The sequence below is a fragment of the Bubalus kerabau genome, chromosome 14 (assembly GCF_029407905.1).
Source record: "Bubalus kerabau isolate K-KA32 ecotype Philippines breed swamp buffalo chromosome 14, PCC_UOA_SB_1v2, whole genome shotgun sequence".
In the NCBI taxonomy this organism is placed as follows: domain Eukaryota; kingdom Metazoa; phylum Chordata; class Mammalia; order Artiodactyla; family Bovidae; genus Bubalus; species Bubalus kerabau.
Window position 1 is genome coordinate 61848775 of NC_073637.1, and position 144179 is coordinate 61992953.

Below are 144179 nucleotides of genomic sequence, written 5' to 3' on the forward strand. Positions count from 1 at the left end.
AGAACAATATTTTAAATTGTCTTTCATCTTGCTGATTCAAAACTTATCACTTGAAACAAGAAAAGCATGAGGAGGTTATGTACCTGAACCAAGAAATGCCTCAGTTCATCTCAATTTGTCCCTAAAGGCCAATTAATTCCAAGTTTCCTGCAACTGGCATTTTAACTTCAAAAATGTACCTCAACAGCACCTGCTTAATAAAACCCTGTGAGATGATACTCAGGTTTATTCTGCTCCTTGGTGTCAGTTCTTCTCTGAAGTCCATAGCACTTCCTATCTTCAAAGTTGGCTATGCACACAGTCACATTACCCTTCTTTTCCAAAATGTGTCACGGCACATGCTGCATCTCAAATGGTTAAATTAAACTCTGTTTCCTGTGTCAGACTGGAGAAGATAAGACAATGCTCAGTGGGGGAAAAAGAAAAACTACCCGCCTGAACCACACGTCAGCTTCTATTGGTGTTTGTGGGGGCTGCACAAACACAGGAGATGAATCCAAGCTGTGCCATTTCCTGAGAAATTAGCTTCATTATCATTCAGACATTCTACCAAGGGTCAAATACAACAATCAATTTTTCAGTGTATTTTTTCATAAAAGAATTTCTCCAAAATAACATTTTATTATATCTGATTATTATTTCCAAAGATCTTATATAAATTAAAATCTAGGGTTGTAAGTGAGATATCAATTAACATAAGAATCAGTTTAATGGTAATTTAAATAGCTAACTGTTACAATTTTTGCATAATGAAGTGGCCTCTGGGCTTAAAGTCCTAATCATGTCTAATTAATTTAAAGGATGTTACTTTTTATTATCATTGAAATTTCTGACAGGTGATAAAACATTTAGGGTTGCCATCACAAACTTTTCACATCAGCTCTACCATAGGTTGGCAAGTTATAGATCATCATTTGAAAATGACTATTTAGAGAAAAAAAAACCTTGGTTACATTTGTAAAGTTATAACACGGAACTGCTATTTTACCCATGTAAAAGAAAACGATTCTATTCACTAAATAATAAAAGAGTGGACTTTTAATTTTCATAATCTTAATAGTTATAATCAACCTTCATGAGGAAGAGTCCATTTCAATTTTAGAAAATAATCTTCCTAACCTTTTGAGTTTATATAGTACCTATATTGACAAAAACATTGATATATGTTCCATTGTTGATATTTTTTAAAAGTCTTGAACTTTTGAGGCTCAGACAGCAAATAAATCTAAGTGCAAGGAGATTAGCTAAAGGATTTCCTTACAACAGAATGCTAAAATTATCTACCATTAAAATATATTCACTGTGAAGTAAGCCAGGCAGAGAAGGAGAAATATCATAGGTCATATCTTATATGCAGAATCTAAAAAGAAATGATTTGAATGGACTTAACTACAAAACAGAAACAGATTAATAGACTTAGAGAATGAACTTACAGTTGCCAGGGAGGAGGAAAGGAATAGTTAGGGTGTTTGGGATGGCCATGTGCACACTGTTATATTTAAAATGGATAACCAACAAGGACCTACTGAATCTCACAGGGAACTCTGTTCAATGTTGTGTAGCATCCCAGATGGGAGGGGAATTGTGGAGAATGGATACATGTGTATGTATGGCTGAGTCCTTTTGCTGTCCCCTTGAAATTATCACAGCATTGTTAATTTTCTATACTCCAGTATAAAATAAAAAGTGTAAACAAAAAGAAAGGAAAAAATATATATACTCAGCAAGGTAAAATAATGTGAAGGAAATTATTTTTCAGAGACTATAGCTTCCGTGGTCATAGAAAAACCAAACCCAAGACACAGAGCTCATAGATAAGTCTAAAGCAGACATAGGTAACATATAATTCAAGTAAAGAGAGAAAGTGGAAGACTCCAGCCAGCATAACCCCAAGATCTGTTCTACTGGGCTGTTCTTTTAAGGCAAAATAAAAGAATTATTTTAGAAATCCTCAAGAAAGATTCATGTAAGATAAGTACAATCAAAACAGAGTCAACAGTGAGTAGCTATAATCCGAAGGCTAGTTTGCTGGGCAGGACTTGTCAGGATGAGGATAAAGGTGGAGGAAAGGAGCTGAAGAAAGCTCTGCAGAGAGGCACCGTGACAAAGAGACTCGAACATGAGCCTGGGCTCTGGCTATCGAACTTTGTCGGGTGATTCTACCTGTCTGTGCCCCATTTTTCCTCTTGGAAGAGATAACTGATGATCACACCTACTCAGGTAGAATTAAACACGTTAAATGTTTAAAGCACTTTAGAATAGTGTCAGGTACATAGTAAGTGCTTCATACATACTTACTCTAATTGTATATCTTAGGTTAATCCTTGCACTCTAGCCCAAGAACTTCTGGAGCTCCCAACTTGAAACCTGTAGTAAAAATACGCTCTAAAACAAGAGACAAAATTTTTTTGACATCGGGGTCAAATGTGATCTGTCTAGGTTCAGGCAAAGTCTATTTTGATATCAGAAAGATAATAGAAATTTATGGTGATCACAAAGCAAAAACCCTTCACTGAAAGTGACAAGGCTGCTGAGGCCTCACTTATTATTATGGTAAACTTTAAGAGATACTAAAAAAACACAGGTCTTTGGAGTCAAAGTAGTTTGACTCCTATGTTCACCACTTCTGGTTGTTTGACCCTAGATAAGGCTGTTATCTTTCCTTTTTTTTTTTTTTTTTTTTTTTGTTCCAAGGCTGTTACCTTTCTGATGTTCCATTTCATCATCTGTAAAACAGGGACAACAATTCCTAATTCATATAGCTCTTGTGAGTAATTCTCGACACAACATCCCAGGTGGCCATGACAATTCAACTGTGTTTGTCAAGCTAAGCAACTTCCTTACCAGCCCATGACCAGAACAGAGGAGACTGAAGTGAGGACTCAAAGTAGTCAGTGGGGGTAAGACCAAAACCACGTGGCTGTGAACCATTCTATGGCCCCTTCTCTCTGGTTTTATCTGCATTCCTGTGACCTCCAGAACACTTACAGGCTTGCGGGATTGGTCAGTGGACCACATGACTGCTCAGCAAAGGTGAAAGTAGGTACAAGAATCAGGCCCAGGCTCATGATACAGGCTGACCAAGGCTCCAGAGAAGGAAGTACTCCTTCTTTCGAACTCATCCAGAAATGCTAATTGACTCTCAGTGGTGGTGCCAACCCTGCATTAGTTCAGGAAATCAATGTTTCCCATGTAGACTATGGCAATAATATCCTAAACCTAAATCTTGGGATGGAACCCAAGCATGAATGTTTTTCTTTAAAGCTTTCCAGATGACTGTTGTGTGCAGACAAGTTTGAGAACCAGTGTTCTAAATATTTCTTTGACTCTAAATTTAGTATCCCTGTGGCCCATTCTTATAATTATCCAAAAATAATGAAACTCATCTGCAAAATATTCTTTCAAAATCTTCCCATTGCCTACTGCAGCATTCTCAAAGTATAGACTGCAGAACAAAAGAATAACTTAGGTTGCTTGTTAAAATCCAGACTGCAGTCCCTCTCCTACTGCAGAGTAGAGGATGAGGGAATAATATACATTTTCAATAGTCATAACAAATGATGTTCATGAATCTTGAATTTGAGAACCACTGATCTCCAGGACAAAGACCAAGTCCTATAGAATGGTGGATAGGCATTTTATATTATGGTCCTTGCCCAGCCTTCCAGATCCTACATTGTTGAATCTTTACTTTGCTCTCTTCCCAACACCCTATGCTCCAACAATTCCAAATTTGCCTCTCTATATGTTGTCCCCTCTACCAAGAATAGTGTTAGGTAAATCATTTAACCACTCTGAGCCTGTTTCCTCATCTGTAAAATGGGGATTATACTATGTATCCTTGGGTCTGTTTGAAGATTAACTGAAATAATATATTTGAAAATGTCTAGCTCTGGGCCTGGTCCAAAGTTAATGCTCAATACTCATTCATTCACTAATTCCAGGACCTATAAATTCAGAGTGTCTGGGCAAAGCTGTGACTAAATAATGCTGAAGAAGTATTGACAGTGGAGATACTGCCTGAACTCAGAAATGACAATCCCACTACACTAGAGTAAGCATATTTACAATATGAAAAAATGGGGGAGAGAAACTGCCATACTCTTAGGATTTCACAGGCCACCCATCAAATGTACTAAAAAATAAAATAATCCCTCAAAAAAATGGGATGCCTGATCTCCTTAGCTCCAAGGCAGCTTATTCAAGAGTGAAGTTTTAAGAACTGAATAAATAACTGCCCATATTAAACACTAGGTTAAATTCAGTCCCTGGCCTAAAGGTCCTTGCAATCTAAAGGAAGCAGCATACAAAGACAGACATTTGCGCAAGGAGGAATTTATAAAGTTATTTTTAAAGTTCTGCTATTTTCTCACACAATCCACTATTTTTTGCTTGATAAATGGAAGGAGAAAAAAAAAAAATGGCAAAGGGAAAATTCCTCCTGGTCCCTATTGATGCCAAATACTTATTTAGTTTTCATCTGACACTTATTAATTTGTAATTATATCTATTGTTTTATATGCACCAAATAAACACCAAGTTTCTCACCACCAATAATGTTGCTGATGCTGCTGTTGATGTGATGGCTGACAGTTTTGAGCATTGACTAGATGATGGGCATTTAACTGATGTTTTAAATATGATATATAATTTATAGAACATCAGTCAGAGATAGAGTTCTCCATTTTTTTCAGATGAGAAAAGGGAAATGAAGATAAGCTATCAGACTTTTCCTAGTTTGCTCTATTACCCCTGCAGATCAAAGATCTAAAGTCATAAGTCCCAAGATTTTAACCACAACAAAATCTGTCACCTCTGGCAATATTGTTTTAATTATCTCCTTAACAGCAAAACAAGTTTAAGAAGAGACAACCACTTATCAACATGAGTAAATTTCTTTCTTAACAAGTGGTGACCCAACATAGATCTGCCCACTAATTTCGTTGGATATAGTAACTACAATTCTAATGTTGGAAAAAAATCCTAAAAGTCTTCCAAAAGCTCATCATATAGTCTGGAAAAAATTCTGTTCCCATTACTCCTTTGGGTGTATTCTAATTTTTTGTTGAGATGTTGGTTAAGAGCTGCTTGAGAACCAGAGTTTGTTGCAACTGATAGCAACTTAGTTTTGCCCCTTAAAAGCTGATTAATAATTATATGTAAAATTTAAAAATTCTGCAGTCCCTTTTATAGCAAGAATATAGAATCTTGTCTTGTTTATCTTTGTTTAAGATACTGTACTGTGAAGTTCAAGGTGACTGTGATATGGTATTTTAAGTAGCTTAAAATTTTCATTAATAGCAGATAAATAAATCTTTATGCAACTAATCATGCCTAATGTGAGAACTTTTATACTGATGCTTAAGACAATTTCTCATGTTACCAAAAAGAAAGAAATTATTTTTTCCCAGAGAAGGAATGTCTAAAATTATATATAATAACAAAGGAACACCTGTGGAACACACATAGAAGAAATAAAATTGGATTTTATTTCTAAAATATTGGTATGATTGTGTCTTGCAAAGATGATGAAAAGCACAAAAAGCATTCTAGGAATAAAGGACAGAATACCTTAGGCTCGTTTTGATGATGCAAGGCATAAAACTAGAAACAGTGGTAGGCATATGGGAACAGGAAGTGAATGAACAGCACTGCTGTATTCAGAGGTTGATGGCTTCCGCTTGGTAGGAATGTTGCTGGGAAAATTCAACCATTAGATCTGTATTTCGACCAGATAATTCATTATATTTGCAAACCAGGCATTTACTCATGTGTCCTACATAAAGGAACAGGCAAAAGCATAAACCTAAAGGAAACACCCAATTTCATAACTCAGACTCATAATGCAGAGAAGGCAATGGCACCCCACTCCAGTACTCTTGCCTGGAAAATCCCATGGATGGAGGAGCTTGGTAGGCTGCAGTCCATGGGGTCGCTAAGAGTCGGACACAACTGAGCAACTTCACTTTCACTTTTCACTTTCATGCATTGGAGAAGGAAATGGCAACCCACTCCAGTGTTCTTGCCTGGAGAATCCCAGGGACGGATGAGCCTGGTGGGCTGCCCTCTATGGGGGTCTCATAGAGTTGGACACGACTAAGCGACTTAGCATCAGCAGACTCATAATGTGGAGAAGGAAATGGCAAGCCACTCTAGTACTCTTGCCTGGAGAATTCCATGGACAGAAGAACCTGGCAGTCTGTAGTCCGTGGGATTGCAAAGAGTCGGACACGACTGACTAACACACACAGACTCAAAATGAAACACAACAAATTAAACTTGCAAATTTCCCAAATTATCATGCTAAAAATTAGCACATAATTTACCCTCAAGGACATGACTTCCATGGTCTCCTTATTATCTATTTCTTTAGACAAAAGAACAGAAATACCAGCAACAGAAAAAATAAAGAATTCCTCAGTTAAGACAAAGTGTAAATGTTAGTCGCTCCATTGCGTTCGACACTTTGGAACCCCATGAACTGTAGCCCATCAGGCTCCTCTGTCCATGGAATTCTCCAGGCAAGAATACTGGAGTGGCTTGCCATTTCCTTCTCCAGGGGATCTTCCCAGCCTAGGGATCAAACTTTAGTCTCCTGCATTGCAGGTGGATTCTTTACCCTCTGAGCCACCAGGGAAGCCCTCAATTAAGACAAGCTTACATTAAAACAAATAAAACACAAAAGAAAAGGGAAAGCTATAATCTCATACTCAGTTCCCCCTATCTGATTATTATAATTTCTTACCTGATTAAAGTCCATATTACATGAATTTAGGCATTTTTTATGTGGTCATACAATACACACCACAAACATGGAAAAAGTCTTTGATTTTTTTTTTGGGTGTGCTGCTTTGTAAAATGTCTACTTCTTTTATCACTTGGAAGATTATAATTACTTAAAGAAGCTACATTCTTATTATGAGGTTAATTACTGAGCATAATAAAGTTTATATCATTTTAGAAAAGTATGGACCTTCAGTCAATGAGCTTTTAACCTAGGCTGATGTTGGAGGAACACACAGGACAGAGTCTAGATGCCACCACCTTCCACCCATGTCAGAATATTCAATTCTGTGTATAGTTTCCACCATGATTTATAATCTGAATTCTATATTTTTGTAGAAGCCCTTTTAAATTACACATTTGTAGTCCATCATTTTTAGTCATTTCCCCACTTGTTCTAGAACTTCCAGGTGTACTCAAAAGTCCCATATATTTTTAACTTTTTAATCGTTCAAATATGAACAGTTATAAATGTTCATAGTTTAGAAACAACATATCCACACATAAACACTATTTTAATTGTTAAAATCAATAAAAATTAAACATATCTGATTATACTTATTCTTATAATATTATCTAACTTTTTATACTCTATATTCTCTTTTGCATAAGAATCATTAAGGATCCATGACCTTTCACAGATTCAACTTGTTCCAATTAACCATAATAATGACATTAACAAGAGATGGCAAGAGTGAATGTCGACATTCTAGGAATCAGCGAACTGAATGGACTGGAATGGGTGAATTTAACTCAGATACCATTACATCTATTACTGCGGGCAGGAATCCCTCAGAAGAAATGGAGTAGCCATCACGGTTAACAAAAGAGTCTGAAATGCAGTACTTGGATGCAATCTCAAAAACAACAGAATGATCTCTGTTCATTTCCAAGGCAAACCATTCAATATCACAGTAATCCAAGTCTATGCCCCAACCAGTAACACTGAAGAAGCTGAAGTTGAACGGTTCTATGAAGACCTACAAGACCTTTTAGAACTAACACCCAAAAAAGATGTCCTTTTCATTATAGGGGACTGGAATGCAAAAGTAGGAAGTCAAGAAACACCTGGAGTAACAGGCAAATTTGGCCTTGGAATACGGAATGAAGCAGGGCAAAGACTAATAGAGTTTTGCCAAGAAAATGCACTGGTCATAGCAAACACCCTCTTCCAACAACACAAGAGAAGACTCTACACATGGACATCACCAGATGGTCAACACCATAATCAGATTGATTACAGTCTTTGCAGCCAAAGATGGAGAAGCTCTATACAGTCAGCAAAAACAAGACCAAGAGCTGACTGTGGCTCAGACCGTGAAATTCTTATTGCCAAATTCAGACTTAAATTGAAGAAAGTAGGGAAAACCACTAGACCATTCAGGTATGACCTAAATCAAATCCCTTATGATTATACAGTGGAAGTGAGAAATAGATTTAAGGGCCTAGATCTGATAGATAGAGTGCCTGATGAGCTATGGAATGAGGTTCGTGACATTGTACAGGAGACAGGGATCAAGATCATTCCCATAGAAATGAAATGCAAAAAAACAAAATGGCTGTCTGGGGAGGCCTTACAAATAGCTGTGAAAAGAAGAGAAGTGAAAAGCAAAGGAGAAAAGGAAAGATATAAGCATCTGAATGCAGACTTCCAAAGAATAGCAAGAAGAGATAAGAAAGCCTTCTTCGGCGATCAATGCAAAGAAATAGAGGAAAACAACAGAATGGGGAAGACTAGAGATCTCCTCAAGAAAATCAGAGATACCAAAGGAACATTTCATGCAAATATGGGCTCGATAAAGGACAGAAATGGTATGAACCTAACAGAAGCAGAAGATATTAAGAGGAGATGGCAAGAATACACAGAAGAACTGTGCAAAAAAGATCTTCATGACCCAGATAATCACGATGGTGTGATCACTGACCTAGAGCCAGACATCCTGGAATGGGAAGTCAAGTGGGCCTTAGAGAGCACCACTACGAACAAAGCTAGTGGAGGTGATGGAATTCCAGTTGAGCTATTCCAAATCCTGAAAGATGATGCTGTGAAAGTGCTGCACTCAATATGCCAGCAAATTTGGAAAACTCAGCAGTGGCCACAAGACTGGAAAAGGTCAGTTTTCATTCCAATCCCAAAGAAAGGCAATGCCAAAGAATGCTCAAACTACCGCACAATTGCACTCATCTAACACGCTAGTAAAGTAATGCTTAAAATTCTCCAAGCCAGGCTTCAGCAATATGTGAACTGTGAACTTCCTGATGTTCAAGCTGGTTTTAGAAAAGGCAGAGGAACAAGAGATCAAATCGCCAACATCCACTGGATCATGGAAAAAGCAAGAGAGTTCCAGAAAAACATCTATTTCTGCTTTATTGACTATGCCAAATCCTTTGACTGTGTGGATCACAATAAACTGTGGAAAATTCTGAAAGAGATGGGAATACCAGACCACCTGATCTGCCTCTTGAGAAATTTGTATGCAGGTCAGGAAGCAACAGTTAGAACTGGACATGGAACAACAGACTGGTTCCAAATAGGAAAAGGAGTTCGTCAAGGCTGTATATTGTCACCCTGCTTATTTAACTTCTATGCAGAGTACATCATGAGAAACGCTGGACTGGAAGAAACACAAACTGGAATCAAGGCTGCCGAGAGAAATATCAATCACCTCAGATATGCAGATGACACCACCCTTATGGCAGAAAGTGAAGAGGAACTCAAAGGCCTCTTGATGAAGGTGAAAGTCGAGAGTGAAAAAGTTGGCTTAAAGCTCAACATTCAGAAAACGAAGATCATGGCATCCGGTCCCATCACTTCATGGGAAATAGATAGGGAAACAGTGGAAACAGTGTCAGACTTTATTTTTCTGGGCTCCAACATCATTGCAGATGGTCACTGCAGCCATGAAATTAAAAGACGCTTACTCCTTGGAAGGAAAGTATGACCAACCTAGATAGCATATTCAAAAACAGAGAGATTACTTTGCCAACAAAGGTTTGTCTAGTCAAGGTTATGGTTTTTCCAGTGGTCATGTATGGATGTGAGAGTTGGACTGTGAAGAAGGCTGAGCACCAAAGAATTGATGCTTTTGAACTGTGGTGTTGGAGAAGACTCTTGAGAGTCCCTTGGACTGCAAGGAGATCCAACCAGTCCATTCTGAAGGAGATCAGCCCTGGGATTTCTTTAGAAGGAATGATACTAAAGCTGAAACTCCAGTACTTTGGCCACCTGATGCGAAGAGTTGACTCATTGGAAAAGACTCTGATGCTGGGAGGGATTGGGGGCAAGAGGAGAAAGGGACGACAGAGGATGAGATGGCTGGATGGCATCACTGACTCGATGGATGTGAGTCTGAGTGAACTCCGGGAGTTGGTGATGGACAGGGAGGCCTGGTGTGCTACGGTTCATGGATTCACAAAGAGTCGGACATGACTGAGCGACTGATCTGATCTGATCTGAATGACATTAATAGTACATTTACTATTTTATATTCAATATTTCCACAATCTGACTAGTAGGAATCCATTTAAGTTAGCAACTTTGTCTTTTCGTTTCTGCCCTGATGCTTAAAGACTATCTTTGTTCTCATCCACCTAGTTCCTTTGTGAGTTCAGTTCAGGTCAGTTCAGTAGCTCAGTCATGTCCAACTCTTTGCAACCCCGTGAATCACAGAATGCCAGGCCTCCCTGTCCATCACCAACTCCCGGAGTTCACTCAGACTCACATCCATGGAGTCAGTGATGCCATCCAGCCATCTCATCCTCTGTTGTCCCCTTCTTCTCCTGCCCCCAATCCCTCCCAGCATCAGAGTCTTTTCCAATGAGTCAACTCTTCTCATCAGGTGGCCAAAGTACTGGAGTTTCAGCTTTAGTATCATTCCTTCCAAAGAAATCCCAGGGCTGATCTCCTTCAGAATGGACTGGTTGGATCTCCTTGCAGTCCAAGGGACTCTCAAGAGTCTTCTCCAACACCACAGTTCAAAAGCATCAATTCTTTGTGAAACCCCACTTAAATGATGATAAAGATATCAAAAGGGCAAAAAGTCCACAACAGAAAAGAATTTGAGAAATGATGAGACACGTTGACAAAATGTTGAACTGGGAAGCAGATACACTCAATCTCTCTTAGAAACTAAGTCTGCATTTGCAGAGGGGTGATGCTTTTGAACTATGGCATTGGAGAAGACTCTTGAGAGTTCCTTGGACTGCAAGGAGATCCAACCAGTCCATTCTGAAGGAGATCAGCCCTGGGATTTCTTTGGAAGGAATGATGCTAAAGCTGAAACTCCAGTACTTTGGCTACCTCATGTAAAGAGTTGACTCACTGGAAAGACTGTGATGCTGGGAGGGATTGGGGGCAGGAGGAAAAGGGGATGACAGAGGATGAGATGGCTGGATGGCATCACTGACTCGACGGACGTGAGTCTGAGTGAACTCCGGGAGTTGGTGATGGACAGGGAGGCCTGGCGTGCTGCAATTCATGGGGTTGCAAAGAGTTGGACACGACTGAGGGACCGAACTGAACTAAACTGAACTGAGAGTACTGTGGAGCCAAAAAATAAGCCAGCTCATTGCTCAGAGCCCTGAGAAATGGAACTTAGAGACACATTGTTTCAAGAAGATGTCTGTTGGACTAACAGGCAGCTTGATTGAAATTTTGCATCTTAAGCATTTAGAGTCCTAGATACCCTCTTCACTGCACTGAGCAGCATTGCTGTCCACTTAGTTGTAGACAACGGACTGAATATTTACTCTCTTAAACAAGAGGGAGCATGGGCACAAATATTAGAACTAAGGGAGCCATCAGGAAAACAGAGGCCAAGTCAATGTTTATATCCTAACGTGTAAGAACACTAGTCTCTTCTTTCTTTGTCCAGGGAGAGATACTTCTAATCCTCAGGCAAGGGATAAAGGGGTTCTTTCCTGAGGAAAAGATCTGCCTAAAAGGAAAAATAACAACTTATAATAACTGCTCCATAACTTTATAATAATCTCACTGCCTAACATCCTCGTATCAGGTTAGTGCCTTTGTGCTTCATACTTTAACATGAACAGACACTGATGGATCACCAGGCTTCTGAGAAAGAGACAAAAACAAACAAATAAGGCAAAAAAGGAAAAGAAAAGTGGAGGGTTCAGAGACAAAATAAGCAGAAGAAAAATTTAAAGGAAATAATTTAATACTGGGTTGGCCAAAATGTTCATTTGGGCTTTTCCATATGGTGCAACTCTAATGAACATTGCAGACAACACAGTAGTTTCAAAGATAAGATATCACATTCCTGAAAAAAAATAGGAAGTCATTAAAAATAAGAAACCCTCAGAAATTCTGAAAGAGGTCTTTGAAATTAAAAGAAAAAGTGATATCAGAAATAAAATGTTAATAGAAGAGTTGAAAGATAAAGTTAGAAAAATCTCTTACAAAGTAGAACAAAAATCCAAAAGAATTAAAAAATAAGAAAGAAAAGATTTCTAAAAGAATATCTGAGTAATGAAAGTTCAGAAAAACAAGTGGGAGAAAGTTATCAAAGAACAGAGGAAAGGATTTCCTAAAACTAAAGACTTTGAGCCATATTTTCATGAAATGTCAAGACACTTGAAATTTTATCAATGAAATTTCAAGGATAAAAGAGACACAGATGTATAGAATAGTCTTATGGACTCTGTGGGAGAGGGAGAGGGTGGGAAGATTTGGGAGAATGGCATTGAAACATGTAAAATATCATGTATGAAACGAGTTGCCAGGTCAGGTTCGATGCACAATACTGGATGCTTGGGGCGGGTGCACTGGGACGACCCAGAGGGATGGAATGGGGAGGGAGGAGGGAGGAGGGTTCAGGATGGGGAACACATGTATACCTGTGGCGGATTCATTTTGATATTTGGCAAAACTAATACAATTATGTAAAGTTTAAAAATAAAATAAAATTAAAATATATATATATATATTAAAAAAAAGAAAAGAAAAATAAAAAAAAGAGAACTTATAAGCTTTTAGTAAGAAAAAAACTTTAAAAAGTTTCTAATGGGAAAAAAAATCATAGAAAAAGTATTAATTAAAATGATATCAGACATTCAATAGCAGTACCTGCGATCAGAAGACAACACAAAAACACTTTAACATTTCTGAGGGAGTGTTTTTATATCCTGGAATTCTCATTCCATCAGATTTCTAATTCGTAAAAATTTTTAGAAAATTGCAGATAATAAAAATCTAAAATATGAACTACTTGCCATAGACATAATTTTGGGGGAAACTATTGGAGGATGTCCTCCACAAAAACAAGAGGGAAAAGGAACGGAGTTATACAAGAAAAAAAATGCACCCATAGCATACTATATGACTTGGCTGTCATATATAAATTATATCATATACATTATTTTGATATGTGTTCTATGTATGATAACACTGAATATTGTGTTAACTGAAAATTTTATGTGACTATCATAAGAAAGGGATGGGGAAAGGGTGAATGGAGCAGAAAAAAGAGAATTAAATCTAAGGTTCTCTAGCAGGAAGTCTAAACTAACACTAAAAAAAAAAAAAAAATCAAGAAATAGTCATGTTAGCATATTATTCAGAAATATGGAGTAAATTCTGAAAGGAAGGATGAAGAAAACCAAAATTGGTGACATCTTGGCTGAAGAATCAGAGTTAAGAGTGTTACTACTTTTTTTTATTAAAGTGAAAGTCACTCAGCCGTGCCTGACTCTTTGAGATCCTATGGACTATACAGTCCATGGCATTCTCCAGGCCAGCATACTGAAGTGGGTCACCTTTTCCTTCTCCAGGGCATCTTCCAGGGATCGATCCCAGGTCTCCCATATTGCAGGCAGATTCTTTACCAGCTGAGACTCCAGAATACTGGAGTGAGTAGCCTATCCCTTCTCTAGCAGATCTTCCTGACCCATTAATTGACCCAGGGTCTCCTGCATTGCAGGCAAATTCTTTACTAACTGAGCTATCAGGAAAGGTTCTGCAGAAAAATTTGCAAATCATTGCCCATTTAAAAAATTATTTTAACAGTGAAAGGATAGAAAAAAGAACATCCTTAACTACAGGAAAGATTTTTACTAAAAGTATGTTCAACATTTTGCTCTATTCTCATTAAAGTTATAGAAACTATGTTAGCTCTTTCCCTTTCCTTAACATTATACTGGAGTTTATATTCAATCATGAAATAAGAAAAAGAAATAACTGACATAGAGTTTGATAAAGAAGTGGTAATCTTCCATCATTTATAAATTATGCCATATCCATGTACACAAATGCAATAGAAACTCAGTAAATATTTAAAATAAATACTGGAGTACATCATTATTCCAAGACAAAACATCAGTATGCTGAGGATTTTTCTGTCTCAGGGCCTTCATATTTGCCATTCCCTTAGCCAGGAAACAGAGAAGGCAATGGCCCCCCACTCCAGTACTCTTGCCTGGAAAATCCCTCAGACAGAGGGGCCTGGTGGGCTGCAGTCCATGGGGTCCCTAAGAGTCGGACACGACTGAGCGACTAAGTCTTCCTCTAAGATATTTGAACAGCTTCCTTCCTCACTATATTCATGTTCTTTCCCCTTGTTGTTATATTATTTTTATTCATAGCATTTATGGATACCCACTAATATAAGACATCTTTCCCCACTGGGTTGAAAGCTTATATATGTGAGAAACTATAAATTTTTTTTAAATGTATAAGGATATTATTATGCATTATTTTAAATAGTATAAACTTGGAAATAGCTTAGTTGTCCATTCAAGGGTTAATAAATAATTAAATCTGATATTAATGCATTAGATTATTATTCAACAATTAGATACTCAATAGAGACATAAAACCCATAAATTGAATTTGCAAACAGAACATCATGGTATCATACAAATGATGAAATTTAAAAATATATATGCAGTCAACCCAATAGAATGTATTCATGGTAAAGGCTAACATTATGGGGTGTATATATATATATACTGTCCTCTTGTAAGGAGGAGGCAGGGGGTCTAAAGAGAAGAGTATGAAGGATTTCAACACTGTCTCTGTTTTGTTTTAGTTTCTAAAGATGTTCTGAATCAAATATGACTAAATGCCAATGGCTATTCATTTTGGGTGGCACTCACACAGGTCTTATATAGTGCCCATTTGTTTGACTTGGGTTTGGTTTGATTTAGAGGATTTCTTTTGGTTTGTTTGATTTTGCTTTCAAAATTAAGTAAAGGAAAAAGCAGAATAACAATGACAGAACCTTATTCTCAAGAACAAGAGTAGAAAAAAAAGGTACACAAGGCAAAGAAGATGGACATTACAGAGGAGAACTGTTATGGCAGATAAAAACCAACAGAGACCTGGAGTAAGATACAAATGTTCAAGAACCATTTTGAGACAATTTCTGCTACAACTCCCTTGTAATTAGCAGAATCTTATCACATTATCTCCATCCAACAACACATGGCAGAATGGGGAGCTCTGGACCTTAGTTTTTAGGAATTGACCTTGAGATTCTAAACAGAGGGCACACTATAAAAAGTAAACTTCAATTGTAAACTGTTTTGTGGTTAAAAGCATGGGCTTCATAGGCCCAAAGCCCACAGCAGGAATCTAAGCTACGCTCCTTCATGGTTGAGTGACTTTGAGATGGCTCTTGCCCTCTCTAGGCCTTTGTTTCATCATGTAATAATAATGTTAGTGTTGGAACTTGTCATCATTCCTTTATTATATGAGTATAATACTATTTTCCACACTATTGCATTGCTGTGAAAGTTAAATTTGATCATGATTATGTAGCACAAGGTCTTGCTCAAAGGTAATAATAGCTCAATATTAGCAGTTATTGTTATTATTTCACTGCATTTAGTGAAACCTTTGTCCCTTCTTTTTTCACTATAGCATATTTGATTTTCATGTAATCTGAGGACATGACATTAAGCAGGCAATGTTATTGGAAATACCTTTTGGCCATTTAAATATAGCATTAATTTGCATATGCTCATCTGTACATGTATGTAAGTAGTGGCTGGGAATGCCTGCCCAGAATTCCTATTCCTAGGAATATCTCTTCATAATCACAAATGTGCAATCAATCCATAAGATTATAGAAGGAGCTGCTCTGTTGGAACAAGGTGGCGCCACCCCTCCATGGCAACAGCTGACTGGACAATCAAAGCAGAACGAGGCAGAGTGTGGAAAAGAGAGGTGACTGAAGGAGAAACTCAGAGAACAGAGAAAGAATCCAAATTAGATTAACTTTAGGTTCCTGGCCTCAACGTATATGTTAGTTTTTGTTGCCATATTATGTTTGAATTCTATGTGAAACCCCAAATTCCTTAATCTAATTCACATTTTCCAAAACTTGCTCAAAACCTCCAGTTGTGTTTCTGTTAGTTATCACTCCAAAAGTTCTCATGGATACAATGTGACTACAATACAGACAAATATAGCTTCTTTCCCACTTACCTAAGACTGGCAAGTAGTAAAGAGATTTTATCCAGTTGTTCTATTTGTTCAGTTCAGTTCATTTCAGTTCAGTCGCTCAGTGGTGTCTGACTCTTTGCGACCCCATGAACCGCAGCACGCCAGCCCTCCCTGTTCATCACCAACTCCTGGAGTCCACCCAAACCCATGTCCATTGAGTCAGTGATGCCATCCAACCATCTTATCTTCTGTCATCCCCTTCTCCTCCTGCCCTCAATCTTTCCCAGCATCAGGGTCTTTTCCAACGAGTCAGCTCTTTGCATGAGGTGGCCAAAGTATTGGAGTTTCAGCTTCAAAATCAGTCCTTCCAATGAACATCCAGGACTGATCTCCTTTAAGATGGACTGTTTGGATCTCCTTGAAGTCAGATTTGTAAAACGATATAATTTATTTGCAAAGCTATATCATGCACACATCTCATCAGTTTAAAAATAATCACCACAAATCTGAAGATGGGGAGCTTTAGAAGATTCAGAAAATACCCAACTGAGTGAGGCATATGGCTGCAGATATTCACCTTACCCATCTCTCTTTATGTAGACATCATAAAAGCACTTACATAAAATAAGACAGATTTCTTCTAGATTGGAAAAAAGGTAACAGAGAAATGACATGACTTGGCCTTAATACAGTTAAATAATACAAGGAGACAGAATGCAAATGAATATATTTTGTGTTTGGAATAGATATGCTTATAATTGCGTTCACTTATTATCATAGAAATGACATGTTTTCAGCTTTAGTTATATGCCACCACAGTTAATAATTGAAACACAAACACACGAAACAGTAATTTAGTGGCAGACTTTGTAATTACAAAAGTATAGTAAGGGTTTGTTTTGTAAACATATGTGAAACTCCTTTGTACATGGTGTAATTAACATGAACATAAAAATATAAGAAAATCTTAAAGAATAAGTTCAGCTGTAGTCTAAAGCAATGGTCAAAATAAAATCATGTAAAGCTTCATGGGGCCAAGGACTTTATAAAAGCTCTTTCTTGGAACATAAATTTGTTAAAGCTCTTAAAAATAGTAGTATGCTTTGAAATATACAAGTAACATTTATTTTAGAAATAAAAGCTGTGATTCTATATTTTAAGCAGTGGTCTCTAGTGAAACTGAAACTCACTCAGTCATGTTAGACTCTTTGTGATCCCATGGACTGTATTCTCTGGGCCAGAATACTGGAGTGGGTAGCCTTTCCCTTTTCCAGGGGATCTTCCCAACTCAAGGATCAAACCCAGGTCTCCCACATTGCAGGTGGATTCTTTACCAGCTGAGCCACAAGGTAAGCCCAAGAACACTGGAGTGGGTAGCCAACCCCTCTCTAGTGGATCTTCCTGACCCAGGAATTGAACCAGGGTCTCCTGCATTGCAGGTGGATTCTTTATCAACTGAGCTCTCAGGGAAGCCCCCTGGCTTCTCTAATAAGTTGGCAATGCAAGATAGTGGCTAAGTCAGACCCTGGTTTTAAATTCTTGATCTGCCTTTAACTATATGATGATGCTTAAGGCCTTCACTGTCTATGAGCCTCAGTTTCCTCATCTATAAAATAAATATAAACATCTTTTAAAAACCAGTTACATTGGTTCCCACAAATATATTAAACACTGAATAAATAATATTTACAGGTCATATATGCCCTTTCTGAATATCTATATTAGTAGGCTAGAGGAAATAGATTGTTTTATATAATTAACTTAGAATTGTAACATATTCTGGTGCCAAATATGGATTAGTTTTTATCCTTGTGAATTCAAGTAGTCAGAGGGCCTAGGTTGTAAAATGTAACTCTACTGGGCTCCATGCTAAGCATCTTACAGATCATCTCACGGAATTTTCAAAACAACTGCACCAAATAACTATTCTTTTCCCCATTTTACAGACTAAAAGTAAGATTCAGACACACTCAGTATCTTCAGTTCAGTTCAGTCGCTCAGTCGTGTCTGACTCTTTGCGACCCCATGAACCACAGCACACCAGGCCTCCCTGTCCATCACCAACTCCTGGAGTCCACCCAAATCCATGTCCATTGAGTCGATAATGCCATCCAGCCATCTCAACCTCTGTTGTCCCCTTGTCCTCCTGCCTTCAATCTTTCCCAGCATCAGGGTCTTTTCCAATGAGTCAGCTCTTCGCATCAGGTGGCCAAAGTATTGGAGTTTCAGCTTCAGCATCAGTATTTCCAATGAATATTCAGGATTGATTTCCTTTAGGATAGACTGGTTGGATCTCCTTGCAGTCCAAGGGACTCTCAAGAGTCTTCTCCAACACCACAGTTCAAAAGCATCAATTCTTCGGCACTCAGCCTTCTTCACAGTCCAACTCTCACATCCATACATGACCGCAGGAAAAACCATAGCGTTGACTAGACGGACCTTTGTTGGCAAAGTAATGTCGCTGCTTTTTAATATGCTGTCTAGGTTGGTCGTAGCTTTTCTTCCAAGGAGTAAGCATATTTTAATTTCATGGCTGCAATCATCATCTGCAGTGATTTTGGAGCCCAGAAAAATAAAGTCAGCCACTGCTTCCACTGTTTCCCCATCTTATCTGCCATGAAGTGATGGGACCGGATGCCATGATCTTCGTTTTCTGAATGTTGAGCTTTAAGCCAACTTTTTCACTCTCCACTTCCACGTTCATCAAGAGGCTCTTTAGCTCGTCTTCACTTTCTGCCATAAGGGTGGTGTCATCTGCATATCTGAGGTTATTGATATTTCCTCCGGCAATCTTGATTCCAGCTTGTGCTTCCTCCAGCCCAGTGTTTCTCATGATGTACTCTGCATATAAGTTAAATTCGCAGGGTGAAAATATACAGCCTTGACGTACTCATTTTCCTATTTGGAACCAGTCTGTTGTTCCATGTCCAGTTCTAACTGTTGCTTCCTGACCTGCATACACGATATCTTACCCATAATCAAACATAGAAACTCATGAAGGGGAACATGAAACTAGGTAAGTCAAAACCCCAATTATAAACATTGATTCTGTCCTTTAAATGCTAGCTTTAATCACTTCAATAGGTTGTTCATGTCCCAGATCATTCAAAAACATATTTATTCTCATGTAAAATAATATGACCTATAATAATATTTGCCCTAAAATAATAATAGAGAGAGATTCAAGGAAATCATAGGAATTTGAATACAAAAAAAAAAAAAAAAGGCCCAGAATTTAGTATTTGGAGTTGCCCTCTCTGTGGCCCAAAGAATATGACATCCAGTTTCTAAACAACAAACCTAAGTAAGCTCTACAGCATCCCAGGTTTATAGTTCAGAAGGTAGAGGATGGGATGTAATTCAGGTAGGCCAGCAACTCACTGGTGTGCCCTCGCAGATTTAGACTCTTTGCTATTCCTGGTCCAGCCCATTGATCCTCAAAGGCCAGCCTCAGAAACAGCATGTGAATCAAGATAACCTCAGCCTGGGAACCATAAGTGGGTTATCTCATCATAAGAACACAGAGAAAAGGAAAATCATCAAGAAAGGAAGATGATTTTTCAGCTAATCCAAACAGAGCACATCATTATTTTTTGACAGAGATGAATATTAGCAAAGGAATATTTGGGGACCTTGAAAAACCCTTCATTTTCTTCAGTGGGCACATGCACACATCTTAATGCAAAAAGCACAGAAATCCCTATCTCCCAGCTCTCCATTTCTGAACATACTCAACAAAGGGTGCACTCGGATGAAACATCAGTTAGCTTTTTTCTTTCACTGGGAATGTGCTTATTAACTGTTGTTCAAATAGTTTGTAGACATAACAGCCCTGGGAGTGAATGTGGCTTTGTATTTACAAGGTAGTCATTTGTTGTTATTTATAGTTCTTTTAATTTTCACCTTTTTACATTTAAATTTCCTTCCAAAGGTTATGATTAAAATAGGCACTACTTAAGAGAGGAAAAACTCCCTTTAATGTGCATTTTTTACACAAAGATTTTTCAAGCTTCAGAAAGAATCCAGGGGTGCCCAATTTTTTCCTTTGTCAATTTTATGGACATTCATAATTTGTTTTCCAAGAAAAACAATCATGGTGTCATTATGCAAAACTATGACAGAGCCTCTTTTAGCAGAGGTCATCATTTTAAACAGATGTTCTTCCTTTCATCTGCTGGCTAAATTGCTCCAAATAAGAGAAGTAAAGGGAATTAACATTTATTTAAAGTGTTAACAGTACAGGACTCTCTGCTGGCTAATAGATGTTCATTTTCATATGTAATTCTCAGACTTCTAACGTCAGTACTATGGGTTGTTGCACAGCAGAATGGTTAAGGGGATAACTTTAATGTTGCACACATTTGGCTTTGCATCCCAGCGTTATGACCTATCAGCTGTATAAACTTGATTAAACTTTTTATATCAAATTTACTACCTTATTTTTAAACACATAGAGAAAATGCCAGTACACATGGTGAAAGCGTACTATAAAAATTAAATGATAAAAAGTAAGCAGAGCTCTTAACACAGTGTCTAACATTTTTTTTTTTTCTACTTTTCACTTCTCAGAGGGACAAAGTGAGGCATAAGATTCCACCCAGCAAGTCAAGTAAGGAACTGTGTGGCTTGAAATTGGGCCTTTTTTTACTCCAAAAGTTAATGCTTTTTTTCACTATACCACAATAGCATAAGTGGTGACCGAATGAGATTTTGGGGAAATATGATAGAGAAGAACAATATTTTTCAGACTAGGGAGATGAAATTGGATCTTTTTTTTTTTTTTTTAGGAATTACCATGCCAAGTGCATGATATTTTCAACAGGAGATCATTAACAATTCTAGGAATTTATTCATACAGTCATGTCTCTAAAGATGCTTGAGTATTCCCAAAAAAGACCCATACCACTGGTGGATAGCCTCTCTGAAAGAGTCAAGGACAGAAATAACAGCCCCCTTGAGGGCCCCCACAAAGCATTCATCCCATTCTAATGGAGGAGAAAATATCTCATCCTTTACCAACTCAGTATCAGTCATAGAAATGGTTGATAATAGTCAGTATTCCTGCAGTATTCCAACTAGCTAACGGGGATAAAGAAACCAAATCCAGTAAAGATAGTATTGTCACTCATGATCCATGTACAATCCATGTCAAGTAACCATCATGTGTCTCCTGTTTCTGTTCCTCTCAACCATTAATAGGGCCAAAAAGCATGCAGCAAGGAAAACTACAAAAAGATCACTGGGAATTAACAGACACATTATGAAATATCTAACGTTGCCTATTGATTGGCTAAAGGAAAAGAAAATTTATTTTTAGAATTGAAATACAGACATTTAGAAAACAATCATGTTAGAAATCATCATTTTTCAAGATGAGAATTGGACCGTCCACATCAAAGCTCCACCATCAGTGTTCAACATAGGTCCACACACACCAACAGCACCCTCTACTGTCCAGCAACATGGCAAAAAGAGCATTGGTCACATTTTCTGAAGTCACATGTCATTTACAGTTTTCAAAAGAAAACCTTTTGTCAAGCAATGAAATTCAATGATACTGTGGCTTCCCAGGTGGCACTAGTGGTAAAGAACCCACCTGCCAATGCAGGAGATGCAAGAGATGCAGATTCCATCCCTGGGTTGGGAGGACTCCCTGGAGGAGGAAATGGCACCCCACTCCAGTATTCTTGCCTGGAAAATTCCATGGGCATAGAGCCCTGGGCTACAGTCCATCCGGTTGCAAAAGAGAGGGACATGACTGAGCACAGTTGACAAAGTGCAATAAAGCAAAATTGTTACCAGTTGGTAACTAACAAACCATTCCAAAGAGAGATGTTTCAAACTGAAGAGAAGGAAAGTGAAGCAGGAGGGGAGCTGATTACCCTCGATGATCCCTGTCTCCTGGTATGCACATTCTTGTGCCATTTCCTCACACACTGCACCAGGCGGGTCTGTGTGATCCACAGAACACAGGAGAAGTGATGATTTTTCATATCCTTTATAGGATTATAAATGACCCCAGCTTCCATTTTCTTTGTGACCTCCCTCAATCATTCCCTCTCTCTCTCTGACACACTGACACACATGCACTCATCCTCCCCACGCTCTCGATACTTGCTCAGAGAAAAACCATATGTGGGGAGTTCTATGGAGGGTCCTACGTGATGAAGAACTGAAGTCTTGTGCAAACAGCCACATGAATGAGCTTGGAAGGAGATCCTTTAACCCCAGACAAGGCTTCAGATGACTGCAGTCCCCAAGGACCACTTAACTGCAACCTCCTGAGACAGTCTGAGCCAGATGTAGGAGGTTAAGACTCTCAGAAATTATGTGAATTGATAAGCTCTTAAGGAGACCCTCCAAAGTGTTAAGATTGGGGGTAACTAGTTATATAACAACAATGAATTTCCTTTGTTTTTTGGGCTTCCCAGGTGGCTCTAGGGATTAAAAACCTGCCTGCAATGCAGGAGACTGAAGAGATGTGGTTTCAGTTCCTGTGTGGGGAAGATTCCTTGGAGGAGAGCATGGCAATCCACTCCAGTATTCTTGCCTGGAAAATCCCATGGACAGAGGAGCCTGATGGGCTACAGTCCATAGCGTCACAAGGAATTGGACATGGCTGAAGCGACTAAGCATGCAGGCAACAATTAACTAATACAAGAGAGGAAAGCAAGATGAACAATAAGAGGAGATATGGTATTAGGATAATTAAGACTGGAGAACATGAGGATTATTTGTTTCCCACTCCATTTATATGCTTTTTTACTTTGGATTTACCACCCTCCCTGCTCCCACATTATATATTCTGATCTAAATGACAATATTTGTACCAAATGCTTTCTATCACAGCCTTTCATTACACTGGGACAAGCGACTATAAAGAAGATAAGATATAAGAGAAGATATAACAATAAGAATGTTATTTATTGAAGAGAAGTGTTTATGCACGTTTGCATGTATGTATATGTACACATTTATACTCAGACATCAGAGAAGGCAATGGCACCCCACTCCAGTACTCTTGCCTGGAAAATCCCATGGACGGAGGAGCCTGGTGGGCTGCAGTCCACGGGGTCGCTACGAGTCGGACACTACTGAGTGACTTCACTTTCACTTTTCACTATCATGCATTGGAGAAGGAAATGGCAACCCACTCCAGTGTTCTTGCCTGGAGAATCCCAGGGACAGGGTAGCCTGGTGGGCAGCCGTCTATGGGGTCGCACAGAGTTGGACACGACTGAAGCAACTTAGCAGCAGCAGCATACTCAGACACATGTATATATGTGGGCATACGCGTATGTGTTCTACTCAAGTTTAGAAATGTAAAATAAAATTAATTTCACAACATGAAACTTTATTGTAAATTGCTCCACAGAACTTAGCAAACTTTGAGTCCAATTAGAAATCCCTGTTTAAACATATATTTCATCTCTGTGAAAGGTAAATTTCTTAAATGAATTGAATGGGGGAAAAAAAGAGATGATAATAAGGCAGTGTATATAGATGGTCAGCTAGAGAGTCATCTTTCATTAAGGATGAAAAGCCGTGAGAACCCTGGTCTAGAAGTCCTAAGTCTTGGGCATCAATCCTCAATTATTATCATTACAGCCTTTGGGCTAGCAGCGTACTCATGGTTCAAATATGAACATTAAATAAAATAATTGTTGAGAGTCCATCCAAGTCAAGGGTCTACGAATTTTTATGAAGGAGAGGAAAGTGAGACTACAATGTAGAAAATTAGCAAGGAAAAAATATATATCCCTTACTCCTCTGAAAGAAATTTATTCTCTTTTGAAGAAAGAAATTGTCCCGTCCCTTTAATGGACGTTTTGTGTTATAAGAAATTTAAGAAGAAAAACACCAATACAGTATACTAACACATATATATGGAATTTAGAAAGATGGTAACGATAACCCTGTATGCGAGACAGCAAAAAAAGACACAGATGTAAAGAACAGTCTTTTGGACTGTGTGGGAGAAGGCGAGGGTGGGATGATTTGAGAGAATAGCATTGAAACATGTATATTATCATATGTGGAAGAGATCGCCAGTCCAGGTTCAATGCATGAGACAGGGTGCTCAGGGCTGCTACACTGGGATGACCCTTAGGGATGGGATGGGGAGGGAGTGGGAGAGGGACTCAGGATGGGGGACACATATACACCCATAGCCGATTCATGTCAATGTATGGCAAAAACCACTACAATATTGTAAAGTAATTAGCCTCCAATTAAAATAAATTAATTAATTAAAAAAAAAGAAATTTAAGGCTAGTACTCTTTTTATCTCCTCATTGCACTGTTGGGTGTAGGGTTTCTCTGTATGCTTAGCCACCCAATGTCCTACGGTGAATATATAATAAGTATAAGGCAAGTTTCCTTTACTCAATGAAACCTTGATCTCATTTGGAAGCCACACCTCCAGGAAGCAGTCAAAGAACACATCAGATGGTATGTAATTTATTGCCTTAATTCAAAAGAAAAGGAGGTCATCGTTAGATCAGTGGTAACAACATCCTAGAAAAAGACAACTCAGGTAGCCTCTGAAAAATGAGTTGAACTTAGAGGGGAAAAGGAGAAAGAGGTTATTTCAGGTTAACATAGCTTCATATCACCTCACATTCCTGTCTATAAGAAGTAAAGTCTCTGTGGAATCAAGAGAGTCAAGTTCCTCTATCACTTTATACAGAAATATTAGAGCATTTTCTGATTGTCAAGCATTGTAGTTGATGGTCCTTTACCCCATTGTTCTCCATCATTCCTAGTTCATTTTTATTTTTTTCTACTATTTTATTGTTATTAATATTAATCCTACTACTGATAATAGCATCCATCGCCATGTATTAATCACCTACAATATGCTCTATATGTTTGTTTCATTTAATTCCCCCCAAATAACCTTGTAAATTTTACTATCCTCATTTCACAAATGAGAAACCTGAGATGCAAAATCATTAAATATCTTGCCCCAAATTACAAAATCAGTAATTTCACATTATTGTCTGATATCATAACTCATGCCCCTTCCACTATGTTAAAACACCTCCTGGTCTTAAGGTTCACTTGACTATGTTCCCTTTTTCTCTTCCTATCTTCTGTTTCCATCACCCCATCCTGCAGAGCACCAACAGGCAAAAATACAGTCTGGAGAGGAGAGAGAGTTTGAGCAGGGAAGCAAAACTCTTGCTCAAAACCGTCACCATTGCTGGCATTAAAATGGGGGCCAGAATAGAAGCTGGTAAGAATGAATAAAAGAGGGAACTTATTTCCAGGTTTTAAGGTGGAGTTACAAACGGACATCAGCCTCGGATTTCCTCACAATGGTTAATTACAAGAGGGAAATGCTGGCAGAACTGCCAGGGCTAGACGACCTTTACCTCCGCCCATGGGGCCCTGACTCTTCACAGGAGTGAAGGTGAAACAAGGCATTCTGTGTCAGACTCCCTGCACTGTCGGGGCTGTGAATGGGGCAGCCTTCCATAATTGGGATTTCCTTAAAAATATTGAACATTTTTTTCACCATTAAACACTATCTTCAAAATCCTAGGGCAATGTTCCAAGAGCTTTGATTCACCCTGAAATGATTTGGTTCTCAGAATGTTTCAATTTCTGGATTTAGCAACTCTGAGCTGTGGTGCAGAAAAACATATTTTGAAAAATCCTTGAAGCTAAGGGCTCAGAAGAGCCAAGTAGCCAGCTAGAAATTGCAGAATATTTCATTTTCTGTTTCAGCATCAGGATTTCTACATGACAGGTATCAAAACAAATACTGAACAACAGCAATAACAAAAAAAAAAAAAAACATTTTACAAAGTAAATATCAAGATTCAACCTTTTGACATATTTATACTTTTTAACAGATAATGAAGCTGCTGCTGATGTGTACTAATCATCAATTCCTGTATGAACTATATGATCATATATGGCATTGATATATATGATCAATATGGCGTTCTCATGGTGCATGTAAGCCAGTCTGGAGCAGTCTCTGGCACATACCAAAGACTCCATAAATGTTGGTTGTCATTTTTATTATTAATATAAGGAAATAATTTTATAATCTTTGCTTGCATGAGAGAAACATATATTTGGCTGAAGAAGTGAACAAATCTGATTTTGAAGAAATCTAACTTGGGGAGCCAGTTTCTATTTCTGTAACTGACAAATTGGTTTGACCTTATTCACTTCCTTTTTTTTTTAAATTTGGAATTCACTTCCAATTCAAATTTGTCTTTTCTACTTTGCCATCAATTTATTATGATTGTGATATTATCTCTGCTGCAGCTGCTGTCGCTTCAGTCGTGTCCGACTCTGTGCGACCCCATAGACGGCAGCCCACCAGGCTCCCCCGTCCCTGGGATTCTCCAGGCAAGAACACTGGAGTGGGTTGCCATTTCCTTCTCCAGTGCATGAAAGTGAAAAGTGAAAAGTGAAAGTGAAGTTGATCATTCGTGTCCAACTCTTAGCGACCCCATGGACTGTAGCCTACCAGGCTCCTCCGCCCATGGGATTTTCCAGGCAAGAGTACTGGAGTGGGGTGTCATTGCCTTCTCTGGTGGTATTATCTCTAACAGTTACTAAAACAGCTCTCTTAAAAGGTATCAAAAACTTACTACCTGCAAATCTAATATGCAATAGAATGTAGTACTTAGTCATAGAATATAGGCATTAGAAAATGCACCATTCATGCTTCCTTCTCATTTCACTCACAAATAATAAAAACCCACCATTAACACACCACTACTCTCTGATTGGTGTGAAATCTCTTTGGGTTTTGCCTCAATTCACTTTCTCCAATCTATCTCCTCCTTTTAGAGATCACTTTCTCAGTCCTGGTTAAACTCCTCTTTATCTCTCACCCAAACAATTAAGGTTGTTGCCCAACCTATGCCCAGTCTCTTTTCCTTTCAATCCATCTTGAGGATTATCATCAACATTATTTTCTAAAACAGAGCAAACCAGTGTAACTCCTTTGCTGGGAAAGCTTCCATCAGGTCTCTTCCACAAGCTCCATTATGTCCCATTTGCTCAATCTGTTATTTAAATTCCTTCACAGCACAGCCTTTACTTGCATTTCTAGACTGAACTCCATCTACAACAATTTTTCTCACTGTTCTTAGAATGTGAATTTACTTGATTATCCTAACATCTTGGTGGTTGGTTGGTTTTAATCTGTTAGGGATGACTTGCCTTCTTTCCCCAATTCCCCTCCACCATTTCAATGTGTGTTAGTTTAGTTCCAGCTCCAACCCTTCCTCTTTCCAGAAGTCTTTCCAATTTTGTTTCTCCCTCATTCTCTTTCTTGTTCTCCCCAGTCCTTAGCTCCCATAACACTTTATTTATTACTACAATGTCAGCTTAGGAATAATGTTAATACGCTTGAATCTGAGATCACATTATGATTGCCTAGAAGGGAAGAACCCCAGTGCATTCCATTCACAGCACTCAACATTGTATCTAGCACTGCCTATGAGATTACTGAGTAGATAACTCCTAAACACTTAATTGAAATAACCTTATTTTTTTGACCTTGAAAGTAAAAAATGACTGTGTAATGCTGGTCAGGGAACCTGTTTGTTGTGTCCCCATTGTTTGAATTCCCAGAAGTGAGCACACCACCTGCCAAATAATAGCCAAACAGTTGTTAAATAAATGACTGATGGAATGAATGAACAGATCAGTAATTAAAGTGGGAAACTAAAATGAATCATTGAATAATTTTAAATCAACACGAAGCATCTCAATTGCATAGTTGAATGTACCTCCTGAATCAGGATTCAATGATTTTCCCAAAAAAGTCTAATTAAGAAAATGATGCTAAAAGGGAGACTCAGAGTGGTTTGTTGGTGCTGGTAACCACACTGGAAAATCCTGAACATCAGTTGGCAACTTAACAATTGAAGCAATGAAGGATATTGTAGTCTTCCCTAGGTGGTTGAAACCTGAGTCTCTCAGGAAACAAAAGCACATATTGAGGGACAGTTTCAGAAACCAATATTTGGCATCACTTTGTTGAAAGAAGAAGAAGCTCATCCAGCTGTTCTCCTGAGAAAGAAGACCTTTGAGAATAAGTTGAGAGCAAGAATAGAGTGTGCAGCCGTATCAATGCACCATATATACACCTCCTGGCAGCCTTCCCCAAAGCACCTAGTGTAATGTTCAACACAGAAAGAGATAAAAAACGCTGTTGATTATTTGCCTAGCCCAGTTCTATGTGGCCAAGAAAGGTGGGCAGCCATTGGAAAGGATTCAAAAATGTCATTCACTGCCTGAAACTGTAGAACTGATTCCCCTGAGAAATACAGATGTTCAGTCCACAACTGCCCACATTTTATGATGGGGAAGGGATGAATCACTTCTCACATTTCTTTCTTTTGTTTCTTTCTATTTACTAAAACCATTTCAGTCCACTCAAATATTTACGATTTGGAAGATTGGCAGATACTTCAAAAAGTTATTCCCTTGGTGACATTCACCTACTTTGGCACAAAGGTTTTGAGAAAGAAAAAAATTAAGAGAATCATCACAAAGATATGTCAGTATGAAATGAATGGAAAAAAAAAAAGATGGTGAACAACAAACATGGGAAAAGCAAATATTTTTGTCATTCTTTTGCACACATAGTCTGTAGTACAATAAAGCTTGTAGTTCCCAAAGTTAATATTTTATTCTCCCTCATTTTTCAACTCCTTGAAAGTAGTATACACATGGGCTGGTGCACCAATGCCTTAGAGTGTGTAGCTAAAGGAGTTTTCTCTAACGCCTCACCATTCTATATTCTAAACAATATTTTACTTAATTTCCTCCTGATAATAAAAGTTTGTTTCCTACTATTTCCTCCTTTTTCTTGCCTTTTAAAAACAGAGCTACAGATAAAGTAAGAGGATGATAATAGTCCAGCCAAGTAGCAACACTGAACAAAATCAGGGTCACAGTCATAAATAAACCTTCACCTTAACATACTCACTGTTAATACTTATTAATGATTAACAAAGTCAATGAGCTTAGCTATAAATGCTCCCTCAGATCCAGCAGCTCTACAGATTCTCAAAAAACCTATCATTTCTTCCTAAGACATTTCCTTCTCTCTTTATCCTTTCCCACGGTTGTTACCCGGAATTTTTTTCCTTTCCTCAAATGAAAATTTCATCTTTCAGAAATCAAGCAATGGGAGACCTGACAGTATTTTTAATTTTGATCTGCCCAGTTTTATATCCAGATGATATATACTCAAGAATAGAAGTTTGAGATTCGTTGCCTCCCTAAATGAGGTGTTAGCTTAGATTTACATTTCCAGGGATTTTTCTTCGTTGCTGTCATATTACTGAGATAGATGATCACTCTAGCAACAAAGGTATAATCACCAGAGAAGAAAAATCAATGTGATTCAGAGAAATTTGGGGAAACTTCATGTTTCACAAAAGTGATAGGATTTGAGCTAGATCTGAAGAGTAAAATTGGGAGTAACGGGATCTGGTGGTTCACGTAAGAGTAATACATGGTGAGGCTGGGTTTCCCATTGTGGTTTAAGATGAAGAGATACGGGAAGATCCCGGGGAGGACAGTAAGAGCATAAAGATAAAACCATTTACATCTGGGATGCAAAATAGATTTCACACTTCTGTCAACTTAAGTCAGTTCAAATAGCTGCCAAGAACCAGTATCTGGTCTCAGTAAAGAACTGGGCTGTGATCGTTTAATGTCAGTTGTGCATATGAGAAGAGAACACAGCATGCCACCCAACACTGACATTTGTCATTCATATTGGATGGATCTATTGAGGTTGTTGATGCTGTTGTTCAGTCACTAAGTCATGTCTGACTCTGCAACCCCATGGACTGCAGCACACTGGGCTTCCCTGTCCTTCACTACCTCCTGGAGTTTGCTCAGACTCATGTCCATTGAGTTGGTGATGCTATCTAACCATCCATTCCTCTGCTGCCTCTTCTCCTTTTGCCTTCAGTCTTTCCCAGCTTCAGGGTCTTCTCCAATGAGTTGACTCTTCACATCAGGTGGCTAAAGGATAGGAACATCAGCTTCAGCATTAAGTCCTTCCATTGAATATTCAAGGTTCATTTCCTTTAGGATAAAATTGTTTGATCCCCATGCTGTTCAAGGGACTCACAAGAGTCTTCTCCAGCACCACTGTTCGAAAGCATCAATTATTTGGCACTCAGCCTTCTTTACAGTCCAATTCTCACATCTGTGCATAACTACTGGAAAAATCATAGCTTTGATTATATGGACCTTTGTTAGCAAATTGATGTCTCTGTTTTTTAATATGCTGTCTAGATTTGTCATAGCCTTCCTTCCAAGGAGCAAATATCTTTTTATTTCATGACTGCAGTCACCATCCACAGTGATTTTGGAGCCCAAGAAAAGAAAAGCTGTCACTGCTCCCACTTTTCTCACTTCTATTTGCCATGAAGTGATGGAACTTGATGTCATGATCTTAATTTTTTTAATGTCGAGTTTCAAGCCAGTTTTTTTTTTTTTCACTCTCTTCTTTCACTCTAATCAGGAGGCTTTTAAGTTAACCAGGCTTTAATATCTTGGTAAGAATAATCTTAAAAAAATTAAACTTGATTCCTTGTAAGGCATTTGTTAATTTTATTTGATTATTAAAGGCAAGAATTAGTCAAAGATAACTTTTGGTGGAGGATAAAGAACCCCTTAACAAGAGCCTATACAAAATGACCCCTGTCATACTAGAAAAGTTGTTCTTGTAGAACATTCCTGAAAAAAGATAAAAAATTTGTGGAGAGAGGGCACAGACTGGCATACTCTGTTAAAATATTCATGTTGATAAACATTCATTTGTTTAGATTTAATATAAAGCATAGAAAATAGATTGTAGAAATAGGAAGGAAGCTGTGCCCCTAAGGTAAAATGCAGTTTTATAGTTATGAAAATTTAATTTGACTGCGTTCCCAATAATTGCTCATATTTGTAGCAGCAGCATGCCAGCAAGATAACGGTCAATCAAACGGACATCACCCTGTAAATGCTCTTTAAAAGCCTGTGCCGTGTTTCCTGGTGGGAGAATGGCAATGCTTCCAATTGTTAAAAGATGCCCAGCTGAAAAGCAGAATAAGAAATTGGACAGTAGGAAATCTTTATATATTGCCATTTCCCTCCCTCTCTCAAATTAAATTCCCGTTGGGAGCTGGAACAATTTTTTTTCTTCCTGAAAATGGAAAATCTGTCACATCATAAACCAAACCCTGAACATAGAATGTGTGAGGTTCTCTTTTTAAAATTCTGTTTGTGGTCAAGAAAAATTAGGATATGTTACGAATATGGGCTGGGCAAATATTTCTCTCATAGGTGAGTAAAGGACAGTATTAGATCCCTCGATGTATGAAAAATCCCCCTAGATCCTGGTGGAAGAACAGCAACAGAAAGCTTCCTCTCTGTCTCTGTCGCCCTCCAAGCCTCCTCCAATTCCTCTCTTCCTTTTGTTCTCTTCCTCATTCCCTATTTCCCACACTCTTCATGACCGTTGAGAAAACGCCATTAATAACGGGTACAAAGAATCGTGCTCGGTGCATGGAGATAAACTAGGGATGACAAAATATCAACTTCCTGCTGCTCAATTGAAAGCCCTATCTGTACAACTGGTAATTACTTTTAATTTAATTAGGACTCCTGGTATTGTTTCTATCTCATAGATTACATTATAACGTGTAATGTGTTAAAGCAACAAGACAAATTGAGGCGAGAAAACACAGAAAATATTACCTTTTTTGTCTATAAATAATACCATGGTTTAACTCTTCAAAAAGCCCTCTAGTAGCTTTACTATGGGCTAATTATTATTTTCCATAGTCCTTTGGCTTGAGCAAGCAAAAATCTTATATAATCTAATAAAAACTACATCTTGCGAGCCTTTGAAAAGAAATTTTGAACTCTACACTTCCTCCTTTCGTCTCTCAGGCAGAGCAAATAAAAGATTTATGCTGTTGCCTACTAACACAAAATTCATATGACGGGAAAGAACAATCCTGGGTGCTGGAGAGAGACCATGACATTGACTCTTAAATGTGGGGGCATGAGAGTGGCTCTAGAGAGGCACTGTTTTTAGGCAGAAACACTGTGAGAAAAACAAGGAAGCCCAGCTGAGATCTTTGCTGACTCAAAGGTATATGAGGGCTCCATTTCTTTGTGAAAGACATATATTTTGGGTTTCTATATGGAAGTCAGTCACAAATTGTAAAGTACTAAATGACCCTCTATATAGTTAAATTGTATAATAAAGAGCATTGATTAAGACTCTGAAGATTCCTCTTTCCAAATTGTTAAACTACAGAACAGAGAGTGAAGGGAGGTGAGAGAGACAAAAAGAGAGAAACACAAAGCTATAAAGCAATAGAGAGAGAAAATATGGAGGCCTCTATGCAAGGGGAAGATGCCTCAGTTAGAAGAAGTTTCCCCATGCTGAACTTGCAATTGCTATCCAATTAAATGAAACAATCTGAATGAGTGGCAAGGTAAAATATGATTGTAAACTCCTCTAATAATATTTTATCTTTTCATCTTGTAAATTAGACATGGAGATTTATAAGGTAGATTTACTGGCTTAGCAAATACTTACCTGCAAATTTCACAGCACACAGAACACAAACAGACCTCCCATTCAAAAGGCTGCCCTTTTCTAAAATTAGAGGTACATGTTTACAGATAATCTTAGAATTCAGATGATTTAATAATTTTAATTCAGAAGAGTAAAAAAAAAATTTAATTTAGATGGTTTAAAAATCATCTTGTACAATAACCTCACTTTAAATATGGTGAAACCATTTCCCCAAAAGGAAATTAGAATATATATCCCAGTAATGCAGAACAACTCTGAGGACTAAAATTCTCATTTTCAATCTAGAGATTTATTTTCCCCCCTACACAACATTGTCATCATGCACTGCAGAAAGTACAATTCAAACTAGTGAACTTCAGAGGCTTAGAAAAATTTTGAAAAATTAAATAATACCTATTTTTAGTCCTAATTTCCCTGCTATTCCAAGACATTAAAAACACTTAAGTTCACCTAGATGGCTGAGCTGATTATCAGAGTGTCTGGGTTTCTAGAACAGTGCCTCTGGCAGCCTTGTGTCCACAGTCTGGTACAGAAAGGACAGCTGTTGCCCTATTTGCAGCCCAAGAAAATAGCACTGGCAGTTGCTGCAAGATAGAAAAGTTTTGGCAAAATGGCAGGGTTCTCTTGCAAAAATAGCAAACCATCATCTGGGTAAATTCAGGAAAGTTTATGACTTCTGCCAAAGTGAAATTGTGCAGTGCTGATGGCAATACTGTGTTGGGATAGAGATCTAGATAAAGGTCAATTTAGATTTAAAGAAGATATGGAGAGTGTTGGGTGTTCACAATTGGAAACAATTCCTTAGGCCAGCTATGACATTTCTTCCATCAAACATTCAAATAATTCTTGTTAAAATAGACAACTCTAAAAAGTAATCTTTTCAAGTATAATAATATTTTCAAATAAAGTCACATCAGATCAGATCAGATCAGATCAGTGGCTCAGTCGTGTCCGACTATTTGTGACCCCATGAATCGCAGCACACCAGGCCTCCCTGTCCATCACCATCTCCCAGAGTTCACTCAGACTCACGTCTATCGAGTCAGTGATGCCATCCAGCCATCTCATCCTCTGTGGTCCCCTTCTTCTCCTGCCCCCAATCCCTCCCAGCATCAGAGTCCTTTCCAATGAGTCAACTCTTCGCATGAGGTGGCCAAAGTACTGGAGTTTCAGCTTCAGCATCATTCCTTCCAAAGAAATCCCAGGGCTGATGTCCTTCAGAATGGACTGGTTGGATCTCCTTGCAGTCCAAGGGACTCTCAAGAGTCTTGTCCAACACCACAGTTCAAAAGCATCAATTCTTTGGTGCTCAGCTAGACACATACTTCTGGGCAAAGTTACATGCCGTTTTCTCAAGAGATAGGAAGGGAAGTGAGAGGAAAGGTAATGGAGAAGGGTGAAGGTTCAGTCATATATGACTATTGCTTTTGATGTGTAGCATGGTATATTGATTGATGCCCTACAGATCTGTGGATCAAATAAATGCATGTCCCCATGATGCAGTCAGGCAGCAAAGTTGAGTAAGTAATACTGGGTGGGGGACAGCGGGGAGGAGGGTAATTATTCATTTAAAAAATTGGTTCCATAACTGGGAAAGGAGAGTCTCATAGAATATGATTCTAATAAAATCCCACAAAGCTTTATGGAACTAGAACATAACATTGAAATACATCCTAATTTCTTCCTGTGAGACTGTGTACAAGTCATGCTAAGAATGAAAATGAAACTCTCATAAGTTTCTTGCTAGTAGTTAGAAAGTCAGTGAGGTTTTTACCTCGCATGCACTAGGAAAAGAGCGAAATAGGATTTCCCACCCAAAAATCAAGAGTAATATCAACCCTGGAGCAAAGCAGAGATGAGTAAAGTCACTCCAAGGAGAAAAGTGATTCACAAGTCAGCAAGACTGGACTGTGTCCTGCTTGAATAAACAAGAATATCTGAAAAATAAAATATCAACTAATAAGGATTCAGTCAGCAAAGAGCACATAAAAGAGGAGAATCACAGAGCAAACATTGGCTGTGCCTACTTAAGCACCGTCCAAAAGAAAGGGAGCTTTGGATCAGTGTGCCCTCTCCAGATGGTACTGAAGGCCATCTCGAGCATGGGGATGAATACATGGAGTTAAAAATCGAAAGATTCAACAGATTTCAGATCCCATTCACAGTAAACTGCTTACTCTGAAATGGATGCATCAGAAAGCCTTTTCTTTCTTTTTTTCCTTTTTTCTATTTTAACTTTTTATTATGAAAACTTTCAAACTTACATAAAAGGGAGAAAGTAGTATTGATATATGATGACCACCTGACTGCAACAGATTTTATAACTGTGTTATCATTTTTGTCATCACCAACACCTATTCCTCCTCCAATTGCAAGAATGCTTTTTCTTGATTTTTTAAATTTTAGTTTATTGTTGTTCAGTCGCTCTGTCATGTGTGACTCTTTGTGACTCCATGGACTGCAGCACCCCAGGCTTCCCTGTCCTTCACTCTCTCCCAGAGCTTTCTCAAATTCATGTCCATTGATTTGGTGATGCCATCCAACCATCTCATCCTCTGTTGTCCCCTTCTCCTCCTGCCTTCAATCCTTCCCAGCCTCAGGGTCTTTTCCAATGAATCGGTTCTTCATATCAGGTGGCCAAAGTATTGAAGCTGCAGCTTCAGCATCAGTTTTTCCAATGAATAGTCAGGTGTGATCTCCTTTAGAATGGACTGGATTGATCTCCTTGCAGTCCAAGGGACTCTCAACAGTCTTCTCCAGCACCACAGTTCGAAGGCATCAGTTCTTCAGCTCTCAGTTTAACACTATATCTTCATCTTATTTTTCTACCCTCACCAAGTTACCTTTCGATACTCATTAGATCTGTCTTGAAAGATAAACTGTCCTAATATACGAAATCAAGTCTTCCCATTTGTGTGACCATTTTATTTCTTCCATTTTCTCTTTGGTCCTCATTGATCTGCTTGCTGTATGAGTGTAAGGAACTATGTGAAAGCAAGACCTACAATGGGAAAATGTGGGAGGGAAGTGACAGTTTGATCTACTAAAAGCTGTGCTTTGTGGCAGTAGTCCAACCTTGTTCGTGCCTGTGTGCATGTTCAGTCGCTTCAGTCGTGTCCGACTCTGTGCAACCCTACAGACTGTAGCCCGCTAGGCTCTTCTGTTCATGGGATTCTCCAGGCAAGAATACTGGAGTGGATTGCCATTCCCTCCTCCAGGGGATCTTCCTGACCCAGGGGTCCAACTCATGTCTCTTTTATCTTCTGCATTGGCAGGTAGGGTTCTTTACCACTATTACCACCTGGGAAACCCACCTTGTCAATATATCATCACAATAATTTATATTCAAGAATCTACCATGGCTCCCTATCACCTAACATAGATGATTAGAATCTTAGTGCTGAAAATTACTTGTAATGATCTAGTGGGAACCCACTACTCAGCAGAGAAACAAATTGAGGCTTAGAGAAGTGAAGTTCTTTGTCTACAACAAAGCTTTTCTCAGTCTAGAAACATAGATCAGTGTTCTTTCAGCACCAGATACTGCTGCCTTCAAAGCCTGTTTTCTGGAGAAGAACCTGAGCCAAAGTTGTGGCAAATGGGGGAGTCCTAGAAAGGAGTCTTTGTGTGAGATTTTAGAGGGTCACTTTGACCTTGGCTTCCAAGTCAGAAGAAAACATTGATCTTTTCTTCAGGAAACCAAAGATGCCTCTTTCCTGGGATATGTCTAATCCAAGAAGACACCCCCTCTGAAGTCAGCCCCTCACTACAACCTGCATTCATTGGATTAGTCGACCCTAGAAAATGAGTTCAAACTTGACTATGAAACAGCACTCTGAACCAGGCAGGTGAAGCCCGACATCTGAAGGTGACCAATTATTGCAGAGACAGGGACTGATGCATCGGCATCATATGCAGAGGCATATTTTGAGAGAAGCTCAGCATGGCTGAAGCAGTAGATAATGCACCTGCAAATGCAGGAGACACAGGAAATGCAGGTTGAATCTCTGAGTCAGGAAGATTCCCTGGAGGAGGAAATGGCAATCCACTCTGTAGTCTTGCCTGGAAAATCTCATGGAGTCAGACGGGCTACAATCCATAGGGTCGCAAAGAGTCAGACATGACTAAGCACACGTGCAGCATCTTTATGGGAAAAATTAGATTTGGAGGAAAAAAACTCATCTCCTGGGGCTTAAAGCAAGCATTTTAATAAATGTGATAACTGGAACCACTGCCAAGCCTTATTTAGGAATAGGGTGAACTCAAGAGTACCACCTATAAGAGAAAATACAGGACCCTAAGGAGATTCACTAGAAGAGTGGGATGGAATCTACCAAGCAAAGGAGGAAGATGTGGATGAGGCTTTTAAACCAACTAATAGATTGGTCTTGGGAGAGAGTATCATATAATAGAATCACAGTGCATTGCTATACATGGTTTGGCTTTAGGAAGATGACATACTTTAAGGAAAACCAAATTTCAAGCCAGAGTAATATTTAGGAATATACTGTAGATTTACCAAAAAGGACATCAGTTTGTATGCAGGACTTCCAGAAATATCTGTAGGTGATGTTAAACCTCTCGGTTGGGTCTGCAACACATATGCTGAAAAGCATATGTCCCAGATTCACTCCTCATTGGATGGATATCATTGATAAGGAGCTACTGACATTCCCTGTTACAAAGGCTGATGCTCAGCATTCCACTGATGCTTCGTTATGGCACGGTTCTAAAGAGTCTACAATAAGCAACAGGGAACCCCTAGCATGGCCGGGAGTCATGCTGCACCTCAGGTCACTCTTCAGCCTTCAAAGAATACTCACTCCCAAATCCACAGCTTCTTCTTCTGACCTCAGCTTCTTGACAGCAAGCACCATCTTTCCTGCTAGTCTGTATACTTTATCTGTTCTTCACTGGCCTAAATGATTTCTTCTTGATTTTATTAAATGTAGTAGTTAAATGAAAAAAATGTCATCTTTGTCATTGAATTAGTATACCCATATTAAATCCAAATAAGCTTATTAAAACTTCAGTCTCAAATCCTCTTTAAAAAATATATACTTCAATTTGGTAAAATGGAAAAATGCACAATATCTTAGAGTCTTTTATTTGTTTTCAATGAAAATGGAATGTAAACAAAACTGGAAGGGGAAAGGATCTTTAAGTCATATGGAAAATAACAGATTTTTCTTTTATTCTTTCAGTACAAAAAGATGAATAGGGCATTATTTCTGCCCTTCAGAAACATACAGTCTAATAAAGAAGGGAGGGAAAAAGATTAAAAGCAGCCATAAAATTAAATATTTTGTACCTTAATTGAGTTGCTCATCATCTCTCACCAGCCAAACAAGAATAATGGCCGCTTCACTGAGTTGTTGCTAGGATTAAGGAAAATTACAGATTTGAAAATGCATGTGCCTGGCACATAGTAGGTACTCAGAAAATAAGCTTTAAATATGTAAGAGGTCAAGTGTTTACTACAGTGTGATTTACCAGGGGCAATGCTAGAAGTTAAAACAGAAGCAGGTGTATTTCCAAGTATGTTTTAGAAATTTAACTGAGACGCTTCCCTTAAATATTCATTTAGTCACCTTGTTTATTACAGCTTTCACTAGTCCTGAAGTAGTCATGAGATTAGAAATGCACTACCTTGTCTTAATTCTCTGGAACAGGTTTCATAAATGTAGAGACATATTACTTGGATAATTCTGCTACCTCACATTTCTATAAGTACATTTATAAAACTTAATTAGGAACAATATATACAGTTTGGCAGGTAGTTACTGAAACAGCTCTATAGTTTTGTGAAATATATTAGATTTGGTACACAAATAATGCAATCATTTAATGGGTCAATTTCAATTACACTTTTCTGCTTGGCACCCTGGAAATCGATTTCTTTAACATGGGGACATTAGTCTTTTTCATATTCCTGCATATATTTCAGTCCCATGAATGGAACTGAAACTAAATTTAATAAATCTTTTCTTCATTTTCAGCCAAGTGTCCTCCATTTGATGGATATTAATGACAAAGCAGCTTATAACTCTCACAAATGTTAAAAACTTAGGACAAAATACTTTGTTGTACGTTCACAATATTGAAAGGACTTTGAGATCCTTTGGAATACAGTTTGGAGGACCCATTAAATATTGTGATAACATGTCTCAAAGGAGGGCCACGTAAGCCCGTGAGCATCGCTCATGGATGTATGAGATGAGAGCCATGAAAGCAGGCGGTTTCCCTTCGTTTCCAGTGTTCACTCCTTTGGTGGTGCGGAGGTGGTGGCGTCTTCATAATGGATTGATGCACAGCAGCACACAGGGTCTTAGGTAAATGAGCAATGATCGCTGTGAAAAAGAAAGAGAGGTTTTATTTTTTCCATTCAATTTCAACTTTTCTAAAACCAGGACACTATTCTTTCTTTCCTGCCATTGGGAGTAGGCCTTTGGATACAAATGTAATAGCTTAAAAACAGGCTACTTCATGGACTAAATATGTGCCACTGTGTAAGTTCCACTGAGGGCCATGTTCCCAGTCACCTTTTTCAGAACACACTGGGAAGGATGCATTACTCAAGGTTCCCCATTTAACAAAAGAAAAGAAAAAAAATTGTTTACTCTGGCTTTTATTTTTCATCTTTATGAATGTGTGTGTAAGAAAAAGAAAGACTGTTTTTCCTCTCAGTCATACTCTGACATTGGAGGTAAATGTTCATGAAAAAGCCTTGGTCCAACCCCAGGAAATCATTTGGGGGTAATTACCACTTGGCACTAAAGTGGCATTTTACAAGCTTGCCTTTTTCTACTGAGAGATGAAATAGTCAAGCATGGCTTTCATTGAATGCCAAACTGGACTTTCCTGATTGAGAAGGTTTTTTACATTGGTCTTGGCTCAGATTAGTTGAGGTGGCAATTCAGGAGATAAGAAAAGAGACTTGGTAATTTAACAGAGTTGAGAATATTAATTCAACAATCCCAAACTGCTATTTTGCATACTTGCTGCGCTTGCCATTATATAGGAATGCCTACTCTCTCTGAAGCAGACTAAATACAACATTGAAACTAAGACACTTAACACATATCAATTAACTACATGTATTGGCATTTAAAGATGTCACATACAGATACATTTATACACACATACATGTCCTTTCTTACATGCACGTGTGCTGTGCTTAGCTGCTCAGTTGTGTCTGACTTTTTGTGACCCCATGGTCTGTAGCCCACCAGGCTCTACTGTCCATGTTCTGGAGAGAATACTGGAGTGGGTTGCCATGCCCTCCTCCAGGGGATCTTCCCAACCCAGGGATCGAAGCCAGGTCTCCCATATTGCAGGCGGTTTCTTTACTGTCTGAGCCATGGTGGCTTGAATTGGGAAGATTCCCTGGAGGAGGGCATGGCAACTTGCATACTGTACACTAATTTGAATACCTGAGTGTTTAGACAATTGGATTTTCCCCAAAATTAGCCTTTCAGGATACTTTTTTTGCTATTTTGGGATGTGGTTCTTAGGATAGATAATAATAAAATAGAAGTTGAGCTGAACATGTGAAAAAAAAAAAAAGCAGGGAATTCTTAAATGTGGCAGGAAAAAGTAGAGTCAAAGGCCATGGAAAGAAAATAGAAGTGAAAAGTAGATGGAAACCTGCAAAGGAAGGAAAGGTGATGGGAGGCAGCGGGAAGCGAACCAGTCAAGGTTACATGGTTTTCAAATGGACACACAGCTCCAAAGAAATCCTGAGATTGTGTATTTCAGCAATTTTCAATCATGAGGATGGGAGGGACTGAGCCTTTGTAATATGAAGTATTTAAAATCAGATGCAGTTTAACAAGGACAATACCGTCCTTTGCTTGGTATTTATTTGCCAGGGAGAGGCTTCATAAACAACCAGGAACAATGTGTGACAGAGAAAGATCCGTGCTTATGTAAGCGCACATGCTTGTGTCTATGAGGAAATTGTTGTATCCTAGAGATTTCCTTCTTTGCATCCACAGCACCCCTCCCTTCCTATCCTCTGCATCCCAGCCAGATATGTGCCTTTTCCTTTTCCTGCTTTTTGAAAAACCAAGTTTGGGCGGCAGAGCTAGTCAGTAACCATTAATGGGTTAAGAGGGTTGGAAACTCATTTGATTTCATAGTTGACTGTTTGCATGACTACAGGTTAAGCTGTGATTAGATTTCCATTTACAGCTCCCTCATTTTCAGGCATTTAAAAATAACTCAGCCCTAAAAGTTCCCTCTAAATTGATTGAACTGAAGCTTGCCAATGAGTCAGAGATAACCCTCAACCTCAAAAACACAAACAAAAAAGCAATACCAAAGTTGGGGGAAGGGTGTATATCAACCCAAAGCTAATTTTTTCCCAAGCTTTCTTATTCTGGAAAGAAAAAAAAAGAATCATTTTGGGAAGGCAAGCTAATAAATTTATGTCACTTCTGTATAACTGTTTTTAAGTTATTTTGCAATCACCCAAAAAAAGGTAAAACATTCTGCACTTGCAAAAGACAACATACACACCACACACACACACACACACACACACACATACACTTCCGTCTGCATATAAATAGATAAGAATTCAATGGCCTCTTGGAGGTTGTGTGAGACACATATTCAAAGTCAAAATGGGTATTTTGTGATGATCTGGTCTCTGAGGAAAAACCAAGTTTACAAGCCCTGATAAAATATCCTTTTTTTCCTCCTTTCAGCCTTAAATTCAAGGCTATTCAAGACTCTTGCCAACTTGCCAATTCACTGCTGTAGAATTACCTAAGAGTGTAATTTTTTTTTTTTTTAAAGCATTCAGAAAGTGACATGGAAGTTCAGCAGGAGACCCCTGCTGGTGGTGTCTCCTTAGACCTCCAGCACAATGCAGCGATTTTTTGTTCTACCCAGGATCTTTAGAAGAGGAACTGGTCTCTTGACCCATCCTACGGCTTTCAGATTCCAATTTCCTAAAGCACTGCAGCCTCTTATTATTACGTTTGAAAGATTTAAAGTATTACTTTTGCTCATGCCAAGGAATGCAATGAAAAAAAAAAAAAAAAGGAATGCAATGATGCTTTCAATAAAGTTAAGAACAATGGAAGCCACCACTGTTTACAGTCATTTTTTTTTTTTGCATATGCTGATATTTCTGTCATTTGGGAAGGCCATGTGTTAAGTAATTTTCTGCTGTAATGAAGGGGTTGCTGCTGCTGCTGCGGCTAAGTCGCTTCAGTCGTGTCCAACTCTGTGCGACCCTATGGATGGCAGCCCACCAGGCTCCTCTGTCCATGGGATTCTCTAGGCAAGAATACTGGAGTGGGTTGCCATTTCCTTCTCCAATGCATGCAAGCATGCTAAGTCACTTCAGTCGTGTCCGACTCTGAGCGACCCTATGGACAGCAGCCCACCAGGCTCCTCTGACCATGGGATTCTCTAGGCAAGAATACTGGAGTGGGTTGCCATTTCCTTCTCCAATGCATGTAAGCATGCTAAGTCACTTCAGTCGTGTCCGACTCTGAGCGACCCTATGGACAGCAGCCCACCAGGCTCCTCTGACCATGGGATTCTCTAGGCAAGAATACTGGAGTGGGTTGCCATTTCCTTCTCCAATGCATGCAAGCATGCTAAGTCACTTCAGTCGTGTCTGACTCTGAGCGACCCTATGGACAGCAGCCCACCAGGCTCCTCTGACCATGGGATTCTCTAGGCAAGAATACTGGAGTGGGTTGCCATTTCCTTCTCCAATAAGGGGGTTAATCCTTACCAAAAATAAGATGAATAAACCTGAGAATAGTAGAAAAAAATAATACAGGGATTTAGTCTGGTAAAATTTTATTAATTGGGCTTCCACTAACACATTATTTGTGATATTGTGTTCTGGGCCAGATTATAGATTAAGAAAAATCTTTCTTATGCATGGGACTTCCCTGGTGGTCCAATGGTTAAGATTCTGACCTCCAAATGCAGGGGCCCAAGTGTGATCCCTGGTTAGGCAACTAAATCCCACATGCTACTACTAGGAGTTTGCATTCCACAGCTGAAAAAAATCCCACACGCCACACTGAAGACCCAGTGCTCCCAAATAAGTAAATATTTTTAAAAAAGAAAAAAAATCTTGCTATACAAATTATAAAAGAAACCAAGACTGGACTAGGGGAGAGGGATTATTGGAGTACAAAGCATACTAAGCCTATCTGTGAAACTTGTGAAAACATAAAGCCTCTAAAAACAACATTCTTCAAAACATTTGTTACATGTTTTACAGGGGCACATACTTCAGAATCTACTGAAACAAGATAACATGCTGGCGACTTTAACAGCAAAGATCCAGGCAAAACCAGCTTACCTGGTGGCTCCGTGGTAAAGAATCTGCTTGCAATGCAGGAGACCGAAGTTCAGTCCCTGGATCGGGAAGATGCCCTAGAGGAGGAAATAGCAACCCTCTCCAGTATTCTTGCCTGGAGAATTCCATGGACCGAGGAGCCTAGCAGCTTATATAGCCCATGAGGTTGCAGAGAGTCGGACGTGACTGAGCGACTAACACACACATGATAGCAGTTAGTTTGGGTATTAAATAGAAAACAATAATATGGGATTTAAACATATATGTAACATTAAATCTATGCACATATATGCCTATGTACACACATTCACACAGAGACATAAAGTGAACGTTCTCGAAGATGTCTAGCAGCTGTAGAAATTATTAGGTGCTTTTCTGCAGCTTTAGCTTCCAGCAGAGTACAAATAAACCATGATCACTTTCAGGAGATGCTGCATTTGATCAGCTCTCAGTCCGCTAAGAACAAAAAATTCATTATTGAAAATAAGTCCCTTTATGAAATTGTTTGCCTGGCCACTGGTTTAGTCCAGCCTCTATATGGACCAAGGAGTGGCATGCCATAGTCAGTAAAATAAGTGCGACAGTGCAGGTTCATAGTCTTCTTCCAACCTCTCCTACATTGTTGGTGACTGTTTACATGTAAATTTGAAGACAAATATGTTTTGGTAAGGAAAGGGTCTACTTGCTTATTTTTACAGTTGCACATATCAGGTTCTTTTTCATTTTTAAATCTAACATTTTAGGCTGTCTCATTTAACAAGTTAAAACATTACTATGATTACTTATGTTATTTCAAGGTTTTTCTTTTTGATATTTTTCCTTAGATAAACTATTTATTACATTGTATTATTTAGTCCTCTAACCTTAAAAATGAAACAAATTTCTAACATGTTACCATTTTAAAAACTCCCAGTCAATATATCTAGCTGGCTTACAAGCTCATAGTAAGAAACTCATAATAAGAAAAGTGACCGCTACAATTTCTTAAACATTTACCTTGAGCCAATGCCATTATGAAAGTGAAAGAGGAGAGTGAAAAAGTTGGCTTAAAGCTCAACATTCAGAAAATGAAGATCATGGCATCTGGTCCCATCACTTCATGGGAAATAGATGGGGAAAGAGTGGAAACAGTGGCTGACTTTATTTGGGGGGGTGGGGTCCAAAATCACAGCAGATGGTGATTGCAGCCATGAAATTAAAAGATGCTTACTCCTTGGAAGGAAAGTTATGACCAACCTAGACAGCATATTCAAAAGCAGAGACATTACTTTACCAACAAAGGTTTGTCTAGTCAAGGCTATGGTTTTTCCTGTGGTCATGTATGGATATGAGAGTTGGACTGTGAAGGAGGCTGAGCGCTGAAGAATTGATGCTTTTGAACTGTGGTGTTGGAGAAGACTCTTGAGAGTCCCTTGGACTGCAAGGAGATCCAACTAGTCCATCCTAAAGGAGATCAGTCCTGGGTGTTCGTTGGAAGGAGTGATGTTGAAGATGGAACTCCAAAACTTTGGCCACCTGATGCGAAGAGCTGACTCATTTGAAAAGACTCTGATGCTGGGAAAGATTGAGGGCAGGAGGAGAAGGGGATGACAGAGGATAAGATGGTTGGATGGCATCACCGAATCAATGGACTTGGGTTTGGGTAGACTCCGGGAGTTGGTGATAGACAGGGAGGCCTGGCATGCTGCAATCCATGGGGTCTCAGAGTCAGACACGACTGAGTGACTGAACTGAACTGAATGCCATTATAAGAACCTGACATTGCCTAGAGAATTCCATGGACAGAGGCGCCTAGCAGGCTGTAGCCCATGAGGTTGCAGAGTCAGATACAACTGAGCAACTAACACACACATGATAGCAGTTAGTTTGGGTATTGAATAGAAAACAATAATATGGAATTTAAATGCATATAATATGTAACATTAAATATATGCAGGCATATATGTACAGGCATATATGTATGCCTGTTTCATAGATGAGGATGTTCACATTCAAATAACTAGTCATTGGCAAGTCCAATGTGAGAGCTCTGATCTGCAACACTGCAGAGGCCATATGCTTCCCAATGTGACAGATTCAGTCACTGGTCCTCAAATCGCTCTCCCTGCTCTTCCTAAAGGGGGAAAAGGATTGACTTCAGGACTCATTGTCTACCATTGCCTTTCAATTATCTAGGATCTATTTTCCAATTTCTAACTTACCCGTGCTTCTTATTGATCTTTCTCTCTCATACTATTTGCTTTTCATATATCCAAAGGCTTATTAGTAAGTTTCCTAGGTGGGGAAATGCAGAAGTTAGAAACCAGTGAATATTCTTATTCAAAATTCTAAAGGAATTCTAATGTAGAAGAAGGATGAAGATAAGGTCTAAAGTGAGCTCTGAGTGTGGCCTTTGTATTTCTGCCCTTGGTTCCTCCTTTGATTAAGTATGAATTTCTGCCACATATAGTTGTTGATTTAGCCCAAACGCACACATGCAATTTGCTATATGTTAGACATTATTGTAAAAACTTTATAAACATTAACTTATTTAATCCTAACAACCCCACATAGTGGGTAACTATTATTGCTCTCATTTTACACTTGAGGAAACAAAGCTAGAAAAGAATAGGTGGCTTGGCCCATGTTACACATCCATTATCTGGTGGAGCTGGAATTCACATTCAGGCATTCTGGCTCCAGAGTCAGACTCATTTTTAACTCAGGCAGAAAACTGCTGGTTGCTAATTCATTGACATCACTTCTTCTCATGGACCCTCTTGGCTTTGGACTGAGGGTCCATGGGGATGGTGTTTTCTCCATCAAGTGGTGATATGTTTGAGTAATATGTTTAGCTCATATCCACTGTTGTTAAAAGTGGAAAAACACACCAAAAATAATGTTATTTTCCAAATGTGTTTGTGCCATTTTTTAAGATATGCTGCCTATGAGTGGAGAAACATGCCTGACTTCATAGCTTCAACACATTTTTTTCTGGCTTTGGTGTTTCTCCACTATGCTTGTGAAATTTCAGGTTTATAGCTTCATCATTTGATGGAGATTGCCTTATTCATCTTTTGTTTCTAGTACCTAGCACAGTTCTTGGCTAGTAGTAGAAGCTCAATAAATATTGATTTGAAATAATGAAAGAAATTACATGAAAACCTAAGAAAGGTTATCATTCTTAAACCTACTCTTCTGGTTTTTCATATGAAGTGAATTAATATCTCTCATTCACCAGAAATTAAATTCTATAATGTTTAATGAATCAGAAGGTATACCACATCTTGCCAAATTCCTGTACCATTTTTCTCCTGTCCCTGAAATTTTCATTATTGGTGACATTTTACCTATGCTAATATTCTCAACAAAGAAAACAGAATAGCCAAGCTGTTGTTAATAGCCTTTAAAGTGAATCAATTTATTGTCATAGCAACCAAAATTTACAAGACAGATCAATTTTAAAAAAGATTTAAATTCAAACTAGGAAGTGATTGTTCCTAGTGAAAAAGAGGTAAACTCTTCCATTTTTCAAAAAGTTACAATGATAGACTTTTCCTGCCTCGGACCAATTTTCCCAGGTAAAGAACACAACCTATCCAGTCGAGATTACATATGGGAGTTAAGGAAATGTAAAGAAATAATAATGATACCCAAGTTCCAGCAAATCAGCAACTATAGGTCCCTATACCCACTTAACTCCCATTCATCCTCTAACTCGCAAATCATCCTACAAATTCCAGAAAAGCCCTTCCTGGCTTCCCCTCCCTGGATTAAGGAGGAGCCCCTTGTGAAATACTGAGCATGTCTTTGTTCCTACTAATTAATTTGTTATCAAATATTTATTTTTTTGTCGTTATTTGATTAATGATTGTCTGTCTTCTAAGATGGGTTCCATGAGCTCAGCGAGTGCTTCTGTCCTTATTCTCATTGTGTTCCCAGAGATTATCAGGAGATCTAAAACACAGAAAATGCTCAAAGAATACTCAGCAATATTCATACAGCATATGCAGTAAGAACTTGGGGGATTTTTTTCTCATGTTTCCTTAGAATTAAAAACATACAGGGCAAAATGTTACAGTGCAGTAGAGGGGACTCCACAACCAGCTGAAGTACTATGGTCCAGATACATAACCTCAAGTACAGGATGAGAAACTTTATCCCAAGATGGAATTTAGATTCCTAAAGATAATGTAACCTCACGGCTGGCCTTGTAATAAGAAGTGATAGCCTCACTATCCTCTAGAAAGCAGTCAGTCCATACATGGGAAATTCCCATGCATGACACACTCCCATCTGCCTGTACCAGAGTTTGAATAATAACTACCAGTCACTCCAGACTTTTCTCCCCCACTTAAGAAAGCCTTTTCCAACTATGTGAGTGTGAATGACCTTATTATAAGAGAGAGCCTTGGATCTGATTTAATTTATAAGAAAACATAAATCATTCATAAACATCACTGCTTTCTAGAAAAAAATCATTCATGGGGCACCCAACACAATGGATAATATTAGACAAATGTGTTAACAAGATTTGGTGGAGATTGGCAGCCCTGAGGTGAACTCTTGGGAAACCCATAGGAAAAGTCAAATGTTCTTCAGAAAGCAGCTTGAGGTCTACTTCAGTATACAAATAACTACCCAAGCACATGTATGACAATGTTATGCCACAATTTTGCGCCAAATTTCCTTTCTCCCAGCAGAAAATAACTTCCTTTCGGAAGGTTACACAATCAACAGGAAGTCAGGAAAATTAGGTTCAGAAAAGTAAGGACTTCAGTTAGACCTCTTTAGGGACCAAAAATGAAAAAAAGAAAGTGATTTAACTGTATCATTATTTATTTTTTCATCTCATCTTGCTTAAAATTCAAAACTTAGACAAAGTCCAGTGGCTTGGCTTGGGTCACATGCTCATAGAGGTTAGAGGTGGGAAGGTAGCCTGAATTCTAGTGTGTGAGAGAAAATTCCCAAATGGAAATCAGATTAATGCTGCCAGAAGAGATATGTGAATACTGCTGTTCATCACTGGAAATTCCAAGTTTAGGCTCAGGCAAATAAAAGAACAGCTGTTCTCCAAGGAAAGATCCAAACAGTGCTTCCCTATATTTACTCTCATCATGTAGTGACTGGTCAACCCCTAACCCTTTTCTCTCGCCTCTACTGAGTTGATCAGTGAAGGAGGTATTTAAAACTCACTCTGCTATTTCAGCCATGATCCTAGTTTCTAGGGGGCTTTCCAGGTGGCGCTACTAGTAAAGAATCTGCCTGCCAATGCAAGAGACGCAAGTGACATGGGTTCAATCCCTGGGTTGGGAAGATCCACCTGGTGTAGAAAGTGGCAACACTCCAGTATTCTTGCCTAGAAAATCGCATGGACAGAGGAGTCTGGTGGGCTACAGGCCATGGGGTCATGAGAGTCAGACATGACTGAGTGACTGAGCACTCCCAGTTCTAGTACTTTAATCCCACCCATGAGCACCTGTATGCTGGCTAGTTTTTAGCATATGTCCTCTTGTTATGCTTCCCTCAACAATCCTCTCTGCAGGAAAGATTTCTCAGAATCATGAACTGATGCTCTCTCTGGTTATTCTGAATATGCACACAGTGGCCAGATTTCTTTAACAGCTCTTCTCTAGTCAGGATGCCCAGGAACTGACTGGAATGAAGATTACGACTACGGTATTTCACACATACCTGCACCTCCTCCAGAGATGATATCTAATGGCTAATAATTTTTAACCTCAACATTTTATAAGGCAGACATTGCCAATTGCATGCCATCAACAATAAAATCCCTTAATGGTGCTTCCATGCCTGCTATAAGACTTCCTGTTGAACCAATCTGAATAAATTAGTTTCAAATCCAACTCTCCATAACAGCATGAGTTATATCCAATTAAATCCAATCTTGTTAGATTTCAGTCTAATAACTTCAGCCTATTATTCTATTTGGTGGTTTTCCCTTTGATCCTGATTCTATCATCCTTTGTACTAAAGCTGTCTTCTAGTCTCTTGTCACCTGAAAATTTGATCAGCATTCTTTGATAATATGGGTTTCCCTGATAGCTCAGTTGGTAAAGAATCTGCCTGCATGCAGGAGACCCCAGTTTGATTCTTGGGTCGGGAAGATCTGCTGGAGAAGGGATAGGCTACCCACTCCAGTATTCTTGTGATTCCCTTGTGGCTCAGCTGGTAAGGAATCTCAGCTGGTAAAGAATCGGCCTGAAATGCAGGAGACCTGGGTTCAATCCCTGGGTTGGGAAGATCCCATGGAGAAGGGAAAGGCTACCCACTCCAGTATTCTGGCCTGGAGAATTCCATGGACTGTATAGTCCACAGGATTGCAAAAAGTCGCAAAGGACTGAGCGACTTTGACTTCACTTCACTTCACTTTGATAATCAAGTTGACTTAGGACAAGCCAAAGAGGAAAACCCAATTGAGCCATTGCAGACCTCTCCTCAGGCTGAAATTCTTCCCCTGGATCCTCTGCTCTGAACACGGCCCTTCCATCAATGTCAGCTCCTCAAGCCGTATTATCATATTTCCTCACTTTGTCCAACAGAATATCATAAGAGATATGCTAGAGTTTCCCTGATCATTTCCTATGTTTCATAATCATGTTAGAAAATCACAACAATAAGAGGAAGGATGTGAGGTTGCTTTGGTGTGATTTCTAAATGATCACTGATTCTGTTTCTAAATTATCATAAATAATACATTTAATAACCTATTCCACTGTTTCCCTAGGCACTGAATCAAACATACTGACCTTTAATACATGGAATCTGAACTCTTCCCTTTTGGAAACTTGGAAAAAGTGCTATACCAATTCTTCTATTTTTCCCTATCCTTTAATATTCAACAAGAACTCTTGCAATGCTTAGGATGAATTCATTAAAGCCAAAAGAGTTGACTGTTACAACATCTTGGCATATGTTTTGCATTGCATTGTTTGTTTAACCTCCTCTTCACTAGGATTGCTCTATTATTTTTGGTGCAAAGAGTACTCACTGTTCTTGACAGAGAGAGAGAGAACAAAAATAGTGCTGCTCTATCCACTTCATCAGTTATCCTAACACAAACTGTCCTATAGAGAAAATTTGCTCCTTCTCAATGCTTTTCCTCTGAATATAGTGTAGAAACCCCTTTAATTAATGTGACTCAGCTATAGTAGTTGATGGATTAAATGTGTGTGTTTTACACTTAAAAGCCTCTAGTGTACATCATTTCACCATTTCTTCATTGCTAGGTAAAGGCTTATTCTTTGAGTATGAATGCCCTGTTTAGATTTCTGCACTACTTTTGTGCATATACGTACCTCTAAAACATAGGCTACAATCTTCACTTTTGTTTCCTTAAAGTGCAATAAAAATTTAGAGAACTGGTAAAAGCATCTGAATGCAGTAATCTTCCAAATTTCACATTTTCCTCAATCTGTTATAATTTCTAATTATTATTTTTAGCTATTCATCTTTATAGACTCTATAAAATATTTAATTTTGTATTAATTAAAAAAAACCTTTCCCAGTCATTTCATGAGTTTGCACAATGCTCAACTACCACAGCGTATAAAACTGACATAAACTGAAGAGAAACACAATTGAGCCTTGGGATAGACACAGCTCCAATGGCAGGTTTTGCCTGGTACTCATAGTCCTAGAAAGAGCCTCGAAACCATGAGCCTTCAGTGGCTTGCAGTCTTTATCAGGGATGTTTTAAAAACAGGATGGAGAGTGTCTGTTAATCTGACATGCCATTAGGCAGAGGTCAGTTAGGAGAGTTTATTCTATAACTTTTAGAAACTCCTTTTGATGACTCATAGCAGTTTTGACAAACCTCGGCCTCTTAGAGCTTTGTTCTATATTATAATAGAATGCTTACACACTGTTTGTTGTTTTCCTTCTGGGCTGTGGTTGCTCCTTTCTCCTATGAATGCTTAAAGACTGAGAATTTCCTATAGCAATCATCTCATCTTCCTTAAAAATGTCCTCTTAAACCCTCCCGTTTGTCACAACATGGATGAACCTTGAAGGCAGTATGCTTAGTGAGATAAATCAGACAAAGACAAATACTGCATGATCTTATACATGGAATCTTAAAAAAAAAAAAAAAACTTATAGAAAAAGAGATCAGCCATCTGGTTACCAGAAGGGATGAGGGGAGGGGGCACTGGAGGAAGGTGGTCCAAAAGTGCAACTTCCAGTTATAAGATAAATACTAAGGAATTAATCTACAACATGATGATGATATTTAATGCTGCTGTATAATATATAGGAAAGTTGTTAAGAGAGCAAATTCTTAAGAGTTCTCATCACAAGGAGAAAAATATTTTTCTTTTCTTTTCTTTCTTTTTTTAATATTGTATCTATATGAAAGTGATAGTGTTGGTTCCACAGTCCTATCCAACCCTTTGAGACCACATGCACTTCAGCCTGCCAGGCTCCTCTGTCCATGGAATTCTCTAGGCAAGAATACTGGAGTAGATTGCCATTCCCTTCTCCAGGGCATCTTCCTGACCCAGGGAATGAACTCTGGTTTCCTGCATTGCAGGCAGATTCCTTACCCTCTGAGCCAGATGGATATTAGCTGACCCTGTTGTGATGATCATTTCACAATATATGTAAATTACACCATCACACTGTACACATTAAGCTTATACAGCAATGTATGTGTCAACTCTCAATAAAACTGAGTGAAAAAGGTATCCTGTTTACTATAGCAGCAGATTTCCAATACTGGTAAATTTAATTCTATTCAATGAAACCACTGTTTCACTATGTGAAAGTCACTGAGACTCTTTTTTTTGCCACTTCCCTTTCAGGTTAGGCTATGGTAACATGCTTTCATTTCCTGTTACTAATTTATTTATTTTTTCTAATTTACCATCCCTAGTGGCTCAGATGGTAAAGAATCTGCCTGCAATGCAGGAGACCCAGGTTTGAACCCTGGGTTGGAAAGATCCCCTGGAGGAAGGCATGGCAATGCACTCCAGTACTACTGCCTGGAGAATTCCATGGACAGAGGAGCCTGGCAGGCTACACTCCACAGGGTCACACAGAGTCGGACGTGACTGAAGTGACTAAGCAGCAACAGCAACCATCCTAAAATCGGATATATATCTGGCTTCCTCTTCTTTTATTTTTTTCCCCCTTGGTATAGAATCCATCTGGTTATTAGTGTCAGAACTCTTTAACTGGTTTAAATAAAGAAAAGATAAGTGAGTGATCGTGCCTCTGTGTGTGTGTGTGTGTGTGTATGTGCGGTGTGGTGTGTCTAGGAAGATCTCTTTCCTCCTGTAGCTGGAAATCCAGGGACTTTAATCCAGACTTTCACAGTGTCACAGTGTCATCAGGCCTCTGGCTCCCCCTCCCTACAATTTCCGTGGCTTGGACCTCATCATTGATGAGTCAGGTGTGTCCTAAGGCTGGCTCCCTTCATGAAACTAAAAATCAGTTGGGTATTTACTATCTAATATGTCTCTCTCCCTTTAGGTAACCTCCACAAGCACAGGGGCTGCATCTTGCCTCACCATGCCTGACATCTACCATGGGGTCTGGCACAGGGCAGGTACTCAACAGACACATGCTGAAGGAATAGTGATGCCTGTCATTAGCCATTCACTGAACTGGGTGCTTTGTACTTTCACCGCCAAAACATGTATGAAGGTAAGACATCAGAGTTTAAGGGTGTCACTTTTTTCTTTCTCTGAAATAAACTGTATCTGCTCCAAGCCTCCAACCTCTGGGCTGAGGAGGACTTCCATCTTAGTCATCAGGGCACTGCCACGGTTTTATTTTGTACCAGGCAAATCGACTGAACACATGCAGTACCAGAAAACTGGATGAGAAGAAACTGCTTTTACCCATAATTACTGCAGTTCTCATATTTTTTGGTCCATGTCATGTGTCACACAGGTGAATATTTGCCGATACTCTCTGACTTAATCACCAACATTCTAGATGGACTCTCAGAGGTCTGCCTGCCCGACTGTTGACTCCATTTCTTAGATGATCCTCTGATGCTCTTTGTGCCTCTGGCCTTTGTGATACCATCCTCCGTCCCCAGACTGGAGAAACAGACCCCCTACCCCTGCCCCCTGCCACGGGGGTCACCACTCTACTGCCAGCACTCAAAGCACTTCCCTACACTTCTGGGACACCATATAATTGCCCTCAATGAGCATTCTTGGATGGCAGTGGGCGCAGGCGATGTTAATACAGCTATTCCTTTATTTTGATAACTCAATCTTATATTTCATGAGCATGCATTTTATATAAGATGGTTCTCAAAATAAAAAGTAACAAGCAGGAAAGTTGGCAACCTTAACCCCTATCCTGCAGGTTCATGTCAGAGTCTTCATCAGTCTTGAACACATTCTCCACATTCAAGTTCAGAACAAAATATGAAGTGGTCCCCTGACCTTATTTGCTGGATTTTACACCTTTTTCCTGTCTTCACTACAGGAAGCAATACCAAGTACACATACTTAATTAGCTGAGGATACAAAAGCTTCTCAAGAGGGCTCTTCACTCAAAATATATGCCAACACTAACACACTTCTAATCCCAATGGGCAGAATTTGACTGATATCCTGGCTGCCCCATGTTGTGCTTTTCTCCTAGTCTAGTAGTTATTAAAAATTTTTATTGTCAATTTTGTATTGTTCCTCCAATAATGTACCAATATCAACTGCCAGTATGATATCACTACAGACAACAGAGGAATCCTGTCTGTTCAGTTACAGTTCTAGCCACAAAGAGATTGGACCCTTCTTTTTCAAGAAAGACATTAGCATGATCACTTCTCCCATAGAAGCATTCCCTAAATCCAAAACAAATCTTATACCTTTAAGTCAAAATAGGTAGTATACAAAACCAAGGACTAGTGATAGTGATATGCTATGCTATGCTAAGTCACTTCAGTCGTGTCCGACTCTCTGCGACCCCATAGACGGCAGCCCACCAGGCTCCCCCATCCCTGGGATTCTCCAGGCAAGAACACTGGAGTGGGCTGCCATTTCCTTCTCCAATGCATTAAAGTGAAAAGTGAAAGTGAAGCCGCTCAGTCGTGTCTGACTCTTAGCATGGATTGCAGCCTAACAGGCTCCTCCGTCCATGGGATTTTCCAAGCAAGAGAACTGGAGTGGGGTGCCATTGCCTTCTCCGAGTGATAGTGAATCTTTTTTAAAAATGAATTAGGGAAATAAAGAGTCTTTGCTGTTTTTATTGTCTTGACAGGTTTACAAAGCTAATGAGACCTGGGGGAGTGTATGCCAATCTGGTCAACCCAGGTCAGTCTAGACAGCTGTGTGAATCATCTTAGCACTTGTACTCAAACCATCTACACTACTTAAATGAGCTGGATAATCAATGCAAGCTCAGGTCCAGCTAGTGACAGCCTTGGCTGACTTGCATCCTGGAAACAAAAAAGAAAGGAAACATAATGATGCTCAAGTTCACAAAATTGGTTTGGACTACTCACAGACATTCTTTGAGAGGTGACTATTGGCAATGCTTTCTTCCCCTGATGCTGGAAAAAGCTCTAAGAAAAGCTTTGCCACATTATCCTGGTCCTTATGGCCTAGAAAAATGTGCAGAGGAAGACAAAATGGGTAAATAATATTTTTAAGTTCATCCAAACTTTGAAATTCCCAATCAGTCTACTTTCGAGCTAAAGAAATATCTGGTCACTCATATGATTGATTATGGTTTTTCTCAGCTCTGGTTCCATGCATATAAATATGTTTGTATTTTTAAACATGGAGAAATCCTGTGGAGTGGATTCTAGCAACTTGGGTGATACTGTGTATCCGAGGTTTCTATTAAAGTTGGGTAAGTACCATTGCCAACGAAAGAGCCTTCCCTGTGTGCTCCTGCTAAGACCTTCAGTCCTCTTAGATAAGATGCCTACCTTCACTAGCTCTCTTCTTCTCCCTTGTAAGTTTAGAAAGGTATGAATAGTCTTCATCCTCTCTTTAAAACACATTCAAAATTGCCTTGCATAAAGTAAGGCAACTAAATTTGAAGTTTAAAATAAGACAATCCTTCCAGGGAAAATCAGTCAGTTATCAGTAGAGTTCCATGCAGCTCATTGGAAATTCAGAATTTGGAACACAAATTTAGAATATTGAACATGGCATTATTCATTGCCTGGCACAGAGTCATACAAGGCAGTTAGCCAAACAAGCTATCTCTCTACTTACAGGTGAAACAACGGTTTGGAGAATCTTAAAAATTTGAAAACATTCATAAATCAAAATAGGAGGTTTTCTAAGAGGGAAGTTAACACTGTGCCAAGTTAAGCAAACTAAAGAAGAAAACAAGTTGGCCGTTAAAATGGTTTTCATGACAGATACTTACACTTCCTCACACAATATCAATTAGTGTCTTTAGAACAGACTTCCCAAAGATGATATTTCAATCAGTGTATTTTCTGAATGTAAAGTTCTTTCGTTCGTTGTTTCAGATGGCAGAAAATAGGACGATGGGTAGCACTGTTGACAATGGTAGAGCTGGGGTTTCCTGTGTATCTAAATGCCTGAGCTGATGTGGACGGAGGAGCCTGGTGGGCTGCAGAGCATGGGGTCGCGAAGAGTCGGACACGACTGAGCGACTTCCCTTTCACTTTTCACTTTCATGCATTGGAGAAAGAAATGGCAACCCACTCCAGTGTTCTTGCCTGGAGAATCCCAGGGACGGGGGAGCCTGGCGGGCTGCCGTCTATGGGGTCGCACAGAGTCAGACACAACTGAATCGACTTAGCAGTAGCAGCAGCAGATATAAAAATTACAGCACTTCTAGAACCTCAAATGAAAACTCTTCCCTACCAATCAACAACAACTTGTTCATGTGTAGGTGTTCTTAGCTTACATGTGTACTTCCCTCTTTACCTGAAAGAACTTTGTCTTTCAAAGATCAGCGAGATTTGTCCTTGTTTTCTAAGGTCTGGTTTGCTTGCTTGTGCGTGTTAGTCACTCAGTCGTGTCTGACTCTTGGTGACCCCATGGACTGTAGCCCGCCAGGCTCCTCTGTCCATGGGATTCTCCAGACAAGAACACTGGAGTGGGTTGCCATTCCTTTCTTCACGGGATCTTCCTGACCCAGGGATCAAACCCAGGTCTCCGGCATTGCAGTCAGATTCTTTTACCATCTGAGCTACCAGGGAAGCCCATCTCTGCTCTGTTCTTACCAACTTGTTATGAGGCTAAATAAAAAAACTTCTCTTCTAAAGAAGAGAAAAATGGAAAACAAATTCTTTACTGAGCCAGATACTGAGTTCTCTTTTGTTGTTGAAAATCTAAGCAAGTGAATTGAGCCAAGGGACCTAAACGGATCTACAGACTTGAAGAAGAAAGGTAACCAGGGTTGTAACAGAGAAGCTTCCTGGACTGGGTTTGGGGGAGAATTTTTAAAGTCTGGTGTTTGAAAAGCTCCCTAACTGCAGAATTAAGAAAGAGAGAAGAACACAATGAAGATGTGTGGATGCATCATGAATTGAACCCCTTCAATGTGTAAAAGATGCAAGTAAAAAAGCTAAGTCTGGTGTTTATCTGTTTCTTTGATGTTATTTTATGAAGTCTTTATGTAATTACTTTATGTAATACAGTGCACTGGTTACATCCACACTACAAGCTCATTCAGTTCAGTTCAGTTCAGTTCAGTCGCTCAGTCGTGTCTGACTCTTTGCAACCCCATGAATTGCAGCACGCCAGGCCTCCCTGTCCATCACCATCTCCCGGAGTTCACCCAAACTCACGTCCATCGAGTTGGTGATGCCATCCAGTCATCTCATCCTCTGTCGTCCCCTTCTCCTCCTGCCCCCAATCCCTCCCCAGCATCAGAGTCTTTTCCAATGAGTCAACTCTGCATGAGGTGGCCAAAGTACTGGAGTTTCAGCTTTAGCATCATTCCTTCCAAAGAACACCCAGGGCTGATCTCCTTTAGAATGGACTGGTTGGATCTCCTTGCAGCTCATTCACTCATGTCCAAAAAGCATGTGCTCATTAGAGGCCCTCAATAAATTGTTGTTTAGTTGCTAAGTCATGTCTGACTCTTTGCGACCCCGTGGACTGCAGCATGCCAGGCTTCCCTGTGCTTCAACATCTCCCAGAGTTTGCTCAAACTCATGTCCATTGAGTCGGTGATGCCATCCAACCAGTTATCTATGGAATAAAAGCATAAAAATCCTCCTTCAGTGGCAATAACACCAACTATGACCAGGTTGTAAGGCTTGGAATTGCATTTGAGTTCATTATGTGAACACACCTCTTGACGTGGGTTTTGACTAAGAGCGGCAGTCACAGTCAGAATTTTGTCAGTAAACTTCCACGGCTGCTGCTGAAAAGCCTAAAGTCATTTTTATCCCTGCTCCTTTCTTTATATGTGACTGTGTGACCTATTCATTTGTATATTTCTCTGTGGAATCTGTTAGGATTTGTTCTTTATCCCTGCTGTTCTGAATGTCATAAATGGTCCTGGATATTTTATATTTTTATGCGTCCCTGCCATGGTAGGCATTTCACTTGGTAAAACTTTTAAGGCCAGAAATGGGTATCTTTTGATTCTGGAAAAGTTCCTTGTACATTTATTTAATGATTTATTTCCCACTGTTTCCTTTGTTTTCTTCTGCAGTAACTTCTGGTTTTTTGAATATTAGAACTACTAAACTGATCTAACTTTTTTGTTCCTTTTTCCTATATATTTATATATTTCACTTTTTATTACTTCTTATGGAAGATTTGCTCAAGTATATTATTCAACCCTTATGTTGAAGTTTAATATCTATTTCATATTTGTTTTAATTTCTCAAAACTTTTTTATTCTCTAATACTAAATCATTTTTTATGCTTCTTACTGAATTTTTCCTGCTTATAGCATCCTGGTTTCATTTTCATGAATATACTATCTTCTCTTATCTCTCCGGATAATAAGCTTCTCTGAGATTTCTTTAGCTCCCTGTATGGTCTCTTTATCCCCTGGCTTCCTTTTTCCTGTTTGTTTTGGTCGCAGTCTATTACATTAGAATCTTATCTCAAAAATCAGGTACTCTTTTGGGTCCCCTTAAACAGCAGCAAAGTAGTAAAATGCTGTTTGGAATCAGTGTTCATGGGTGGGATTTGTCAGATAGTGGATTTTGGTAAAGGAAATTGGGCAGAGGGCATTCACCAGACTGCAAGTGTTCTGGGGAAGTCTTAAATATCCCTTCTTATAAATCTACAGTTTGCAGACACTAGGCCCTCTATTGTGAATCTCCTGAAATCGAAGCTCCGGTCTTCAGCTTGGGTGGAGGAGGGAGAAAAAGGGATTTCAACACCTCATTGAAATAAAGGCAGGCAAGGCCACCGGTACTGACCTCATCTATAACTCCTGAGTCTCAGGGATTTATAACGTGAGCAGCGTGCTGTCCCTTTGGGGCATTCCATGCTACCCCTCCAAGCACTTAGCTGTCAACTTGTTCTGTTCAACACCGTCTCTTGCCATTTACTTAACTGCCTTCCACTTTCTAACTTTTTTGACATGAAACATCTATGCTCACCTCCTCTCACAATCTCTTTCCCTTGTGTTTTTATGGCTTTCCTGCCGTTTAATGTGGTTTGTAGAGAAAGCGTGACTACACACGTGGTCAGTGGCTGTGTTAACCTGGAAATTTGTGGTAGCTTTCAAACAATTTTGCCTTCTAACAACGTAATGGCTGCAAAGAGATATGAGGGTTCAGAGTCAAGAGGGATGCAGCCTTGTGTGTGAGAGAAGTCCAGATGTGGTCAAGTTAATTTCTGTAGCTCTAATTGATATTGATATTGATATTAATAACAATGACCTTTAGAGATGCTGATGAAGATGTGATTGAGGAAATGTTTGCAGAAATGTTACATAAACGGTGAACTCTGTTCCTCCTCATCATCACCCTCATGGGTAGAAATTAAATTTGTATTAACTCTCTGGTCATTCCAAGCTAAAACTTTTTTATGACTTTTGTCACCAGGCATCAAACTATCTAGCCGCAAAGATAATAGCATTCATGTAGCCAAGGAAAAAAATTGTTGTTGTCGTTCAGCCACTAAGTCATGTCCAACTCTTTGCAACCCCATGGACTACAGCATGCCAGGCTTCCCTGTCCTTCACTATCTTCCAGACTTTGCTCAGATTCATGTCCACAGAGTCCATGATGATATCTAACCATCTCATTCTCTGCCACCCGCTTCTCCTTTTGCCTTCAATCTTTCCCAGCACTGGAGTCTTTTCCAATGAGTTGGCTCTTCGCATGAGGTAGCCAAAATATTGGAGCTTCAGCTTCAGCATCAGTCCTCCCAATGAATATTCAGGGTTGATTTCCTTTAGGATGGATTGGTTTGATCTCCTTGCAGTCCACTATATCAGAATCTGAGTTTTGGTGTTTTTTTTTAAATACATCAATTTAATATGGTAAATATGCATACAAACTTACACTATTCCCATTATACAAACAATTTAGAAGCAAATTTTTTAGCAGTTGAGTTGACAGTTCCACAGGTCATTACTTAGTAACTGAAATGAATGTTTCAGGGTCCTAGGCACAAGATGGCAGCCAAAAGTATTCAGGTAACAGTCTGTACGCCCCTCACTCCTCTGTGATGGGCTTAAGTGGAACTGTCTTCTGCCATGGAGTCTGAGTTTTTAATTTTCTATATCCCACTTCTCACCTCCCAGGGGATAATGAGCCCTGAGAGGGCAATGATTGTGTCTATACTCTTTAGTGCTGTATTTTACCACTTAGTACAGAGCCTAGAAGGTGAAATGTACTTAACAAGTAGTTGTTAACAATGAGAATCAATGAATGAAGTCTTGTAGGAAGCCAATTCCTTTGGGTGAGTTTTACATGTGCAGAAAATAAACGAGGGTAGAATACTCAATTAGCTTCTGACAGAAACACAGTCATTATAAGGAACAAAGGCAGATCTAACAGTTCTAATGTGGAATCAGAAGAGTAGGCTCTAAGGACCGTGTTCTTGATTTCCTGATCATGTGATACTGGGCAAGTCAATTAAATCCTCTGAGCTTCATTCACCAAATAGGTTGGTGCAAAAATCACATGGGATAATGTACATGCAAGCATTCTGTAAACTGGATATCCCTGTAAAGAGTTACTATAAAAGATTTCTCCCCAGACTATAACAATCCGGAAATACAGTTGGGATATTAGTTTAATAAGCCTGTCATTCTCCAGGGGGTGTTTCATGAACTGTTGCCATTCCCACCATGCTAAGTGCCTGTTAGATTCCTTGTTGATGACGAATACATTGTGTGAGTGGGGAGAGTTGGGGGGGGGTTGGGCTGTGGGGACAGGAAGTAGAGGCCATTTGTGCTTCACTTTGCCCCCAAATTCCTAGAGGACAAATAAAATTGAAATTCTCAGAAAAGCTTTAGAACTGCCAAAAGTACATAAAGCCAGCTACAGAAACTATAAAGCATAAGTAATGATTCTACTCATTTTGGCAATGGTGTTAGGAGAAGAAAAACCTCAAATTGCTTAATAAGATAGGGAAAAAAGAAATACAAATAGTTTCATCTTATTTAGAGGCCAACTACTGCCTCCTCCCACCAATCAATTTGGTTGGTTGATTTATTATTAATTAAATAATTTATTGGTTCAACCAATAATCATAGATATATACCACTTAATATGTTCAGGGCCTTGTGACTATACTGGCAAGCAAAAGGGAGCAAAATGTTTCATCTCATAACTCACAGCCTGGGGGACACACGCTGGGCTACCCTTATGTTTCTACTTCCAGTTTACCAACCCTAATATCTGAACTGGAGACAGTCTTTCTTCATTAAAGAAGACACCAATGGGAGATGGTGTCCTTTCTATAAAGAAATATTAGACATTTATTAGAACATATATTCAGTTTGGAATACCATTTCTGAAAAAGATTGAGTTCTGGAAGGAAGGATATAAGTAGTTAAAAATTAAAAGACATAAAGAAAAATTGGGACTTCCCTGGTGACTCAGACAGGAATGCATCTGCCTACAATGTGGGAGACCCATTCGATCCCTCAGTTGGGAAGATCCCCTGGAGAAGGAAATGGCAAACCACTCAAGTACTCTTGCCTGGAAAATCCCATGGACGGAGAATCCTGGTAGGCTATAGTCCATGGGGTCGCAAAGAGTTGGACACGACTGAGCGACTTCACTTTCACTTTCACTTCAGAGAAAAATTAAATCACTTTTAAAACCTAAACAGCAGAAATCAAAGTTTGATTTCATTTCTGCATTCAGGAAAAGGTTTTATGTAGGAAATAACCTTGAATAATGTAGGAGAATCGTAGTCCTAACCTAAGAAAGACCTTCCTGACTTTGGATGATAAAGGACTAGACTGGGAAACTGAGGAACCTAGAGACTCTCACGTCTACGAGATCCACGGATTAAACATCAAGTTGCTTCATTGCAGAAGCATAAGTAAAACCATCTCTCCTGGTGCGTTTCAGCTTTGTAGATAAGTGAGAGGCCAATTAAAATAGATGGCTACTAATTCCGTATAGAGAAAATAGCATAGAGAAAATGAATTTGTTTGGGTTCTATTGCAAAAGCCAGACCAGCTCCTATAAATCACTTCAACATTAGGGGACCCTTTTTATGCATCAGGCACTGTACTAGGTGATGGAAACCTGCAAAGATTCTTCTATTTTCAGTAAATGTTTAATTTACTGGGGAGATAGAGCCCATAACTAGTCACTTTCAAATACCCCTTCCTATGCACTAGGTATTTTGTTAAGTATTTTAAATGACTGATTTTATTTAATTTTTATAACAGTTCTGCTGCTGCTGCTGCTGCTAAGTTGCTTCAGTCGTGTACGACTCTTTGTGACCCCATAGACGGCAGCCCACCAGGCTCCCCCATCCCTGGGATTCTCCAGGCAAGAACACTGGAGTGGGTTTCCATTTCCTTCTCCAATGCAGGAAAGTGAAAAGAGAAAGTGAAGTCACTCAGTCGTGTCCGACTCTTCATGACCCCATGGACTGCAGCCCACCAGGCTCCTCCATCCATGGGATTTTCCAGGCAAGAGTACTGCTGCTGCTGCTGCTACTAACTCGCTTCAGTCGTGTCTGACTCTGTGCGACCCCATAGATGGCAGCCCACCAGGCCCCTCCGTCCCTGGGATTCTCCAGGCAAGAACACTGGAGTGGATTGCCATTTCCTCCTCCAATGCATGAAAGTGAAAAGTGAAAGTGAAGTCGCTCAGTCATGTCTGACTCTTAGCGACCCCATGGACTGCAGCCCACCAGGCTCCTCTGTCCATGGGATTTTCCAGGCAAGAGTACTAGGAGGTATCTATTATCATCTGCAGGCACGACATTCCAGAACCTTTGAGAGGTTAACTAAGTCACCAAGGATTCAGAGCAAGTCATGGAGCCAGGATTCAAACCAGGTCGATCTGATCCAAAGCCTGTATGCTCTTGATTATTACTCCCCACTTTGTGCTACACTCCAAAACAAACATGATGGTGACGATGATAGTAAAAACCATGGCAATCACAAATGAAAGCAACCATGATAGTAACAATGGTGGTAATGATAATAATAACAATGCTTATTGTAAGAATGGTATAAACAAAATTATTTGGGGATTAGAGAAAAGGGAGAAATTAATTTCCATTGGAGATCACTAGAAATCTTCGACAGAGGTCATTTTAGAAAGACAATTGTCAACCAGTAAAGGTATCCCCACTTTTGTGACAGAACAGTCATTTCCAAGGAGCTCCCTAACCAACCCACATTCCTTAGCCCTCTGGAATCTGAGTAAAAGTGATGTGGGTCCCTCCGTTACCAAGGCAGTTGTGTTTTTCCCACATTCTCTTTCTTCATGCTGATTGGGATATCTATACAAATGTTATTGTTGCTGTTATTGTTGCTGTTTAGTCGTTAGGTTGTGTTTGACTCTTTTGCGACCCCATTGACTGTAGCCTGTCAGGCTCCTCTGTCCATGGGGATTCTCCAGGCAAGCATACTGGAGTGGGTTGCCATGCCCTACTTCAGGGGATCTTCCCAACCCAGGGATCGAACCTATGTCTCCTGCACTGGCAGGTGGATTCTTTACTGCTGAGCCACCAGGAGAAGCCCACCTATACAAATGATGCATAGCAAAATGTAAAAATTTATTCTGTTAAGCCACTGACATTTTAGGGGCTTACTTGTTGAAGCCATTGACATTACACTAAATAATACAGAAAATATTCTGAGCAAGGAGTAGAAAATAAGCAATATCATAGAGGCATGGTGTGTGCAGGAAGAGTGAGTAATTCAGTTCTTTGGAGGATGGATATCGAGAGAAGGAGAATGGCTGGAAAGGTCATTTAGGACCATGAATACCAGGCATGAAGTTCCAGCTCTCAGCAGTGGAGATCCCCTGAGATGAGGCAGGTGACAAGTGAATCCTATCTCATTTAAAGCTAATGAAATGTTTGTAGTTCCCATTAGAAATATGAGCAGAAAGAAGTTTGGATCATGGAAGGTTAATTGCTCTCCTCTGTTAAATAAATAAGACTATGTTTGGTTTTAGGTGGAATATAGACACTCCCAAAGTCACACATATGCATACACACATGCATGCCTGCAAAGCACAGAAGTGCACACACAGGCCAGTGAATACATAAACACACATACACGTATTCACACACATGTGCACACACATATTCACACGTGTGAATTCACACACTCACCATTTTTCTCCTCAAGCAGTGTCAGATGTTTTCTAAATAATCTCCTAACTGTAAGTTCACATAGTTCCCTATTCATTTCTAGAACTGCATCTGTTTGGATGCCTGGCTTACATATTTTCATGAGGAAGAAAAATGTCAGTTTATAAAACCAAAGTACATGGCTGAATACTTGTGTTCTCATTGCCTCTGTGGTCTCCCTTTCCTCTTCTTTGCCTCGTGGGAGTAAATCAGAAATGGAAAGGGTGCAACTCAAGAAAAGAGAGAAAGCATATCTTTTTCATTTCTCTGTCTCCTTGTCTTCTTATTCTTTAAACACTTTCTTCTCTGGGTCTCCACAAACTCTCCTCAGGTGGGTTCAGAAGGTCCCGAGAGCTGCCAACACTTCTCCTCCAGTAAGAAACTTGTGCAAAAGGCCGGCTGCTTCCCAGAGGGATGTGACAGATGGCAGGATCACCGTGCCGAGCTCGGATGGTTCACCCAGGTGGAGGGCCATCAGGGAGCTGGAAGCACAGCTCTGGAAATTATTCCTGGCCTGCTTCAGCTCCTCATATTAACAATTCCACACCCTTCTAAGCTGTGAATTTTGGAAGCTGTAGAGCCCAGAGGCATGTTTTTTTTTTTTTCTTTAAAAAAGCAAATTTGTTTGATTTTCCAAAGCCACCATGTCACTGGGGATATTGTCTTTACTGCATTGTACTCAGCTTCCCTGGTGACTCAGTCAGTAAAGAATCTGCCTGCAATGTAGGAGGGTTTGATACCTGGGTCAGGAAGATCTCTTGGAGAGGGAAATGGCAACCCACTCCAGTATTCTTGCCTGGGAAATCTCGAGGACAAAGGAGCCTTGTGGGTTCCAGTCCATGGGGCTGCAAGAGTCAGACACGACTTAGCGACTAAACCACCACACTATTTAGTAGTATTCACTGATGGCTAATTCAGCCTAATTTTCCCTCCTGGGTGTGATGCTGACTAACTAATGGTAATCTCAGAATAACCTCAACCAGTTTATTAAAGGGGCTCCTCAGTGCAGCCAAAAGCTAAGAGGCCTTATGAGATAACATGTCTGGTGTGTAGCCTGCGGAAATCGAGGCTCTGCAACTGGCCTGATGGAGAAGTGGCCAGTGTGGAGTGCTCAGAAATGGCAGCTTAGCTAGAGATAACAAACATTTCCCCTATAGGACACACTGTTTGTGGTTTTTCCTTCCTCCCCAGGGCCACGAGGAATGCCAAGCAGGCAGCTTTACTCTCAGATACCATGACTGGATGAGAAAGCCTGACAAGGCAGAGGCTGAAGCTCCACATCTAAACTTTACCTTCAAATAACAGGAAAAAGTAGCAAATGCCAACCCCCTTATCACCATAGGGTTAATTAGGCTAACGTTAGCAAGTTGTTAGATTGAAGATGTTTATTGCCAGAAAGCAGGAATTCTGTTTATCTGTTGCTCTCATGTTAGTAAGATGCTGACTATCATAGTTTTGCTGTGTCCAATGGTTGTCGCCTGTTCCTTCGTCGCCGAAGGAACATCAGCAGAAGATCAAGGGACTGACACTCTCAGGGGAGCATCTGGAAGCTTGTGTCAAGGTGATGAGCACCTGCGTTAAATTTCAGACCCTTAGTACTTGAAGAAGCTCCACAACAGAGCCCTGATGTGCTTTCTTCCCCAAAATTGAAGTGACCTTGAGCTTAAACAATGTACTGTATAGATGTGAGTAGATTTTAGTAATATATGTTCCAAGACACCTGGCAATGTTGGAGCACAGTTCACAAACTTGGAAAAGTTCTGTTTATGTTAGACGCTTTAATGCTCAGCTAAGTGGCCTCCAAGGGGATCAAACCCACAACTTTGGCAGCAGTATAACTATATCCTGCCTAAAAGACTTTCAATTTTTTTTTCCTGCATAGACGGACCTGGAGAACTTGATAAACTACAGATACCAGGGCCTCCGTTCAGAGTCTCTGATTTAGCAAGTCTGAAATGGGGAGTAAGAATCTGCATCTTAATAAGCTCCCCAGGAGAGCCTAATGCAGTAGTCTAGAAACCAAACTCCAGAAATGGAGTTAATTGAGCCAAATGCCGATTTGAAAGTTTGAACTCTCCTTTGAAGTTATAGAGAGGACAACATGGTAACTGTCATCATGGAATCTTATTTGCCATGATGAAAGTGAGAAAGAGAAAAAAAGTAGGAAAATGACAAAGAGAGAAATCAGGGATGTTTTATGTTGGGTTCCCTGGAGGCCGAGGCTGACACAGAATTCTTGTGCAGGTGAAAGGGGTGAAGGACACAGGCTAGGAGGAGAAGGAGCTAATCAGAGAATGAATGTCTGCTGGAGTCCAGCTTCAGCTGGACCCCACAGGGAGCTCTAGAGCATGAATCACACACACAGTTTGAGGTCAGGCATCAGTTTTTTGTAACTTCATACCAGTTTTTGTCTTTGGCTAGTGGAAACAGTGTCAGATTTTATTTTTCTGGGCTCCAAAATCACTACAGATGGTGACTGCAGCCATGAAATTAAAAGACGCTTATGCCTTGGAAGGAAAGTTATGACCAACCTAGATAGCATATTCAAAAGCAGAGACATTACTTTGCCAACAAAGGTTCGTCTAGTCAAGGCTATGGTTTTTCCTGTGGTCATGTATGGATGTGAGAGTTGGACTGTGAAGAAGGCTGAGCGCCGAAGAATTGATGCTTTTGAACTGTGGTGTTGGAAAAGACTCTTAAGAGTCCCTTGGACTGCAAGGAGATCCAACCAGTCCGTTCTGAAGGAGATCAGCCCTGGGATTTCTTTGGAAGGAATGATGCTAAAGCTGAAACTCCAGTACTTTGGCCACCTCATGTGAAGAGTTGACTCATTGGAAAAGACTCTGATGCTGGGAGGGATTGGGGGCAGGAGGAGAAGGGGACGACAGAGGATGAGATGGCTGGATGGCATCACTGACTCAATGGATGTGAGTCTCAGTGAACTCCGGGAGTTGGTGAGGGACAGGGAGGCCTGGAGTGCTGTGATTCATGGGGTTGCAAAGAGTCAGACATGACTGAGCGACTGATCTGATCTGTGGGCCAAAGATGTGGGGCTTAAGCTTCCAGGAACCTCTGTTTGGGGTGGTTCCTTCCAGCAGGGAATAATATTCTGGAGAAAGAAGCAGCTGTGAATTACTCAGCCAATACTTCCAGTATGCAGGGGAAGGATGCACCAGCCCAAGATAAGACATTTTGGTGGAGCACCAACAGCATCAGATCCAGGGAATAACAGAAGTAGGGGAAAGGGAGAGAGAGGGGCAAACACTTCTCAGCCAAGAATGGTCCAAACAAACAGAAGTTCTACTGTTCAGGCAAAAACCCACATGGCACCAACAAATCAACAAGTGATTTTCTGTGGGATGTTTCACTGAGCGCTCACTGTTTTAGCATTCTTGAGCACCTGCAGATTAGAGGTTAATATCTAGATAGCTGTTTCTAGAATAATCTGTGTTCATGAGATTTCAGGGCATGACGTTACAAGAGGAGATAAGACTACACACCAAATCATAGAATCCTAGAGTTCAACAGTTGAGCAGTTCAACTATTCCTCTCCAAAGCACAAGTCATCATACTCAACTTGGTATCATCTATAAATCTATTAGTAGTAAACACACATTTTCACTATAGTTAAATGGAAAGGCAGTGTATCAGTCAAGACCACTGATTTAATCAAAATTTCAAAACCCTTTGTGTTGGATAAAGCACTGCTAGCATAAGTTGGTTCAAGTCACATTTTCCATCTTACCCCAAATTCCATGCATTATTTTGTCCAATAAATGCCTTCTGAAATTAAATATGCCTTTACTATATCATTTCACTATCATTCAATTGCTTCATTTGAGAAGGATATTAATTGGATAGTATCACTGATAGTATTAGTTAATAGCAAATGAGTCAACATTTGCTCCAAGTATCAGTGCCTCTTAAAATAAATAAGTATTAATGAACCCTAGACATGATCACTTCTTTCAAAAGCATTGTCAGGGTTTGATGGTATTTTACTGAAAAAAAAAATTTTAGAAATTCCACCATTTACGCCTTTTTAAAAGCATGTCATATACCCATCTGCAGTGCTTTGGTAAGTCTCTCAATCACCATGACTTCTAAAAGGGCACTATGGTGTTCCCTGTGTGATCTCCCAGTACTCTACAATTTAATTCATATTTACTCACATAAAGCTAATAAATGTTTCTTTACAATTGGTTTGCTCATCTAACGTGGGCCTCTATATCCTTTTAATGATCTTTGTTCTGACTTGTCAAATTTGATGATGTCTTCCTTGCTGGTAAATATATAATCAAAGCAGGGTCAAAATAATTTTTCTATTACCTTGGGCATATATCTATCGGAGCATTCACAGATACACTTATCTTTTTCTTATTCTCCTTACTCTCCAGAGGGAAACAAGGCCTTTGGGTTATAAGAAACTGTTATTGAAGCTTGTTTTTCACCTTGGACTTTAGCCTTCCTGATATTCTTTTCCAGATCCACTCTGCTCCTGTGTGCATCTGGGCCAAGGCCTCCCTCCATTTTTGAAGATACCCTTGTACTAGATGACTTTATCAGAGAGCTTCTTTTTGGCTGCATTTGTTAATTTTAGGTATCACACTTCTGTTTCTTACTTACACTCATTTGTGTTGTTACAAATTCTACTTTTCCAAGAATCCTCTCGAGCCACGTGAACTTTTGACTTTCCTGACCATGGAACGAGGCTTGCCCTTGTTATAAACTCTAGGCAAGGTATTTCCTAAAGCCTCAGATACAGTATAGAGTGTCTCCTGTGATTTTTTTTATTTAGTATCTCAAATGATTTGACTACTTCCTACAAAAGTCCCTATCGTGTCTCTATCACAAATAGTTCTTTCATAATTTTGTCCAGAATATTGTTTTCTTTCCTTGTTTCTTCATCTTTCTGAGCTGTCAGCAAGTCTAGAATTTATCAGATGCCCTGCCTTTGGTAGAATAAGACTTCAGCAGACATTCCGACGGTTGTATTTTTCCCTTCTCTTCAAGGCCAGTTTTGTAATCTGCGTTCGGAAACCTTTATCCATATCCTCTGTCTGGTCTGTTGGTCTGCAGAATACTTCAAGAATAATATCACTTCTAATTCTCTTTTATCTTATCCTCCCTGAGAGGAAAATTTGCAATGTCCATTCTTTGTACAGAAGGGAAAAGAACTTTTTGAGTCATAGCCGTCACCTGGGTTTCCATGTGCTGTTGAAAGTTTGAATGCTCAAAAGAGAGGGAACTCAAAGGCCAATAAAACATATATTTTTTAACAAAACAGCAAAAAGATCACTTGTCATTTTCTCTTGAAAGTTCCCCATACCAATGGCAATCTCTGTCCCACGTTGTAGTAAAACATACATTTATTGAATGAAAGTAGGATTAATTGAAGTATTACATAGGGGAAAACAGAGAGTTGTAAAAAACAGGAGCTTTGAGGTCCTGAGCAGAGTTGACGTTGATTCCCAGCTGCAGTGCCTATGCTGTGTGTCCTTAATAATTTCTCTAAATCTTAGATGTTATCTATTTAATGGATTTATTATTAGTACCTATCTCACAGGATGACTGCGAAAATTATTTTTAAAAGGCTGACCACAGGTATTTATTTAATAAAAGAACAATTAACAACTGCTTAATATGTGCCAAGAAATAATCTATATATTGTTATTACAACAGTATTAAAGGGTATTGTAAAATTCTTGACCTCACCAGGAGGGAGTCAGAGGCAAACTACAATACATATATAAAATATATATAAATTATATATTATATATATTATAATTATAAATCATATAATTTAATTATATCAATTAAATAATATATTAATTAATTATTAAGTAGCATATTATTTATTTATTAAATAATATAATTATATAATTATAAATTATATAAATTATGCCCAACAGTAAATGCAATGAAGTACACAAAAATACATTTAAAAAAGAATCAGAAATAAACTGCGCTTGTGTGGGGTGGGTGGGGGACAGCTACTTTAGCTAGAATGATCAGCAAAGGTTTTTAGGCTTCTCTAAGGAGGTGATATTTTGATTGAGCCAAAATGGTGAGTAAGCATCAGAATTAGAGAAATCTGGGAGAAAAGTATTCTAGACAGAAGGATGAGCAAGTGTATATAATAGGAAACTACTTCTCAGTACGTGTGTTTCCCTTAAGTAGATTTTGGCCAAGTGTTTGACGTGATTTTATTTATCTGTTTGGGCATTACCAATTTTCATTTCAAAATGAGCAGATTCCTCTTGATCGTCCTCTGCCATGCCATTCAATAAATCACCAATATTTTAACCTTTAACAAAGTGCAAGTTGATGTTTTACACACCCATGTTTTATCACCAAGAGATGGGGGCCGAATGCCATGTAGATGAATTTGACTCTGGAAAGCATGTCCCTTCAATTATCTGTTAAACGCCTCATTTTACACCCAACTTGCTGACAAAAATGAGAAAGCAAACAAATGAGATGAGTTGCAGTGAGGATACAGGAAGCCAAGAAAGCAGAGGATCTAATTGGAAGAGCACAGGAGAATGTTTAAAATAAGTTTCAGAATAGCGATAAGGATGAAGATGATGTTATCTCTTGGATAGAAGGAGCTATTAAAATACACCAGAGTGTTTTCAATCACTTAATCAGAAAGTCCTTTTCCTGAGAACTGTCTTTTGTCCGTGTGCCATGAACAAACATAAATATTTTGGATTTCCTGCATCCTTCACCCTGATAATGGGCTCTTAACTGTAAGCTCTTCCCACCTCAAAGAAAAAGCGAAAAACAATGATAAAACATGAAAGATATATAATGTCTTTTTCAGAAGAATTATTGTATCTCACAAATGGTTTTAGTGTTATTCCTTTCTAGCTTTTGCTTTTTTTAAATAGGAGATGTTACATTTCTTTTACATGTAACAGAGGCTGCATCCTGGATTGAGAGCATAACACACAAGGTAAACATGTACATAAGAGCTGAACTTAGGGAAAAGGTAAGTTTTTTGAAAATTTTATGTGAATTGCTTTTCAGATGACATATAATTGTAACATTTCATTTGTACATAAATTTTCATCTCACATTTAATATTTGAAAAAATCTTAAAGCAATAATTTCATAAGATATTGATATAAAATGTTCATTTACGGCTTAAATATTATTAAATTCTTAACATCAATATATGTAACTATGTCTACATGTTTTTTAACAAAATAATTTATGTTGAAATCAAGATACCAGAAAAACCCTATGTTAACAGGGCTATTTAGGAAAAAATTTAAACTATGGATTTTTTAAAATGATAATTAAAACAAATAATTTGACAGAAAGCTCTTTTGTTGTTATGGGAATAAGGTTTCACGAGATGTTTACACACTTATGAGATTTTTAAATAGCATTTTCTGGATCCAAATAGAGATGTGTCAATCATTTGAATCATAATAAACCAGAAGTTCTTTTTTGTGTTAAACAAATAAACCAAAGTGAAATTCTACTTGGGTAAAGGGTGAAATTAAGTTGAAGTGACCATATTCATGAATAAAATCACTATGAGGTACAATTAAATGCATTTTTCTTGCTATTATAAATGACAAATTTTCCCATTATATCTATATTTTAATTTATAATTGGAAATTGAAATCCTAGTACTCCAATTGATCCCATCCCGAGTTTTACTTTGAAGTCTGACCTCAGAATTTGTGCAATAATATCAAGTAGATGATAAAATTTCAGGGGAAATTGTGTAATAATAACACTCCTGTAGAACTCCTTACTCACACAGCCCTGAGTCTTGTATACCAACCTGGCTGTGCTTTCCATAAGGATATAATACCCCTATCTATTTGAACCTCGTATTACCAAGGCACTAAAATACAAATCTGGTTTAATTAAACGGCCAAGTCCAACAGAAAGGATCCAATCAATATGAATAATATTCCTGCTTCTCTCTCCAAAACAAAATAGACTGCTTGAATGTTTTATGTCCAAGCACAGTAAGCCAGTGAGTGCCGGGTTCTGAGTCAGATGATAAGTCAAGGGTTAAAAAGGACAAAATTATTATTCGCTTAAGAGGAAAGCTGCTATCCGCTTGCTTGCTGACTACGTGTGCTCTTGGGTAAGATGCACTTTTCTTATAATAAGGTGAGCAATGGATTTATCTGGATAGACACTTAGAGGAATCTGATGGTCTCATTAGTAAGGTGGCTTCCTGGCCATCAACACTGCCTCCCTTTACTAAGGAAGCCCCTGCTAATCAAAAGTGCTTCTGGAGAACAACAGGATTTGGCACTAAATTTCGAGATAATGATGGTCAAGTAGGGCTCGATTTCTCCTCTGCGGTGCTTTTATTCTCTTTATTGATTCCTACAAAATAAAGATGGCCAGGCCTGTTACTGAATCTGAAATAATTGGAACCGGTGTTATTTACATATGATTTCATTTTTTGCAGAAGTTGGGGAGTGGGTGGAGAAGGGGTGGCCAGCAAGGGGAGAAGTGTCCTTTGAACAGCTAGCTGCCTTTGGAAGAAATGTTCCAGTAGAAAACTGCCTCCAGCATTTGTCTAAAATAAAGAAATAAATAAATGCGGCGTCGGGTGAATCACATCAAAATCTCAAGACAATTCCAAGATGAACCAACTCGGAGAGTAAATGACCTCTTCATCTGGGTGATAAAGTTCCAGCCAAAATATTCTCTGGGCCCGAGACGTGATTCATTAGAAATATGTGCATGGTGGGGCGCCCTTCTCTCTATCTGGCAGAGTCCGGTCTGCACACTGATAAGAAGCAAATGCAAATGTCCTGATAAGAACTGAATGCAAATATTTATGATATGATATTCCCTGGGAATTATGTGCAGATAAAACAAAGTGTATTATTTTCCTGCTTCCCTTTCAGGTTTGCCAAAATGCGCTTTTTCGCTTTTGGAATTTGCATTTCTTCAAAATTGATTCGGCTTGCGTATTATGTTAAGCTATTTGTTTGCTAAGGATGGTAATTAGTTACTGTAATTACAGCAATGACAGTTGCTAAATTGTTTTTAAAGCATTACAGTGGGCCTGTGCCAGAAGATTGCAGTATTTTTTTGGATTTAAGCAGAGGCTGGAAAAACTCCCACTCTAGGGCCAGCATGGGATTTTCAACTACAAAGCTGCTTTTCCTGATTGAAATTTTTTTAAAAAGTCATTAATTTGCATTGATTGCAAGTGCTAACTTTACATGTAGGTTTACTCGCATATCACAGAAATATTAGTGATAGTGGACTTTGGTGTGAAAGAGACATGGGGGACACCCATCGTAAATAAAAGTGAAAGCTGATAGCAGAGGAGAAATGGTATAACTATTACTTGGAGCCTGTTAATTAAACTTTTTAGCCTGTTTTTAGATAAATTAAAAACAATTAAAAATGTTTCTCTGAAAGTCATTCCCAAACTTTTCTGAGTGCTCCTGGTTAAAATGAGTAATTTGGAAAAAAATAATTTGGCCATACGCTGTTCTTGACATGTGGAAAGTAAAAGAAGAAAGAAAAGGAGAAAGGTTATTTACCCAAATACTTCTTACAGATTTAGTTTAAATGAAAATCATTGATGAGGAGAGACTTGAGCTGTAGTGCATGTCTAAGATGGTTCAGATGATTGATGTTTTATATCAACATCCCCTAAAGACAGAGGTTAAAAGCCAAGAATGTGGTTCTCTCTGCTGCGGTGTCCTAATGCATGCATGTATGCATGCTAAGACACTTCAGTCGTGTCCAACTCTTTGCAACCCTATGAACTATAGCCCACTAGACTCCTCTCTGGCCATGGGGTTCTCCAAGCAAGAATACTGGAGTGGGTTGCCATGCTCTCCTCGAGGGGCTCTTCCTGACCGGGGGATTGAACCCTTGTCTCAGTCATTTCCTGCTTTGCTAGGCGGGTTCTTTACCACTAGCGCCACCTGGGAAGCCCATTGTCATAATACTACCTCCTAAAGTCTAGAAAATTCACGTGAGCTCATAGTCTGTCCCCTGCCAATTGAAGTCAAAATAATCCAAAGCATGACTGCACACTCGAAGGTTTCAGGGTTTTATACTCATATATTCCCACTCACAAATGTTACATAAATAATAAATTCTATATTTTAAATGTTTATTTTCCTCTACTGGAGAAATAACAACAATAATAATAGCAACCACCATTTCTTGAGATCTTTGCGCATTCCAGGCACCGTGCCAAGCCCTGTAGGTACATTCTCTCAACAACTTACGGGGCATTATTATTACCACTTCCAGTTTACAGGAAGAGATTCTGAGACTTAGAGATGTTAGAACTTGCCAAAGTCACACTTCTGGTAAAAATCAAACATGGAATCCAGTCCCCAGGCAGCTTCCATCTACGGCCTGCTCTTAATTTGAGAGGATGTAACTTTGTATTTGAATGTAAATAAATAAATAGTATTTGAAAGCCATGACCCCCTCCTTTAATCAAAAACTAAACTGAAAGCTGAAGCACCTAGTGTCGGACATCAGAAATCGAATTCTCATCTCAAAGCTTTTTGTCCTGACATTTTATCCTTATTATAAGTATAAATATGATTTCCTTGAAAATGACTCCATAAGTACTAATACTTGATGAGAAGTTTGAAGTTTTACACAAGAAATAGTCTCCTAGGAATTGACTACTTTTGCTCCAAAAAAGATTCAATGACTTAGTTTGTATATTTATCATTATTTAAGAACTATAAATCCCAGTTTGTGTAATGTGGTTCTTATATTTACATGAATACAGATGAAATTGATAAATAGGCATTTTATGGCATTTTGAAATTGTTTTGAACATTATCTTATGCTGTGCATATTTATGTATGGTTCTCATTCTCATTACAGAATGAGAACCACACATAAGTATGTATGTACATTCTCAGCTGTTTCACACATGACCCCAGGTATATATCCCCAGTGTGGGATGCACATATCTCACTTGGATACACACATGTGAAAGCATAGATCAATACAACTTATACAAGTGATGTCTCCAATTAACACATTCAACAATCCCTGTTTATGAAGTCATTCCTGATATACTTTTACCTCCTCCAAGCTGTACATTATTTCTTCAATTTTCCAACCACATGACACTATAATTTTAGCCCTTATAGCACCGATTCTTATATGAACCTGGTTCACTGTATATCTGTCTCCTGCAGTAACCTAGAGGCTCTCTGAAGGTTGAGTCTTGTATCTCCTGCATCTAGCACAAAGCTTGTTACATAGTAAATACCCAAAAAGACTTACTGAATGAGGAAATTCCCTCGTGGTCCAGTGGTTACGACTTGATGTTCTCACTGCCAGGCCTGAGTTTGATCCCTGGTCGAGAAATTATTAATAAGATCCTGTAAGCCACGTGATGTAGCCAAAAAAGAAAAAAAAAAGAAGAAAACTATGAACAAGCACTGAACCCATTCAAACAAATAAAAAATTCAGTGGCACGGTCTTGATATCTCTCCCATGGGCCTACAGAGCAGTGAGGATACCTCTGCTTCAGACTGGGGCTTAGTTGGGTCTGCATACTTGTATCAGTTTGAGTCCAGCCTAGGTTGTTCAGCAGTAAAGAATCCGCCAACAATGCAGGAAACACAGGAGATGTGGGTTTGATCCCTGGGTTGGGAGGATCCCCTGGAGGAGGGCATGGCAACTCACTCCAGTATTCTGGCCTGGAAAATCCCAGACTGAGAAGCCTGGCAGCCTACAGTCCACGGGGTCAAAGAGTCAGACACGAGTGAAGTGGCTGAGCACACATGCACAGGAGAACAGCCACCCAGGGCAAGTTTTTCCCATGTAAGTGTCAGAAGATGCCAGATGGGTAAATGAAAATATGTGATGTCTCTTAAGGCTTAGACTCAGAACCAGTACCTTTAATTTTTATCCACATTTCATTCTCCACAGCAAGTGAAGAGCCAAGCTCAAAACCAGTGTGGGGGCAAAATATACTCTTCCCATGAAGGTGTGGCAGGTAGATGGTGGAAGAGGAATAAATGTTTGCTGAATAATATACAAACCACAAGCATCAAATATTCATATAGTAAAAGGATTCCCTTTCTTTAATTTTAAGGAATCTAAAACATCTAAAAGAGATGAGGAAGATGGATAATTGCTAATTATATTTTAATTCAATAGTGACATGAATTTTCTTTGCCGATTCATCATTAACATTATGAGCTACAGCTTGGTGCTTTTCTCATTTTATCCTTTGTATGCCTAGAGAAGTAATCAAACCTCTTCTTCCATACCTGAGGACTATTAGTCAATCGTCTGCTAGGTTCTCTCCTCCAGGCTGACATTTCTTTCAACTCCCCCTCTATATTTCACTTGCCAAAACATATCCCACTTTTAGGGCTCTTCTTTGGGACTCTCCCCAATCCATTTTGAGCCAAAAGCTATATCCAAATCTCTTCTTACTATCGATCAATCAAAACTGGAAAGGGAATCTTATTTCCTTAGAGAAAGATATTGGCAAATTTCCAGCTGAAGAGAAACACACGGTTCACACCCCGACTCCCACATTTTGCTAACCCCCACTCCAATCTGCAAACATATCAGAGTCAATTTGACTAAACTGTATTGGATCAAAGAGGAGCTCCAAAGAGTGTGAAGTCAGGCTTCAAATATCAGCTAAGCTCAGTTTGGTTACAGAAAGGAAAACATCCCTCCTGGAGTGAGACATCTTTCTTGTCCAGACGTTCAAAGAGTGTTATTCATTACGAAGTTTATGGTACCCACACAGGGAGCAGAGTTCATTACTTCAGAATTCCTGCCTGGTTTTACAAGGAAGGTCTCCTGTTAGCTGCCTCGAGCTTTCCATGGCAGATTCAGCCTCAAAAAATCTAAAATAGATCATTGGACACCCTCTAGCTGGCCTTGTTCATATGGTGACTGTAAACATTTTCCCTAGAGCCTGAAACTTTCAAGATTTTCATTTAAGTTTTCAAATTAGAAGGGTAATTTCTTTTGCGTTCTAGAAAGTAAGATTTAGGGTCACACTTTTTTTCATTTACTTTACCTGTTTAACCAAAGTCTACTAACAAAGTCTCTACTATAGAGAGATGACGTGTTAATATTAATGTACAGAAAAATCATACTTTGTAACCTAATTTAGTATAATTCATAGTGAGCTGAAATGAAATGAGAGGGCATCCCAAATTCTAACTTATATCAGTTATTTACATATTTAAGTTCAAAATCACAACATAAGGACCACAGGGCATATTAGTCAGGATTCTCCAGAGAAACAGAATCAATAGGATATGTAAATATATAGTAAATATATATAGAGAGAGATTCATTTTGAGGAACTGAATCATGCAATTGTGAGAGCTTGGAAGCCTGAAATCTGTAGGGTAGGATAGTAGGCTGGAGACCAGATGATGTTGCAGTTCAGACCCAATGGTGGTCTAGAGGCAAAATCTTCTCCCTTACTCAGGAGACTTGAGTCTTTTTTCTAAGGATATGGACTTCCCATGTCTTGGAGAATAATCTGCTTTACTCAAAGTCTACTGATCTAAGTGTTAATCCCTTCTAAAAATAAACAATAATTTCACAGCTAAATCTAGACTGGTTTTTGACTAAATATTTTGGTACCTTGGCCTAGCCAAGTAGACTCATAAAATTAACCATCACACATGGGTTATAATTATCTTTGCTCCATCACTTACTTGATCAATAAGGACCTACTGAAGATTTACTACATACTTGGCAGTACCCAGGATTCCCAGGCACATTGCAAAATCCATGATTCTGAATTATTGTTCAAATGTATTGATTTTGGGGCTTCCTGGGTGTCACTATAAGTAAAGAACCTGCCTGCCAGTGCAGGAGACACAGGAGATGAGGGTTCTATCCCAGTGTCAGGAAGATCCTCTGGAAGAGGGCATGACAAATCAATCCAGTATTCTTGCCTGGAAAATCCCATAAACAGAGGAGCTTGGTGGGCTACAGTTCATAGGGTCACAAAGATTCGGACATGACTGAAAGCACCTTAGCACATTGATTTTCAGGAACATCAGGAAATGACTTGGAGTTATACCTAAATTTGGTCTTTCCTGAAACCTAAAAGAAATTAGCACAAATGCAAAAAATTAGTTCTTACCAAACACAAACCTCCTGGCACTTTGATTTTGACCTTCTTAGCCTCCAGAACAATTAATGTTTATTATTTAAGACACCCAATCTATGGTATTCTTCTTTTAGCAATCTGAACAGGCTAGGACAATATGGGTATGTATATATGTATGTGTGTGAATTTGATAAAATGTTCAACTGAAATTTACTGAAGGACTGCTATGTTAGAGATACTTTTTAGACACTGACAGCCTAGTGGTAGAGCAAAAATTATAGTCTTAGTTCTCATGAAATTAATAGTCTAATGTGGGAGAAAGGAAATAAAATTTATATTATATTTAAAATTCTGATAAGGCATCTGAGAGAGGAGGAGTAAATGCTAAAAATGTCTTTAGCAGGGAAAGCTAATTTAGCCAAGTTAGAATAGACTTCCCTGGAAAAGTAATATATTGACTCTGTCTTGAAATTTAAAGAACAATTGTCAGATGGGGCTACTCTGTTGGCTCAGATGGTAAAGGCATTTCTGTAATGCAGAAGACCTGGGTTCAATCCCTGGGTTGAGAAGATCCCATGGAGGCAGGCATGGCAATCCATTCCATTATTCTTGCCTGGAGAATCCCCATGGACAGAGGAGCCTGGCAGGCTACAGTCCATGGGGTCACAAAGAATTGGACAAGACTGAGCGACTAAACACAACACAAGAAAGTCTGGAGATAGTGTATTCCAGGCGGTGGGAACAGCATATGAAAAACACATTTGAGAGACATACAGAAGTCTAGTGTATCCTCAAAAGACACTTTAGGTCACAGTAATAATTTTAGTGTACAAGTCCAAGATTTTAGATAGGTGAGTAACACAGTAGTATTTGCATTCTTGAGTGACCATTCTAGCTGCTGTATAAAGAATGATCTGATAGAAGCAAAGATGTACACTGGGAGGTCAGAGAGGGCAATATTGTAGCAGTTTAGATCAAAGATGGTAGGGCAACAGAAATAGAGAAAATAAAGGAATACACATGAGATGTGTGTTGTTGGTCAAATTCACTAAAAATCGGTCATTTTTTAATGAGGACATAATGTGGATGAACGTGCTAAGCTTGGCTTTCTGGATTCTGGCATAAACAACTAAGTTAGAGAATACAGGATGAGGATCAATACTAAAGATATGGGTTTGGTTTTTCGAAAAAAAAATGTTGAGATGTCTGTGAGACATCCTAGATGAAATGAGCAATCATTAGATTCACAGTTCTGGAGGTAGTTAAGACATATGAGTTACAATTATAAATTTAAAAGTCATCAGATAATATTTGAAGGCATGAGAAAGAATGCACTCATGTTGAGTAAAGAGAAATAAAGGTCCAGGGAAATCTCCATGAAATTTAGGTCTAAAAGGAAGACCTTCAGATAGGAAGGGAAAAAAAAAAAAAAAAAGCAAGAGTGTGGCAACATGGAAGCCAAGAGAAGAGTGTTTCAGAAGGAGGAGTGGGCAAGCATATCAAATGATGGTAGGAAGCCAAGTAGCAGTAGTAGACTTGATGTATCACTACATACTCCTTCCAGGACTCAGCCTCTCATTCCTCCAGCTTCTGGGAGATTGGGCAGCAAAAAAATCTCAGCTGACCCCTCCCTGAGAATTGACTTCACCCGTAGGAGAATTACAGGCTTCCCAGGTGTTTGAGTGGTATAGAATCTGCCTGCCAAGCAGGAGACGCTCGTTCGATCCCTGAGTCTGGAAGATCCCCTGAAGAAGAATATGGCAACCTGCTGCAGTATTCTTTCCTGGGAAATCTCATGGAACAAATGTGTTTTCTTTACATGCTTAAGAAAGTCAAGCACCTTTATTTCCCTCGGATAATTTAATTTTTATAATACTGAAAGTTTATTTAAGGAAATATGTTCTCACTGCATGCAACAACTATATCTAGGGTAAATGTGCTCAGATGGTTGGTTTTCTTTTTCCAAAAATACAAATATAGTTGGTTTGGGGCTTTGTAGTTTTCTTTCTTCTTCATTTATTGAATGTATAGAATCTTATTATATATGACTCATAGTGGTTTTGCTTCTCCAAGAAAAAAGAACAATTATAACTGATATCCAATATGAATGAGGTGACTATGTTAAGCACTTTGCATATATTTCAGTAATTAATGCACAAAAATTCTGTGTGGTCTTTGCCCATTATTTGCTTGCTTGTTTGTTTCTGCCCATTATCTACGCATAAGGGTGTTGTATGAATTGAAAAGACCAGATTCTTACTTTCCCGGACATATCTCAGCATGGCCATGCAACCAAGGCTTAGTCACCTGGCTTCTCCTGCCTGGAACTCCGGGTTTGGAGTGTGTGATCAAAGAAGCCATTCAACCTAGAGATCATGCAAAGGGTGGAAGGGGCACCCTGGCCAGACTGCTCCTATGGAGGACTTAGTTGTGCTCCTCCTCCAGCATAACATGGCTCTGGCCCAATTTCTGAGCTCAGTTCTCCAGATTTCTCATGAATTCTATGAACTCTCCTATAAATATACTCCTTTTTGCCTAACTTTGCAACAACAACAAAAAAAACCCTAACCAGTAAGCAGTTACAACTATTACCTATATTTTACAGATGAGGAAAATTAAAGCTCAGAGAAGTATTAATAAATTGATATGCAGATATTTTCAGATTCAAAGCCAATGATCTTAGCCAATTTTCTATGATGGCTCCCTTATTTACTTATTTATTGTGTTTGATTCTTTGATTCTTTATCACTTAGACTCATTCTTATTGGCTCCACATTGAAAAGCAAAATGTTAATACAAAAGCTACAAATATAAAATATATACATAACAGACCATCTTCCCCTGTAAATCTATTGAAACCAGTATTTACTATCATTAAATAATCATGTACTCAATACTTATTTTCATTGGGTTTAAATTTCTAAATGGAAGTGACATTATCTTATTGAATTAATGTAGAAATTTGGATCTTACAAAATATAAAATAAAACAAACCGAGCAAAAACATTCATGCCACATAGTCCCTATTTCTTAACATAGCTTTTCAAGAACCATGATTAGCTTCTGCTTCATCATGCAGGAGTATACACACTGCCAGGAAAAGTCTCTGCTTTCTTTCTTTCTTGTGAACATTTGCAGCCCTGAATAGAAAAGCTGAGTGACTTAGGGCACAGGTGGTGTGTTCATCTCCAATCCCTGTATAAGGTCATGGCTTTGGAAAGAAAGAAAGCGGACCAGCTGGACATGCGGATGGTGCTGAGTTTCAGAATCTGCTCTCAGCACCTGGCTTCTAGTATGAGAACGATGAGCTCCAGGCAATGGATTCAGTGCCCTGTCTTCTGAAGATAGCGAAGGATGACTCTGGCAGCTGCCTAGCTGAACTGACCAAGATAACTCTGATCAGAAGGGGCAAAGGAGAAAAATTCACTGATAACACTCGAAAACTACTATCATGCATGCATGCTAAGTCACCACAGTCGTGTCCGACTCTTTGCAACCCTGTGGACTGTAGCCCACCAGGCTCCTCTGTCCATGGGATTTTCCAGGATCCCTGGAATGGGATACTGGATTGGGTTGCCATTTCCTACTCAGGGGATCTTCCCAACCCAGGGATTGAACCAGCGTTTCTTACATCTCCTGCATTGGCAAGCAAGTTCTTTACCACTAGTGCCACCTGGGAAGCCCTAAAACTACTATCATGCAGGTCAAAACTTTGTAGAGAAAATGCAATAATATTAGAAAGGCTACAAGTCCATTTTCAAGAGAATAATTCAGAACAGGAGATGCGGAGCAATATTTAGATTTCATATACCTTTTATCAAATTTACAAAAATGAGCTAGGCCACAGAATCTGTCAATAAATTTAAAAGGATTGAAATCATACAAAGTAAGTTTTCTAACTACAGTGGGTTGAAATTAGAAATCAACAACAGAAGGAAATTTGGATATCTGCAAATATTTGCAAATTAAACAACAGATTTTTAAATAACCCATAGGTCAAAGAAGAAATTACAGGGGAAATTAGTAAGTATTTTGATCTGTATGAAAACAAATTTACAGAGAATGAATAATAAAGTGAACTTGAAATATTAATAAAATAATATCACAGAAAATAGCTGACTTGCTTTGAGTATTTGCTGTATGTCTGGCATTCTGCATACATTTTCTTTGATTCTCCCCACAACCCAAAGAGGTAGGTATTAATATCCTCCCCTTCCTCTAAAGATGTGGACAATGAAACTTAGGAAATGGTGGGATAAGGCTTCAACTCAGGTCTGTCTGACACCCAAATCTTGTTTCAATTACTAAATTATGCTGCCAACACAGATTAATGTAGGCTATAGTAGTTGCTTAATTTTAACCTAGTAATTAACTGAAAATATACAAGAGGAAGTGGCATTTTGTTTCAAGAAGTACCTGTGCATTTAGAAATCCATGTTCTTGAGCATGTAGGGTATGCTGAAGAGCATTCAGTGAAAATAAGAGGAGGTAGTCAGAGGATCCTGGGGAGCTACATACAGTCCATAGGGTCACACAGAGTCAGGCATGACTGAAGTGACTTAGTACGCAAACACTATCACATACAGAGGCATTTTATGGACATGTGTTATGCACTGCTCAACTGGAGGGAAGATGGGTAACTTGATAAGAGTCTATTTAAAGCTCTCACAAGGTAAGATATGAAAACATTTATTGAATAATCACAGCTCTTGGAATACAAAGAAGAATAAAGCTGATTCTGTGCCCTGAAGGTGCTGACAATTTGCTAGAATTAGATGACGAAGATGAAAATACTAATGATTTAAGTAGGGTCCCCCAGGAAACAGACCCTGGGATATAGATTGGAGTACAGGCAGTTTATGGAGAATGCTCTGAATAGTGAAGGCAACAGGATTGGTGTCAAGTTCGTCCTGTCACAATGATTTTTATAAAAGATGGGGATGATAAAATTTAGGAGGCCACAGGCTAAGAAAACTGTGGAGTAAGGTTTCAATTCAGCTCTGACGGACACCCAAATCTTGTTTTCAGTCACTGCACAGATAAACATATATCCTCTGTATAGCATACACAGCGATTGATACGTTTCACCTTTTGCAACTTTTCATTCCATTTCACTAAATATTAGCAATTTCTTTTTACAGGAAACCTGAATCTGTCCCTAGCTTTAAACCACTGGTCTTTGTACTACTTTCAGAAGGTCTGCAGAATTTAAAGCCTCTTTCTTCTGTATCACAGAGTTTCAATTATATGAAGCTATCCTTCAGGTCTTTCCTAGATTGCATCTGACTGAAGATGACAATTCTGTTTTGCCTTTCTACATATCAACTGCTTTCTAGACCTGCCACCCTTCTGATTCTCTTGCTGGTTAAGAACATGGATGGTATCCAGATACATGTTTCAGGGTGGGTCAGTCATGAAGGGTTCAGCCTGCAACGTTACTAGCCCACCAAGAGGCAGCAGGCCCTGTAGACAAACCTTGGGAGGAAGCCTAGACTGTAAGATACAACTGTGTTCAGATAACTTAGAAACAGGCAAGATCTAGAGTGACGTTTTAAACTATCAATTAAACAAGTGGTTGACAAATGCCATGGACAGAGGAGTCTGGAATTTTCCAGGCAAGAATACTGAAGTGAGCTGCCATTTCCTACTCCAGGGGATCTTCCCAACCAGAGCTCAACACAGGAGCCTAGCGAGCTAAAGTCTATGGGGCCGCAAAGAGTTGGAGATGAGTGAGTGTGCACACATGCGTGCATGCACACACACACACAGAGGGAGGTGAGCTGACATAAAGTATCAGGGGAATCCTGATAGACTAGAAGAAGGAAGCTTTAAATTCTGTAGACCTTCAAAATGTTCACACCAAAAAAAAAAAATCAACACTAAAGATTATCTCTGCAATTGAATATGGTTCCTACGTTATAAAAGTCAGAAAACCAATTAAGAGTAAGTTTACTTGTGAGCACTAAGTAACTAGTATTTTATCCTATTCAAAGAATTTATAAACTACAACCATTGAAAAAATACATGTAGCAATGCAAACATATTTTTTTAAACACCATATTAGGTCAGAATAGAATCCATCCAATACACTTTTCTATCTTTGGAACTGCTCCTTGGAAAATGCATTTTTAGAAATGAAGGTTTTATAAAGCTCAGTTTCAACAGCACTGATAAAAGAAACAAATTTGTTATAACAAAGACAGACTATGGAAGGCAAAAGAATCTGGTGAAGGCTCTATAAATTCATATGTCAACTGAATTTTTATTCTATTTATATTACAATTGGAGCCTGAATATATGAAAAGTTAAATGTGAAATTCCCCAAACTGTGTATGATTTTTAATACTTTCTGCTAAATTAATCATCTCTAGTTACAACTTCTTCCCTAAACTCTAGACTTGTATCTTCAGTTAGCTATTGAACATTTCCACTTAGATGTTTCATAAACATCAGAACTCACTGAAGTCAAGGATAATGATCATGTCATTTCCATGTCTGAACTCAACCATCTTCCTGTGCTTTTTCTGTGAATGGTCCCACTATACCCGAAAGTAAAAAATGTTCCCTATTTCCCACATTCTCAGCAACAATTAAAGATCTGACATCCTTATTATTGTGTCTTATTGAATCCTATTCTCTTTATTCTCACTGCTACCACTTTGATTCAAGCCCTTATTTTCCACATCTGTATTATATCTATAACTGCAACAGTCTCCTCTTGCTCTTCCTTCCTTATTTCTGGTCCAGTGTTTTTCTTTCCAGACTGAGGTTTTAAGCTTCCAACATATTTTAAACTCTGAGTACTCCTTAGCCTCCTTCAATGGCTTTTACTGCTCACAAAATAAAGTTCGCCTCCTCAAGACATCACCCAGTGGTCCCTATTTTCCAGTGACATTTGCTACCTCTCCACTTAATTATCTACAATGCAACTATTCTAGAGTATATGTGCTCCTGGAAATATCTTGCTTCAAATATTTGTTTCTTTTAATGGAGTATACTTCATCCTCTTCTTTTACCTGCATAGTTTGGGTTTATCCTTTAAGACTGACTCAGACTTAAGTCCCAACTGGCAAAGAAGACTACTAATGCAGTTTGTAGACCAATAATATAGTACAATCACTATTTCAACTTTAGCTTCTTTTAAAGGTGCTTAGGGAAAGGACGGGAGGGAGGCTCTAGGGAGAGGGGATATATGTATGCATATAGCTGATTCACCATGTTGTACAGCAGAAACCAACACAACACTGTAAAGCAATTATACTCTGCTAATAAAATTAAAATCAATCAATAAATAATTTTTAAAAAGCTGTCTAGTCCCCTCTGTCTCCAAGATAGGCAGCATAATCTCAACAAGGAAGTTAGATTTTTACAAAGACAACAATAACTGTTCATTCCCAGTAGCTTCTATTTTCTGCTCTGCAAAAATACCAAGGCAATGAATTATTAAGGGCTTTCCTCTCATGCAGGAGAGGAAATTATAAAGAATATTATATTTCAAAGAATTTTCCTTCATAGTGGCATTAATGCAAAAAATGGAAAAGAGGACATGGGATTTGAGTAAAAGAAATTGTAATGAACAGCTTTGGTATGTTTTCCTGGCATATAAATCAATGCCTTCTTCTGTTCTCTTTAATTACCCCTACCTACATCACCAAAGGGATGAGATCCTAGTAGCCATGTGTGTAGGGCATTACCTCATCTCTTGGTTGATTACTTCAAAAGTGGGAATCTTACCAGAGTGGAGCCAATTGAGATCTCTTCCCTAAGAATCTGCAATTGAGATGGAGACTTAATCTGTAACACATGAACTCAAGGAGTTGTAGAACAGCTGTATTTTCAGAACACAGGTTTGGAACTCAGACAAAGCTGGCCTGAGAAACAGGTTATAAAAAATGAAGCAAACACACAGAAAAAGAGAGAGAGAGAGAAATATTGTTTTAGTTGACCAATGCTTTTCTGTTTTCATTTTTCAAGACCTGAACAACTTTCATGACTTTAGGTTCTACATATTTATAATAATACCTCTACATTTTGTTTATTTCTGTTGCCTGCAACCAAAAGAGCCTTAAATAATAAGAAAATAATTGGGTATAGTTTCAGATCTTATAAGCTTCAACCACTTTCATTCTTTAACAAACATTTTTGAGTGTCTTCTACGTGTCCGGTGCTATGCTGGGTACACAAAGACAAACTCATAATCATCCTGGGACAAATCTCTCAGTCAGAGCCTCAGTTTCCTCTTCTATTTCATAAGGAGATAAATGATGATAACAGTAATATCAGACTCAGGAGAGGTTCCAGTCAAATCAAATATATGAAAGAACTTTATAAACTATAAATGAATGGGTTTTCTTTACATTCATTATAATATATTTTGGTTTTCTCCCTTTTTTATCATGTTTGTCATCTCTAGGATGAGACTGTTCCCAGTTTGATTTTTGTATCCAAAATCTGTTCTTACTAATAAAGGCATATCACTAGCATATTTCCAAGTTGACTCCAGATCATAAAGTTTCTTTACTATAAGTATGAGGGACTCCTCAGAGGTCAGGGACACAATGATCATCAAGGTAGACCACAGACAAAAGTTGCCAAAATCAATTTCATTTAGTTTCAGGTAAGCTGGCTAAGCTCTCCTTGTCAATAATCAAGCGGATAACCCTTTCCTGTTTTCCAGGTCCTGTTCTACCTTAAAATCCAAAGTCACCCCAGCACTGAGTGGCAAGATTCTCTGAGAGCAATTCAGCCACTTACACCTCAAAATTTCTCTACTATTTATTCCCTTCTTCCTTCTTCTTTACTATTTGCTTTAGTATGCATGGGACTTATCATCATCATTTTTCATAAATTTTGTAGCATGTTTTATTCAAGTAATGAAAAGCATGGGGTTTTACTTATGTCGGGTAATTGTCTATATTTAGCACAGGGATGGTTAAGGTGATAGTTAATGTTAAGGTGACAGTTTTATAACTCTTGTTCTGTGATTGGTTAATGAAAAGTTTGAAGACCTCACTGAGTCGAGGCTTACTGAAGAAGTTCTCAAAGAGTCTCAACTTCTAATAGCATTGGATGAGTCTAAATCTTTGTAAAAATGTAACTATATGGTACTTATACAGTAAAATTACTAATAGACACCCCATACTCCTTGTCCATTTTTCAAATATCACCCTATAAATCAATAATAATCAAAAAGCAAATCAAGGGTTTACTAGGCTGCTAAGCAACTTACTTACTAATGGCCTAGTCCTCTCCTATGAAGGTTATCGGTCTTCACTTTTCTTTTAAGTCTTACGACTTTTATCTGTGGAATACATTTTAGCCACAGCATTAACAAAAAACATATAGAAGACTCATACAGATTTCAGATTACTAATCAACACACATAATTCATCACTAAGTACTAACCTAGGCTATCTTCTTAATGTACAACTTAGTTAAAACAAGAAGGACTATATAGTGTACATTAACTCCAAAGGCTTACTACATCTCCAGAGAAGGATGGTTGTACACAATTTATTAACAGTAGGTTTCTGATTCCCAAATGGCGTGTTACTGATTATAAAACAATTTGACTGTGATCATTCTGTTGCAGTGCTTAAAGCAATGCACATTAACAGAAGAGGAATTCCTTTTTTTTTCTAGTAGAGTTAAACAGTACAAATGTAAACACTGAAAATTCCCCAGGCTGATGCAAAGTAAATATCACACTGGGTAAAGATTCTCCATCTGGAACTTTGATGTGCAGGGAAAACTTAAGTGCCACCATGTGACACATTTGCTTTCTGGAGAATACATCAGAAGGCAGGGTAAGGCATAGTGTTGAGTGAAAAATCTCTCATCCTATTTACTCTGAAAGTACACAACCCCACTGGTTTATACTGCATGAGAGAGGTCTCTTAAGGCAAAGAAAGGGTAAATCACCTTCAAATAAAAATGATTCTGTAAAACTTGACCATTGTTTTCTAGAGACTTGAGATATTATATGTGGGATACCATGGACTGATGCACATCAGGCTTTCCTGCCCTTCACCATCTCTTGGAGTCTGCTCAAACTCATGTCCATTGAGTTGGCAATTATGTGACTATAAATCTCTGTCCAGCACCAAACAGAAAATCAGCAGAGCCATTTTTCTTCTATGGAGTTTCCTGTTGAATCCTAATCTCCAGGAATCTCCTCTGTCATTGGTCCTGCTAGAACCCTGGGTTCCCTGAGATGCGTCAAGGACCATCAGAGAAAGTGGATCAGGGCAGATGCTAGGTTTCTCACTTGCCCTTCAAGTAAAAAATCTCGACTTTTATTTTCCAAGAATTTGCAGTCTGTTTTCCAAGAATGATTCCTCTGCCAAGTAAGTTGGAAGCCTATTGCTCTAAGCAAAATAGCTGATTGACCCAAAATATCAGACCCAATATATGCCTCTTTATCTGGGACCTCTAAAGATGTGACCAGGAAAGGAAGCCCTATTAACACTTGCCCATCCAGCTACTTCTTCCCTGGTAGCTGAGCTGATGATGAATCCTCCTGAGATGCGGGAGACCCCAGTTCAATTCCTGGGTTGGAAAGATCTGCTGAAGATGGGATAGACTACCCACTCCAGTACTCTAGGGTTTCCAGGGTGACTCAGACAGTAAAGAATCCGCCTGCAATTCAGGAGACATGGGTTCGATCCCTGGGTTCGAAAGATCCCCTGGAGGAGGGCATGGCAACCCACACCAGTATTCTGGCCTGAAGAATCCCATGGACAGAGGATTCTAGTAGGCTACAGTTCATGGGGTGCAAAGATTCAGACGTGACTAAGCGACTTTCACTTTCACCCAACTACTGCACCAATTATGCATCAACATATGTCTAAAATTTCAGTCCTCCACAAGGTTCTAGCACTTCACTTTTATGGCTTTAGTTTATTTTAATACATGCCTTTAAAAATAACTTGAAAATGAGAACCATCTTTCTGCATGTGAAAAACAATGTGAAAAAATATTATATTTAATATTTTGTGTTTTATATCCCTATCTACTTCCAAAATGATTATGGAGCAGATAATCAGAAAATGGGGAAGTAGCTTAAACACTTCAAGTCTTTCTCCCTCATTGGAAAAAAAAAAAACTAATGGGAGAGGAAATACATATTTTAAAAATGTGAAGCACTCAAGAAGGACTTGTTTGATTATGAGATGGGTGATGCTCAAGTATAAAATAGTTGAATGATTTTCCCAGCTTATAATAATAATAATAACATACCATTATTAGAAACTGAGTTACATGATATCAAACAGTATTGAAGCTATGCTAAAGGGGGAAATTCTCTGAGAAAAAGCAGATGTTCCTTCAACTGTTTTAGCTGTTAATATTGGCATCTAGGCGTGCCCACATTTTGATCACATGAAGTATTAGTTTTATCAAAATTCTTTCTTGAGTGAGGGATGTGTTCTAATCATGTCTTTGTTCACTGGAGTAGCTTCATCTGGTCCCTTCTCACCCCAGCTTGCCCAGGTGTGGGGATATTCCTCTTTTGTTCCTACCACCTCCCTTTTCGTCCAGAACCCTGAACACTGGTCTGAGACTAATGAAGGTGTCCATTCAGAATAGATCATGGAGGGAAATGAACACAACAGCAGGATGCAAGCAAATGCCATTTCTGAAAGACAGTCAAGGATGCTGACAAGACGCTGTTGAGAGACTGTTCTCACTCTTCTGCTGGCTGTGGCTCAGGCAGTGACAGGCTTGCTATTAATAATACAGATCCATGAAACTTTTGATACCAATTCAGTGGACTTGCACTTCAGAGTCTTTGCCAGTTGGAGTGTGCGTGCATGCATGCTCAGTCACTCAGTCGTGGCCCACTCTTTGTGACCCCATGGACTGTAGCCCGCCAGGCTCCTTTTTCCATGGGATTTTCCCTACAAGAATATTGCAATGGGTTGCCATTTCCTCCAGAGGAGGATCTTCCCAACCCAGGGACTAAATCCACATCTGCTGTGTCTCCTGCACTGGCAGGTGGATTCATTAGCATGGAGCCACTGGGAAGCCCTTGTCAGCTGGAGAGGTAATAGCCAAATCTCTAACTGACTCCATTTGATAATTATTCTCACTACACTTTACTAAAGAGGCCTGGCATTAGAACCTCTTGTAGACTTTAGCTTTCTTTTTAATTCAATTCTCATGCTTCAGTACCCAAGAAATTTTGGAATGCCTTCCACACCTCTGGGAAATTTAAGGCTGTGTCTTGCTTTCTTCTTTCCAGACTCTTAATTCTACCAGTTTTATTATATGATACTTGCAATTATACTGTGGTTTCCTTCTCTCTGGGCCTTATAAAGCAGGTGAAATAGATCCTCCCTCCTCTTGGACTGAGGGTTGGAATGTCTATGACACTTCCTACACGGTACAAGGGGGAAATTCTACATCGAGAGACGGGCAGGATGGAGAACCTCCCATATTAACTCTGTTGCATTCAGACTATCTTTTCTCTCTCCTCTCCACCCAAATGCGCAATGGCACCCCACTCCAGTACTTTTGCCTAGAAAATCCCATGGACGGAGGAACCTGGTAGGCTGCAGTCCATGGCGTTGCTAAGAGTCAGACACGACTGAGCGACTTCACTTTCACTTTTCACTTTCATACATTGGAGAAGGAAATGGCAACCCACTCCAGTGTTCTTGCCTTGAGAATCCCAGGGACGAGAAGCCTGGTGGGCTGCCGTCTATGGGTCGCACAGAGTCAGACACAACTGAAGCGACTTAGCAGCAGCAGCAGCCTATAATGAGTTTGGATGGAAGGTATGTGGACATGGATTACATCTGATTTTGATCATTCTTACCGCTTCCTGCACCCTTGAATCTGTTACCTTTTGTATTAGTTAAGATTCTGTAGGGACTTCTCTGGTGGTTCAGCGGTTAAGAATCTGCCTTCCAGTGCAGGAAACACTGGTTTGATCACTGGTCAGGGAACTAAGATCCCACATGCTGCAAGGCAACTAAGCCCAGGCACTACATTTACGGAGCCCACATGCGCTGGAGCTTGTGCTCTGCAAGGAAAGATTCTGCATGCCACAACTAAGACCCGACACAGCCAAAAATAAATACACTAAAAAAAAAATCTTTTTTTTTTTTAAAAAAGACTCTCCAGAGAAACAGAAGAAATGAGATGTGTATATATACTGAGACTTACTGTAAGGGGTTGGCACACGTGATTGTGAAAGCTTGGCTAGTTCATAATTTAATGACAAAGGCCAGCAGGCTGGCCACCCAGGAGAGTTGCAGTTCAAGCCGAAGGCAGTATACTGTGAAACCAGGAAATACTGATGTTGCAGATAAAGTCTGTTGAATAATCTTCTTTTGCTTGGAGGAGGTCAACCTCTTACTCTTTTCAGGCCTTCAATTGATTGGGTGAGGCCCACCCACATTATGGAGGCCAATCTACTGTACTTAAATCCACTAATTTAATGTATATCTCATGCAAAATCACCCTCAAAAAAACATCCAGAATAATGTTTGATCAAATGTCTGAGCGCCGTGGCTCAGACAAATCGATACTTATCATGAACCATCACACATTTGAACCTTACAAGGAGAAAATGGCCTTTTCTATTATTTCAGGTTTTAGTTCCAACAATTATCCGCCAGGGCTAATGATTAGACCTATGTCTCTTAAAAAAGAAAGAAATGATGGCCGTGGTTGGAGAGGTAAGGGAAAAAAATAGTTAATAGACATTGAGCAAATATTCAGCAGTTATCTACCACATACCAAGCAGTATTCTAGACTCTCTGTTTCAAATGATTACTCTGTCACATTAGCAAATTTGAAAGGTGGTTTTCTCTCCCTTAAATTGTATTGATCTCAAATCTTAGAGCATGCCAAAGATATATATGTATATAAGTTTTAGTTGCTCAGTCGTGTCCAACTCTTTGTGACCCTATGGACTGTAGCCCTCCAGGCTCCTTTGTCCATAGAATTCTCCAGGCAAGAATACTGGAGTGGGTAGCCATTAACTTCTCCAGGGAATCTTCCTGACCCAGGGATCGAACCCAGGTCTCCTGCATTGCAGGCAGATTGTTTACTATTTGAGCCACCGAGGAAACCCATATGTATATATGGGCTGACTTTTAGTTGCACAGTGCAATTTTATATATATATATATATGTATATATACACACATATTTGTATGTTTATTATATTATTATATATATATGTATTTATTTATCTGAAGTTTTCTATCTCACTTCATAGATTCATGGTATGAATTAATTCAAGCTCTGTTGAGAGGAAGTTGAAAGGCCTTTAATATTTCCCAGTATTTATTTAACTTCATTCCTAAACAGAACCTCTAGTTATAGAATGTTATTAACAAACCAAAATTCTGCCCCAAAATATAAGACAGGATAAAAAATCTATAAACTATATGGAACAAGAGTTACTTGCCCCAGGAAGTAAATTCAAATTGAAACCTGTGTCCCTCATTTTCTTTGCTGTAGTGAACACTGGAAGTACATGATAATTGTCCCTCTAGGAAACATCAGCTCAGTCTTTAGACTCAAATGCTTGCTTAGTAAATTGTTCTAAGATACCTGAAGAGGTATTTTATAAGTAATCTCTCTAAGTAATTTCTTGAACTTACATCTTTATGTGGGAGAAAATGGACTCCACCTAGGACAGATTTTGCCTGTAAGTCTCTGCCAGACACCCCTCACTTTGGAAAGGTTCTGAGCCCTTTCTCCTATCAATAAGGAGATATTGTCTTTGCAGGGTTGTTAGAACAAAGAGATTGTTTTCTCTTCCTGGGAAGCCACTCAGACAGGATTAAGTAGCACAATCCAATGGCCATAACAGAGATAGATGTGTGGATCACAGGCAACCGATGAACTGCCTTCGTGCCTGGAGATACGGTGTCTATCACTAGTGACAGAGAAAGCTTGACTCTTCTCAGAGGATAACTAGAGATACTGACCACTACTTCCATTAAGAAAGCCTTAGGTCACTTTCTACTATACAGGCATGTTGATGCCATGCTGGAGGAGAATTTCTCAAAATACCTTGTTGGCAAGGCTAAATCCATGCACAAAATGCTAATAACTTGTACTAATGGTTCTTATTAGTTGTAATAGTAACTTGTACTAATGTAGAAGGGCATGGCAACTCACTCCAGTATCCTTGCCTGGAGAATCCCAGAGACGGGGAAGCCTAGTGGGCAGCCATCTATGGGGTCGCACAGAGTAGGACATGACTGAAGCAACTTAGCAGCAGCAGCAGTGGTTCTTATACACTAGCAATTTTCAAACATTTCCATTCATGAGAATGTTTTCTAAAAAGCCTATAAAGCCTCCTTACTTAAAATCTTTCTAAATGTAAACTTTTTACTAAACAGATTGTGTCTTTTAGATACATCAATTTTGAACATTCTTTTTTTTTTAAAAGCTATATTCCCAAGTATATGGAGTAGATGCTCAGGAATCATTTGTTAACTTGCTCCAAAATCCCTCACACCTTTTTGTAACCAGGCAGAACCCTATGGGTCTTCCAGGGGCAGACCCCTCCCCCATATCCTCTGCACTGGCTCCTCTCTGAGGTACCTAGACAATATTATCTGAGGCACATCTCCTGAGTTGTTTTACAGATGTGAAAATGTTAGTCACTCATTCATGTATGACTCTCTGCGACCTCATAGACTGTAGCCCACCAGTCTCCTCTGTCCATGGAATTCTCCAGACAAGAATACTGGAGTGGGTTGCCATTTGCTTCTCCAGGGGACCTTCCTGACCCAGGGATCGAACCCAGGTCTACCTATATAGCAGACAGATTCTTTACCATTTAAGCCACAAGGGAAACCCTTTACAGATCTGAAAACCCACACCAAATGGAAGATGTTAACCACCTGATGACCATCAGCACAAAGCCCCTAGGCCTCCTGGAGCCTAAGGCTTGATAATGTTAATCACTATGACATCACCCTGTTACCTCACCATTGACCAATCAGAGAACTGGGCATGAGCTCATCACCCATCCTAAGACCTTTCCGACCCTCATCTGGCCTTTAAACACTGCTTTCCTGAACCCCGTCAGGGAGTCTGGGCATTTTCAGCACTAGCCGTCCCTGCAATAGATGTTGTACTCTACTTCACCACAATCCAGTGTCAGCAGATTGGATTGACTGAGGACGGGCAAGTGAAGCCAAGTTTGGTTTGGTAACATTCTCCCCCATGTTGTTGATTTTCCTCCATTGGAATTTTAACTCTCTCTTTTCAAATTCTTATCATTTTAGGATCAAGGGGGTTATTTCAAGTTATTGGAGTTTCAGGCAGTCAGAGGCTGAACTACTATGGTTTAAGACATTGTCTCTGCAAAATAAACTAGTATCTTGTCGTCTGAGTAGGAAGGGAGGTAAGAGTTCAACACCAAATACATGGAATTCAAATCATGAACATTGTTAACATTGTCTTCTGAAGGTAAACTTTCTGTAAAGCATCTTCCTTGGAATAAATCTAAATCTAAAAATGTTATAATAGAATTTCTTAGTTGTGTTAAAGAATTTTAACCTTGTAGTTGTATGACTCATATATACTAGACAACTTAACAAAAGGCCCTAACTCCTTTTTCCAAAATGTAAATTAAAGTATCCATTAATAATATTTCTCTTTTCCAAAGTGTCATTACATAAATTAAATGTCCTGATCACTTGTTAAGAAAATTGATTATGAAAGCTGACCTTTTAGTGGCACCATGCAATGTTGAACCAATTTAAATACTAAATGTTTGAAACAGATTAGATTGATATTCTCAATATCTGACTTGATAGCTAGAGGAGTTCATGTGTTAATGGAACAAATGTTTATTGAGCAGTTATTATATGCAGGCATAGAGCTAGATGCTACATCAGTTATGATGATCAATTAAAAAAAATAGCCTTTGTCCTCAGTAATTCAACATTGCAGAGTTGAAAGAAGGGAAAAGCAAGCAACCATATAAGGTCATATTTAATGTATTGAATAGAGATACAAGTGAAGTGTTACTACTGAAAAAATGAAGAAAGAGATGTGGGGCTTTTTTAAAAAGAGATAAAATTGTGAAAAGTTTTATAGACTAAATGACTTTTAAACTATACCTTGAAAGACATGCAGCAGAGTGTCTAGCACATAGTAGGAGGTTAATAATTGTAAATGAATGAATGAGATTTTGAGGATTGAAGTTTCTAGGCAAAAGGATAATATCAGAGCTCAGAAGCAAGAAATGACAAAGTAAAACTGGGACACAGAAAATAGTTGAGATTATATTTATGATCTATAAAAGGAGTAGAGTATATAAATCTACACATGGATGCTTTTGTGACAGTATAACCCAGGGCTTTTAATAATCATCCAAGGACTTTTTATTTAATTTGAGAGGAAATCATCACAAGAATATTAAAATAGAAAAAATGGAAACTATTTCTAAATCTTTAAACTTTCGCAAATTTGTTCATATTTAGTATTGTAAATTGCAAAGTCTATCTGAAAATATTATGGCGTTAAAAACTCTCTGAATGTTCTTAAACTCAAGTGTCATAACTTTTTCATGATGCCCCAGCCAATGATTTTCACTGTGCTCCTGAAATGTTTGTTCACTTGTTAAAACCCATGTCACAAATCTTCAATGTAGCAGCTAATATTTTACAATTGATCAAATAGCCTTGGATATATATTCCAAATATGTGGCTTAATAAAAACAACCTAAAGATTTATGCTTCATTTAATGTACTTAGCTAAACTCATGGGATTTCAAAAGAAGATAAAAAACAAAAGGCAACATGGGTTAATGCTTAGTTATCTTTTGGTTAACTCAAATAGCTTAGCAATCGAAGAACATGAAAGAGGAATCTTTGATAAAGCTCAGTTTTGCTTTTTAAAATCCATAAAAGGCAACTGCTTTTCCAGGAAGGACCATATTAACACTGGAATGCACAGCTTTTAAACAAAAGCTCTTGCTAAGCTTCATTTGTAATTGACAGTCAAGATATTAATACAATTTTTTAAGCTATTGCCACTCAATGACACTAGGAAAATGAACCTAGAGTAGGAAGACTTTTTTAAAATAAGCAAAACTTATTGCATAAATGAACCACCAGGGCCTTCCTTCACATTCCTTTAGGGACTTTGGGGTTGATAAAGAGCAGGCTTGACTTTCTAGGGGCACGCTGATGATAGGTACAGACTTGATAGAACAGAGGTCATGACTAGAAATTGTCTAAGAGTATCCATTTTTTCCTAGGGTTCTTTCTGAAGCTAAAGTAAGCCAAATGTTGGGTTAGCCAAAAAGTTCGTTTGGGTTATGGACACCCTTGAATGAACTTTTTGGCCAACCCCAATATTACAGTTTTCATCATTTTCTCAAGTATATGACCCAAGATATATGGATCACCAAAACAGGGCAATGGTGGCTGATAAGATAGAGGACTCAGTCACCGACCATCACAGAACGGGGGTCCCTATCCCAGGCTATTAAGATCTTATTCTTACTCTGGGGAAATAAAGGAAGCAGGGAGCCATAACAGCATTAAGCTAATTTGCTACTTAGTCTTTGGATGGCAGCTATCTGACACACCCTGACACATCCCTCAGCACCTTTGTCTATTGCACTCCCCAACTATAGCCTTAAAACTACTTTCCCTGGAAGTTCACCCAAGGTCCAAAGTTCCTTTCATGAAATTAGATCTTAACACAAGATCTCTAGTGGAGATGCCCAGTGTGGAAAAAGCCACTTGTCTAAAGACCTCTAACTAGAGCCTCTTAGAAACTTCTTTTAAAGTTCCTAGCTGTCTTGCTTCTACCTGTCTTACTTAGAGTCCTTGCTACGTATCTGGCACTGCTTATTTTTGTTGTAACTGGTTCCCAAGACCCTGAGTCACTTGATGGTCTTCCCAAATTCCTCACCTAATCCTGATGGCTTTGTCTCTTATTTGTCTATGGGCCCTAACCTCCACCGTCTGGGCCACTCTGAAGCTCATCAACTTGCATTCTATCTACATAAGTGATATGCCGTCTGTGAACACACAAATGTTTAAGGCAGGAACTGGAGACATCACCAAGGGTCAACACCAGACTTGAAGGGTGCCTGGAAAATCCCATGGACGGAGGAGCCTGGTAGGCTGCAGTCCATGGGGTCGCTAAGAGTCAGACATGACTGAGCGCCTTCACTTTCACTTTTCACTTTTCACTTTCATGCATTGGAGGAGGAAATGGCAACCCACTCCAGTATTCTGGCCTGGAGAATCCCAGGGACGGCGGGGCCTGGTGGGCTGCCGTCTATGGGGTCTCACAGAGTCAGACACGACTGAAGCAACTTAGCAGCAGCAGCAGCAGCAGCAGCAGGAGACTTTATATAGATGGGACTAATCCGTGCTTGTTGAGTATGAATTTCCTAGTCATACAATCAACAAACTGACATCTGCAAAAAAAAAAAATTCTTAATCCTTATTTTTCGAGAAATTGAGCCCCTCTTTTGTCTGATACAGAAAACTTAATCTAGTCATTTCTAAATAGGTTCATCAACTTCAGTGTCTTTTCAGTCATTTTGGCTTTAAAATTCATCTATATTCAGTATCCCCCAAACTCACCACCTTGTACTTGAAATTGGTGCTCTGCTCTGGTGATTTGTGTGAACACAGACCTTGGGAGACTTCTCTGTCTGTTTCTCCAGACTTGGTCTACGTCAGCTCTATGCGGACCTCCATCTCCAGTCCAATCCTTATGCATGTCCTCTCCCACAGTAGCAATCATTTGACAAATAGCCACATTCTAAAGTAACCCCCTGGAAAAGGAAAATGTAACCCATGTCAGCATTCTTGCTTGGAGAATCCTATGGACAGAAGAGCCTGGTGGGCTACAGTCCAGGAGTCGGCCACAAGAGTCAGACATGACTTAGAGACTAAACCACCAACCACCACAAAGCAACCCCCAGCTTGGCTTCCTCTGCTCTGAGCCGCCCTGGCTGGATACTGAGATCCTCCCCACACCCATGGTGCACTCAGATTTGCTCAAGCACACTATTTCTCCATCTTGGCTAATCTCCAAACACTTTCTCCCAAGCACAGGGAAGGCTGATGCTCTGTCCCTCATCCACCTGAGGCCACAGGACCTCTGGGCTGTCCAGGGGATGCTCATCAGCTCTACCAGACTCCACAGACATCCCTGCTCAGTTGTTCTTGTGTCACATCTCAGTACATTTCTGTGGAGCCGCCAGAGCTCCAGGGAGAGGAGCCATGAGACTCTCCTCTCTGTTCTCAGTGATTTTTCTCAAATCCATCTGGGATCACATGTTTGCAGGAATGCTAAGTTGCTTCAGTTGTGTCCAGCTCCTTGTGACTCTATGGACTATAGCCCACCAGGCTCCTCTGTCCATGGGATTCTCCAGATAAGAATACTGGAGTGGGTTGCTGTGCCCTGCTCCCAGGGATCTTCCCCACCCAGGGATTGAACCTGCATCTCTTAAGTCTCCTCCATAGACAGGCAGGTTCTTTACCACCAGCGCCACCTGGAAAGCCCACCTGGAATCACAGAAATAGGCAAAACATCAAGTCTTCCTTCCTTTCCTTTTTCCTTTTACTCCCTAGCTAGTGATTCTTTAGCTAATCTGGAGATTTTAAAGAGTGGGGGTGGGGGGGGCACAGAAAGCCAATTCTGACTCCTTGGTTTCAAATTTTTCTTTTCTCACATCTGAATCAAATAAAGAATTTGGAATCTTCATTCTCTGGCTCTTCTGTTGACAAACTTAGGTGGCCTCTCATCTAGCCACCTGAACCAGGGGTGTTCACTTAGCAAACAGGGATTTCAAAAATTCTCATATTTTGTCACAAATTCTATGGGAGTTAAAAAGCAACACTTTCTCAAAGTTTCAGGGTCTTCTTGTTGAAGTGATTGTGGAGATGGGGAAGATGGCATATTTAATTCAGGTCTTGAAGGGTTTCTAAGGCTGATGGATGGGGAAGTTGGATGCGAAAAACATTTTAAAGCCCATTAAATGGAAGTCTTGCTCTACCATGTTCTGGGTATGTGTGTGCAGGTGTGTGTGTTTTACCATCATAATTTTTCCCCCTGACTTTACATATTTCCAGTCACATTAGTGGGCTTCCCTGGTGGCTCAGTGGTTAAGAATGCCCCTGCTAATGCAGGACATGCAGATTCGATCTCTGGGTCAGGAAGATCCCCTGGAGAAGAAAATGGCAACACACTCCAGTATTGTTGCCTGGAAAATTCCTTGAACAGAGGAGCCTGGGCTATAGTCCATGGGGTCACAAAGCATCAGACATGACTGATCATGCACGCACATGCACCTATATAAAGAGAAGCCCCTTTTCTTCTTTCTCCCTCCCTCCCTTCCTCTTTCCTTCCTTCCTTCTTTTCATCCTTCTTTTCCTAACTATTTATCGAGTGCCAATGTCTGTTCATGGTACCAAGAAGAGAAAAATTAGCAAAATAGACTAAATCCTTATCTTCGTGGAAATTAGATTCTTACTCTTCCCTCTTCAGTTCAGTTTAATTCAGTCACTCAGTCATGTCCTACTCTTTGTGACCCCAGCACATCAGCAGCACGTCAGGCCTCCCTGTCCATCACCAACTCCTGGAGTCCACCCAAACTCATGTCCATTGTGTCGGTGATGCCATCCAACCATCTCATCCTCTGTCATTCCCTTCTCCTCCTGCCTACAATCTTTCCCAGATTCAGGGTCTTTTCAAATGAGTCAGCTCTTTGCATCAGGTGGCCAAAGTATTGGAGTTTCAGCTTCAACATCAGTCCTTCCAATGAACACTCAGGACTGATCTCCTTTAGGATGGACTGGTTGGATCTCCTTTCAATCCAAGGGACTCTCAAGAGTCTTCTCCAACACCACAGTTCAAAAGCATCAATTCTTCGGCACTCAGCCTTCTTCACAGTCCAACTCTCACATCCATACATGACCACAGGAAAAACCATAGCCTTGACTAGACGAACCTTTGTTGGCAAAGTAATGTCTCTGCTTTTGAATATGCTATCTAGGTTGGTCATAACTTTCCTTCCAAGGAGTAAGCGTCTTTTAATTTCATGGCTGCAGTCACCATCTGCAGTGATTTTGGAGCCCAGAAAAATAAAGTCTGACACTGGTTCCACTGTTTCCCCGTCTATTTGCCATGAAGTGATGGGACCGGATGCCATGATCTTCGTTTTCTGAATGTTGAGCTTTAAGCCAACTTTCTCACTCTACTCTTTCACGTTCATCAAGAGGCTCTTTAGTTCTTCTTCACTTTCTACCATAAGGGTTGTATCATCTGCATATCTGCGGTTATTGATATTTTTCCTGGCATTCTTGATTCCAGCTTGTGCTTCTTCCAGCCCAGCGTTTCTCATGATGTACTCTGCATATAAGTTAAATAAGCAGGGTGACAATATACAGCCTTGACGAACTCCTTGTCCTATTTGGAACCAGTGTGTTGTTCCATGTCTAGTTCTAACTGTTGTTTCCTGACCTGCATAGAGGTTTCTCAAGAGGCAGGTCAGGTGGTCTGGTATTCCCATCTCTTTCAGAATTTTCCACAGTTTGTTGTGATCTTCCCTCTAACAGTTCTCAATTTCAGCCAAGCTTCTTTATCCCTCATGTAGACAGGACTGAAGTGACTTATCATACATGCACGTCCAATCTTTAGAATGGATGATGTCAGCCTAGAATAAAATCCCTAGCCCTCCTACTGATGCTTCCTCTACTTTATTGGTCTTGATAAGTCCCTTCTTGTAAAAACACCTTCCCCAGTTGCTTTCTTTAAATTCTTTTCCTGTTATCTAACATTTTACTGAACCTAAATCTTTCAGTTCTTGGATTATATCTTACGTTATTTCTTATTCTTTAATGTACAGAGCCATCCACCCATTAGATTCTAGGTTCTTTGGAGGCAAGGACTATAAATTATGCCTTTTTGAATCCCAACATTTAGCCAAGGGCACTGCACATGCAGTGTTTATGGGACAGAATGGCAAGGTCCTTTCTACTTGTGCTCTTTCTGTCGTCCATTCCAACATGATGCTAACAAGCTAGTTACAACTCTGAGATTCTCAATTCCTTCTCAGATAAACTTCAGACGTCTTATCCAGACTCTCCACAATCTGGTTTTAAATTCCCTTTCCATGGAGAACTCACACAAACTTGATTTTCTTAAGAATATTTGAAATTGTGTGCTTTTCTTCTTTCCCGCTACAGTGGGAATCAAAGTGCCAATTACTTTGAGAAATTTTGTTTCTGTGTTTGTTTTTGTCCTTAAAGCAAATAATTCTTGATAGACACATTTGGACCACTTCATTTTGTGTGTGTATGATGACCTGTGTACTTGGCTTCATGATTGCTCTGTCATTTTATATGATCAGATCAGATCAGTCACTCAGTCATGTCCGACTCTTTGTGACCCCATGAATCGCAGCACACCAGGCCTCCCTGTCCATCACCAACTCCCGGAGTTCACCCAGACTCACATCCATCAAGTCAGTGATGCCATCCAGCCATCTCATCCTCTGTCATCCCCTTCTCCTCCTGCCCCCAATCCCTCCCAGCATCAGAGTCTTTTCCAATGAGTCAACTCTTCACATGAGGTGGCCAAAATACTGGAGTTTCAGCTTTAGCATCATTCCTTCCAAAGAAATCCCAGGGCTGATCTCCTTCAGAATGGACTGGTTGGATCTCCTTGCAATCCAAGGGACTCTCAAGAGTCTTCTCCAACACCACAGTTCAAAAGCATCAATTCTTCGGCACTCAGCCTTCTTCACAGTCCAACTCTCACATCCATACATGACCACAGGAAAAACCATAGCCTTGACTAGATGAACCTTTGTTGGCAAAGTAATGTCTCTGCTTTTGAATATGCTATCTAGGTTGGTCATAACTTTCCTTCCAAGGAGTAAGCGTCTTTTAATTTCGTGGCTGCAGTCACCATCTGCAGTGATTTGGGAGCCCAAAAAAATAAAGTCTGACACTGTTTCCACTGTTTCCCCATCTATTTGCCATGAAGTGATGGGACCAGATGCCATGATCTTCGTTTTCTGAATGTTGAGCTTTAAGCCAACTTTCTCACTCTACTCTTTCACTTTCATCAAGAGGCTTTTTAGTTCCTCTTCACTTTCTGCCATAAGGGTGGTGTCATCTGCATATCTGAAGTTATTGATATTTCTCCCGGCAATCTTGATTCCAGCTTGTGTTACTTCCAGTCCAGCATTTCTCATGATGTACTCTGCATATAAGTTAAATAAGCAGGGTGACAATATACAGCCTTGACATACTCCTTTTCCTATTTGGAACCAGTCTGTTGTTCCATGTCCAGTTCTCACTGTTGCTTCCTGACCTGCATACAGGTTTCTCAAGAGGCAGATCAGGTGGTCTGGTATTCCCATCTCTTTCAGAATTTTCCACAGTTTATTGTGATCCACACAGTCAAAGGCTTTGGCATAGTCAGTAAAGCAGAAATAGATGTTTTTCTGGAACTCTCTTGCTTTTTCCATGATCCAGCAGATGTTGGCAATTTGATCTCTGGTTCCTCTGCCTTTTCTAAAACCAGATCGAGCATCTGGAAGTTCACGGTTCACATATTGCTGAAGCCTGGCTTGGAGAATTTTGAGCATTACTTTACTAGCATGTGAGATGAGTGCAATTGTGCGGTAGTTTGAGCATTCTTTGGCCTTGCCTTTCTTTGGGATTGGAATGAAAACTGACCTTTTCCAGTCCTGTGGCCACTGCTGAGTTTTCCAAATTTGCTGGCATATTGAGTGCAGCACTTTCACAACATCATCTTTCAGGATTTGGAATAGCTCAACTGGAATTCCATCACCTCCACTAGCTTTGTTTGTAGTGATGCTCTCTAAGGCCCACTTGACTTCACATTCCAGGATGTCTGGCTCTAGGTCAGTGATCACACCATCGTGATTATCTGGGTCGTGAAGATATTTTTTGTACAGTTCTTCTGTGTATTCTTGCCATCTCTTCTTAATATCTTCTGCTTCTGTTAGGTCCATACCATTTCTGTCCTTTATCGAGCCCATCTTTGCATGAAATGTTCCTTTGGTATCTCTGATTTTCTTGAGGAGATCTCTAGTCTTTCCCATTCTGTTGTTTTCCTCTATTTCTTTGCACTGATAAGATAAGAAGGCTTTCTTATCTCTTCTTGCTATTCTTTGGAAGTCTGCATTCAGATGCTTATATCTTTCCTTTTCTCCTTTGCTTTTCACTTCTCTTCTTTTCACAGTTATTTGTAAGGCCTCCCCAGACAGCCATTTTGCTTTTTTGCATTTCTTTTATATGATAGAAGTCCTTAAAATAGAAACAATTGCTCATTTTTTCCTTACTAATATATTATGAATGAGAAGAAAGAAATGGAACTCTGTAGGGAGGAGAGAATGATGAAATTGCAACGTTGCATTTATTTGAACAGCAATTTTTGTATAAGACTTTGAACTAAAGTTAGTGTATCTCACTCACTATTTAGTATGTGAATCCCTATGTAACAAATTATCATGAATTTGGTGGTTCAAAGCAACACACATTTATTATCTCACAGCTCCTGTGGGTCAGGAGTCTGGCCAGGGCCGAGCTGGTTCCTCTGCTCAGGATCTTATAAGACTGAAACAAAGGTGTTGACTATGTGTTCTTATCTGAAGAATTGACTGGAGAAACTCAATTCAGGTGTTGACAAAATTTATTCCCTGTGGCTGGTTGACTGAGGGCCCCATCTTCTTCCTGGCTGTCTGCTAGAGGATGCTCTCAGGCCCGACAGGCTGCCTGCCACTTCCTGCCAAGGGGCACTAGCAAGTCAGTAACTTACAACATGGCCATTTACTTCTTTAATGCCATCTGCTGGATCTCTCTCACTCCAGTCTACTAAAATTACCTCAAACCAAGAAGTAACATCCCATCTCCTTTGTCACATTCAGTCGGTTAGAAGTAAGTGACAGTTTCTACCTGTACTCACAGGACGAGGAATATGGGGCTTCCGGCAGCGCTAGTGGTAAAGAATCTGCCTGCCAATACAGGAGGCTTCAGAGATGTGGGTTCCGTGGGGAAGATCCTCTGGAGTAGGAAATGGCAACCAGCTCCACTATTCTTGCCTGGAGAATCCCATGGACAGAGGAGCTTGGTGGGCTACAGTCCATAAGGTGGCACAATCAAACTTGACTACGCATGTATCCCCCACAATTTACGAAGGGTCAACTTAGGGTATTTCTGACACCATGGGCCTTTGTGCAAAATTTTAAAAAAGAAAACTGTGAATATACTTTGAAAATTAAGAATATTGTAGCAAGCAAAGTAACTTTCACATTGTGATTTCGAAGATAAAACTATTTCATTGTATAAAAATGAATATATACTGTTAGTTCAACTGGTTTACTGTGGCTGAGAATGATGAATGCCATCTCATGTTTAATTGATCTAATTCTTTTGGCTGACAGTATTTTTACTGCCAATTTTTAATTAAATTTTTTCTCTCAGGTCTCCTTGACCTCTGGATGCTCTGTTCTGAGGAGTTATCTGGAAGCCCTCATCTAACTAATAGTGTCTACCAAATTCAGAACTTTTACTAGGTACAAGCTCACATACTATGTATTTATTGCCCTATGACAAATATTTATTTATTTGTCCATGACAATAAATACAGGCAAAATATATTAGAATCCCTAATATGCTGACCCAGTCAGAGTTACTACTTCAAAAATAGAAAGTTTGTTACCCTATTCTTGGATTATTTCCTTACAGAAGGGAAAATAAGCCTTAAGAGGACTGTGTTTTATAGCATCAAGAACCACACTGGGACTTTCCTGGTGGGACAGTGGCTGGGAATCTGCTTGCCAATGCAGGAGACACGTGTTCGATCCCTGGTCCGGGAGGATCCCACATGCTATGGGGCATCAGAGCCCATGGACCCCAACTACGGAAGCCCAGGTACTCTAGGGACCGTGAGTCACAGCTTCTGAGCGCTCATGCTGCAACTACTGAAGCCCATGTGCCTGAAGCCTGTGCTCCACAACAAAAGCTGCTGCGACTATGAGAAGCCCACACACCACGACTAGACAACGTCCTCTGCTCTCTGCAACTAGAGAAAGCCCACAGGCAGCAATGAAGACCACCACAATCAAAAATAAAATAAACAAATTATATGAAACTGAGAACTACACTGCACTCAAAGAGAGATTAAGAAATCCTGTTGGCATAGTTTGAAGACTATTAAAACATTTCTGTCAGTGGAGATACTATACTAACTTCTGCTAGTCAATGAATTCATAGCCAAAGAGGTAAATGAAGAGTTAAATTTAAATGCCTGGTGTGCCTTCCCCTAGAGTATGCCCTTTTTCCTTTTTTTCAGGGATACGAAGATAATGTGTCTTTTTTTTTCTTGTAAAATTTTCCTATGTAATTAAATATCCTTCCTGAGAACCTATTCATAGTATCTTGTTTATAGAATCCTGTTAAATAGAAAGTATGGTATTCTGATTATACAGCCTTAGATTGACTATTAGGAAAACATTTTACAGTTATATCTTTTCCTATCTGACTACTCAGAAACTTAATTATAGATGTGGGATATATTGTCCTGATCAAGTACTTTGTCCTGTAATATGTAACACAAATTAATATTATAACCTTAATTTCCCTGTCATATTTTAAGGGTTCTCACCTCTGGCCCTTTTCATAACAGAGATCTATATAGATATTGAACAATGTGCTTCTTTTTGGAAGAGAATAAAAATTTTCATGAAATTTTGTTTTAAGAACTTCAGTTAAATAATTATAGCTTAACTTTCCTCTAACCTTGAAAGTTTAAACACTTAGTGTACTGCTGTGGATATAAAACCCTAATTGATAATTCTGGATAATTATACAACTAAAGCCATCTCTGACACTTTTCTCTGTTTTCCTTTGGCTTAAAATTTTCATCATTTATTAATTTACTGATAATCATGATGATGATCAATTCATTTCAGTTCAGTCGCTCAGTCATGTCCAACTCTTTGCGACCCCATGAATCGCAGCACACGAGGCCTCCCTGTCCATCACCAACTCCCGGAGTGCACTCAGACTCACGTCCATCGAGTCAGTGATGCGATCCAGCCATCTAATCTTCTGTCGTCCCCTTCTCTTCTGGCCCCCAATCCCTCCCAGCATCAGAGTCTTTTCCAATAAGTCAACTCTTCGCATGAAGTGGCCAAAGTACTGGAGTTTCAGCTTTAGCATCACTCCTTCCAAAGAAATCCCAGGGTTGATCTCCTTCAGAATGGACTGGTTGGATCTCCTTGCAGTCCAAGGGACTCTCAAGAGTCTTCTCCAACACCACAGTTCAAAAGCATCAATTCTTTGGCACTCAGCTTTCTTCACAGTCCAACTGTCACATCCATACATGACCACTGGAAAAACCATAGCCTTCACTAAATGGACCTTTGTTGGCAAAGTAATGTCTCTGCTTTTGAATATGCTATCTAGGTTGGTCATAACTTTCCTACCAAGGAGTAAGTGTCTTTTAATTTCATGGCTGCAGTCACCATCTGCAGTGATTTGGGAGCCCAAAAAAATAAAGTCTGACACTGTTTCCACTGTTTCCCCATCTATTTGCCATGAAGTGATGGGATCAGATGCCATGATCTTCGTTTTCTGAATGTTGAGCTTTAAGCCAACTTTCTCACTGTCCTCTATCACCTTCATCAAGAGGCTTTTTAGTTCCTCTTCATATTCTTCCATAAGGGTGGTGTCATCTGCACATCTGAAGTTATTGATATTTCTCCCGGCAATCTTGATTCCAGCTTGTGTTACTTCCAGTCCAGCATTTCTCATGATGTACTCTGCATATAAGTTAAATAAGCAGGGTGACAATATACAGCCTTGACATACTCCTTTTCCTATTTGGAACCAGTCTGTTGTTCCATGTCCAGTTCTCACTGTTGCTTCGTGACCTGCATACAAATTTCTCAAGAGGCAGATCAGGTGGTCTGGTATTCTCATCTCTTTCAGAATTTTCCACAGTTTATTGTGATCCACACAGTCAAAGGCTTTGGCATAGTCAGTAAAGCAGAAATAGATGTTTTTCTGGAACTCTCTTGCTTTTTCCATGATCCAGTGGATGTTGGCGATTTGATCTCTTGTTCCTCTGCCTTTTCTAAAACCAGCTCGAGCATCTGGAAGTTCACGGTTCACATATTGCTGAAGCCTGGCTTGGAGAATTTTGAGCATTACTTTACTAGCGTGTGAGATGAGTGCAATTGTGCGGTAGTTTGAGCATTCTTTGGCCTTGCTTTTCTTTGGGATTGGAATGAAAACTGACCTTTTCCAGTCCTGTGGCCACTGCTGAGTTTTCCAAATTTGCTGGCATATTGAGTGCAGCACTTTCACAACATCATCTTTCAGGATTTGGAATAGCTCAACTGGAATTCCATCACCTCCACTAGCTTTGTTTGTAGTGATGCTCTCTAAGGCCCACTTGACTTCACATTCCAGGATGTCTGGCTCTAGGTAAATGATCACATCATCATGATTATCTGGGTTGTGAAGATCTGTTTTGTACAGTTCTTCTGTGTATTCTTGCCACCTCTTCTTAATATCTTCTGCTTCTGTTAGGTCCATACCATTTCTGTCCTTTATTGAGCCCATCTTTGCATGAAATGTTCCCTTGGTATCTCTAATTTTCTTGAAGAGATCTCTAGTCTTTCCCATTCTGTTGTTTTCCTCTATTTCTTTGCATTAATCGCTGAAGAAGGCTTTCTTATCTCTTCTTGCTATTCTTTGGAAGTCTGCATTCAGATGCTTATATCTTTCCTTTACTTCTCTTCTTTTCACAGTTATTTGTAAGGCCTCCCCAGACAGCCATTTTGCTTTTTGTATTTCTTTTCCATGGGGATGGTCTTGATCCCTGTCTCCTGTACAATGTCATGAACCTCAGTCCATAGTTCATCAGGCACTCTATCTATCAGATCTAGGCCCTTAAATCTATTTCTCACTTCCACTGTATAATCATAAGGGATTTGATTTAGGTCATACCTGAATGGTCTAGTGGTTTTCCCTACTTTCTTCAATTTAAGTCTGAATTTGGCAATAAGGAGTTCATGATCTGAGCCACAGTCAGCTCCTGGTCTTGTTTTTGCTGACTGTATAGAGCTTCTCCATCTTTGGCTGCAAAGAATATAATCAGTCTGATTTCCGTGTTGACCATCTGGTGATGTCCATGTGTAGAGTCTTCTCTTGTGCTGTTGGAAGAGGGTGTTTGTTATGACCAGTGCATTTTCTTGGCAAAACTCTATTAGTCTTTGCCCTGCTTCATTCTGTATTCCAAGGCCAAATTTGCCTGTTACTCCAGGTGTTTCTTGACTTCCTACTTTTGCATTCCAGTCCCCTATAATGAAAAGGACATCTTTTTTGGGTGTTAGTTCTAAAAGGTCTTGTAGGTCTTCATAGAACCGTTCAACTTCAGCTTCTTCAGCGTTACTGGTTGGGGCATAGACTTGGATTACTGATAGCTAATGTGTATTGAGCACCGTTCTTGACATGAATTATTTCACAATAGCCTATAATGATATCCATTATACAGATAATAAAACTGAGGTTTAGAAATTAATAGCATGCTCAATAGTCATATGGGTGGCAGATCAGAACTCAGACTCGGTTCATTCTGTCATCAAAGTATATTGGCATCTTTCCCCAATCTAACACCATGCATTTTTAGTGATTGAATTTTATGAATTGGTGATATGTTATTCATAGGAAAATATAAGATCTTCAAAACATTTAAAATGGAAGCATTTTAACACTCTGTGTATGGTTGCTACAATATCTGTTTTCCATAAATTTGATAAAATTTCCACAAATATGGCACTATATTTGATAATGAACCAGGTTAAAGTAATTTTAGCATCAAAATATTTGTGTAAGATATAATCTTGTTCTCATAGCTAGCAGAATGTGCATATCCTCCACTTCTTTAAAGGTGTTAATATATATCATGGCCATTTTATAGGAGTCTCCCTAAAGAACATAATAGCTAGATACAATGACACGCACGTTACCAGTAAAGAATATATATATAATGAGACACCTATTTTGCAATATAAACTGAAGAATGAATATTGACTGTCACAGTATCAATAATACTCTTTCCTTTTTAAGATTATAATCTTCTTTAATGGACCAATGAAACATGGATGGAAGATTATATTAAAGGCTGTATTAGTTTTCTAAGGCCATCATGACAAAATATCATTGTCTGAATGGCTTAAGTGATAGAAATTTAGTTTCCCAAAATTCTGGAGGCTAGAAGATCATGATCAACATGTAGACAGATTTGTTTTCTTCTCCTTGGCTTGTAAATGGGGGGCTTCTTCCTCACATGGTCTTCCCTCTGTATGTGCCTATGTCCTAATCACCTCTACTATAATGATATAAGTCAAATTGGGTCAAGACCTAATTTTATCTTAATTATATCTTTAAAGGCTCTATCTATAGATATAGTTACATTCTGAGTACTGAGGGTTAGGATTTCAGCATATGAATTAGAAGTGGGGACGTAATTCAGCCCACAGCAGAGTCATACTCTAATATCTGTCTGCTGCTACTAAGTCACTTCAGTTGTGTCTGACTCTGTGCGACCCCATAGATGGCAACTCACCAGGCTCCCACGTCCCTGGGATTCTCTAGGCAAGAACACTGGAGTGGGTTGCCATTTCAAAGTAATAAAAATATTTCACTGGATTGTTACCTAGTAATCCTTCCCTTTTCTTGGTGTGATTCCCTAACAACAATTGTCAATACGTTATTTCAGGAAATAAAAAGGTGCAAATGCTCATAATAAGTAGCAATTTCCAATCCCAAAAGAAAACAAATCACAAAGCAGGTAATTCACAAAAGGCAAAACAAATTCTCCTAAATTTGTTAAGTACTCTAGAACCTCCAAGCTAGGTTTCAACAGTATGTGAACCAAGAACTTCCAGATGTTCAAGCTGGATTTAGAAAAGGCAGAAGAACCAGAGATCAAATTGCCAACATCTGTTGGATCATATAAAAAGCAAGAGAATTCCAGAAAAACATCTGCTTCACTGACTATGCTAAATCCTTTGACTGTGTGGATCACAGCAAACTGTGGAAAATTCTTCAAGAGATGGGAATACCAGATCACCTTACCTGCCTGCTGCGAAACCTGTATGCAGGTCAAGAAGCAACAGTTAGAACCAGATATGGAACAACAGACTAGTTCCAAATTGGGAAAGGAGTATGTCAAGGCTGTATATTGTCACCCTGCTTATTTAACTTATATGCAGAGTACATCGTGTGAAATGCCAGACTGGATGAAGCACAAACTGGAATCAAAATTGCAGGGAGAAATATCAATAATCTCAGATATGTAGATGACACCATCCTTATGACAGAAAACAAAAAGGAACTGAAGAGCCTCTTGATGAAAGTGAAAGTGGACAGTGAAAAAGTTGGCTTAAAACTCAACATTCAGAAAACTAACATCATGGCATCTGGTCCCACCACTTCACGGCAAATAGATGGGAAGCAATGAAAACAGTGACAGACTGTTTTTCTTTTTTGGGCTCCCAAATCACTGCAGATGGTGACTGCAGCCATGAAATTAAAAGATGCTTGCTCCTTGAAAGAAAAGCTATGACCAACCGAACCTAAACAGCATATTTAAAAGTAGAGACATTACTTTGCCAACAAAGATCCATCTAGTCAAAGCTATGGTTTTTCCAGTAGTCAGGTATGGATGTGAGAGTTGGACCACAAAGAAAGCTGAGTGCCAAATAATTGATGCTTTGAACTGTGGTGTTGGAAAAGAATCTTGAGAGTCCCTTGGAACGCAAGGAAGTCAAAGGAGTCAATCTTAAAGGAAATCAACCCTGAATATTCATTGGAAGGACTAACACTGAATGAAGCTGATGCTCCAATACTTTGGCCACCTGATATGAAGAGATAACTAATTGGAAAAGACCCTGATGTTGGAAAAGATTGAGAGCAGGAGGAGAAGGGGATAGCAGACGATGAGATGGTTGGATGCCATCACCATCTCGATGGACATGAGTTTGCGCAAGCTCCAGGAGTTGGTGATGGACAGGGAAGCCTGGCATGCTCAAGCCCATGGGGTTGCAAAGAGTCAGACATGACTGAGCGACTAAACTGAACTGACTCTAGAATCCACCTCAGCCAACTCACACTGTCTAGTAAATGATTTTGACAAATTGTTCAAGATAAGTTTTGACAAAAGAAATCGTAGTTTCTTCTATTGAATTTTTTTATATGCAAATACAATATTGTTTTAATGTGAATGACATGACTAAAACTGCTTCCCTCATAGCTCAGTTGGTAAAGAATCTGCCTGCAATGCAGGAGACCTTGGTTCAATTCCTGGGTCAGGAAGACCTGCTGGAGAAGGGATAGGCTACCCACTCCAGCATTCTTGGGCCTCCTTTGTGGCTCAGCTGGTAAAGAATCTGCCTGCAATGCAGGAGATCTGTGTTTGATCCCTGGGTTGGGAAGATCCCCTGGACAAGGGAAAGGCTACTCACTCCAGTATTCTGGCCTAAAAAATTCCACAGTCCATGGGGTTGCAAAGAGTTGGCCATGACTGAGTGACTTTCACTTCATAAGAGGAAAACTTTAAGGTAAAATATTTGTAGAAATTATAATGAGAAAACATTATTATCATATATATTTTCTCAAATTCAGTAATTAAAATATTAATAAATTACATAAGCATATGACATAAAATGACTGTTTCCACAAGTCTCCTATTGAATTTTAATATAAAAGTGAGATGTGTCTCATTGGCACCAGGTACTCCATTACCTTTATTTTCTGAGAGAACATCAGGACCAGTCATCACTTAACTGTTGTATTTGGATCAGTTCCATCTATTTCAACCTGTCAAATAACCAAGTGATATGTAGCAGTGACCCATGTGGCCCCTACATTGCATAGTAATTACATATTTGTTTAGTTTTGCAATTAACAGTTAGTATAGAGTCCCTTCCTGAAATTTGTGATTGGAACTCCACAGACTTAATTATTTGCTAATTCAGCCTCATTTCTCACTTTGACTAGAATTTGGCAAGGAACTTATGGTAGCAATTTAAGTTTAAAATTGGGAATTTTGATAGCATTAAGTATTGATGAAGAGTAAGATGCATATTTTTGAATATCATAAACCAGGGATTATTGTTAATAATTTTTAAAAATTATAGACCACTGTGAGGAATTAATGAAAGCTACAAAGAAGCATTTGCTTACAGTAAACAAAATTTTACACTACATTTTAAAGTTTAAAGATTTCTTGAAAACCAGTGGAACTCAGGTTAAAATCTCTGATTTGGAGGCATGAGTCTCATCAGCTCAGGGGCACAGAGAGTTGGAAAGAAACCAACTCCTGATTGGATTAACATTAACTTCACACTAATGGTCTAGAAGATGGTCAAGTGTTCATCAAAGCATGGAAGTTCTCCAAGTATAAAAGCCATTTATCTCAGTCTCTACTACTATATAAGATGTTTGACCTTCAACAGAAAATGACAAAGTATACGAAATGTTAAAAAAAACAAACAGCCTTTCAAGACATAAAGTAATCTTCTAAATCAGACCTAGATATGACACAGATGTTAGAACTAACTGAAAGGAAATTGTTAAATAACTATAATTAATATATTAAAAAATCTAATGGCCAATGTGCATGAAATGCAAGATCATATGGGCAATATCAGTAGAATGATTAAAAGTATAACAACAAAAAAAAATTAAGCATAAGTGTCAGGCATGTATAATACAGTAACAGAATTGAGGAGTGTCTTCCATAAGCTGATAGATAAACTTAACACAGACAAACAAAGAATAATTAGATTTAGTTAGAGCTATAGAAATTAACCACCCTGAAAGACATAAAAAAAAAAAAATATGGGGGCGGAAACATAAGGGAGTATATGAGAGCTATTTTCTATTCATTCTATTTCTTGTTTCCATTTAAAATATTTTCAGTTTTCTTAAAGATTTTCTCTCACTTATGCATTATTCAAAATGAAAGGTTTAATTTTTAAATATTTTAATATTTTCAAATAACTTTCTGTTATTGATTTGTAGTTTAATTCCAATAGGTCCAAGAACGTACTTTGTATAATTTCCTTTAAGTTCTGTAAAGTTTGTTTTATAGAACAAAATCTGGTCTATATTGCTGAACTTTTCCATGCATGTTTGAGAAGCAAGTGTATTCTGCTGCTATTGGGCAGAATGTTCTAGAAATAAATATCAGGTCACATTTGTTGATAGTGCTGTTCAGATCATTTATATCCTTCCTTATATTTTGCTTACTTATTTTTCAGTTGCTGAGAAACATGTTTGTGACTCCAGGTATAACTGGATTTATTTATTTCACCTTCCAGATATATCAGTTTTTCTTTCACATAGGTTGAAAATCTTTGTTATTTAAATATACATTTATACTCTTGGAGAATGCTTTCTCAAACTTCTTGAGGTTGGCAAAAATTTGAGACATGAAACCAAAACCACCAGTCATAAAATAAAAAATCCATATACAAAACTTTATAAAATTATAAAACTTTTTCTCTTCAAAAGATACTCTAGGAAAATTTTTCCAATCCACAGAGTTGGACAAAATATTTGAAAACACACCTATCTGATACAGGATCTGTATCTAGATACAGATAACAAAAAAATGCTCAAAATTCAACAATAAGAAAGCAAATAACCTGAGTTTTTGCAAATGGGTAAAAGATATGAGCAAGCATGTCACCATAAAAGAGATGCAGAAGGCAAATAAGCTTATGAAAAGATACTCAGTTTCTTTTATACTGATAAAAGCAAAATAAAACCGCAATGATTTTTCACTGCTTATTTATTAGAATGACACTATAGATAGTATTCAAATATATAATACTATTCAACCACCAATCTAGGTATTTACTAAAGTGAATTGAAAACATATATTCACTCAAAAACCTGTGTGCAAATGTTTATAGCAACTTTTTTTCATAATATCCTAAAACTGTAAACTCTAAATGTCATTCAACAGAAGAATGCATAAACAAACTGTGGTATATCCATACAAGGAACACTACTCATAAATAAAAAGAAATGAACTACTAATTCTTATGATAACAAGGATGAGTCTTACACACGTCCAAAGTGAAAGAAAAGGCTATATATTGTATATTTCCCTGCAAGACCTAAAGGCTATATATTGTATGTTTCCCTACAATTCCTACATTCTTGAAAAGGCAATGTAAAAGAATAGGAATCAGATCAATGGTAGTCAGGGACTGAGAAGGGAGGAAGGATTGATACAAAGTGACAGCATAAGGAAATTTTTCCTGCCATGGAACCATCCTGTATGGTGCTATGGTGGTAAATATACAACTATGTATTTGTCAAAGCTGTGGTTTTTCCAGTAGTCATGTAAGGATGTGAGAGCTGGACAATAAAGAAGGCTGAGTGTCAAAGAATGGATGCTCTTGAATTGTGGTGCAGGAGAAGACTCTTGAGAGTCCCTTGGAGTGCAAGGAGATCAGATTAGTCAATACTAATGGAAATCAACCCTGAATATTCATTAGAAGGACTGGTGCTAAAGTTGAAGCTTTAATACTTTGGCCACCTGATGCGAACAGTTGACTCATTGGAAATGACCCTGATGCTTGGAAAGATTAAAGGCAGAAGGAGAAGGGGGCCACAGAGGAAGAGATGGTTAGATGGCATCACTGACTCAATGGACATGAGTTTGAGCAGATTCTGGGAGACAGTGAAGGACAGTGAAGCCTGACATGCTGCAGTCCATGGGGTCACAAAGAGTCAGACAAGACTTAGTGACCAAGCAACAACAATATATTTGTCAAAACCCATAGAAATAAACACCACAAAGAATGAATTTTACCATAGGCGAATTTTTTCAAAATCAACCACATTTTCAGGAGACCCCAATATGGGATGCAGACCGTAAAACCATACCATGTAAAATGTTAACATTAAAGGAAGCTTGGTGAAGACTCTTTGGGAACTCTGTGATATTTGGCAACTTTAAAGTTATATAAAAATTAGAAGTTAAAGAAAAGCAAACTACCCAGTAGCATCACATTCACTTAATACAATACCACCTCAACACCAAAAAATAAAGAAATATATAAGCTCATAACAAAGTGAAGTTCCTACAATTCCTAACTATGAAGTTTAAAACAAAAAATTTTGGTAGTCATTTAGAGCTCCAAAAGTATCACTTTTCCATTTTGTTTCCTGGCACATTTTAAACGATCATTTAAAGGGCATTCATCTAGGAAGTGCTTAAGAAAGATTTTTCAATGAATTAATGAGTTAACAATATTCAAATTCAACTCAGCGTCTCCCCCTTAATCTCAGCACCTTCTTCTAATTTCACAATTTTAGTTAATGATGATTTTATTGTCTCAGTGCCCCAGACTTGAAACCTTGGCATCTTTTTAAACTCTAGGTTTTCATGTCAACATTTCTCCCCACACTACATACATCAAGGAAGTCATCAACCATATCATTTCTATCCTTGCTTTTCATTTGCTACTCTCTATCACAGTAACAAATATCCCATATATTTTTGTATGTGTGACTACAATATGACTTTGAATGGCCCCCTTTTATAAAGTGGTTGCCAGGTAGATCTCCCTTCCTTACTCTGACTATGGAATGATAGAGCTCCAAAACTTTCAATGACTAATAATTTTATAACAAATAAATTGTACCCTCTTTAGGGCATTTAGTGGCTTCTAGTGTTTACTAACATAGGAAAACTGAACTCTTCATTGTTTCCCAAGGACAATATCATTGTTCACAGTGTTCATGCTATTCTTGCTTCTATTTCTTCCACTGGAGCGTGTTTTTCCTGTCTGTACATAGAAATCCAGCCATTTTTGTTCACATTTCATATTCTTCATAATGTTTTGCCTGATTTCCTAAAAAGTGAATGCAAACTCCCTTGCCCTCCAAAACTCCAGGCCATTTTGTATAAACCTCTCTTATGAATTTTATCACATTTTTACCTTGTATTATGATCATTTAACCATCTTATTTCGATCCTCTTTTAATATGAAAATGGGGGCTGTGATTCATCCTTATTTTTGTTTTTTGTGCTGAACCAGAAAAAGTGCTGATATGTGACCATAAGATGATAAACACAGAATAAATAAGTAAATAAAATATCGATGAATGAATAAGTGAATGTTAACTAAATTGTGATGAAGAAGGAAGTGAAATTTGGACTAGAAAATGGTAGTTGTTTCTTTTCTCCTCTGATGACGACTATTGGGAAAGAAAACCAGCTTAACAGCAAAGAACACCACAAGCTATTCACAATGTCTCCTGGCTACTGAACCTCCTATTTTAGCCACAGGCACACTGGTGACTTTATGACTGTTTCTAGAACTTCCATGATAACAAAAGAGACAGTCTCCACAGGCCCTAGAGCTGACTGTGAACTCAGGCAATGGCTTTCTTAATTCTTAGGAATAGAAAACCTTCCATCGGTTTTCATGTACTGAAAAAAAAAAAGCGTTATAAAGACATTTGATTTATCTCCTTTACATGAAAGAAACTAGGCCATAGAGAAAGAACACTAGAGAATTTACTCAGATAATAGCAGTCTCAGTAAAAAGCACCTGCTGACCCATACAAAATTAAGACATAACATGACACATACATTAAAGATACACATCAAATTAAATTCTAATACTCCAAATGACACTCTTCTTTATTAAGCATGATGGAAAGCAAGAGCCTGTGAGTGACAGGTATTTTCCTACACAGCTATATGTAAAAGATATTTTCTGGCTGAAACATTTTTTAAACATCACATTGAAAGTTCTAAACAAAGCATGCCTGCAATTTTTTTCTTAAAAAGAATACAAGTCTTTCTAACTGCTGTTTTCCTGCTGTGAAATATTTTGCATATTTACACAAAATTACTTAAAAATGTTCACTTAAATGGGCAGTTGTTGTCTAAAATCATCCATAAACATGAGAAAAATAAAGAAATCTTCAGTTATTTAGTTATTTCTGCTACTTGGTTCTTAGGACACATGTGTTCATAGGACAATTAATATAGATAAATGAACTTTATGTGGTGGCTAAAGTTTTAGAAGACTCAAGCATTAAAATGTGAATAACTTATATGTGACTCAGTTTGGCCTTTAAAACATTGGATTTAACATGTCCGTACTCACCTCTGACTACTTACATTTTCCCTCGAATGAAAAACAACAGTTGAAAATTTTTAAAAATTCAACTATGCATGGAATTTCATTGGATACAGATTCTGTGGAGAGCCAAACTCTTTATTCAAAACTCATTATCTGGTATCATTTACAGAAGCTATTTTTTATAGCTCTGGGTGCATGCGCAAAAACTGACTTTCCATGTCTGGATTATAATATATTTAGCTAGCTCTTTCGATGGTTATCTATGTTGTAGATTTCTCCAAACTCTGGATCACTGAAGGCCATGTTAGCATCCTCAAGGGTTTTATTATTTTTCACTGATAAATCTAGACTATAAAAGTCTTTATACATCTTCACACAAATTTTGGATTAATTTACATTAAATGTTTAATAACCTTTAAACCCTTATTCTGAACACTGCTGAATTCTCACTTTAAGAAAAACTTCCTTTTATGAAAAAAAAAAGAGTTTTTAAAGGAAGTCTCTAGGGAATCCTTTGGCAAAGTGAGTAATCACATTCTAACTTATCTGTTTTGCAAGTTGAGAAACAAGATTCTGGTTTCGGTATCTCTGGTAGAAGAGATGAGAATGAGGGCAAAGAGCATCTCTTGGACGGCCCAAGAGGAAAGGGTGAGATGAGAGGAGAGGGCAGCAGCTCGGGGTCTCTCCCTGGAAAGTGAAATGTCAGCAGGGTTAGGCCTTGCCAATATAAATACAATCACAATGATGGTATAAAAAGACATGTATTTTCACCTCTATTGACTTTTCACGTTCATGGGATAATTATTGTAACATTTTCTTAAAGGGCAAAAAGCTTTTGATGATGAATACATCTCATTACATGGAATTTTACGTGTAATCCTTACATGAATCTCATTGTAATTCAATGGATGAATTACGTGTTAATGCTAGCATAACAAGCCTTTAACCTATTTGACTTAATTACAGGCATATCATCAGATTTACTGGGGAAAGGTTTCTTCCCTATGCTCTAAAAAGTCTTTTCACTTTTTTAACCCTTTGCTTAAACCTTTTGAAGGCAATATCAGCCTTTGTCATGAACAACCTGTTTCTTACAACCTCATCCTATGGATTTCACCTATAGAAAAAAGAGGGACAGAGCAGAGAAGACATCATTTTCCTTAAATTTGTGAGTGTCTGTATAGATTTTGGGGTCTGCCAGTATGCTAGGTCTTCTATGAGCAAGATCTTTTTCAAATTAAGGGAGATGGTGAAATAGAAAGAATTGGGCTGGAAATTGGAAACCTACTTCTGACACTCACTAGGAGGGTAGCTTTAGAAAAGTCAATTAACCAGCATGAACCCTGGCTTTCTTTTCTGTTACATGGCAGTATGATGCCCACTTGCCCACTTGGTGAAGATCTAAAGCTATAATGTATGTGGTATTTTGAATAGAGTTTTGCAAAAAATAAAACACAATACAACTAAAGAGTATAGAAGAAGAAGAGGGATGAGAAGAAGGAAGAGAAAGGAGTAGAAAAAGAAGAAGGGGAGGAGAGGGTGGGAGAGTAGAAGGAAAAGAACAAGAAGCCAGTCAACAAAAATACAACAAATCAGCACTTTAAAGAGCATTAGTAAATGTCCGACACACATGCATTAAAAAAACAGGGAATGAATAGAACACCCAAGGAGCACACAGCAGGGATACCTGACTCAGAAGGGTTCGCAGAGCAAATAGTAATGAACCTGAAACTAACCTGAGGATAAACAAGAAAGAATTAGAATGGGAGTTTTGTTGCGAGTGAAGTGGGTATGGAAATAAAAAGATGGAAGTCTTCATAAAAGAAACTATAATTTGTGCCTTCCTACAAAGTCAGGGCCCAGCAAGCATTTTGTTGAATGAATGAAAGGGAGAGCATATCTGAGTATAGAGTACAAGATGAGATGTATTGGAGATGTGATGAGGAGGTGGAAGTATGACTAATGGGGCTCAGTTTTAGAACAATGACTCTGGTTACTACATGAAGAGTGCTATAGAAAGGGGGTGAGCCAAGAAGCCAGACAGCATATGACTGCAGTGAGTCCATGGCCTTGAAGAGTCAGAGAAGGACTTGACTGTTGATCAGGTGTGGGGTGTGAGGATAGTTGAAGAAAGGGTTAAGGAAACACTGGCATCCTAGATTTAAGGAGAAAGGAAATCCTAAGCCAGAGATTCTAAATCTTACCCCCCAGTTACAGGAGCATATGGGAAGAAAGCCTTCCCAGGTCGCACTAGTGGTAAAGAACCCGCCTGTCAATGCAGGAGATGCAAGAGACTTGAGTTCAATCCCTGGGTCAGGAAGATCCCCTGGAGGAGGGCATGGCAACCCACACCAGTATTCTTGCCTGGAAAATCCCATGGACAGAAGAGCCTGGTGGGCTACAGTCCATAGCATCCCAAAGAGTCAGATACGACTGAGAAACTAACAGTTATCTTCTTTCTTCAAGATGAAGAAAATACCAAAAAAATTTGAATTCATTTCAAATACGACTGAAATGACTTAGCACATGGGAAGAAAGGCCAAAGTCTTAGCATGTCAGTTAGCACACTTCCTGAATGAAGGTCCCCTAGCTGAGTCCTAACAGACAAGGAAGAGTCCACCAAGTGAACAGTAGAAAACAGCAGAAACACTTATTTCTCATGTGTCTGCAGTCACCAGGGGCAGCTGCGTTTCAGGCTATCTGGTGGCTATAGTCTTTTTGCTGAAGCTCTGCCCTTCAGCCGCTTTCCTCCACTTGCGCTTGTTCCAGAGCCTGACGTGAAGAGACAACTCCACCTCGTGGTAAGGACAGGAGCACAAACGGGCGGGTGGAAACATACAAGGCTTGGACTTGGCACAGTATCACTTCTGTCCATGCCAAAGCAAGTCATACATCCAACACGTAAATCAAGGGACCAAGAAAGAGGGAGCAACATTCTGCCTTTCATGTGAGGTAATGCAGAAAGTGATATAGCAAAGGGCCCAGATCCAGGGGCCAGCATGAGAAGCGATGAAGAAGGGGCTCGATAGTTCCATCTGACCCAGGGGCCTCTGCATGAACCTCACGAGAGAGACTTCCTGAATGTAGAGAATACGAGATGATAGACGAGAAACCAGTTAAGTTTCACGTTAGTGGACACTGGAGGGGAGAAAGGGAGACAGAAATTGGGATGAAGAAAGGTGGGCATGGGCTCCATGAAGAGCTTATTGTAAATCATGGAAGGTACTAAAGTGCTGAATGCCAACAAGCACAGGGAATTCTGGGAACAGTTAAGGAGCAGATGGGCTCCTAACCTACTCTTGGGGGGGTTGGAGGGAGACCTACCAGGCAGAAAGAGTGGAATGAGCCAAAACTGTAGGACTACAATCCCTTTGACAAAGCTGGGCTCACTGATCCAAGGTACCAGTGTCTTTGTGATGCTATAAAACATATTTCAGAGCTTATAAAACTCAAGGTTTCTACCTGAGCAAAGTAGCCAAGCTCTTCTGTCATGATTGGTGGATCCTGGGAAATGTCCCTTACCCCAAATTTAGAGAGCCAAGAGAGTCCAGAGTGTGCTGCCCAAGAACAGAGGAGAGGGTGGGGAGTCTGGTTCCATGCTGTACTGAGCCCAGCCCAGCCCATGGCAGGTGCTCCAGGGGGATTAAACTGTTTGTTCTCCTGTCAGCAGGCTAGTTAATCCTACAAACTCGTGCCAGGGATATGCACACAGCAAACACTCTGTTCTGTGAGAGCTGTCCTGTCAGAAACCAAGAGAGCTGACTCCCCTGCAGATCTGAGCACCCCTCTTAGTCCTCTTTCTCTGCAATTACCAGAGGCGAGAACTGATCTCCCAAAAGGATGCCAGATTTTACAGAAGCCTTACTAATCCCTCCCCTTTTTACTGGCCAACTAAAAGTTGTGTGTGTTGTGCATGTATGTGTTTGTCTCGGGTGGGGGAGGGGGGGGTTGATTGAGTGAGGCCGACGAACTCCAGAGAGGTCACACAAAGTCGGTGGCTCAATATGGATTAGCAAAGCCTCATGCCCTGTCTGGTTCCCAATCCTTTTTTATCTAACCACAGAACAAGTGGCCATATGAAGAAAACATAAAAAGCATTAACCTCTGATGAGTTACATTTATTTTTCTTGTGCATTGGCATTTATTTTGGTTGTTTCCATTTGTGTGGCTTAGTATATAGAGTCCTGTGTGTTGTCCTCTGAATTCTGGGTCTTTCATTTCTGTTGGCATTTCCCTTATTCTTTCATTAAAGTTACAGTTTTCCATTTCAATAAAAGTGGTCTCTTGGTCTCAAAACTGTCCTTGGCTTTCGTGTCATGGCAATGTGGAATTTAGCAGAATTCTCTCCCCACCACACTAAAAGTTATTTTCTCATTAGCCATTAATTTTTTTTCTTCCAATTTTATTCAGATGTGGTTTACATGCAGCACTGTGTTAGTCTAAGGCATGCTGCATAATGATTTGACTTGCAAACAATGTGACACGATTACCACAATTTGATGAACACCCACCATGTCATCAGTTCAGCTCAGTCAGTTCAGTTGCTCAGTCGTGTCCGACACTTTGCAACCCCATGGACTGCAGTACGCCAGCTTCCCAATCCATCACCAACTCCCGGAGCTCACTCAAACCATAAAGATACAACATTAAATCAATCCCGACACCATGTAATATAGATGAAAAATTTAAAAAATAGAAAAATGTGGTTTATGGTCTTCCTTGTTATGAGAACTTATAGGATTTACTCTCTTAACTTTCACATATAACATACAGCAGTGGTAATTATATTAATCATGCTGTACATTATGTCCCTAGTACTTATTTACCTTATAACTGGAAGTTTGTACCTTTTGACCACCTTTTTCCAATCTCCCCAAACACCATAAGCCATTCTTGATCAACTGATTTGAATGTTTTGTGGGAGAATAAAATGATATTTTCTCTGGTCGTTTGTCTCTCTGGTGAAAGTCTCTGGCCTTTAAATATGCCCTAACAGTGTCCACACTCAAAGTTTAAATCTGTGGTACATTTCATGTCTGGGCACGACTGCAACTAATTCTCTTTGAAATGCAGAGTTGTTGACTTCAGTGTGGCAGCACGCAGGCTGGACGCAGTGGTGTCAGAGCCCCCAAAAGGCCATTTTCTGAAAAGACTGAAAAGAAATGACCCCCCAAAAATAAAAGGCTTCCCTTGATGCAATCTAAGCAGCCCATGCTTATCTGTTTTTCACTATCAAGCGTATATGGTGAGATCCATAGATTGCCCGAGTGCAAATGAGCAGAAAGATGAACTCAATTCCCTTTGCTGCCATGTTTTTCCAAAGACTGCAATCCACTTGAGAAGTAGGGACAGTTCTCTGTAAACTATTCTAAAGATTACTGTTTAAATAAACACATCAAGCTGGAAAAAAACAAATAGCATCACAATTTCCATTAAGATGTTTTATCATAAAATAGTCAGGTTTCTAAATTGGAAAGTCATTACATTTCATCGTGATGGCAGAGTATTAATGAGCTTCAAGGCTGTCCACATCTAAGGACATTCTTGCCCGCTGTGCTTACAGGGCTGGACCTAGAGTGTGGTGACCGCCTTGGCATAAAATTTAAGAGGGTGCCAGAAACTCAGTAGTCAAGATAAATATTTTAATGCAATAGTTATAAAACCAAAATGAGGGCAAAAGAATTCACGGTGAACAAAATATCAAAATTGATTGTGAGCAAAGTGGATTGATTGTTAGGTTTCTGCCATTCAGATGGGTGTAACACCAGAAGACAGCCAGAAAAGTCAGTCAGTTGGAAATGTGTGATTACTGGAGCGATGACCTATATGTTCCAAGAGACTTCACAGAGAGAGAGAAAAACAGAGAAAACCTATGCATATTTAGTGTTGTGTTTTATCCACCTTAGATTAAAGGAGACTGGAAAAATGGAGAAAAGAAAGCTTACAGGAAAAGGAAAAAGAAGCTGTACAGCTATTCAAGACAGTCATTAACCTTGATCTAGTCCGTCTACTTAGGGCTCCCCGCTTTGAAGAGGGGATGGTATTCTCTGACTTCAATCTGTGCTCTGCAATTGGCTTCATTCTTTTATTGGCACCCTGGGAACTATAGTCATGTTCATTCCATAACTCTGTGCTCTCTGAGAGTCTGGCTTTCAAGCCAAAGGGACATAGAAATCAGCAATAGTTCAGGTAATTAGGCAAAAATATCTGACCTAAATTATCCTGAGAACCATCTTTTGGAATATATTAATCACTAAAATTGTATTTGGAGACGGTGGAGAGAAAAATGTTTGGTATGAAAAGACGGGGTGTTCCAATGCATGATGTGTAACGTTCAAGTGTGAAGTGTTATCCATCTCAGTCATTAGAATGGGGAAAGTAACACACCAAAACGCTGCTCAGGGAGGGGGACTCTCTGAGCAAGTGGGCAAGCATGTGTCCCAGGCAGGGCAAGATGAGGTCACAGTCTGGGTGCCACTTGATATTTTATAAATTTCCACAGTGATAACTTCAGATCTTTTCATTATTGTACATTTTATTGAACTAATGCCTCCCAGTCTTTTTAAGTAAAGGGCACAATTTTTTTAAAAAAAATTAAGTTTAAATTATCATGCATGAAAAGCTGTTCTTATCATGAATATATTTTAAAATGGGTGGCTGAAGTTATCACATAAATCTCCCAAATTGAAGTGAGGTAAAGAGAAGATTATTTCTGAGAACAGGAGACACTGGAGAAAGAAGTCAGATGAAAGCAGACAAGGTCCATGCTGCTGCTGCTGCTGCTGCGTCGCTTCAGTCGTGTTCGACTCTGTGCGACCCCATAGATGGCAGCCCACCAGGCTTCCACGTCCCTGGGATTCTCCAGGCAAGGACACTGGAGTGGGTTGCCATTTCCTTCTCCAATGCATGAAAGTGAAAAGTGAAAGTGAAGTCGCTCAGTCGTGTCCGACTCTAGCGACCCCATGGACTGCAGCCCACCAGGCTCCTCCATCCATGGGATTTTCCAGGCAAGAATACTGGAGTGGGGTGCCATTGCCTTCTCTGACAAGGTCCAGGTTGGTCCTTAACTCCCATGGAGCTTACTATCCTGTGCAGAAGACAGCTTTTAAGAGAATCCTCATGTAAATAGATGTAGTGCTGTGTTGTACTTAGTCACTCAGTCATGTTCCACTCCTTGTGACCCCATGGACTGTAGCCCACCAGGCTCCTCTGTTCACGGGGATTCTCCAGGCAAGAATACTGGAATGGGTTGTCATGCCCTCCTCCAGGGGATCTTCCCTACCCAGGGATCGAACCCAGGTCTCCCACATTGCAGGTGGGTCCTTTACCATCTGAGCCACCAGGGAAACCCAAATAGATATAAAGGATAACTATTATCTAAGCTAGGGTTCAGGGAAGAATTTTCCAAGAAACTGAGATGTCTCTTCAGACCTGGATGGACATATTACAGCCAACTTGGTGAAAAGGTGTCTGCATGGCAATAAAGGAAGCACTTGCAAAAAGGTGCAAAGAAAGAGCCTTTGACAGTGGAAAAGCTATTTTTTAAAAATTGAAGTATAGTTTATTTTAAATATAGTTACACAAAAGGAAAAAGGGACAGATTAGGAGTATGGGATTAACAGAAACTGGTCAATTTTTTAAAGTTTTAAAGCGAATGCAGAGAATTAGAAAGCAATGTAGGCAGGTGTGGGTCAATGCAGGAACTTGAGTTGAAAAAGTGAGAAAAGTGAGAATTGGTGGACAAGTGGAAATCTAGAAGGATAATCTAGAAGGATAACTGGAAAATCTGAGAAAAGTTCATCAACAGCTTCAGTTTGGGGGACTGGAGTGCAAATGAGGGAACAAATTCTCAGGGGAGCTTACAAATCCATCTCGACACAGAATGAGAGTATCCAGAGGGGTCTGTGAAACTCCTGGGTGTAACGAAACCTCCTCTCTGAACCTCACAGCTGCTTGAGAATAATTTCTTCAATTCCCCTTGCCTTTCAAATTTTATATCAGGTCCTGTGGTCAGGAATTTCTAACTCAGGACCTGGAAGGGAAGGAAGAGTCCAGAAATCATGGCTCCCAGTCTTAGCTGCCTAAGGAGTGGTAATGAGAACAGGAAAGAGGCACAGATCAATATGAGCCTGTTATCCAGCTTAGAATTTGAGATTCAGCCCTAAAATCAATGAGAATCCATTGTTGGGGAAAGTGTAAATTCACATCTTGCATTTTACGCTGGCTGTACAATATAGTACAGATGAGAAGGTAGCTGTGTGTGTGTGTGTGTGTGCATGCGCTCAGTTGCTTCAGTCATGTCTGACTCTTTGCAAACCTATGGACTGTAGCCCTCCAGGCTCCTCTGTCCATGGGATTCTCCAGGCGAAAATACTGGAGTGGATTGCCATTTCCTTCTCCAGGAGATCTTCCCAACCCAGGGATCAAACCCCTCTTATATCTCCTGCACTGGCAGGCAGGTTCTTTAACCACTAGCATCACCTGGAAAGCCTAAGAAGGTAACCTGAAGAAGCAGAAATACAGGTTAGAAGACTTGTAAAGCAAGAACAATATAAAAGATCAGGATGTAAGATAGGAGTTTGTTATGAATTGAACATGAGTGGTAAAGAGGAGAGAGGAAGAATAGGAATGCACACGGGTTTCATCGTGGGTGCAATTCTCCCACTATCTTTAGATTCAGAGACCTTCAGGTCAATTTGACTTGCCCAGTCCCTAATTCTGACTTTACTGTCTTTATTCAACACTTCCATCCTTGATTAGGGGAAGGGTGAGTGCATGCTTGTTTCAAGAATTTTTGGCAGTCTGTGTAATTTTCACATCTTTGCATGAAAAAGTCACTGGAACAGCACAGATTTAGGAATTACAGTGCAAACATTGTCTCTTTTTATGGCACAGGGGTTGTAGCAAGAGCAGCAAGCTAGACAAGAACTGGGACAAGTGAAGTTCGGTGTTTGGTGAAGACAGATCCCTCCTTTCTGAAGCTGTGTCTGGATCAGTCATCAGAAGATCGAGTTTAGAGATGGGTAAGAGTGGAGCTTAAAGGGGATTTGAAGGTGATGAGAAGAAACCCTATCTCTATATGGATGGAGACAGAGATAGCGCAGACAGCGAAGCCAGCACTCCTCATCATCTCCTTTATCTGTCTTGGAAACTCTGTGGATTGGCAGGAGCTGCTTCACTTCAAGAGGAGTGCTGAGATAAGTTAATTATGTGTTTGTATTTGATACCATTTGTTAGAAAAAAATGCCAACTTTTTACCGTTCGTAATGCAAGTGTGCCTTTTTCTAAGTAAATTTGAAGGTAGACTTTCAAGCTTTATAAAATCTTATCCAATTAGTAGGAATTTACCATCTTCCTGAGACCTTGAACTTGGGGATTTTGTGAATCAATAGTGAGATTGTGAGATCTCCTGGCAAATTTCAGGGTTACAGCCTAGTATGTGTGTGTACAGTGAGCTAAGTCACTGCAGTCATGTCTGACTCTGTGACCCTAGGGACTGTAGCCTGCCAAGCTCCTCTGTCCATGGGATTCTCCAGGCAAGAATACTGGACTGGGTTGCCTTGCCCTCCTCCAGGGGATCTTCCCCACCCAGGGGTCGAACCCACATCCTTTTTCTCCTGCATTGGCAGGTGGATTATTTACCACTAGCACCACCTGGGAAGCCCTGCAGCCTTGTATACATACAGAGAATAATGACCTAGGCTTGGTTTTAACTTTTATACCAAGCAAGGATGCAACAGGACTTCTCTGGAGGTCCAGTGATTAGGAATCCACCATCCAATGCAGGGGACATGGGTTTGATCCCTGGTCAGGGAAGATTCCACATACTGCAGGGTAACAAAGCCCATGTCCCACAGCTACTGAGCCCATGCTCTAGACCTGTGCTCTGCAACAAGAAAAGGCACGGACAGTAATGAGAAGTTCATGCACTGAAACTAGAGAGTAGTCTCCACTCACTGCAACTAGAGAAAGCCCACTCAGCAATGAAGACCTAGTGTAGCCAAAAGTAAATAAATAAATAAATAAATATTAAAAAAAAAAAAAGAAAAGATGCAACAGAGTTTTGCTGGGTTTGTGTGTGAAATCAAGGAATTGATCAGAAAGAATAAAAATATGCATGTGTCCACCTGATTCAAGAAGAAAATAAAAGGGAGAGGGATACTAACATTTGGAAGAAAGGATATCTTCAAGTTAAGAAAATGTCTTAAGGGCGAAGTGAATTTTTAGTTAAAACTTTCTTCAGCCAATAAATATTTTATAATCCGGAGATATACCATGAGGCCATGTAGCTCTAGAACTGCTGCTGCTGAGTCGCTTCAGTCGTGTCCAACTCTGTGCAACCCTACAGACGGTAGCCCACCAGGCTCCCCCGTCCCTGGGATTCTCCAGGCAAGAACACTGGAGTGGGTTGCCATTTCCTTCTCCAATGCATGAAAGTAAGAAGTGAAAGTGAAGTCGCTCAGTCGTGTCCGACTCTTAGCGACCCCATGGACTGCAGCCCACCAGGCTCCTCCATCCATGGGATTTTCCAGGCAAGAGTATTGGAGTGGGGTGCCATTGCCTTCTCTGAGCTCTAGAACTAGCAACAGCTTAACCACTTTTTGGCTTCCCAGGGGGTGCTAGTAGTAAAGAACCTGTCTGCCAATGGAGGAGATGTAAGAGACACACAGGTTCAATCCCTGGGTTGGGAAGATCCCCTGAAGGAGGGCATGGCACCCACTCCAGTATTCTTGCCTGGAGAATCCCATGGTCAGAGGAGTCTGGTGGGCTACAATCCATAGGGTAGCAAAGAGTCAGACATGACTGAAGCATGCATGCATGTAACCACTTTTACCCTCAAACACTTTAACTTTCTCTATTTGTGAATTTTCCTCTGAAGGAATTTATTTTTAAGTTTATAACAAACTCCAATCAGAAATGACATTCGCCTTCAAGGAATATGTTTAATAAAAAACTTCATTATAAGATATATTAGAGTTTTATAAATATTTTATAGGCGTGTTATAGGAGATATGTGTTTATTCTTACAAAAAGGTCTGGAATAATCAATCTTCCCTAAAATATCTCAGAACTATAAAAGCATTTCGATTTTAAAATAAAAATGTGATGATATGCAGTTACAAAAATTGATTCTTCATCACTGTTATTCAGACATGCAATGCTTCTCTCGTCTTTATGACTCCTTACTTAATATATAGTTGTCAACCAATGAAGCATGAAGCATTGAATAAAATTACTTTCAAATATAAAATAACAATGTATTTGGAAAAATTAATTTTATTTTCTCTACTGAAAGAAAATTTTCAAAAATTGTTGATGTATTATTCAAACGCAGAAGGACCAATAGTGAAGATTTGAAAAAAAAATTACTGGAAGCATCTAAAATAATAATTTTCAAGTTGATAAATGACACAAAACCATTTGAGAGGGTCTCCTTTGCATCCTGAGTGGGATGGGAGTTTATAGCACGTGGAATGATAATGCAGTAATGCCCTAAGGTAGTCTGAGATCACGAACCCTCATGGACCTCTTAACTCTCCCAGGTCACATTCCTGCTCCGTTTCTAAGGCTGTATTATATGAAAACAGCAAAATGGAAACAAGCTCTCAAGTTTTGCAAAGATTACATGAGATAATGCACGTAAGGCTGTAACAGGATACCTGATATAAAGGGAATGCTTAATAAACAATTACCATCATTATTTTAAACTTCCTGTCAGCCAGGGAAATCCCATTAGACAGAATGACAATTTTTCAATTGGGGATTAAGGTGCTCTCAATAGTTTATACTCTGTCATCTTCATCTAATGACAATAAAAGAGAATCACCTCCAGACCAGCTAATTATTCCTTGTGAGTGAATTTCAGGGAGGGAACAGGTAAGCCATACAAATGTCCCAAATCTGGAAGAATTTCATAAAATGCCTCCAGGTTCTAAAACTTCAAAAACTACTTAAAAGTCCACAATAATCGGTACTGCCTGTGTGAGCTGAATCAAAGACAAGGTTTAATTCTTAATTTATAGAGTAACTCATATGGGACCATGAGACTCACCAGCAGATGTGTTTCAATCTGTAAAATAGGGGCATTAATCATATATTACCTTGTTAAAAAAAAAAAAACTTCACAAAGGGCTAGAAATTCAGAAAACCATTGCTCTCTTTCTTTGTCTTTTCTCTTTTACTTCTTTTCTATAACTCAATATGCCAGAGTAGTTTTCACAGTTGAGTTTGGCCAAATAAGGAACACCTTCATCCCACAATTTTAAAGTAAATCAAAGTGGTTTGCATGGTAAAGTCACTGTGTAGTTTGTGTAATAGAAAAATCTAGAAGTAGATCCACTTCAGGCCTGTTCTGATCAGGGCTCCACCTCTGGTTCTGCACAAATGAATTGTCTCTCTGACCTTCTTCACAGTCATCCTTACCTTCAGGCTAGCTTCCCAAATGGGGCCAAAGAGCATCATTAAATCCAGGTGTTAGTGAAGAGGAACTAAAAAGCTTCTTGATGAAAGTGAAAGTGGAGAGTGAAAAAGTTGCCTTAAAGCTCAACATTCAGAAAACGAAGATCATGGCATCTGGTCCCATCACTTCATGGCAAATAGATGGGGAAACAGTGGGAACAGTGTCAGACTTTATTTTGGGGGGCTCCAAAATCACTGCAGATGGTGACTGCAGCCATGAAATTAAAAGACGCTTACTCCTTGGAAGGAAAGTTATGACCAACCTAGATAGCATATTCAAAGGCAGAGACATTTCTTTGCCAACAAAGGTCCGTCTAGTCAAGGCTATGGTTTTTCCTGTGGTCATATATGGATGTGAGAATTGGACTGTGAAGAAGGCTGAGCGCCCAAGAATTGATGCTTTTGAGCTTTGGTGTTGGAGAAGACTCTTGAGTGTCCCTTGGACTGCAAGGAGATCCAACCAGTCCATTCTGAAGGAGATCAGCCCTGGGATTTCTTTGGAAGGAATGATGCTCAAGCTGAAACTCCAGTACTTTGTCACCTCATGCGAAGAGTTGACTCACTGGAAAAGACTGATGCTGGGAGGGATTGGGGGCAGGAGGAGAAGGGGATGACAGAGAATGAGATGGCTGGATGGCATCACTGACTCAATGGATGTGAGTCTTAGTGAACTCCGGGAGTTTGTGATGGACAGGGAGGCCTGGCGTGCTGTGATTCATGGGGTCGCAAAGAGTTGGACACTACTGAGCGACTGAACTGAACTGAACTGAACTGAACATCCACACATAACTTCCAGAAAACAGGATTTTTCCTCGCCTACTCATCAAATGCAAGTCCTGAGCTTTCCTTCAGCTGAGCCACTTTTGCTGTGTGCCTTCTTGCAAATCAATCCTTATGGCAGAGAGATGAAGCAATGCTGAGTGACTCAATGGGTGGAGGCAAAATTACTGCTACCCTCAGAGGGCTTCCCTGGTGGCTCAGATGGTAAAGAATCTGCCTGCAATACCTGGGTTCAATCTTTGGGTCATGAAGATCCCCTGAAGAAGGAAATGGCAACCCATTTCAGTATTCTTGCTTGGAGAATTCCATGGACAGAGGAGCCTGGCAGGCTACAGTCCTTGGAGTCACAAGGAGTCAGACACGACCAAGCAACTAACACGCATACAGCGAGGCTATGAGACAGTGAGGAAGTGATGGATGTTGAGACAACCAAAAGTTGTACCACTTGTTAGATTCTATCAGAGGGACCAGAAAGTATTGGATTGGCCAAAAATTTCATTTGGGTTTTCATTACACTTTATGGAAAAACCCAATCCAACTTATTGGCCAGCCCAGTAGCTTCAAAGAACTTACCCAGATTCTATTGTTATCCAACTCGGTTATATTGCCCACTCCTGAGGTCTACTCAAGTCCCGGATTGCCAAAGAACAATCTGAAAAATACATTTCTTTCTCTGCTAAAAAGTGGCACTTCTCTGACAACACTGTCCTGGGACGAAGCTTGTGTATTGTTTCTATTTCCTTTTCTCTTAGGATGGGTTGTTTTCATAAAATGCCTTGGTCTTTTTTACCTTAAATAGACTGCCAGCTTTTTCTCCAGCAAAAATTGATTTATTTGAGATCAGCAGAGACTTGCAACTCAAGGTATGCAGCCACAGTGAACCATGGGCAAGTACCGCAGGTTAGGGATAGGAAAACTCTTTTATAGAAGGGGAAAGGAAAGTGAGAGCCTGTGGTAAACAAAGGGTCCGTGACTTTTCATTGGCTGAGTTTTGACAGCCTCTTATTGGCTGAGCTCTGGCCAGGCAAGAAAAGGAAGTCTTTCTTCTTCCGGTTGGTCTCTGCTAGCATAGAGCATGAGAGCTCCCCCTTCTGGACTCCTGACTCTATTTTAATTGAGTTTTCTGTTTATTAATTTTCATAGTCCCTTATACAAATAGGCCGTTGGTTAATCTCTCCCAGACCGTGGGGTATGTGGTTTAAATTGGTGTCTAAGAACTCTGATGTTCATTTATACTAAAACCTTTTATGGAAGTAAATAATTTTATAAGAACAAATTGAGATCCCAAGTCTCTAGATAAAAGTCAATGAGTGAGTAAGAAAGTATAAATAAAAATCATATGGATTTGTCCCTGGATGGATTTTAGCACACAGAACCATGTGTCCATATTTTTAAGCCTATGATGTAGGAAATGCTGTAATGTCATACCGCACTTTGTCTGACCCTCATTTTTTAGATTGAAGAAAATAACCCAAAGACCTTCAGATCATGAAATTTTCTCAAGAGTTTTCAAAAATGATTTAGAACTTGAATGAACTATTTTAACACATTTAAATCCTTTTCTTAAGAATTGCTTTCTTCTGTGGAGTTTAACAGAAAAGGTAATAAGACACTTCTTTTCCATGTATTTAATGTGTCAAAAAATATCATTTTGCTTTTCATCTTGAGAGAAATAAATGCAAATCAAAAAGAAAGACAAACACCAAAAATGCAGCTTATTGAGAATTGAGGGAGGAAAACGTAGATTTTTTCCCCCAAACTTTCTCAGGCCACCCAGGCTATCCATGGAACAGAATTTTATGTCTCTGTGTATATGTGTTCATGTATGTAGATAATTTTGAGTTTTCCATAAAAACTGCATACCCTTTATGAGCTATGAACTACTTTGGTTCTCTGATGAAACCTATGAAATCCTCCTCAGAAATATAAGACTAGTAGAGAAATGAAGTATATTAAAACACAGTGGTCCAAATACCAAATATGTGAAATAAAAATGTATGTACTTCTTTATTAATATATTCAATAATCAGACTGTTATGGACTGAATGTTTACGGTCTCCCCAAATTCATATGTTGAAATCCTATCCCCAATGTGATGGTATTAGGAAACGGGGTCTTTGGAAGGTAGTTAAGATTAGGTGGGCTCATGAGGGAAGGGTCTTCATGAATGGGATTAATGCCTTTAGAAGAATCACAACGATGTTTCCTTCCTCTCTCTGCTCTCTACCATATGTGGATACAATGAAATGTCAGACTTCTGCAAGCCAGAAGACACCCTCCCCAGAAGCTGCCCATACTGCCATTCTGATTCTACAATGGTCTGTTACCAAGACTATAGGTGACACAGCTGAGATTCACATTTCAGACTGTCTGATTCTAGAGTCTGCTGTCTCAATCATGTTGCCATTCAGCCTAAAATATACCTGCAAGATAATTTAGCTCAAATCAATGATTTTGTAAATAAGGTAACTAAGGTTCAGAGTGCAAAGAAAACTTACATTAGCAGCTACAATTAAGGAGTGCTGGATTTTGTTTTGTGACCTTAAAATATACGGACTTTCACAAACCATAATTATTGCTTCAAGACATAACCATCATTACTGGCCTACAAGTAGTCCTCCTTACTTTAATTAATGAAGTAATTTAAGTAAAATAGTGAATATGTATAAACTCACCACCCAACCCAAAGACTTGTCATTGACAATAACTTACATCTACCACCCTTATCCTAACCTTTGCTACAACTTGATGTAGCCAAAATGTTTACTGTTCTTTTACATACACACACACACAGACACACACACACACACACAATCACAATATAGGCCTGCTTAAAGAATATTGTTTAGTTTTAGTAGCTTTTGAATTTTATTATACAATGGGCTTCCCTGGTGGTTCAGTTTTTAAAGAATCCACCAGCAATGAGAAGACCCTGGTTCAATCCCTGGGTCGGGAAGATCCCCTGCAGGAGGGCATGGCAACCCACTGCAGTATACTTGCCTGGAGAATCCGCATGGACAGAGGAGCCTGGTGGGCTACAGTCCATTGGGTCACAAAAAGTCGAACATGAGTGAGCAACCAAGCCCAGCACAACACATACAATGGAGCTTATGTTTCATTCTCAGCATCACATTACTAGAATCCATCCATATTCCTGATCACACATTGGCTAAAATAATTTTGAAACCTGACAGTATCCAGCTCTATGCTATTGATAAGAAATAAATTTGAACCCAATATCCTAACTGAAAGACCTGCACTTAATCCACTATTATATAATGGACACTCTTTCCCTCCAAGCAGCTCTTCCTCTTCTGAGTTACATATTTACTCAGAGGGAGCTCTTTGCAGGAGCCCTGAATCACAATAGTAGGTGCTGCTAACTACCACCTTTGGATACCTTTGGGTAGGGTGGCTTCTTATCTGAAACACATAAATAAATCAGCATTTGAGGATCTCTGGACTGGTGGAGAGAAAATAGAAAATCCAGCTCACAAAGTGTGCAGAGGCCAGGGGTATGGGCCTACCTGGGAAGGAAAGGTAGCTCAAAGTCAGAGCTGATTGGGCAGTGAGGAAAATCCTCATGTTGCTTTACTTGGGCTGAAACCAAAAGCCAAGCATGGCTAGACCTTTGGGGGCAGGACTCCGTGCCACGTTGCTATGGTGATTCTTCCACCAGCTCAAAGGCTTCCTCTGCTCTCTAGCAGAGCCCAGTATCCAAGGTGGGAGGGGGTAAGAGTGGTGGGGAGAAAGATAGGGCTGCCGAAGCCAAGGACAGAAGAGTTCTACAGTGGGAAGACCATGAGATGAAAATGCCCTTCTGCTGTGTGTGTATGCACATATGCGTGTACATCTGTGTGCACGTATGCATGAACCCGCACTAGGGAGGGAGGAGGGATGAAGGGTGGATTGTCTCTGCTATGTGCCCACTACAGGAGCATAGCTTTAACTAATTCATTTAGAACGTTATCCTCTTCTCAAATGATGATAACTCAGGTGACTTTATGTTGCAAAACTCCTTTTTTCCTGGACTATGTCTTATGAATAGCCCCCTCCACACCACATGCACACATACACAACATAGACCCTTCTGCCATCTTTTCTAAACAAACAACAGATTGCATTGCTGCTGTTCAGAGTATTATGCCAGGAAAACAAGGAGGGGGAAAAAAACCCAACTTCTTCATGAAGTTTCAAACCAAATGTATGTGCCTACCAAGTGATATACTGCATAATTATAAGCGTTTCATAAACGTTCATCTAAGCCCATGCCTGTAAAGATTCAGAGGAATCGCTGCCCAGCTCGTTCTCTAGAGAAGGGCCATCCGCGAATGTGAGTCATCTTTACCATCTGCCCAGTGTGTTCCAGAACGCTCAGCAAGCATTCTCTTTAAGGTCACTCATAATCCCCATTTTACAGATGGACAATCGGAGTGAGAAAGAGAGGTGATGTGTTGCCTTTCTCCACTTCAGGATCCACAGAAATAAGCAAGCTCTTTTTACACATTGAAATCATTTAAAAAAAACAACAACAAAAAAAAACCCAGCAACTTTTGCCAGATAGCAAGGGCAGATTTCAGAGTGTGATCATTTTTCACCAGGAAACATGGCATCTACCATGGCTGCCACAACGTTTTAAATGAAGAACATATTTCTTTCTCCTTTCTGGAATAATGCAACTTGAAACTTCCAATGGCAGGTACTCATAGGCCACTGGACCAACCAACAACTCTGGGTAAGCCCCTGAGAAGAACTAAGGCCCTATAGTAATATGGCATCTTTGTGATATTTTAAAAGTGAAATAAAAGCAAGATGTGTATAACCTATATTTTGCAAAATGGAAATTTATAGCCATAGCAAAAAAAAATAATAAATTAAAACTAGAAAGCCTCCTCTACAGTAATAGTCTCTGATGACATTCCCAGAGTATGTCATTATTTCATATGTGACTTCAGGCAAGTTACTCTAAACTTCCTCATTGTATCATCTGCAAAATGGGGCTATAAATTGTATCAAACTCTCAAGTGATTTTGATTATTCAATGAGTTACTGTGCACCTAGAGAACTTGGCACAGTGCCTTACTCAGAGTAAGAGTTGAGTAAATGTTAGGCATACTCACACTTGCCAGGTTCAAATGTCTTACTTGAACTGGAAAATGACTACCTTTCCCAAGGGAAGTGTAAAGAGAGCCTACCCTTGTGAATTAGAGACAGGCATTTTAACAAAATACTGGCCGTTGACAAATACATCCTCAAATTATTATCAAGCATCCTTTACTTACATTTTACTTGAAAAAGGACCACTGTACAATTTCTAACATCATGACAATACTTTCTGCCCCAAGTGAACTCTGCCTCAGACTTCAGTGAGCTGAAGTGGAGAAACCATATGCAGAGAAGGATCGGGTTGTTTCAGGGCATAGATTCCAACTTTGTGGCATAGATGTGGGCAGCTGGGCAAGTTGCATCAACTTGGCAGCCACGAAGCCAGAAGCAGCTCCTTTGAATAAAGGTTTCCAGCTGACTGCACAGCTAAGTGGCAAGGTCGTGAATGGCCTTAGGTTCTGGGAGACAAGGCTGTACCCACAATCGAAGATGAGCCCTTACTTCAGAGATGTACAAAGAGGAGGGCATACCCCCACCAGTCTCTTGAGTCACAAACACATAGGCTTGGAAGGAGGACCCCCCCCCGCCCCCCCGCCACTAAAATGCTGTCACCTTTAAATAACAGAGAATGGTTGGTTATTATGGAGAGTTCCATAATTCAGTGGGTGTATTCATTGGTAAAGCTCTTGATGTAACATGATTTCTCCCTGTACACATCCTAAGAGACAAATTGCTATTCATCTCAATCAGCAACTGATAAACATGAAGTAATTAAATTAGTTTGTGGCCAACGTCATCATGGAATCCTAGATTTGTAAGCAGCTGAAGAGAATTTAGACATCACCTAATTCACTGTCTTCATCGGAGGAAGAAAATGCAGTCAAGAGAAATTTGTTGACTGGTCCAAGCCCTCGTAATTCATCACACCAGATGAGAATGCAACAATTCAGTGCTGCTTCCAGAACTCACTAAGATTAATAATTCAGTTGAGAAACTATCTGTCACTACCACCCAACCTAAGGACCATGACTCAAATATTTTATCAGTTTAACCATAAAGAACATTCTATCGACCCCCACTAATTCTAGGAAATGGCCAGCCACAGACTGAACAGCCTCTTCCTCTCTGGAAAACTCCCAAAACTGTTATTCTGTTCAGTTGCAATCAAACAAGGACAACCAAATATACCTAAAGGCCAATCACAAACTTCTCCACACTCCTTCTGAAAGTCTTAACCTAATAGACTGTCCCCTTTTAACTTTATTTAGTTCACTCTCCTTTCAAATCCCCTTTGAACCCCTGCAGAAGCAAAAGTGATGGGAAAGGCTTCTTTTGCAAGCATTTGAATAATTGGCATTTGCTAATTTGGTTTCTTGCTTAGTGTTGGGTTTGGCACAATAGAATTTGAATATGAAATGTTAGTTAAAAAAAAAAACCTGCTCATTGAATAACAAATTCAAAACAGATTTTAGAATTGAGTGGCTCTTCGACACCTTAACAGCTATCCATCCATGAGCTTCTTGGATTGGAGCAGTACAAAACTCATGTATGATTCTCCAGAATCTTTCTTCCTCTGTTTCAGCTACCGAGAATATTTCAGATGTCAAGTTCTCTGTCGCCTTGTGTCCCTGAATCACTGATCATGCAGAAATTCATACTGACCCATTTTTCACATGTAGTAAAAGTGAGACATAAACTTGTGTCCGTCAAGTAATGGAAATTTGGGGGGATTATTGTTACAGCACTATAACCTATCTCATCCTGACTAATACACATAGAACAAGTCCACAAGAAAAATATATCCTTTCAGTATTGTGCAAAAGAATCGACAGTTGATTTTTCCAACTGATGGCCCACATCATCTGAAATTTAGGAAGCTTTAGCCCAGGCATGGGGACTAAAGAAGACAGAAGGGAGATATAGACACAGACAACCATTAACACAAAGTCAGCTCATGGTAAATGCTATAATAAATTAATAAATGAACTGCTCTGAGAGCTTAGAATTGGGTTGGATTAACTCTAAGAGAATCTGTGGAGGACTCAAGAAGAATATATCATTAAATCAGTAAGTCTTTGCCTTGAAGAGATTTTCTAGGTGGGGATGAGAAGCAAGGAAAAGGAAACACTATGAACCAAGGTTCACCCTGCACTTCTGTTGGGTTGCAGGGCTAAAATAGCAATTAAATAAAAGCCTACAGTTGTCTCCTGTGGTTTTGGCAACTAATAAAATAAAGAGATCATTTTCTAGATGCTAACTGATCTCACCAGATATAGACTTGAGAAAGATGACACTTCGTGTAGGAAGCTGATGGGCGGATAGCTGTTAATGTATCTGTTAAGAATCTGGAGCCACTAGATTATAAAAACTATACTTTAAAATGTCTTTCAGTGCATAGGGCTCTTAAATAACACCTTCAAATTCAAATTCTACTGTGTCAAAAACAAATTTTAATTAGAAATCAAATTAGTGAAAGCTGTTTATTGAAACATTTGCTCTAGCAAAGGAATCATCTGCCATCCCATCACTTTAATTTACATCCATGTCCACCAACCCCACACTGTGGGCTTTATGACCCTCCCAAAGGGCTGCATCGATGTGGTGTTCTTCATTACTGTGGTAAACAGTAAACTCAGCTCTGTTTTATTAAGAGGTAATTGTGGGGAAGCCAGCATTCAACAGTTACCACCTTTCTAGTTTTCAATATCAGTTTAGTCACTACCTGTGACCTGGTCACTAAACCAAAGTGATGTATTTTAGTTCTGCACCACCCTATTTCAGGTACGAATTTCTATATTAGTCAATATGAACTGATTATACTGTGGTCACATAACCCTGAAGTCTCAGTGACTGAATCCAACAACATTATATTTCTCACATATGCATCATGCTCAGTGTGGGTTTTCCCTCACCTAGTTACTCATGAACACAGACTGACAGAGGCACCACCATCTGGAACGTTGTTATCCTCCAAAACAGAAGACAGAGACACTGCAGAATCTTTCACGGGTTTGTTGTTGCCTCCGCTTAGTACTAACAAGTACCATCTCATTGGCAAGAACTATCCAGATGGCCCACTTAACATCCTGGAGCCCGGGAACATGGGAAGCATATTCGATGGAAGTAATTGTCCCTAACACACTAAGGTTGTGTAGAGATATCACCAATAAGAAAAAGGAAGAGATTGACAATAAGGGGCTTCAAATCTGATGGGGGGTGAAAAAAACCACTATCAAAACACAAGACACAGGATAAATACCATTCTGAAGTTACTTCCTTCAGGAGCTGCCTCAAAATCCAGCCACAATTATTTGCAGAGAATTATCAGCAAATTGGCTGGATTTAAACACTCCTTGCCACACCCTGCCCTTTGCTTTGCTCCAATCTAGGCAAAACAGCAAAAAGAAAAGAAGAAAAGGGTCTGGATCTTTTGTGAGTGTTCTGAATCACCCCTTCTTTACCCACTCTAATTTGAACTTGAAAGATTGGAGAGTTTGACAGAGGTGGATAAATATTATATGATATCCCTTACATATGGAATCTAAAAAGAAACAATATAAATGAACTTACTTAAAAAACAGAAAGAGACTCACAGACTTTAGGAATGAGTTTACACTTGCCACAGGATGAGGGTGGAGAGAAGGATGGGGGAGGGGATAGGTAGGGAGTTCACTGATAGCTCAGTTGGTAAAGAATCCGCCTGCAATGCAGGACACCCTGGTTCACTTCCTGGGTCAGGAAGATTCACTGAAGAAGGGATAGGCTACCCACTTCAGTATTCTTGGGCTTCCCTTATGGTTCAGCTGGTAAAGAATGTGCCTGCAATGCAGGAGACCTAGGTTCGATCCTTGGGTTGGGAAGATCCCCTGGAGAAGGGAAAGGCTACCCACTCCAGTATTCTGGCCTGAAAAATTCCATGGACTGTGTAAGTCCATGGGGTCTCAAAGAGTTGGACACGACTGAGTGACTTTTACTTTCACTTTGGGATCAACATGTATCCATTGCTATATTTAAAATGGATAACCAACAAGGACCTACTATATAGCACATGGAACTCTCTGCTCAATGTTATGTGGCAGCCTGCATGGGAGGGGAGTTTGGGGTAGAATGGATAAATGTATTATGTATGGCTGACCTGCCTCTTGAGAAATTTGTATGCAGGTCAGGAAGCAACAGTTAGAACTGGACATGGAACAACAGACTGGTTCCAAATAGGAAAAGGAGTATGTCAAGGCTGTATATTGTCACCCTGCTTATTTAACGTCTATGCAGAGTACATCATGAGAAACGCTGGGCTGGAAGAAACACAAGCTGGAATCAAGATTGCCGGGAAAAATATCAATAACCTCAGATATGCAGATGACACCACCCTTATGGCAGAAAGTGAAGAAGAACTAAAGAGCCTCTTGATGAAAGTGAAAGTGGAGAGTGAAAAAGTTGGCTTAAAGCTCAACATTCAGGAAACAAAGATCATGGCATCCGGTCCCATCACTTCATGGGAAATAGATGGGGAAACAGTGGAAACAGGGTCAGACTTTATTTTTCTGGGCTCCAAAATCACTGCAGATGGTGACTGCAGCCATGAAATTAAAAGATGCTTACTCCTTGGAAGGAAAGTTATGACCAACCTGGATAGCATATTCAAAAGCAGAGACATTACTTTGCCAACAAAGGTTCATCTAGTCAAGGCTATGGTTTTCCCAGTAGTCATGTATGGATGTGAGAGTTGGACTGTGAAGAAGGCTGAGCGCCCAAGAATTGATGCTTTCAAACTGTGGTGTTGGAGAAGACTCTTGAGAGTCCCTTGGACTGCAAGGAGATCCAACCAGTCCATTCTGAAGGAGATCAGCCCTGGGATTTCTTTGGAAGGAATGATGCTCAAGCTGAAACTCCAGTACTTTGGCCACCTCGTGTGAAGAGCTGATTCACTGGAAAAGACTCTGATGCTGGGAGGGATTGGGGGCAGGAGGAGAAGGGGACGACAGAGAATGAGATGGCTGGATGGCATCACTGACTCGATGGACGTGAGTCTGAGTGAACTCCAGGAGTTTGTGATGGACAGGGAGGCCTGGCGTGCTGTGATTCATGGGGTCGCAAAGAGTCGGACACGACTGAGTGACTGAACTGAAGTCACTTAAGCTAGATTCTGTGCCAAATACCAAGATTCTGATTGCATCGTTTTCTCCACTATCAAATAGCCAAAAATATTTCACCCTTTTCAAGAAATGTATCAGGAATCAGGTAACTGTTTCTTTTGGAGGTGATAGGAGGAGCTTGATTCTTCTTTTGCCTTCAACTTCTAATATTGTGTCATAAATTTGGTAAAGTGAAAGTTGCTCAGTTGTGTCTGACTCTTTGTGATCTCCATGGACTATACGGTCCATGGAATTCTCCAGGCCAGAATACTGGAGTGGGTAGCCTTTCCCTTCTCCAGGGAATCTTCCCAATTCAGGGATCGAACCCAGGTCTTCTGCCTTGCAGGCAGATTCTTTACCAGCTGATCCACCAGGGAAGCCCAAATTTGGTAAAGACAGCATTAAAGAGTAAGCCATTAAATCTAAATAGGCTAAACAATAGGAGATTTTTTCAAAGTTGTTTTTTTTTAATGTGACTCATATTTTTTAAGTCTTTGTTGAATTTGTTACAATATTGTTTCTGTTTTGTGTTTCAGTTGTTTGGCTACAAGTCATGTAGGATCTTAGCTTCCCCACCAGGGATCAAACCCACACCCCCTGCATTGAAAGGTGAAGCATTAACAACTGGACCACCAAGGAGTCCCAACAATAGGTCATTAAGCTCTCAAAGACTGTTGTGAATTACTAGCCACCTCTTTTACATTTGTCATAGCTTAGTAAACTTTTGGTTTTGATAGTTGGGAGGGATGCCTGTGTTCACAGAAGGATTTGTAAACTGTTACGTTATTTTCTAGAGCTTCCCTGGTGGCTCAATGGTAAAGAATCCACTTTACTTGTGCAGGAGACACAGGTCCAATCCCTAGGTCAGGAAGATCCCCTGGAGAAGGAAATGGCAACCCACTCCAGTATTCTTCCCTGGACAGAGGAACCTGGTGGATTACAGTCCAGAGGGTTGCAAAAGTCAGGCACAACTTACCAACTAAACCACCACATGTTATTCTCTAGATTAGTGTGCAATTTAATTTACACCATCTTATTTCACACTTTCAATAAGTTTGCTTATCATTATATTTTCTATTAAGTCCATATATGCAATTGCTATCATCCACTATTTTAAGACCACCACGCTTATATTTCACTGTAGAGTCTATTTTAAGGCCTTAGATTTATATAACATAAAAATGGTAGTATTGTATCAATGGAGAAATGAAACCAACTGTCAACCAATTGAAACCAAACTTAAGGTGAAAATACCTAGAACCCATATATAGTCATACATCTGTTCTCATTCTTTGGATGGTGAAAAACCTATTGGAATTCCTGTGGTCCTGAGACTCTGGCTGACAAAGCACCAATAAATTGAGATAAACCACCTGAAAAGCATGATGAGTGACAGCCCTTTTTCAGAAAGCCCCTTATGAGCAATAGTGATGCCATGTTCCCTCCATAGACCCTCTCCATCTTTGTGCTTGTGCTCAGTCATGTCTGACTCTTTGTGAGTCCATGGACTGTAGTCCACAAGGCTCCTCTGTCCATGGGATTTTTCAGGCAAGAATACTGGAATGGGTTGGCATTTCCTTCTCCAGGGGATCTCCCCAACCCAGGGATCAAACCCACATCTCCTGTCTTGTCTGCATCGGCAGGCAGATTCTTTACCACTGAGCCGCTTGGGAAACAAGGCCCTCTCCATTATTCTCATGTCTATTCCAAATCCGAGAAGAGCTGCAAGTGAAAGAAAACATATACCCAGAATCTAAATGTTTTCCGTCTGCCAAGAGGACAGACTGCCGAGCTGTGGGTTCTCAGGAAACCCAAGTCAGCCCTCTCCAGACTAGCCAAGGTTTGGAAAATAACAATCATACTTGCATTTTTCAAAAACAAATATTTAATGTGTGTGCTTTCCCCCATGTACTTCATATTTCTTTTTGTCTTTACTTCCATCTCCAAAAGGCAAGCCGTGCTGGTGGTGCTCACAATGATTTCAACCCCTGATAAGGCACCAACTTCATCCCTGGAATCAGCCTGTCATGCTGGACACATCTATTGAGTATGGTATCCAATCCCTTTTTATTGTATTGTACAAATAAAATCAGATTGAGGAGCAAGTGCTCAAACCTCCTGTAAGGAGCAACAGTAGGAGCCTCACGGAGAGGCAGAGTCTGATCGCATCAGGACAGCATAAAGCTGGGACAGAAGGAGAAGAACGTGAAGGATTTCCTGGAGAATGCAGTCTGGCATCTTAATGCTCTATAGCTGAGGCTGCAGCTGTCAGCCTCATAGGAGGGGGAAACAGTAGGAGGAATGGTACCCAGAGCCTGTACTGATGACAAGTGAGAACAAAGAACTCACAGAATGCATCCAGCAGAGAAACATTTTGGAAGCTTCACTCTCGTCGGCTAAGAGGACCTTAAAAGACAGTGGTCTTTAGCAACATAGCGAAGAAACACTCAGCAGTAAATTGCAGAAATAATGCTAGGATGAGGGAGAAAGAAACCGTAATTCAGGCCTGAAAATAATAGAATCTCGAAGGGAGATCATTTATTTCATCTGTTAATTTCCTAAACAAGGAAACTGAGGCTCGGGAAGATGTGAGTTGTTCAAAGCCACAGAGTTCTTAGAATATCACTTTGCAAATATGTTTTAGGTCAATTCCCATAAATTTCTGCTTTAAAACAAAAATAAAAAGCACATGCCACTGTCAAAATTCATAGTTTGAGTTCTCCCAAAAGTGGACCTTAAGACAAGGATGTTGGTATGTTTGGGAGCTACAAGAAATGTTGATGTGGGAGTGGGATTGTAACATACATGGAAAGAGTGCCAACAAAGCAATAAGACAATCAAGGGTGTATTTATTGATATGCTAAATCCAGAAAATTGCTCCTCTTGGCCCTTAGAGATAATCCAACTGGTCGTGTCTGGGAGTGGAATAGAATGAGTGCATCAGAGTTCTCTCGCTTGTGGAAACAGAAGCCAGAGTATTTTTTCATCAACTCCCATCCATCACTGGATGAAGCATGTGTCTAAAAGGAGACAATTCTTTGGCCCTTCATCCTGCTCTGCACGTGGGCTGAGTGGACTTCCATTGCTGCAGAATAAGTCCTTAGACAAAAAGTTGGAGATTCTGGTGACTGGATATCAACATGAATGCAGAAGATACAAAAGTCTGAAAGATATGTACAAGGTACCAATAGTGTGTGCTATACCAGCCTACCATATACTTAGCTGCATTTCTGCTCACCTCTATTCTAGAGATTAAGTAGTATAGATCCCATTTTTCTCTTCTTCACTGTGTGATGTGATTCCTTACAGACATGATAGGGATGGCATACGTGAAAATGCTACCCTATAACTTGTCCTTCATCCATTTTTGCAAATTCTGTACCCTAAATGCTACATCACTGGCTTGAAATATGCATAACATATTTTATATCCAAATCCCCCTGTTTATCAGATTGTATTATCATAACGCACAGCATGAACACACAGGTGTGCAATTTATTTTGTTAGCTTTCAAACTGGTATAAATATACCCTAAACTTCTGAAAATTATAGCATTTTAAATTTAATGGGCTATAAGAAGATAGAATTCAGAGCATGGAATTTGGAAACATGACCTAATCCTCAGTGCCTTCG

At 39.4% G+C, this 144179-nt stretch overlaps 1 long non-coding RNA gene across 3 annotated transcripts; it reads right to left on the minus strand.

The window, feature by feature from the left end:
• Window positions 1-37846: 37846 nt before the first annotated feature.
• LOC129626978 (uncharacterized) lies at window positions 37847-91289 on the minus strand. 3 transcript variants are annotated; one of them, XR_008702358.1, is made up of 5 exons: window positions 91063-91289; window positions 87129-87196; window positions 85630-85766; window positions 75078-75175; window positions 37847-39130 (listed from the first exon to the last, which is right to left on the minus strand). It is a non-coding gene; the product is annotated as an uncharacterized LOC129626978 (long non-coding RNA). The 3 variants fall into 3 exon arrangements; XR_008702359.1 differs by having other exon boundaries at window positions 87125-87196; XR_008702357.1 differs by lacking the exon at window positions 87129-87196.
• Between the last annotated feature and the right edge of the window lie 52890 nt (window positions 91290-144179).